We start from the raw sequence: 121,896 nt of genomic DNA, 5'->3' as shown, positions 1-121,896 counted from the left end.
AACGCTTAAAAATAATTGGAATATAGAGGAGTTAGGTATGTTTCGTTTTATAAACTCGTGACACTTTGTTCTTCGATCGCAGATCGTTTCGTTGCTAACGATGACCGGTAATTGGTTTGTCGGAAGAACGCTGATCTAGACACGAACCGTAAAACTTTTATCCGTGGAATCTTTTATCTTTCATTCATTTGTAGAAGGAACAAGAGAAGAAGATCAGGAAGAAAGAGGGTATCTCGGAATTGATACTCTCGTTAAGAGAAGCAACCGTTCGTTTACTCCTTCCATCGAGTCCTTACGATCGTTTCAAGAGAAGGAACGCTATGAACGAACGTTAAATTTAATAAAGCAACAACGATACGATTCGACGTAGGAGGAGAATACGAATGAAGCGTTTGAACAAATAGAAAAAGGTATATTTATTTTCGTTGATAAAGGCGCCGCGAAAACTCGGAAATTTTGTACTCTATTTTTATACTGTTTTGAGTATAAACGAATCGTTCCACTGGTTTTTTCTCGTCAAACAAACGGCGTCGCGACGCTTCTATTCTTTTGTAATTTAAAACCTTGGTAAGCATAATTCAAAAGGCGCGCTCTCTCTCTCTCTCTCTCTCTCTCTCTCTCTCTCTCTCTTTTTCGCGCGCGCGTATTTTAATCCTTTTTCTGCGATTTGAATCTCTGGAGTTATTTTGAAAAGACTTTGTCATTAGTTTTCCGATAGGTTATTTCCTTATTCATCGGTATGAAAAATTTGAAAGCATCCGTGGAAGCAGAAAAGCACTTTTATTATAACCTACCGAGTTTTCCTATCTTACAATCGGAGTTTGCTGGATAATACACATGTATACGCGTTTTCCATGCATGTGATCTTAGAATGCGTGCATATATTCCCGATGAAGCTCGTTGCGTACCTTCGACAATATAAAAATACCCAAGATTTCCTATTTCTCTTCGATCTATCTTTTCTTCCGTTTTCGCGTTACGCTCTTCGATCTTTACCAGGAATAACCGATTTTTCAATTATTTTTCCCTTTATATATCGCGAAAGAAATGAATATACATTTTAATTGGTTCGAGTTAAAGAGAGCTCTTTCTTCTCTTCCGATTCTTTTTCTTTTACCGAAGTAATAGACACACCGGGATAACAAAAGCATTCCACTAATATAGCTCTTCTTCAGTCGAGCAATAATAGGTGACGCGTTCAGAGACCAGCTTTTCTTTTTCTCAAAAGGAAAATTGGTTGAAAATTGCGTCATCCCTTTCTACGAAATCCACCTGGATCAGTTGTGTCCATCAAGGGAAACAAACGAGGGAGAGAGAGAGAGAGAATGGCGAAGCACCGTGAGAAAAAAGGCTATTTCGTACTTCCAATTACCGGAACGTCCTGAAAATAATTACGAGTACGCTCTGCCTTGAGCAACTTTGAAAACAGCATGGTGAAAATCAACGATTACGGGAAATGGAAAAGTAGCGAAAAGGAGATTAGAGAAAAAGATAGCATAGATAATTTGCGAGTAGATAATGAGAGCAATGTTTACCATACGAATTATATTTCATAGACGATCATCGAATTTCTTTCGAATAAACTTTTTTTTTTTCAAGATAAACGATTATATTCGACGGATTCAATTAATCGAATTAATTCTATTGAAAAGCTAAAGAGTTATCGCTATTAAGCAAGAAGATTTGCATTTTTTTGTTTCTACGTTGGTTTCGGTTCTCTAATATTGCGTAATGTATATATTTTACGTACTCTTTTATTTTATCGAGAAGCACACTTTGATATGGAAATAAGGAAATTGAGAATTCGAGAGGAAAATATTAAAAAGCTAACTTTTCAGGCTACGAGTTTTGAAATTTTTAAATATTATATAGTATCGTTGTCGAGGAGTAGAAACGTATTTCTGTTTATCTTTTATCGTAATAATTGGTTTCTATATATCAGACACGGAAGAAGAAAGAGAAAGAGAGAGAGAGAGAGAGAGGGAGAGAGAAAGAAAGACAAAGTTAAGTCCAAGGAATAGTGAAGAATAACGATATTGGTTATATCGGATACCGAGAGTCGGAGTACGGTATTGTCGTAGAGTACGGCGGAAAGTATTTCAATGAGGCTACTGCGAGAATCGTCCATATAACGGAGACGGTAAGCTAGAGTAAATAGAGATAGAATCTTTGCAGTTCGTTATTTATTATGTTCCTTTAATATAGTTCTACGATTAAAAATATTTGTAACGTCTTGGCCGTTCTCCCTTTTCCTTCCATTTGTTTCTTCCCCTTTAAATCTGTCACGACGCGACTATTATGGTCTATTACTCACGGTACGTCCTGCGAAATCTATGTTGAATCGACTGATTCAAGTTCGTTGAACTATATGCAGGATGTCTTGTCTCAGAAATCCCGACTATTTGCGTCGAAGATCGTAAAGCGATAAAGCGTGACACGAGGTACCACCGAAACCTTGATTAATCATCGTCTAGATCGTTATCTGAAAAGAGTTGGAAATATAAGCAGTAGATCTGTGTGTGTGCATGTGTGTGTGTGTGTCTATATATGTATATATATGTATATCTACGTAACTTATGTACCTATGTATGTATTTGAATGGCAAGTAGCTGACTCAAGATAGATACCAACGATCAATGTAAGAAGAAGGGAAGCGTTACTTTGAAAGGAGGGATGGGTCTCTCTCGATGGGCGAGTAGTCACCAAGGATTATCGATGCGATGGTCACGGTAAAAGTTCCTCCTAACTACTCCTAACGCCTCGTGATGGATAGCCTTGAGAGAAAGAGAGAGAAGCTTTTAAACGCGTCTATACAAAGAAGACCGTGTTGCGCGCGTGGCTATGGAAAAAAGATAATATCTACTTTCGTTGCCAAGCGAGAAATAATTTCAAGCAGGTATTTGCGACAAACCCAGGGGTTCGAATTAAAACGAAAAGAAGAGAATCGCGATTTGGCCATGCGTTGAAAACCGAAAACGATGAGTACTACGGCGTAGTAACGATGACGAAAGACGAAGAAGATATATTTTTATTGATATTCTTCTCGAGAGTACATTTAGCGTAAACGAAAAAGCAGGGTAAATAGTGAAATACCGATATAAATCGTGATCCTGCAAAAAGGAAATGCGTTAGACGCGTCGTTTGATATCCGTCGGATGATTCGACGAGCGAACGGACGAACGAACGTGATAGATTTATTTGGAATTCGTTAGAATAGTTTATAAAGAGAAAAGCAAAGTATAAATAGGTGCATTAGTAAACGTTTCGCGATCGTAGGACGTTGCTTCGCATCTCGCAGTTCGACGAACGAAAAGTAACGATCGTTACGGACGAGTCCGATGGCATCGACCCCGCGGCAAGGGAATATACAGAGGAGAACATTTCTAACGACACTTTCATACTCGAGTCAGCTTCTATTCCCACGATTCCCTCGATAGAAGTTATCTCATGAATATTTTATAAGACCGTACGACCGATACAAGGATCCCTCGATTAGCTATGCATCGTCCGTGCATCATCTCAACGATTTCTCCGTTCGCGAGATGTTTTCTCCTTTTCCGACTTTAACGTTCATTAAAAGGGTTTCAACGACGACAGCGGCTACGTTAACGCGTATACGTACGATCTTGGACAGGTTGATTTCGTCAAGAACGTTAGGGAGGAAACGCTGGACAATTTTTCGCGCCGATTTTTCGCGTCTGATATTTCTAGCACATGCGCGCGCGCTCATTAACCACGTTACGGAGTTTTAATTTCGTGTGTACCCAAGTACTTAACAATTCTCGTCAAAGAGAACGAACCGGAGCGTAAACGATTCGCCGGTAAAACGAAATATCGGACTTTGTGGAATAATTGGATAATAATTATCTCTTCTATTAGCACGGCCAAACGTTCCTAATTTCTTTTTCATTTCGTTTGTTCGCCCAGTCGCATTGATATCACGCGCCATTATTCTCGTTACGCTTGTAACAACGATGATGTTACAAAAGCGAACGTTGTTCTTCTGTCGTGGCGACGGCGTAAAAAAAAAAAAGAAAAGAAAAAAGAAAAGGAAAAAAAGAAAACAAACAAACAGAAAAGAAAAAGAAAATCACCGTGAAAATCTAACGTAGTTAAAGTCGTACTCAGTTTGTGAAGCTTTAAACAAAAATAATAGCCTGGCAAGGAGGATTTGGATAGCAGATCCTTTTTCTTTGTTTTCTTTTTATTTTTTTTTTTGCGATATCGCGATGTTTTCGCAAGGATCGGATACGTTTTCGAGTCGGTACCTCGACGCAGCTTTTTCTCTCTTCTCGTCGTTTTAACGGACGTGGTGGTTCGACGAGCGCGATCTAGCCTCGGGCTCGCTCCGCGCGCCACGCGCGCACCCTCTCGTCGTCAAGCGGCTGTTTCGTGCGGATTGCTCCTGCGCTCTGGGATGCTGCGAGATAAGCAGCCCCGCAACCCACCCGCAGCCCACCCGCAACCGCCCCCCACGTCGAAGGACGACGCGAGAACAGCAGTGAGAGCCAGGCCGCCGCCATAGCCGCTCCCCGGGCAACGAAGGAGGAGAAACCGTCGAATTTTCTCTCTTTTTTCTCTGTCTGTCTGTCTGTCTGTCTATCTGTCTATCTATCTATCCGTCTGTCTATCCGTCTATCCGTCTGTCCGTCTGTCTCTCCTTCTATCCGTCCGTCTGTCCATTTTCTTTCTCTCGTTTATTTTTTCTGTCTTTCTCTCTCCTTCCGATCTCTCACGTCAATCAGTTCGCCGCTCGCTCGTTCGTTCGTTCGCTCGCTCGTTCGTTCGTTCGTTCGGTTGCTTTCATTTCTCTTCCTTTTCCTCTCTCGTTCTCTTTCACTCTGTGTTCCTCTCATTTTCTTTTTCTGTCTCTCTCTTTCTCTCTCTTTCTTTCTCTCTCTCTTTCTCTCTCTCTCTCTCTCTCTCTCTCTCTCTCTCTCTCGTTCTATCTTTCTCTCTTTCTCTTTCTCTCTCTCTTACTCCTTCGGTCGTGCGTGCGTGCAGTGCGTGCACGTTCCTTGCCCGTTTTGCGCGTTTCGTTTAACGTGTCGCCAATCGTCGTACCCCGACGTACGCTTCATCTATGATACCCGTTTTTATCGTTGCAAAAGGATTTTCTGTAAGAGCGGTATAAAGAAGAAAGAAAAAGAGAGAGAGTGAGAGAAAAGAGAGACAGAGAGAGAGGGAGAAAAAGAGAGAGAGAGAGAGAGAGGAGTAGAAAGAGAGAAAGAAAGAAAGAGAGAAAGAGAAAGGGTTGGTTAGTGCGTCAAAGTGTATTCTGCGAAAATGTGATCCGGAACAAAGACGTGGTGCGAGCTTACGTGTCGACTAGGTGAAGTGTCGAAAGGAAGAGTAACGCCGCGCGCGAGATGGTGCGCGATAAACTCGTACGTCGTACATATCTCGTCGATGCGACGAAAACTCGCTAGATATATACGACAACCAATTCATGGATTTCTCTGCTCGAATAAATGATCGGTGGAAATAAGCGAGCGAGCGAGCGAGCGAGCGAACGAACGAACGAGCGAACGAACGAGCGAACGAACGAAAGAAAGAAGAGGACGTGAAGCTCGGACACGTGTCGAACACCACGAGTCAAGCAACCCCCTATCGAAAGATAAGGGAATCGAGATTAACGGCTGGCCTGAGGGTTGACAGGACGATCGGTGATGCTTGGTACATCTATCTACGTTTACGACACTTTCTTTATTTTTAGGTCAAAGCGCGAAAAGGGAGCGCGCTACGCGCAGAAACTTTTTTTTTCTCCTAACCAACTAGGCAGTCCAACTAGCGACTTTGTCGATTTTCTCCCTCTCTTTTTCTCTAACCTGTCGGTAAAGTACTACTCGCTAGGCTTTTCGCGAGAAGGAGTGGAAAGTTCGGCCCTCTTTAAGGAGGCGTTCCCGAGTTACTTACGAAGAAGACATCCGAGCTTGCGTGCCCCGAGCTACAAAATATTTACCACGTCCGATCGATGAACCGAGAGAGAGCGAGAAAGAGAGAGAGAGAGAGAGAGAGAGAGAGAGAGAGAGAGAGAGAAAATGTAAATTTGAATTATAGTTGCGCGCGTATCCCAAAGATCCGGTAGCTCCTTCTTGCTAGTAGTCAGCCTCTTCCAGTGGAAGAAACAAGGTACGAAGGGAAATACCAAACGATACGCGTCATCGCGATTGAGCTCGAATAGCTTATGAGAAACGATCGATGTCTTATTGTTTCTCGACGCGCGAACGCGTATCTACGATCGACGTATAGAGAAAAAAGAAGAACTATCGGTCGAGTTTTCTCTTTGAGGATAGGGACGCGTGGAACCACCGTCGATTGCAGTCTCTCGTTTCTTTCAGAATTTTTTTAAAACGACTATCTAACAAAGTGCGCGATGTCGTCTTTTGTTAAAGTAACCGAACGTATCGCGTTTCGAGAATCGGGCGCCGATTTTTCAGGCACCGGTGTCGTCGACTCGTTGACGCGTTTCGAAAGGAGCGTAGGTACGTATATAGCGCGCCAATAGCACCTTCACACATACCAACCTGTCTCTTAGTATATATGTAATACGTACATAAACGAGCACGTGTGTGCTACACTTCAAAGCGCTCGTTACGTCCTATCCATCCGTTAGATGCCACTCGAGTTATTCACTCCCTTCGACTTACACATTTTATATTCCTATCCTTTCGATAACGCTATGCATATTTACGAATGAATCCTTTAAATAAAATCCATGCTTCGACGATACCTATTAATTACGAATTCGTAAGAAAGGAAAAGTGATGCACCATGTAAATTAATGTACCACGGAAAAAAACGGCTAGATGGAAAAAGGGAGAAAGAGGGAGAGAGACAGAGAATGAGAGAGGGAGAAAAAGAGAGAGAGAGAGAGAGAGAGAGAGAGAAGCCGCTTGGGTCCGGAAATCCGATTAAATGCATTCGGGATGTCGAAAGTCGGTCGCATTAAAACGATCACACTCAACATCGTTGAAGACGTCCTTCCGTACTGAAGCATCTTTGGCGCGAGCTCTTTAAACGCTCTCGCGTTAATAAATTCACTAAAGAATATAAATAGATTTGAGTACAGTCATGATATATTTATAACGAATACGAATAAAAAAGGAGCTTTTGAAAAAAAAAAAACAAAACGAGTGTCGCGATAACATTTTTCGTGGACCTAACCGAGCACACCTTTTTGTATTTTATTTTTTAGGAGAGAAACTAATGTACCTATGTGTATGAATATCGGTATATGTATGCGCGTATTTCGATAATATACGATAAACGATTTAATCTACTAAGGTATCGAATATAAACTTATTTACGTTAATCCTATCTCAAATTCGATTTGGTTGGGTAAAAAGTCATTCGTGCGAAAGAAGGGAAACGAATCTAGAGGGGAGCGATAAGAATCGTTCTCTTTTACCGAATAGGATGTTCGAATATGTTACGCGTTATCAGATCGTACAAAGTATTAAATATCGTTTAACGTTTGCCAACCGATACCTCGCCGTTCGCCTCGATCTTTATTTTACATTTTTATCGAGTCTGAAAAATTATTTCTTTATCGACTTGCGAGTATTTTAGCTTCGTCTTAGTCGATCAAGCGTAAAGATCTTAATTTAGAGGGAATTAAAAGTGAAAAAGTTTTACGTGAAAAGAATTGCAGTCATTTAAGAAACGATGCCACAAGATTTGAAAAGAAAGTTGGTCGTCGGGAATTCCTATTTTCTTTCTTTTTTTTTCTTTTTGAGGGGGAGAGGGTGGGAAGGGGTGAAACGGGGGAGCCGGGCAGCGAGGAAAATTAAAAATCTCTTCCGTTAAGCAATTTAACCGATTAGCCGTGAAACGCGATAGCCTTTTCTATTTTCGAAGGTAGCTGAAAGGAATAATTAAGGAGTGCTAGACGGGGTTTGATTAAGTGGATGAGTGCTCTCTAGGGTTGCGTCTAATAGAAGCGAGCTTTGAGAAGAACGGGAAAGGAAGGATTTTCGTTCTTTGGTATATAAATCGAAAGGGGAAAAGACTATTCATCTTCGCGTCGTTTAGGTAACCCTAATGAAGCGAAACTAAAGATCACACTTGATCGGCAAACGTTAAGATCCTTCGTCGAAGCTCGACAAAAATTATCGTTGAATTTCGCGGGTGCGTTTGTGTGTGCGAGAGAGAAAGAGAGAGAGAGAGGCAATGGAGAAGAAAATAATTTGACTTTCTTCGGTAGCTCAAAGAAAAACTTGCAGTTATTATTAACTCGGCGATGAAAGGTTTAATTAAAAGTAGTACAATGATATTTCTTTTTCTTCTTCCTATATCGTCTTTTAGTCGCGTGCCAGTTCGGCGCCATGAAAAATCACAGTAGGTTTATAACGCTATAAATTAAATTTATAAAATTTTATAGGCCGAAATATGTACGGGCAGATTCTTGGCCCACCTTGTACTCCATTTCGTTGAACGTCTTCATACGAATAGATATCGACAGATTTTACCTGTGAAATTTCCTATTGACAATCTCCGTAAAAGAGACATTGCTGTGTAAGATGAAAGAGAAAGACACAGGGGTGAAAGTAAGAAAGGGGTAAGACGCCTTCTTCTCGCGACTCTCGTTCGGTGCCACACCGAACTTCCGACCCCGATTATTCGATCCAATTTGCAAACTAAATATTCCTCGGAATTGTCAAGTGTCGAAGCGGCCCACGATGATTCCTTTATCTCTTAACATCTTCTTTATTAAGGATTTCGACACGTCTCTCTCTCTTTCTCTCTTTTTCTCTTCCTCTATATTCATCTTTTAATTTCTGGAGCATTTATTAAGCCAGTCGATTTAATCGACGTTTTTCTTCCCTTCGTTCAGAAAAAAAAGAAAAAAAAAAACAAGAAAAATAACAAAGTTTTGCCTTTCTTCGAACTTTTTATCAAACGAATCTTTTTTTGTTTCTTTCCAAAGAGACGATCTTAATTTATTCCCGGCCTTTTAAAATCATTTTTATCGTCGATATCGTTCACTCGTAAAAAAGTTGTGTATATATATATATATATATATATATATATATATATATATTCGTTTGAAAAGGGTATACAGGGAAAGCGGAAAGTAGGGGGGTTGGGATGCGACCTTAGTGGCTTCACTGGGTCATTGGCACGAACGTTGGCTGACGTTGAACGCACTCGGGCGACTCGCGTGACTTCCGGTGCTTAAGCGTCTAGCAATTGACCCTTCGCACCCCGATGTCGCGTCCTCCGCGTACATAACATCGTTGCGCAACGATGCTTTTTCCTATCATTCTGTTTTTTCCCATGAAATTGCAATAACGTCGCAATTTCTACATCATTGCGTTTTATTTCATTATCCGATAGCATTTACGTATATATTATTACATACGTAATACCTAGATATAGGTATATCTATTATGATCGAACAAGTTCGTCTTCCAGAGTCAATCTTCATAATTGAAAATCGGAAAATCGATGTGCTGCGTTAAGTCGGCTCGAGCGTTCGCCCTTACCAATTTTAACGATCGTTTTCACCAAACGGTTTAGTTCCGACTTCGTGCTCATTACGGTCGTCCGAATTACGGCCGTTGCATACTCATTTTTCCACAAAATCCTCTCGGTAGCTACGAATTTTCCTTTTTTCCGCCGTTTTTCGTTTTACATTTTACATACGATGTCAAAAGTTTTTAAATCGTTGAAAGTTGAAAGCATGCGACAACCGCCTTTCCATATGTCATATTTCAGCTACGTACGTTTAACGTAATCCACGTTTCTTCCTCGGTATACATACCTACCATGCAAACACTAAACTTAGGAACAACGGAGCGTAGGAAAAACATTGAATTTCAAAGATACTCGACCTCGTACAGAACTTTCTTCTATGAATTCTTATTTCGATTTGCATGAATGTTTAGAAATTCCGTATTTTCGAAACGAACAGAAAAGGAAAGCATCGAGTGATCGAAAAAAAGAAAAAAAAAAGGAAAAAGATTCAGATTTTATTCGATAACATTTTTTCAACTTCACAGGCATCTACGTACTTAAGTAAATACGTACCTAGTTCCATTAACTTCGATCGTGTTTTTTCGTTAAATTCTTTTCCTAATCATCTTATCCCGTAGCCTTTTCCGTCGGAGTTAGGGCACATAATTCGTTTAGAAGTCGCAAGCGTCAAAATAGCAACGATCTCACGCACCTACGAGTTAAGCGCGAGCGGTGGAAAACTTTAATCGCTTTTGAGATTAAAGCAACCCTGCAACATTTTCCGTCTCTTTGCATTACGTCATATCCTTTAAATATTTCTCCCATCAGAATTTTTCAAATCCAACGTTTTGATTATCAAGGCCTACAAATACATTTTCTAATCGGCATTCGAAGCATTGACGAATAAGATAAAAAAAAAAGAAGAAAAAAAAAGAAGGAGAAAAATAATAAATATCGAATAATCCGTTTTATCTGTAGGACATTTTGTAGAGGGTAAAAAGTATAACGGTATTAGGCGATAAAGCGTTTCCTGAAAAATAAAATTACCTGAAAGGATAAAGCTCGGTGGTAAGATGGTTCTTGAAGAATTCCAAGGAGAAAAGACGATAAGAGCGTGCAAGCGCGGAATTCCGGGGAGATCAAGGTGTTTTCACGACGAGAGCTTTCTCCTTATTCAATTTCGGCATTAACCCACGTATCCATGTATGCGGCAGCGAGTAGAAATTCCGCAAGATGTCGAGACTTCATCCTGATTAAATTCTCTGATTTATTATCGACACTATGAATCTTGGAATCGCGAGAAAGTGCACTCATTTGCATAATGGAACCGTATCTCGTAAAAGAATGCTGATTCGGTCGAACGACGAATATAGATTCTTTTTCTTCTACGCCTCAATGAGAATATATTTTTCCTTATTTTTTTCTTTTCTATTCAAAACGCGACACGGTTATCCTTCGATAGACCCAGAGAAGAAATCGAAAGCGCGTTGGCAGCGCGAATTTGACCAATATTGTTTGGAATTTCGAGTTTAGGCGTTATCTCTCTCGACGTATCTTTCGAACGAGGCGCCGGTGAAAGCGTCGACTCTATGCGTAGAAAGGAGAGAGAGAGCGTATGTGTGTGTTTGTAAGTGTGATAGAGAGAGAGAAGGACGACGTCCTCGTTGCCATGGCGACTCCCGACGAGTTCCGGACAATCCTGGAAAGGTCCGCGAGCGCTGCTAAATGCCCTAAATAATACAACTTCGTCGTCGACTTGCTCCTTCTGGCGCCTCCGTTTTAACCTTTTCCCTCTATTTTTGGATTATCCTTGACGACCTTTATCCCTCCTCCTCGGGTCCTCCTTCCAGCGATTTGAACTACTCCATACAAATACCTTATATGAAACATTCTGCGTGATAATAAAGAACGAATGAGAGAAGAGAGAAACTCGAGTGGTCTCTGAGGAAACGTATTTGAAAGGCGGGAAGTATTAGATGCTTATTCCTTTTTATTTTTTTTCTTTCCAATATTTTCGAGCGGCAGGTAAGTACTTTGGTAATTCGTAAAGGAACGTCGAAGAGCTTTGGCGCGATTCATTGGATCCGAAATGCGATCGCATTACGATCGAATGGGAAGCTTTACTTGCGCGTTAATCCGTTCAAATTAAGTTGAAGCAGCGCAGTCACTTACAACGCTATCCGCATATTTTGTGATCCCCTCGAAGAGGCTTTGCGCGAACTGAAGTGGTCAGCGATCGTCCATTCTCTCTCTGTCTCTCTCTCTCTCTCTCTCTCTCGGTACGATTTATTTTGAATCAATTTCGATGTCGATTTATAAGCCATGAAAAAAAAATATGTAGCATCCAAAGCGAAATAGCCGTCGCGGTTCGTGTACGGCGAACGGAGCGTAATAAACGGAGAACGAATAAATGCGTAATAATCGAGGAAGAGATATTAACGAGGAGGGACATTTTTGGCGAATGATTCGCAGAACCTCGAGGACAAATTCAATTTGTTTGTAATTCCAAGTAGAAAGTTGGAAAGCGCCACGCGTGGCATGGAACGACATGGTGGGACGAGAGATGCCGAGCGTCGATAATCTCTTTAGTACGTGTAAACTCGTGTACGTCCCACACTCAAACGATCCATTAGCGTGTCGGTAGGTGTTCTAATAAATGTATGGCGCGAAACGGAATAAACAGGCTTCGCGTTTACTCGCGATAACCGCGATCGATCGATCGAGAGAGAAATATCAAAGTCTCCGGTATTAATCTTACTTCTCAGGAAATTCTCTCGGTCGCATTAGGAGAATCTTCTTTTTCTTACGTATTATAGTTGAGACGACTATATCCAAAACGAATCTATCGACTTCTCTACGGACCGTCGATTCGAAGTCCGATTCGATCTCGACGCTCGAAAGACGTTTGAGATTTCTTTGAAAACTTTGCGAAAGCGACCACGCACTAGAACCGGTACGCTAACAATAGAAGAAATTTAAAAGGCGTGCGCGCGTTGAGAAATGGAAGTAGAGTAAAAATGTGGATCGTAATAATAAAAGCGGGTCGTTTCGTTGCCTTCCGACCGAGCATGCACGTTCGTCTTCTGCGATTTGAGAAATATGCTTCTCTGAAAAATGGTTATCTTTTTCTTCCACTATGCCTCCACGTTTCTCGACGACAAGACGCAACGTACCCGCGATTATTATATCTCTTATTTGGTTTTCTCGCGTAGAACGCCAAGCTTGCACTTACGAGAGCGAGGAGAGTGGGAGGGGGTGACAGTCATAAATTCTGCACCGTTCTTTGTCGCGTCCTCTCGTAACTTGTACATCGTCCGTAGTTTAACAGAAAAGCGACTCTCCTGGTGATTCTTTTGAAATTTCTATGCATAAGTCGAATGACTTTAAGAGTCATCCGACATGTTTGACGGATAAATGGACGTAAAGTGGACGTAAAGTGGACACGAAGTGGACATAAAGCTGAAAGCAACAAATTCTTTTATAAAATCTTGATATTCTTCTAACGCTTATCGGACGTCGTGAAAAGAGAAATTTTGATCGATTATACGCGACTAAATACGTCGATGGCTAGCGATGCTCTCTCTCTCTCTCTCTCTCTCTCTGTCTGTCTGTCTCTCTGTTTCCTTCTTTTTTCCTTCCGATAGGATTTTTTTTACAAGATCGTTAAGACGTTAGCCAATACGATTCGAATGAAGTCAGTATCGACGTTCAATTCCAAGGGTGCCGAGACGATTGTTAACGATCATAGTCATACACAGTAGCTGTCGGTCGTATCAAAGGGCCGAAGGGAGCAGGAGAAAGCGAGAATGAAGAGACGCGGTAACAATCGAAGCTCTCGGTCGGTGCCACGAGGAAAAACTCGATACTCCGGTGTTTTACGCTTGACTTCTTTGCACGTTCGTCCTCGTATTTTCCATTGACCAATACACTTTTCCTGTGAAATGTTTCGTTTCTATGAAACGTATGCACGTACGAGAGAGAGAGAGAGAGAGAGAGAGAGAGAGAGAGAGGGAGAGAGAGAAAGAGATTTCGTTTTATTTTTGTATTCAGTTTACGTAAGCTCTTTCGTATATTAAGATTTAAGGCTGTAGTCTTCGCATCGAAACAAAAGTTCGATCTCCGTTCGGGTTTCTGCGTTAATCCGCTTTTCTTTTTCTCTTATAGACGTGAAGAGGATCGCGTAGGTCGTCCGAGCACGAAATCTAGCGCGCTTCGCCGAAGGAGCGGTAGACGCGCGAGACACTTGTTGCACGTTGCACGGCTGCTAAGAAGAGGGAGGGAGAGTGGCTTGGAGGGTATTGCGAAAAAAATCCAAAGTCGGTGAGAGAGAGAGAGAGAGGGAGATAGGGGAGATAAAAATAGAAAGAGATAGGAAGAGAGAGAGAGAGAGAGAGAGAGAGAGAGAGAGAGAGATAAAGAGAGAGAGAGAGAACGGAAGAGATGTCGATCAATCGCTCGAATCCGTCCTCCCGTCGAGCTTCCCTTCTCGAATCGTCGAAGGAGAAATCGTACGTTTTTGGTCATCCTTGAGGAAGAAAATCGTATTATCAAAATTCGATCTCGAAGGAGATATCTTCGGTGATCTCTTCGGCGATCGATCGTTCGGGTAAAGCGGTAGAAGACTATCGAAGGGTCTTGTACAAGGATGAACGGCAGAAACGCGACGAGGCGATACGGCCGGTGACAGCGGTGGTGACGAGGCATCGGCCGGCAGCCATTCTGGAGACGAAAGAAAGGATCTTTGGGGGGATCGCGTCCTCGTCGGAGCCGTCCTATTTGGCCGGTCGTTTCGTTGGGAGGAATAAGAGAAGAGAAGCGGAGGAAAGCTGGATCACCTGCGTGGAATGTCTTCGGGCGCCAAGCGACTGGTGCAGTCGCTTAGGGGCCGAACCGGTGGTGGTGGTAGAAGCACCGGCGGAGGAGGCAGCACTCGTTCGGATGGCATCGTCGGTGAGAGTAACGTCGTTGGGTCCGCCGGTTCTAGCACCAGCGCGACCAGATTGTGCCACTACGACAGCGGCCACGAACTCGACGAGATCTCCGTCGTCGGCGGTAGCGTCGCCGTCGCCGGCGGCGTTGTCATCGGACCTCTTCCCACTCCCACCACACCTTGCCATTGCACCGCTCACAAATATGGCAGCGGACAGACCCTTTACAGCATAGCCGGTCTCCCTCCCGCCCCCGCCGCACCCGCTCACAGAGCTCACTCCGGTAAGTTTACGCAAAATTTTACGAACGAATATTCTTCCATCGAAAATCTACTTCGATAGAAAGCGAACGAGCACGTCGATCGGATTTATTATATATGCATATATATGTGTGTGTGCGTGTATGTGTATACGTATATATGATCTCGAAGATACCTCGGTTCTTTACGCCCGAACCCCCTTTTCGTTCGCGAGATCGCCGATCGAGCAAAGGACACGTACGACAACGTTCCCCCTTTATACCCAAAGAGAGTATCTAACGAGGGCGTGGTCGAAACGCTTGTAAGCGCGTTAAATTACCTGTCGTAGGTGCTCTCGATGCGGAGGACCAAGGAACGGTATATATCCTTCCTTCGCTCTATCTCTCCAATCCTGTATAAATATTAATCCGATCTAAAGTCGATAGGAAAAGATCGAAAGCGTAGTAGGGATCGTTCGGATTTTTAAGAACTGCGAAAGAAAATAAGAAATAAAAAAAAGGAAAATAAATAAACGGCGAGAACAACGAAATAGACCGGTGTCAACTTCGAAAGGACTCCGGTTTAAAATGCAAAGCGCGCCATTCAAGAGCACGCGCTTATCCGACTAGAAAATATTTCGCTCTCGGAGCTTTCGCGAGTCGAGTTACCGCGAAATCGAAAAGTGATCGATTTCAAAATGATTGTACTGCGCTTTATGGTATAACTCCGATCAAATACGACTTGATTTCACGATCGTCGTTAGACAAGAACGGATGTTCGCTCTCTTCGTTGGTACCGGCATGCGTGACGATTCCGCGATCGGAATGCAGAATGACCGGATTAACAACGTTAACAAGGGGCATTAGATAGCCTATAATCGAAATGGGAGAGCTTACTAACGAACCCGTTATCGATTCGGTCCAGTCGTTGCGATTAACGGCGCGTCCGACGCGAGAAATCACCGGAGAGTTAACGCGATCGATGTCCGACCGATCGATAGATAGATCTATCGATGCATATACGTAATATACACACATATATATATAATACGTATGTATAAGATCTATCGATCGATCGATCGATCCTGTATACCCATCGTTTCGAAGCAAAGTTATTTCCGACGCATTCCGAAATGGAACAGATTGATCGGTCGAAGGTTTTCACGGTTGAAGATCGAACGCGGCCAGAAAATGTTGGGATCTATCCTTTCAAGATTTATCGCGCGTCTAAACCGCAATCGAGAATTCGGTCGAATTCATTTTCGGGTTTGGCTTTAACAAAGCGTACTATCTGAACGACCCATCGAATTGCTATCTTTTGGAGAATTTCAAACGTTTCGAAACGCTGGATCAAGCAATTGTTTCGATTCGATATCGTTTCGATCGTCCGATAACTTTCGCAATCGTTCTACGCGCGTACACCGAAATTCCGATCGATTTACGTGTATATATATCAAAGGTGTCGGACCGTTATGTCCATTAGACACGACTAATAAAGTATTTGTGAGGTTTATTACCGATGACAAAAGAAATCGAGACCGACTGATCTTTCTATATGTATTTTTAATATCGTTAGGAAAAAATTTCGTAAGACCGTTGAATATTTCGCGCTCGTCGGTATTTTCCTTTGACGTTATTTCAATGGCGAAAGACCTCGTTATCTGCGCATACCTATGTAAATTGTACCTATGTAAATTGACCGCGCCATAATATACTTCATGCGAGAGGAAATTTATCGGACGCTAATTAATGACATTCGCTTGAAAATTGCTCGGTATAATCTCTCAAGAAATTCGAACGCTGACTCCGTGTTCTTCTTTCTTCCTTTTCTTTTTCTTGCCTCCCTTTATGCTTCCTCCCCCCTCTTCCTCTCTCTTTTTCTCTTTCTATCCTGCTTTTCGTAAGTACTTTTCATATTCCTTTTGCCCGTTGGAGATTCAAGTAATCCGTATTAATTTATCGGATATTATCCTTCTAATTTATAAAACGAGCCGTGACTGCACATAAATTTTAAGGATCCAATTTTAATACGACGCCATATATTTACAGACTATGAAAAATCACAGTTAATTAATCATTATTTTTATTTTTATTTTGAAATCACAGATTCCGATAAAAAGAGATTAATCGGCACATACGTAATTGGACAAAATCGATTCTTGGGTTTGGACTGGCCTAAAAACAATTTAAGGAAATTTGAACGATCGCTAATTGGAATCGTGCAAAGGAGACGTGGAAAATGTCGTGGGTGGTAAAACAGATGCCTTTTATGATCGCCAACGATCCATCGAGTCATGTACTCAATTTTCTACAACGTAAACAGGAATCACCTTCTTTTTCGCTCTGTTCTTCACTTTTTTCCCTTTCTTAAAACTGCTTTCTCACCGCGACCTCGTTGATAGCGTGGTAGTGTTCGTTGCGAGAAGAGGGGGAAGGAGAAAAAAGAAAGAGAGAGAGAGAGAAAAAGAAAGAGAAATCAATACACGAGTGCTGCTATTACTTTAGGATATTGAATATAGTTACGAAGATCCCTTCGTTATAGACGCAACTACCTTTAACAGTGGACCCTGTTATCGTCGTCTCGTACGACTCTGCTTCTGAAAGCCGATTTATTTTCTCTGCGCGCGTACAAACTGCCTTTGAAATTAATATCGAGACATCGAAGATGTAAACGCGCCTTTATATTCCCTTTGCCTTTGTTCGGAAAATCTATTCCCGAAAGACGAGTTTATATATAACGCGATGTATAGACTACCTATCTCGAGCTTAACGTCGTTTGTTCAAAATATCGAATCGAGTTGGAATCGATATCTTAAGGATAGTCTAAAAATAGCTGCAACCTTGCAACCCGAAATATTCTCGTAATTTTTATTTCAAAATAATATTATATTCCACGCTGGAAGCTCTTGCTCGTAACGAATAACAAGGTTGCCCAATTAATTGGCCTTACGGAAAAAAAAAGTAAGGGCAGCTTTTGCGGTTATATTAAGCGAAAAAGAGTATAGATATAGAGAATGAGGAGAGCAGAGGCTGGACTATTCTCGTTCCTCTTGCTAGGTTTCGTTCGTATAAATTTACCTACGAATATAGAGAAATTGGCTCGATGCCACGTAGCATTCGACGTTACCGACGTATCTGTCCGTACACAGGCACGCACACGTATGTACATAAATGTTAGGAGACTTAGTTTGGGATCGAACCTTTTTTGACTTTTTGTCGTTGCGTTGTCTCTTCTTTTTTTCCACAGAAAATAACGACGTTGGCAAACTTGAGAAAAAATCATACGCGTTCCCTTATTAATCGGCGAGTCGATAATTTTTGTCAATGGTAAGGGCTCGAATTGTATCGCGGTTACTTACGGTCGTGGGCTTAGCCCGGATGAAAGGGAAAATTCGATCCGTACGACGGAGCAAAAAAATTTGCGACGAGGATAAAACAAAGGCGAAAAGGGGATTAAAAGGGAATGGAGTTGGTCGCGAGGCACACGCGAGGGTGGGTGGGTGGTTGCGGGGGGAGGAGAGGGGTGGTATTCATGGCAGCATACAGCGAGTGTAGGAACTGCTAAAGCTTTAAGCACTCGGTGACGCTAACGCAACCACAGAGTTTACAAAAGAGTTACAATGTAAAGAGAAGAGACAACATTCGAGGGGCGGCGAGTGTAGTGTAGTCGGGAACGGTAGTAGGATCGGAACTTTGGTGTACAACGTACAAACATCGGTATGTCGCTCGGTTAAAAGTGTAGTCGGTTGACAAGCGGAAGATTCGAAGGACGTGGGTTCGCTAACGCTTCTCTACGAGATATCGTAAGTTTCTGACGAAACGCGAGGTTATATTTCGAGGATGTCGAAATCTCTGGAAGCATTACGCGATATTAGACGATGTAAAAGGATTAGTTTCGTTGACGATCGAAAGAGAAGCGTGGAACGGATTTCGTGGAAGAGTCCGTTGGTCGGATTAGCCAACCTAATGATAGGCACGTATACCTACGCAAAGTTACGATGGCAGTCACGAAGGGATTAAAGTTGTCCCGGTTTTACACACGGATACGCGAAAGGTTCGCGCCCTACTAGGAAACTAAATTAGCGAACGCAAGGGTATTTAGGGAGAGATAGCTCGATATCGCGAGTAGCTACGGCTAAGAGGGGATCGAGGTTACGATAGTTTGACGGAGGTTAAATTGCGGCGAATGGCACAAACAGGAATTAACCTCAACAATTACTCGGCCCTTTGCGGCCTGTAAGGTCAATATCCCTCGAGGTCGACTCGTCTATCGGTTCGCATTATCGTTTAGTCGATCCGTTAAAATACGTACTATAATATCACCTTCGTCGCGGTTATACTTATTGATGTCTCCCTCTCTGTCTCTCTCGATCTCTCTCACTAGAAGCCTCGCATTCGGTTTTGCATGGTTACATCGATCGATATGCCGAGAATGTGAATTCGTCCGAATGAACGAGGATGACGAGGGTAGGACGAGAATAGTGAGCTATCTGAAAAACGACGAGACGCGTACAACGTCTAAGCCAAGTAGTCTTAGTTTCGAAAGGGTTTATCGCGATACGTGTATCGTTCAATTAAATGCATTAAATGTTCCACCTTTACGAGGGTAATCTCTGCATCGGATCGCAAAGAAAAGGAGGAAAATTTATGCTTCATATTATTTCTCAATAATGGTTCCCCCAGTTTCACGGGGTATCATATGATAGCGTCACCGCAAATCATTCTCGTAATATCGTTATACGATCGAAGCTTGCCTACGGCGATTTACAAAGTTCTTTGATAAAAATGATGAAACGAATGAACGGAAAAAGCAGCATCCACGGTGTATCGATGAAATTCCATATTTTTATTTCTCCGTTCCCTGGAGCGTTTAATGCTTCGTATTCCATTCTATTTATTAATAATTAGTCTATCGCATACGAGGACCTTCGTCGACTAGACAAAATAACGGCGTAGTCTGCTAATTGCGCTTCTTCCCCGTTATTAATTATCCTTTTTCACCCGTATTCTGGAAACTTACATACATAAATATGTAGATACTTAGTCGTCGCGTGTTTATTCTGTTATTTTCATGCATTACTTGGTAAACAAGGGAAATTTCGATGTAAATACGATCGTAAAGCGATATTAATAAAACGGGAGCATGGAAATAATAATGAAATTAAGTTATTAAGAATGCGAAGCTCGTTAAATTTACAGGGAAACATCCTGGAGAGGTAAAAAGCGTATCCAGTTATATAGGTGTATATGTATGTGTATATATATATGTGTGTATACATGTACAGGTATATATTCTTTCTCTCGAAAAAGCTTCTTGCCTTTGGTTAGGTCTACACAATATATAGATAAACGTATAAATAAGACGATTTTCATCCGAGTCAGCGTTGCTATATTCAAGAGGCAGAGATACGTGAAAAGGAAGAAACATCGCGATAAAACGAGATAAATAGGACGAGTCATAGACTTGGTAGGACAATTACGAGCCCTGCTGGGTTACCCACCGTGGATGACTCGTCGTTTTATAATCAGATAAGCTATTTCGTTTATGCCATTACGAGTTCTAGCGGTGCGAATCGGATCTTTGCCAACGATAACGGTGGTAATTTATGCATTGGCCGCGCCCCAACCAACCTCCAAACGTTTAATCCGAAAATATGTGTAATCCGGAGGTGACCGAGACGACAACGGCGACGAGACGCGTTCGTAACCGAGCATCCTTTAAACGTATTATTCCAGCGTTACTAAACATACGCTTCTAGCGGTATTCCAGCAGCCTAATCCCGAGTAAGAACAAACACCGGCAAACAGAGAGACCCGGAAAAAGGGTAAGACCTTTTGGGAGGTGTCTTTGCGTCGTTAAATCTCTTTGTACTCGACGCGAGAGGATCCTCGTAAAGTTTTCTAACGAGTTAATACAAATTTGATCTCCCGAAAAGCAAATTTCTAGAGTCAACGAACCTTCAGCATTTAAGTAAGTTAGAACAGTTTCTCTCGAATCCAATTACGAATGCGTTTTGATGTATCGAGAATAGGAGGACGTCGACACTGTCACGAATCGTTGTGGTTCGACACGAACAAATATTTATATTTGGGAACGTCGACGCCGTCGGAGTTTCGGTATTAGCGGGACCGTGTAACAAGGACGGGGGTTATCTCTCTGCGATTATATATATGTACGTATACGTCTCATGGGATCGAATCTATGTGTATATGGCTTTGTTCGAGTGCGTTACGTATGCAGTTTACCGAGAGTACGTTTGGTTCATCAACTTGATGCCTTCGAGTTCTCCCATCTCTCATGACACTTGCTCATTTATCTTTCTTTCTTCTTTTTTCTTTTTTTCTTTTTCACACTTTCGAGCCAATAGCGCGCAGCCAACGATAGAACACTCTCCCTTGCGAGATAATTTTATCTTCGTCGAGCATTATTCGACGAGATCTTCTTGTTTATGCTTATTGCGCCATCTTATATTACATCGCGAAACGAACGTCGAGAACAATTTAATTTGCGTTCTTTTAAAACAATTTGAAAAGTTCTTTCGTAGAACTACAAGCAAGCAAAATCTTTTTTCGAATCAAAAGGGAAATTTCGCTCGTAGTACTTGCAATTTACAAAGAAGGGTCGAAATGTTAGGAATAGGAAAAAGAAATTTAAGCGTCCCGCTGTACGCGCAAACTATTCGTTAATTATTAATTCACGGAAAGCCTAACTTTGGTTCGTTCAGACACGGTAATTTGAACATAATTCGTTAACGACAAAGTTGAAGCGTTAGCTTAGGTTAGCTTCGTTCTAGTAGAAATTGTTTAGAAGGGCTAACCGTAACGCCAAAACCAACGAGTCAACGGAGCAAACTAGCTTAGCACCTGACGGTGCATAATCGACTACATTCCGTGCGTAATTGCGAATCGTGTCTCCTATGAGAAAGAATTAAGAGGAAAGAAGCTTGGCGAGCTTGTTTCTTCAACGTCGAGGGCAAATTAGCAAGCAAGAGCGACGTCATTTTTAAGTTTTTTCTTTTCTGTCTCTTGTTTTCTCTCTCTCTCTCTCTCTCTCTCTTTCTCTTTTCTATCTTACACCAAGAACTAATTAATCGAAAACGATGAAAAGATCGTTGGTGACGATCGATCGATTTCTTATTATCGCAGTAACACGATGGAGTAGCTATGTGAAGTAGCGACGGAGTATCTCGATGGAGACGTCAAGAGTGCGCGACGTTAATAAAAGGAAACCTTGAGACTATCGCTTATGTTGGAAGAGAAGATTCTACGTAGGAAAGAGGCGAAGACGATCGAGTGGAAAACTCGCGTAATCCCAGCACAAACTGGAGAATCTCTTCGGCATGGTATACGGCACTTGGAAAAACGTATTTCCTTCTCTACGCGTCTCTTATTTATCGCGTTTTCTCCCTCGTTAAGTTTCGAAGGAAAAATGAAGTTGTGCGTTTCTTGCGAAATTCGTTGGCGCAGCCGGTTGCCGTTGCGACCCCTTGCCGCAACCCCATCACCGCAACCTCCCCGTGCCTTAAACTTTCGACGAGAAAGTTTATCCAGAAATTGTTTAGTCTGCTCGATCGCACAGACAACGATCGAGCTTCGTCGTCGTCGTCGTCGTCGTCGTAGTCGTCGTCGTAGTCGTCACGAGGAAAGGAAGCTCTTGTGCGAACTTTCGTGCGTTACCACGAGTTTACCGAGTAAACTACTTCGATCATGCGATTTATTCGTTTATACAACTTTCGAGAGATGGTACGAGTTGCTTTCTTTCAACTTCTTTAGATCTTAAGATCATGCATCCTTATTTTTCGAAAAATTTCACGAAGAAGAACTACTCGACGATTTCGAGATAATAAAATAATACTTTTGTATAGTCGTCGGTCGAGTAATAGACTCGCTTTTATTTCCTCCTATCTGTCTGAGGAATAAGGGGATAAAGTTTATTTGCAAGCTATATCTGTGTAATTTCTTTTTTTTTTCTTTTCTTCTTCTTCTTCTTCTTCTTTCCTTTTTTCATTTTTTATTGCATCGAGAACAAAAGGCCGAAAGCACGTTCAATAGTTGAAATCAAATGAGATGTTTGCGAGAATAGCAAGAGATTGGAAGGTATTTTTCAAGGGCTGCCTGCTGCCGTGCAAGGTGAAGCGAGGGATGCGAATAAGCCCGGTAATAGTGCAATTATTTTCAGAATAGTCGACATCCGTTATCCATAATAGTACCTTCTTGAACGGCATGAGATATCGATTTGATGAGTAAGTTTCCTCGATAAAAGCTTTACTCCCTTTGCTTTTAACTGCGAAGATAGATGCGAGGAACTACACTATGTAACGTTTTTTCTCTCTCTCTCCCTCTTCCTCTCTCTCTCTTTTTTGCTCTTCAAGTAAATTTACCTACCTTTGCAATTTAGCGTCACAACTTTTTTTTTATTGACAACCACAAAGAATGAGTACGGATAAACGGTCGTATGTATACGAAGAGACGAATGGAATGGTAGAAAGGTCTGTGAGAAGCGATCGGTCCGTAAACCAACATATTGTTCGCTATTCGTGGAAACAATGAACGAATAAAAGAACGCTCGTGTTTTTCTAGGATGAGAGACTCGCTTGTCCTTCCTCTCTTACTACCTCAGACAAAAAAATTTGCCGTGATTTTTCTTTCGCTCTTTCAGGGAAAAATGAAAGAACGGTTAGGTAATCCTCAAAAAAAAGATATTCTTTCTTTGGACCGTTCTCGAATCATCGTTTTCTCTCTGTCTCTCTCTCTCTCCATTTTTCTTCGCTACGATCGGTAAATCGTTCGAATCTACTTATCGTAAAAAAAGGATAAAAGATGGAGATGGAAGAAGAGAAAGACAGATCGATTTTACCAAACGTAATTATTCAACGTATAAGTATCGTATTTCACGCGTTTTACATCGATCCGATCGTGCAATCTTTCGAAGCATACCTCGCATCGAAATACTCGCCGTAAGAGCAACAAGAAAATCTAATTTATAAGCCGATATGTATAAAAATAGCGGACTCTCATCCCGAATGAAATTGAAAAATAATATTCCTATCCTGTCTAATCTACTTTCTTTCGTGGCTTCTCAAATATCGCGAGATGAAAGTTTTCTACCTTCCGGTCTCATCCGTCTACTTACGTTTGCTCTACAAGATATAATCGATATTTTTCCTCTTTGAAAGAGAGAGTACCTATATACGTTGCAATTAAAGTTCTTCCATCGTCGTTACTCACATATCAGGCAAGAATAAACGGTTCCAAAGTATTGACGTATATGCATAAACTGTGATAAAATGAAAAACTTGTAAGGATTTTACGTTACGGAAATGTCTGACGCATGGATAGGGGTTTCCCCCTAAATGCTAACAATACAAATTCGGAAATAGATTAGATGAGCCAAAATCGAATTGTATTCGTTTAAAATTTAAATAAAGAACTTCCGTTAAAGTTTTGTTTTGTCATATATATATATATACATATATGTATACACATATATATTTATGTAGCAAGTATGCCGATGTTACTATCAATGATTTGCATGACTCGCCACGTTTACAGTTTCATTATACTCCCTGCGAATAAATCCGAGTTATACGGCTTTTAAACGTTTTACGACCTCACCTGTCCACAAATTTTCATTGTTCCACAGTGTATTCGTTTACACTCGTATTACATTCCTTGACTCAGCGTACCGTTAGCGATACAGCTTTTACGTTATATTCCAATAACGTAACATGAATTTTTATTTTTTTTCTTTTTAATTTCTCGACGCATTCAATAAACCCCAAGCTATGTACGTACGTTTATTAATTAATAATTTTAATATCGAGTTTCATTCATTTTGACATGCAAATATCACTGTATCATTTTAACATCAGTCGTCGTTCAACAACAAGTCGTATATATAGTTTAATGATATACATACATACATACATACATATATATATGTTTATTTTAAACGAACAAATAATTAAAAAGTGCTTGTCGACGTATAAAGCGCACGACACGTTTCCGATCCGATCGATGAAGTAGGACTAAAAAAAAATAAAAAAATTAAAAAAAAGAAAAAGATAGAAAGAAAATAGAGCTCGCAACTCGAAAGAGGACGCGAGTCACTTTATTGATGAAAAAATCTCATGGACTTAATACCGCCGTCTTAATACTCTTAAGAAAAAGGTACTGCTTTTAGGAGATAGACTGGATTTCGTTCGAAATAGAAAAGCTTTTTATTCCGTCGAGCGTCTCGCCATTTCGTAAATAGGACGCGAGGATCCTAGTCGACATCGTTCTTTTTTTTTCTTTTTTTTTGTTTGGAAGCTTCCGAGTAATTGACTTTTTGTTTCTTTGTATATATATTTTTTCTCTTTCTTTCTTGTAAATACTTATCAATAAGCAATCCGTCGTATTAAAATATTGTCTCGTTCTTTTGATTTCGCTTAAAGAGATCGAAATAACTTGAGCGAGTTAGAGTATAAATAATGTACGCGCATCGATCTTGAAGCGTTCAACAACGTAACGCGATTGCCACGTTAAATGTGCGTCGACGAACCTTTAATCGTTACAAAACGTTTGGCTCGTGCGTCACTCGAGCTTGCGCATCTTGCTAGCTAGCGAGCTTTGCGGGTTACAGTTCGTGGTGATATACGAGCTGCAATTTATGCAATGACGTCAGCGTCAATCCCAACCTGTAGCTTTCGATCGGGATTACGTTGCCGATGTTCGATACCAGACAAATTGTGTTTGCGCGCGTCGTTAGATTCGATTTCATTGGATATTTAATTATCGTTAAACGACGAGCATCGTCATAAGGGAAAATTTTGCAAAAAGAAAAAGGTATGAACAAAAAAGCAAAAAGAAAAGAAAGAAAACGCGTCGTCGATTAAGCGGATCTACGATGGACAAAGTGACTCGAGCGTTGCCTTTGAGAAGTTCGCAAAAAAATTTGTGGCGAGGAACGGCCGAAGCGTAGGACTCTAAGCGAACCGTGTTTGTCGGGTTAGGTCCTTTCCCACGCTATGAAATTCAAAGCGTTCCTAAGCACCTTTCGCATACTTTCAGATCTCTCCTCTCTTCCGTTTTTCTCTCTCGACAATTCGCTCGATCTCCGGCTTGGCAGATACATACGTGTATATGTGTGTGTGTGTGTGTATTGTACGATATACGTACCATGGTAGATCTGCTAAGGACGATGCATACGGCGTACGTTACATTCGGATATACTTGCGTCCCATGTGAATTCTGGCCAAGTTAAACCGACTTATCTACCGAGAGAGAAACGAATCGCGACACGTTCATCGTCGCATTTAACTTTTCTAGAAAATCCAATTTCCAACGTGACCGATCCTTCATACCTGTTTGCGAGGAAACGTTTGCTTCGATTCACGGTTCTACCTCCTACCTGTCTACTTAGCTACTACGTCCCTAAGTACCCACCTATACGTACTTGTCACAGTCAATTTCATCGACGCGAAAACTCAGGAGATAGATGAAATTTCAGACGCATCCCGGAGATTTTCCTTTCTCTTCGACGGCGTATACAACTTGGCAAAGTTCCATCGATTCGAAGATATTTCTATTTACTATAAAAAGAAAGAAAAAAGGAAAAAGAAAAAAGATTCAACGGATCGCGCCACGATATATATATCGAGTTTCGAACAGTTGGTTCGCAATGGAGTTCCGGTGTAAACGCTTTGCATACGTAAGAGCACGTAAGATACGTAAGATACGTAGTCGCGAAATGCAACATTCAAAAGCTAGAAGTTTAACGCGTCAAAGATATTTCGTATTCCTTTTTCAGCCGAGAGTGTTAAAAGTACATAGGTAAGTACGCCGACTCGAGAACGATAGAAATTTGCGAGTAGACGTAAGCGTCCGAGCGTAAAATAGCGAGTTCGAGGAGTTTGATCAGTGTGACTTTTCAGGCGGTATCGCATCGACGGCCGGCGGAGCGATCGACCGTCTAAGTTGCGGTTCCGTGTCCGCGTTAGGGTACGACGTCGTCGATAAACACAGAGACGGTGGTATCGTTGAGACACCTGGAGGAAGAAGAGGAGGAAGATCGGTGCTCGCGAGAGAGAGGGAGGATGACACGAAGAGCGCGAAGAGCGCGGAGAGCGTCTCCAGGGGCGTTCTACACTCGAGACAAAGCCTCCTGGATCTTGTTAGCAGCAAATTCATGGGCCGACACACACCGACTCACCACTACTATCAACAACAGGTTCAGCAGGTTCGTTTGTTTCTCGGTGTTAAATTTTCGGCAACTCTCGTATACTTTGCGAGCTTTCGCGCGCTTATCGCTTGACTCTTGCGCAGTTTTACTTTTTTCCTTGTCTGTTTCGTTGCTCTTTTTGTTTCCTCGTATAGAAGGATTAATCGAAAAATTAGATCGGCGCGCGCCGACAAAGTTCGACGAGTTTAAAAGATAATCGATCGAAACGCGAGCGTTGGCTTGTTCTCGCGAGTAGCAGTTTAGTGCTTCGTGCAGGTATACTCTGTGTCGCAGCGATACTTTGGCTCGTCGCGCGACTCGCTTCAGGGAGCTTACGTGAACCGCGGAGCGAGCGAATTGGATCTCAGTCGCAAACCGAGGAGGAGGGACCAGCAGAGGAGTAGGATAAAGTTGCCGTACGCGGTCGGCGCGACCCCGTCGCGCGATCACTCGCATCTTCATACGCCGGCCTCCATCAACCATCTCAGTAACGCCAGCTGCAACGGCACCGAAACGTGAGTCTTGTTCCTCCTACGCTCTCGTCCTTTCGATCCTAAACGATTATCATTATCCGATCGTTGAATCGTTGCCCTTAACCCTCGTCCGTTTCGTCCAGGAGGTATACGGCCCAGCAGCAGCAACAACAACGCGGTAGCAGAGGTTTTCCCGGTCAAGCTGGAACGAAAGGTTTCCGTACGGGAGCGCCGAACTGGTCCTTCATCTTTGATCCCGCGGGACGACTTTGTTATTATTGGTCGATGGTGGTCTCTCTCGCCTTTCTTTACAACTTTTGGGTCATCATCTATAGGTTTGCCTTCCAGGAGATCAACGGTCAGTGAATCCTACTCTATCTTTAGACTATCTATATTTTGACTAGAGAAAAGCGATCGTTATTCGAGCTCGCGCTCAACTTATCGATCCGAACTCGCCGGAAGGAGTTTGAATCTTTCGCTTCCTTTCCTCGCGTAGGCGAAACGTATTGGGTTTGGTTCTGCCTGGACTATTTCTCGGATTTTTTATACGTCCTGGATATAATCTTTCATATTCGAACGGGATATTTGGAGGACGGCGTTTTACAAACCGACGCCACGAAACTTCGGAATCATTACACGAACAGCACTACATTTTACATAGACATTCTGTGCCTGCTGCCCCTCGACTTTTTATACTTATCTATAGGATTCAACAGTATGCTGCGAAGTTTTAGACTCGTTAAAATTTACCGGTGAGTCTATCTTTTCTTACTCGTCTCGTTATCCCACGAATTTTCTTTCTCCTCTACTTCTTCTTCTTTCTTTTTTTTTTTTTTTCTTTACGAAAAATCCACCAACGATCGATTTCCGCTCGGATTAGGTGTAGCTAAAATCGTTCGATTTTGTGATTCGGTCTCTCGTTCGATCGGTTGCACAGGTTCTGGGCGTTCATGGACAGGACCGAGCGACATACGAACTATCCCAATTTATTTCGTTCCACCTCCTTGATACATTATTTGCTGGTGATCTTTCACTGGAACGGGTGCCTCTATCACATTATTTATAAGAACAACGGTTTCGGCAGTAAGAATTGGGTCTTCAACGACTCCGAAACCGCGGACGTTGTGAAGCAGTATCTACAAAGTTACTATTGGTGCACCTTGGCACTGACCACCATCGGCGATTTACCCAGGTAACGAACGATAATATGCTACGTTCTTCGACCGAGCAAGCTAGAGAGAGAGGGAGAGAGAGAGAGAGAGAAGACCAATCCGACGCTCTTCTTTCTTCTTTTTCGTGCGTCGACCCGCCGTCGACCGACCGTCGCAACAAGAGACCAGTGTATGTGCGTGACTTTTTCTAGGCCAAGAAGCAAGGGCGAGTATCTCTTCGTAATAGCTCAGCTCCTTTTTGGTCTGCTCCTATTCGCCACGGTACTGGGACACGTGGCGAACATCGTAACTTCGGTCAGCGCGGCACGAAAAGAATTTCAAGGTGAGTCGATGAATATCAAAGTTTATAAGCAACCTCTCGTAACTTTAACATTTTATCCTCGAGCACGTTTCATTTTCGATACTCTCTTCTACCCTTTTACCTTTTCTACCTTTCTTCTTTTTTTTTCTTTTTCGGTAAAAAGCAGGACTCCCTTTTTGAACTAAAAAAAAAAGAAGAAAAGAGAAGTTTCGTGTCGTTTATTTCGAATAATTACTTACGCTTACGTTGTTTTTTTTTTTTTTTGGGCGCATACCATTGATTAGATTTTAAGAGATCGTACGGTAAGAAATTTCGTTCATTTGCTTTCGAAAAGAGTATCTTCGTGAAACACGTACGATTATATACTGTTCTTGATTAATCCAAGCTCGTTTCAGGTAATTTTTCGTCTCTCTCTCTCTCTCTCTCTCTCTCTTTCCTTCAACAACTGAATGCGGATTCGTTTCTCTTTTGTTCGGAAAGCATTCTTTCGGCTATTACTGCGGTACGAACGGCAACGTCAGCTTAAATGCCGTAACGTGACCAAATAGAGAGTAACGGAGAACTTCTAAAGGTTTTCGCAAGTTGGCTATCGCGTGGGAAAAAGATGATAAATAATTTCATTTTCAATTAAGTCTGAACAACGAATAGACGCTTAGTTTTAGCACTCAACGGTAGCTTGTTTTAATTTCCTCTACCGCATTCGCGTTCTCCACAATGTCCCTCGCCTGTTCCTCGTTTCGTATTTTTCCTTTTTCTTTTTTTGTTCTTTTTTTTTTCTTGGTGGTTACATGCAAACGAAGAAAATGTTTAAAACCAAAAACGTAAAGGCGAATTTTATGGAAATCTATTTGGAAAATGTACCAATTCAGAGTCGTTAACGCGTATGCGAGAAAGATTACCATTAATTCGTTTATTCATTTACCTTCGGCGTTATAAAAGTTTAAACAAACAACGATACTCTTTGCGAGTGCGCGAATTAAACAAGAAAAACAAGATTACGGTATGTAGACTTACGTACGCCTACCTATAAAGAATCAAACGAGTGTTATATCGATTTACGCATATTTATAGACCGACGTATGGATTATCTATTTCTGTAACTACCTCTACTTAATCCATAAGTTAGAAAAGAAGAGCGAGATTTTTATTTATAACCAACAATGTCTTTATAGTTTGATAATGTATATCGATGTGACGAGTCGCTTAAGAATTTATCATAGTAATCGCGTTAACGAGACGGGATCAACTTTCATCATAGACGAAGAAACGAAAGTAAGGAAGGCTTGATTATCGGCAAGTACGAATAAGAACAACACGAGTCCATCCATTTTCTTGGGTAATGGAACCGACAGAAAAATACGATTTTCGGTAATTACGATAGAACGGCTCGTTTTCAGGCTACTTCGGAAAGGTCGTTTATGAGATAAGAGTCATTTATAAGGTAACTTCCGACTTGCTCGATAGCGAAAAACGGGCCGACGATTTTCTTCCATCGATGCCAAACGACTCCTTGAATTTGTTCGTTACGGACCGGAGAAACCTTATCTTGCAATACTTACTTCTCTCCTTGTTTCTTTTTTTCGTTGCTTTTATTTCCACAAAAGATTCGATATAATCGTTCGTATTTGGGACGTGCTTCGATTCGCACGTGCTCTTCTATTACTACTACTACATACCGTCGATAAATTAAATGTTACTTCAATGCGTTATCAACGATAGAATCGTATTCTGTTTAGTGCTCAAGTTGGAAACAAGAGAGATTGAATCGAAAGAAGGAAGGAAGGAAGGAAGGAAGGAATGAGAATCGATCGAACGAATTCGAGAAACGAAAGAACGAGCCTTAGCGTATCGCTTCGATTTCCTCGTTTTAAATCGTCGGACGGTTTGGGAATAGGTGGGAAAGGATTGTAGCAGCATCGCATCGTAAAATTAAATCGACGCGGAAACCGCTCCGGTGGTGCGGTAATCGAAACGTAAAACGAAACGGCTCTCGTTGTTCCGCAATTTTTTTTTCTTGTTCTCTCTCTTTTTTTCTGTTCCTTCTTTTTTTTCTTTCTGTTTTTTTTTTTTTTTTTTTTTTTTTCAACGAAATTAAGCGAGCCTTGACGTAACCGTCGAAACAAAGCATACGATTTTCTGTTTTCCCATCGGTACAGGTAGGAAACTCGAACTAATGGAAACAATGAAATGTTATATTTTTCTGAAAAGGCATTCGACGCGGGATACGCGAAATAAAAACAATTCTGACGTACATATATTCTGTATTTCGACATGCGTTGATAGGATTTAATCGTAAAAAAAGAAAGAGAGAGAGAGAATAGAAAAAATCAAGAAGCATCCTTGAAATCGAATCATGATACTAATGGGAACAAACGAAAAAGCGAAACGATCGAAAGTGGTTAAAATTGTAGGAACTCGGTCGAACACGGTGGAATAAGAAAAGAATTAAATCAAAATGAGATTAATATTGCAGATGTGATATCTACGAAAAAAAAAAAAAAAAAATTCGTAGGAGATATCGCGAAACGCCGGAGGTTGTCTGGATGTAGAGGTAATCGCGACGCTCTCGTCGTTACTTTTACAATTTTCCCGAGGAAATGAAGCTCCGTTAGGGAAAAAGGTTCATGGCGGGGGGGTTGCGTTAGAAGGATCGTCGGACATGGCGGATATCTAGCGTTCTCGGTGCATTTAACTTCGTATCTACGCTGAGCCAGCGGAGCAACGATAAGCCTTTTAGATTATCATCCATCGCATTACGATTACGAGGTACGCCTACTCGAGCATCTAGGCGCCAGCACGGCGCGCCTCTAGTCGATTCGAAAATTCACCTCTCGTCTATGAAAACCGAGTTTGCCGCACCCCCACCATCGTCGCTCGCTTTTACCAACAAACTAATTACGAGAGAAACGAAATAACGATCCACTCTTTCCCTCTTTTGTAAGCGGACAACGCCTTATAATAACTCGTCCGTAAAAGAGCCGTTTGACTCGACTTTGCTCATTCGTTCGTTCAAGAAACAACGCGCGAGAACGAGATCGCAAAGGTATTACTGGAAAATTACTTGTCGTCCGTCCATTCTCTCTCTCTCTCTCTCTCTCTCTCTCTCTCTCTCTCATCCCTCTCGCAAGATTACTTGGAGTAATTGGACGGACGACGCGACGCGCCTATCGCCGGACAAAGATGCGAAGAGGTCTATCTCTCGAATAGGACTCGGTGGACGTGGACTCGTCCCGTTGATTTTACGAAATTATCTCGAACAAAGTAAACGACGAAAACCCTAAAGCCGAGCTATATATACAGGAAACTTTGATAGTTCGCCTACGAGACTCTCTTCCGTGTTTCAGTCGGTCAGCTAACCGCAATGTGTCTGTTCCACGCACCTGCCCGTGGGTTGCGTCTGTCCGATATTAATTACGTTAATTATCTTCTCAACCGTATTAGGACACTAATTATGATGCAACAATTCCTACAGATTTTCAAACAGTTTTCCAAACGTATCTTATCTATCGTTTCTTGGTTTACCATCGCGAACTTTATTAATAATTTCTAGGTTATTTCCCTCGGGAAGGAAAATTCGACCGCTTTCGAGGAGGAGGATCCTCTTTAGCGAACTTAATATACCGAACGTGTTAAAAGTCACCTAAGTATACCAAGCTTCTCCCAACAGGTCAGGATCTTAATTTTACTTGGACGCTAACATACTCTTGCATTCTCTCCTATTCCACTTCTCTGCCTCTCTCTCTCTTTCTCTCGCGCGCGCATTTAATAACAGACAGAATCGCCGATGCGTTTCGCGATGCACGAAATATTTGCGCGTATCAGGGATACGCTCGTTTCTCTCTGTGCCGATCGATTACAGTTTGAACGAGCGAGAGCTCGTAGCATAGCCGAGCTTTGCCCGGGCTTCCTTCCATCCTCCATTCTCGACATTACTCCTGAATAGTCTTTTAATGTTCGATGCGCATGCATAATTAGAAGGCCCATCCATCTTTGTCGGTAAGATTAGAAGCATTTAAGATAATAAGCTCTCCGAAAGCTTCTCACTCTCTCTTTCTCGCGCGCGCACACATACCCACGCACATTTCACATACACATTTTCTCGACTTCTCTTCTCGGTTGAAGACTTCCGCAACGAATCCATTTATATTTATCTAACTTTTCCTATTTCATTTTCTTATCATTGATAAAAATCCTACTTGTAATTACTACTGCAAATATTATATCTACGAATAAATCATTCATAAATGAGATAGTGACAAACACACAGAGAGAGAGAGAGAGAGAGAGAGAGAGAAAGCTTGTTGCGTTCATCACAATGGCCGCGCGCAACGAGGATCTTACGTCGCTTATCAAGCTTCGTGCGAGGCTCTGAATAATATATCCAAGCTGCTGCAGCAGCGACGTCGTTCTGCGACACTCTGTGCGCTCTATCTCAGTGCCATTTTATCGTATTAACAAAACGAAACTGGTATTTCGAAATCGTTAAGGATATCGTTTCTCTCTTATTTCGTTCGGAGAACAAAACTCGGCTCGATTTTTCGTCCTCGAGACCATCGCGTTTTTTTTATGTATTATATTCAAACGCAAACAAAAGCAAAGCGTTGCCATTCGTGACGTTTATATCAATCGAGACTGGCATAAACAAATTAACTTTCGATCTAACGCTATCTAAATTCCCTTTGGCTTTATTATGTCAAAATTTATTATAACGTGCTCCATCGAAGATGCAACGAATTTTCATCGATAATCAGAAAATCACTCTCCCCGTCGACGTCGTTAAAGAGAATACAAAGTTCGAGTAAGTACGTTGAGATTAATTGCGAATCTCATCGATATAGGATTTTAATTTGATCGTCTTCAAACGTTTACGAACAAGGCGTTATCGAAGCTATTTTCGTTTAGATACTCGATCTCGATTTATAACGCACTTTTTCTTCTAGCCACGTTTCAAAAACACGCGATAAACCATGTAAAATTGTGACGTACACACGCACGCGTTTATGTGTATATATATATATATATATATTTCATTTTGCCGAAACGATAGATTAACATCGTAAAATCGCGTAGCTACACATTCGGAGGCCATCGTAAAATAAGGTAATTTAAGCTCTGCACGAAATAGGAAACAAAATCGAAAATCAATAAAGCGAAAAATGCGCTGAACAGGCATAACGATTTTTATCTCAAAACCTAGAATATAATCTCTGAGCTGTCGTTTCGCGAAGTTGACGCGGTAACCGAAGAAGATAATTCATTGCTTGCGACAATCCATGACTGATGGTTTTTCGTAACGCTTCGTGATAAACGAGTTCGTTTAGATTCGATTTCGTTCGATAAACAGAGAGGCATTCGTATAGTACGATAGACGTACGTTGTTGAGTATCAATTTCGATTAAAGTATGAATAACTTATTAAAGTAGTATATTACGACTCGTTTTTTCATTTTTTGCTCGTTCGCCAACGTTCGTAATATATCTGTATTCTTTATCCGATATTATATTTTTTCAATCGATCGATCAATCGATTATAAAAATAGTTTGTTGGAGCAAATGGTATATTCTTTTTTTTTTCCTTTTTTTTCGAACGTTTCATCGCGATACAAAAGAATCTCGAAAGAAAAAAAGCAATCTTTTTACTTGCCCGTCCAAACGAAATTGTACATTGAAAGAGTAATGCACGTTCTCGTAGAGTGCCGCAAAGAAATCAGGCACAAAATTATAAGCTAATATTGAGCCACATTAAGATTTGTTTTTTGAGATTATATCGAAAGCTTTTTCCGTTTTACGGAAACTTTACTTTAATATTTGTACGAATGGATAAACGAGACTTCTTCTGTACGAATCTGATTCCAAAGTAATGTTGATTTTAGAAACTACTCGAAAACATCTTTAGCGTCAAGCTTCTTTTTATTCGACTTTTAAACGGTAGTCAATACGTCATACTTTTCGAAACGAGCACGTTTAGTTTTCTTACGAAAACTACGAATAGAAATCGTTCGATTCGGATATTATCGATCTCGTTGAAATCTAAATGAGAGATAGATAGACGTTTAAAGAAAGCCCACGTTATTTTACAGCTTTCCAAGTGTCATTGCTTGAACGAGAAAGGTAGACGATAAAAATAAGTGGACTTAGGGTAAACCAAAACATGCCTATCTTTGGTTGTACGAAAGAGGACAATTGTAGAAGGAACGCCTTTCTAAGGGCGAGAGAACGTGCGAATCGTGAAAAAGGTTTACCTTATTTATATGGACCTTTCGAAAAGTTGTAAAATAAAAGGTATATTGTTTCTTTTGAAAATACTTTTAGAAAAGAAGAAATTGGAAAATTTGAACAACCCGAATCAAACGTCCGAACTTTCGAAAGTCGAAAACATTGATAAAGAAGATATCGTGGAACAAAACGATAAGTTAAATCCGAAAGAACAGAAAGAAACGTCAGAATCGGAAAGAGGGATCGACGATTTGGAAGAATTATCTTCTTCCGTTAGAAATCAAGCCTTTATAGAGCAAATGCAGGAGGAATCTTAAAAAAAAAGAAGAAAAAAGAAAAAAAAAAGAGAAAAGGAGACATCATAGCGCTCTAAGAATAAGTAAAATTTTCCTATCCGAATTAGAATATATATTCAACTAAAGAAAGTTTGTCTTCTTAGAATATATATGTGTATATATATATATATATATATATATATATATATACACACACATCTCTGATTACATATCTTTACTTCCTGCAGGGACGACCCAATTTTCGAACAGAAAGTTGCAATCGGAAAAATGTAAGAAAAAGTTTGAAAAGAAAAGTGAGTCCGCGTTAAAGTGGAACAAAAGTTTAAATCATATTTTCGACTTTTTCATTCGATTCGCGCTAATCCATTTCTAATTTATTTCATAAGTTAAGCGGTTTTCATCGTAACGTTTACTTCTCTCTATGCTAGAGCTTGCGGCATATGCCAAAACGAGAGAGAAGATATAAAGGATCGTTTGCATTTCGTTGAAAATTATCTAGAGATAAAAGGGAAAGGGGGAAGATAGTCAAAGGGTAAAAACTCTCTTTGGCAAATTCGCCTCGTTTTCGGATAATTATGTATGCATGAGGTGGAGAAGATCGAGATTAAATTAACGAAGGGAGAGATCCGAACTGCGGATACGATCATTTTCTCTCTTATAATTTCTTCGGATACAGTTTGCGAAGTCTGTTCTTTCTCGAGAGATATTACGTCGAGCGTATACAGAAGATAAATAACAATGGAGGAAGAGTACAAAACGCATCGGGGAGGAGGTAAAACTTCATATATTTTATCGCGTTTCTATCTCTCTCTCTCTCTCTCTCTGTCTGTATGAAAGATTCTTTTTCGATCTTCTTTGTTCCGTACACGCGCGCGAAAGGACGTTCCTACTAAATTATGAAATTCCGTGGTAAAGGCATATCGCGAGTAAAGATTTATAAAGAATGTACGAATAGCTCCGATAATTACATCGTCTTATAAGAGAAATTATTTATGCACTCGTCGTTTTATTATATACAAATATATATATATATAAACAATGCATATATTAGCAACGAGCTCTTTTGTTCGCGACTCTCACGGAAGTGATTATTTTCGTTGTTTCTTTACGTGCAAAGTAGATAAGCAGAAAATAGTAAAAAAATATTCATAACAATAAATAATGGAATAACGAACATACTGTAATATATATTGAAATAATAAAATATATATATATATTCGAATGATAAAAAATGCCGAAACAATTGCAGAAGAGGATAACAATGAAAACGGTAGAAAGAGAAATATTCCTACGAGCTCGGAAATGGAAGCAACGCATTTGCGAACGGATTCTCCTGCACGATCCGAAACTCACGAGAACGAGGATAACGAGGGTGAGACGATAGAATCCTGACGACGAGTTAGGAAAATTATTTAACGAATCGTATTCGAGGAGGCTTAACGAAGCATTTTCTCCAAACTCGATTACCTTAATGCAAAAATATGATAATACGTAAATTCTTTTTCGATGCTTTATAATATTCCTTTGTATTTTTCAGAATACGAAACCGCTATTTTCACTCTGGCCACCTTCGCGGCAGTTTTTGTTCTCTATATATATATCGTCTATAGCCTTAGTAGTCCGCCATTAATATTACGCCAATGTTCTTATTCTTTCGATCGCCTAGAATAAATCATTTTCAACGATCCAAGACTTTTAATAAATAAACAAATATATATATATATATATATATATCGAACGTATTTCGGACATTCGGTTAATCCTTTATTATCCAAACAAATAGAGATGAAAGGTAATATGCAACGATCGTATTTTCAAAGGACGGTCAGCTTTAAGCTCGTGCAATGTCCCGCCAGAAATACGACGGCTATGAGATTTAAAGCTACGCGCGTTCGTGGACCTTTCTCTACGATGAAACTTCTCTAATCCGACGTCGGCAAACGCAATAATGCGGTTGGTAAACTTGCACCAACTGCCACATCCTCCTTGTGTCCTTTCCTATAGAGTGTTCCGTTATTCTTTCATCTCATTTAATGGAAAGTTGTTCTACGTGCTCGCGGGAAAAGACGGTTTAATTCGCAACTTCTATCCTTAAAAAGATTTGTCATGTACGTGCAGAAAAGGACACTGTTAAGTGGAAAGTACATTTTTTCAAAGCACAGATCGCACGTTTTTCTTTTCCTTCGTATTTCCGTCTTTGTTTCTTCGAAGTGGTGCATCGTATCTCGAGTCAATGCGAATTTTTCCCGCTCTTTCTCTCTCTCTCTCTCTCTCTTTCCCTGTGTTTCTTCATCTTCTTAAAGCAAGATAAGCGAGTAAGCTTTGCTGTAGTTTTTCACAGGTCGAGAGAGAAAAAGAGAGAGGGTCGTATAATTCATACGTAGTTAACATTTGAGACTTGTTACGCTCAGCGTGGAAGTGGACAAATAAAGTTGAAAAGAAAAGCTTCTTTATAAATATCTATGCGTAATACCTTCTTCGAAACCATCGTACTTTTTTTATTAATATATCGTGACGTTTTATCTCGCGATACGTGTATAGCAGCATATATTTAGAAAAAAGAAGTAAATCCTGTTTACGAACGAAGGAACGAAATATACGGATTTGAAACTCTCGAATATTTTTTGGACCGACTCGATTTCAGTGATATTGAGAACGATAAAATTCTCGGGTGATCTTTTTTCCTTTGCTCAGCATATACACAGGTATACCCTTCTGCGGAAAAATTGCTACGTGACAAAAATCCTGCCAGTCACGAAGTTCTCATAAATGCGTTTCTCAATTTGATCTCTCTCTCTCTCTCTCTCTCTCTCTCTCTCTCTCTCGCTCTCTCTCTCTCCCTCTCCCGAAAAAGAGAATTAATTAAGCTCTCAATGAAATCGGTTCGGATCACTTTTTACATTCGTACTACTTTTATCTTCCTTAGCTTTTTTCCTCGCATTCATGCTCTTCGTTCAGCTTCCATGTCATTCAAGACAAAGATACCCGCACAAAGGATCTTTGTCGAATCGTTCAGCGATTTTTCTCAACGTTAACGGCCAACTTTCGTCAAAGAAACATAGAATAGGGGTTTTTAATAGAGCAAAGGCTATTGTCCTTCACTGTGACGAATATTTCCTTCTCCTTTCGCGACCTCCGAAAGATGAAAGGAAGAATGATGAAAAGGCTGATGCGCTGATTAGAAACTTTCATCATGGTAAGATCAAAGTTTTGAAAAGTTTAAAAAAAGGGACTGCAACGTTCGAAATATTTCCAAGACAAATGCGTTAGGATAATTGTATTAAAATGGTCAATTTATTCTGTAATCGTGTTCGATAAAACGGGAGTACACGAATAATGATCACGCGTTTGCGTGTTCACCCTCGGCTCATCCTCTCGTACGTCACGACCCTTCCAAGCGGGGGCGACGAACGATGTTGCACGAATCGAAATTACCACCACCGTGCACATCTCGGCGATTAGGTTAAATTTCAATTTCTGTTAGGGTGCTGCTCGGTATCCGAGACTATTGGATTTTCCAAGCTCTTTAGGAAATCTCTTCAATCTGACAGGACACGAAACGGTGATTAGAAATGTATAGAATCGAATTCATCGATGTTCGTCCTTCCTTGAATATCCGCTTCGATGTGAAATCCGCGAAGATGATATGTCAAAAAAGTAGTACCCTCCCCCTCTCTCTCTCATCAAATTTCAATCGCATACGGTGCAAACGACAGCTCCATTTTCGTCAGTCGGCGAGCTTTCGTTCTGTCTGTCGCTAATAAATAAACTTAATCAACTATATTCATAACATATAGGAAAATTTAAGCACGAAACCATTATATTCGATTTGCGCCACTAAAAGTACCTAACTCGTACAAACGAATTTTCGAAATAGTTTATAGGGAGAAACGTTACCGCTTGAATCGCATGCGTCTGAAAGAGTAATGCTTGCTAACTTTATTCCGAAATATACTAATAGACGGCAATTAGCGATGCAAGTAGAGTTACCACAAGCCGATCATCAGACGTTGGTATACGTTGGGTACCTTGGTGATTAAAAGATAGAATCACTCCCCTCTCTTCTCGTCCTTTCCCTAGCCTAATCTCTTTTCACGTAAACCGCTTTTCTCTGTCGTATGTTCATATTTAGAGAGATTTCTCTTCTTTTTTCTTTTTCTTTTTTTTTTTAAGGATACTTAACCACGAACGTCCCTTAATCGCTCTACTTAGTGGGTTTTCTCAAAGAATCCCTAACCTCGAAAAATTTTCTATGGACCAGTAATTTCTCCGTAAGCTCGCGACATCGTAAATTCTCCTTTGATTTATTACTTCTTCAAAGACCTCCCTATCTTTTCTCGAATTTCTTCGAGCACCATCATTCACACGAATCGTATAGAAAGCTCGTATCGTGCCATGCTTTTCAATACTTTATCCGATCGAGCTTTGATATCAACGATCGAACTTTATATAAATCAAAAGTATCGTCGATATATTATTACATTGTTATCTTTTTTCCAAATAATAAGGATCAAAGATATGTATAAATTAAAAGGGACGTTGTCAAAGCAAAAGTGAAACGTAAAATTTTTAATTACGACTACCCGTTTCGTACTTATGTACTTCGGTCTACGTTATAAGTATTTCTTCACGATCGATTATCGAATTATCGAACTTTCCCGTTTTTGAACCGAAATAAAAAAAAAAAAGAAAAAAGAAAAGAAAACTATTTTCACGGGTAAAGTTCGTACCTTTATTATCGCATTTATTCATTTTAATAGAGAAATACCAAGTATTATTTTAAAACCGAGAGGGTACAGGCGTTTAACGTTTCGTTACGATCGTACTAACAAAATTTCATTCCATTAATAATATCAACACAATAATCACGGGTACTCTGAAACGTGGATTTAATTAACGTTTATCCAATCGATTTTCGCATTAGTCATTTTATTTATTGTACATGAAGAATCTTGCATCACGATTCGATGTTATTATTTACTATATACTTTAAATAACAGCAGAATTACTATCGTATGTTTAAAAGAAAAGAAGAGCAAATTTATATTCAATTCGTATATAATCAAACATCGTCGCATATTTTGCAAAATGCAATATTTTTCGTATCCGTGTTTATCTAACGATCAATTTTATGAAACATTAACAACATTCGCAGGGTATACTATCATATATGTATGTATGTATGTATGTATGTATATATATATACATATATATATATTTTTTAACGAGGACACACTCATAACGTCCGCATCATATAATAAAATCATAAAGCGGAAATGTTCGAAGCGAGAGGAGTGAAATACTCGACGAAGAGGAGGAAAGAGGAGTAAAGGGAGGAGAGGGTTGAAGAAGAGATAGTAAAAGAGAGATGACGTCTGAAAGAGATCCTTTTTTCTGAAGGAGGCTGATGCGTTCGAGATATCATTGTCGTAGGATCTCTTCGAGTGACATTTCTCGGAAGCTCTCCATTTATTTCTCAATCATTGAAATTTGCATTCAACGTTTGTCACGACTCTAGTCACATTTAACTGCCGATCACGTTTTCTTTTCTTTTTCTTTCCATTTTTCTTTTTTTCTTTTCTTTTTTTTTTTTTCATCATCTTCAAACGCGATACGTTCGCTTAAACGTTCGATTAACGCTCGACGCTAAATCAAATTTTCATTTTAAACGCGCAACGCCATTGTTTCAATAAGTTTTCCACGGACAATGTCGAATCAGAAAAATCCACAAAAATTAACCGGAACCGCGATACCGTGCGAGAGCACGATTACAAAAAGCTTGCGTTGATTAGCAAACAAAGAAGGTGATTGCAATTAGTCGTTGGTAGCGACGTCATCGTAAGAGGATCGATTCGTTTGAACAAATTTCGTAACGTTATCCACCGAGAAACGAAGCGTAGGGATCCTTGAAAAATATTCCATTTCAATGCGTTCGCATTTTCAAAACGATCGTTCTTTAAATAATTATCGACGTCGAATTCGTTCGCATCTAACTTTTCTCTCCATCGACAAGTTTCAGGAATACCGTATTATACGGTAAAAGTAGTTACGGTCGGCTACCATGATTCTCGAAAGTAACGAGTTTCCTACGAATTTTGATGCGGAATTAAATATAAACTCGTTGTAATTTCTCCGCCGGTCGTATTTGTTATCCTTGTTACATTACACGAATTGTCGGAACGAGTCTGCCCGCAAAAATAAATTCAAAGAAATATTAAAAGATACGACGGGAGATATATCTACCGGTTCGAAATTTTCCTCATAAACGTAAATGCATTATGACTAATTCGTTATTACGAAGCGTGGTTGGAATCGTCAGGACGCAAGTATTCTCCTAAAGAAAAATAGAAAAGAAAAGTAAAAGAAAGAAAGAAGAAGAAAATAGAAGAAAGAGAAAGAAGAAAAAGAAAAGGAAAAAGACGACGCGTCTATAAAACATCGAAAAAGTGGTAACACCGGTGGATCTTTAAAACATACACGCGGCATTACACGCGGAATGGTAAATTACGCTTGCCACTTCGGTGGGTTCGTCGATGAATGGCAATGAAAGGGCGACGATATGCATTTAAAAACGATGAAAAATAAGGTTAGAAACTAATTGTAAGCCAACCTCGAGCGATCTTTGCGAGGAAGCCCGGAGCAAACTAGACTTTTAAAGAGAAGAAAAAAAGAGGAGCCGTCGCGTCGCTCGCTTGATACATCGTCGTAGCACGATTCGCGATTACAAACTCAGACATCACAGTTTTCTCTCGAAACGGCCATCGTTGCGAGACGAAAGAAACGATGACAACGACCGAGCAAAGAATTCTCGGTAGGCAAAGAAGAGGTAAAGGGAACAGGAGACGCCAGCAAAGTTGTACTTTTATTTCCATCGAGACGTCGAGCGTGTTTGTCTTTGATTTTATATGATCTCTGCGGAGCGAGTTTCGAAACGGTCGAACTTCACTCGTGCCAGCGTTATTTTCTCTTTCTCTTTTCTTTCGAATTAAACTTTGATCCTGATTCGATCCACGTATAATTTATCTCTTTCGTTCTCCTCACAATGCCTTTAGTTTCTCGGATGTTTCTTTTCAAATAAATTTAAACGCCTCTACATTATCGAACAGAAAAGAAAAGTAGATTTATAGATACTTGTAGGTTTATTAATCTAGTTGTCCAAAGGGAACGATGCAACATAGATCGGTACAAGAGTCTGTCATAGAGATCCATATATGTAACTGGAGTACTCTGTATATGTAACTAAGTGTTGGCTACGATGTACACATAATCTTATATACCTGCATACATATGTATGACGTATAATGCATAGCCATGTGTATATACACGGAGGATGGTCTCGAAGCGGTTTGGGACCGAAAGCGAAACGTATCGAAGCGTTAGGTTTCTCCTTCTCCCTCCTCTTGTCCGTATTATACCGTATCAGTGCGTCGTCGTCGTCGTCGTCGTCGTCGTCGTCGTCGTCGTCCTCCTCCTCGTCCTTGTCCTCGTCCTCCTCTTCATCGTCCTCGTCCTCGTCATCGTCCTCGACGTTATGTCGGCACTTGGTACTATCCCGCAAATGGCCGCCTATGCCCGGAGATTCGTGGTATCTGTCGTCGAGAGGCATCGGTGGTCACCCTTCGGCATCGTTCAATTTTCCGTAATGGGTTCTCACGTCAAATGTGCTCCCCGATAGTGTAGTATCAAATCGAACTAACCGGCCGTCCTCTTCCTCCTCATCCGTTTCAAATGTTCTCTCTCTCTCTCTCTCTCTCTCCCTCTTTCTCTCTCTCTATCTCTGTCCCTCTGTCTCTCTTTCTATTGGTCTCATTCTCGGTCTTATTCTCACTCCCATTTCACTCACTCTCTAACCTAACCAACACGGCTCGACCGGAAACGTCCAAGCTTGTCGAACGGCTATTCCCGATCATCGTATCCAAAGAAACGATTACACTCGCAGTACCCCTCTTACCGGAAACATTTCAACGTTTCCAACTTGACGAGTTTCCGAAATGTTTCGCAAACCTAACCGATAGAATTTGACACGTTCACCCTGATGACAGTCGATAAGACTCAAAGTCAGAGAAATCCTCTGACCCCGTACGTCGACGAAAAGTTTTTCCTCCCTTTTAATTGGATCTTTCGAGAACCATCTACGAGTTTCTCATTCTTAACGTCGGCGTTCTAAACGGATTAATCTCTACATCTACCGAAATAGCTAGGTATAAATTTGTAATATACCAATCATCGTCGAAATCAAGATCTCGTTAGAGATATTTCCCTGAAACTAACTTCACGAATTATCGTTAATGGTTTACGCTGTAGGCCCATAACAATAACCGTTTCCCTAGATAATCAAGAAAATTTAATTTCACTATTGACGTACGTACGTTTTGTAGAGAATTTTCCTTCCCGGCAGGCCGACAGTTTGATAATCCAACGAAAACACTTCGTTGATTGCGATTGACAGTCCCATCGGAATTTCCAGACTACTTCCTCCGATTCAGATCGAAATTGATACTCCGATAGACGAACCTTCAGGAAATGAAAAGGACATTGATATCCGCTCGTACGATCGACGCGAATCAGCGAAAACTAGTACGAAGTCGTGGCAGGAGTTGTCACGTCCTTTTACATGTTCCAACAAAAAATTGGAATCTCGATTGATGCGTAGAAAGAACTTGAACGACGAAGATATCTCTCTGATACGTCGGATAATGACGTATCGAGAGAGAGAGAGAGAGAGAGAGAGAGAGAGAAAGAGAGAACGCGAAGAAGTTCTATCAACTCTCTTCGTTAGTTTCTCATTCGAGTACGATCGCATCGAGCAATTTCTCTAAAGGATACGTCTACGTTAATAACGTAGAAAACTCGAGATGATCGCACGATCGATCCACTTGCTCGCTTCAGCATGGATGCGGAAGGATAATTAATAAATTTAGCGACGACAGCGAGGACAGCGAGGAAGGAGAAACGACACTAACGAGAAGGTACATAAGTAGCATTCTGGATGGTAGAGGAGGAACGATATATCAAAAATCTGTCTTTCTCTGTAAGTGGTGGTAGTAGCGGCGGCAGCGGTGGTGGTGGAGGAGGAGGAGGAGGAGGAGGAGGAGGTGAAGGAGGAATCGGCAGTGCGGTCGAACGGCACCGCGGTGCGATGGAAGCGCGCAGACGTAGAGATTCTCTTCCACCTAGTCGTGATGCGATGCCGTGCGGTGTAGTGCGGTGCGGCGTGATGTGATGCGGTGCGGTGCGGCGCGGCGTGGTGCGGTGCGTTGCGCGGCTGCTCCATTCTTTGGGTCAGGAGGATGAATGAGAGGGAGAGAACGCTTGCGAAGGACGCTCGGGGGATGTCAGCGGGTTTCACCCCAGCCAATGCTGCGGACTACTACCGCCCCCCTCGTGGCTAAAAATAGCGTTGCCGCTGACGTCATCGATCCCTTCCTCTTTCTCTCGCTCAGGTTCTATCGGCGTCGCGCCGGATAAAAGCATCGCGACTACGAGTCGCGTAAAATCCGAGCTCGAGTCGAGGACCGGCTAAATTTTCCCTTCGAAGTTTCTCTTTCTCTCTCTCTCTCTCTCTCTCTCTCCCCCTCTCCCTCTCTCTCTCTCTCTCTCTAGTCGTGCAGGATACCACGATTCCGGCGATTGCCTATTGTCCTTCCTTCGGCGAATCGTTATTCCTCCTTTCTCCTCGTTTCTCATCTGGTACGACGCTAACGAGCCACTAGTTACGAATAACCCGTTATTATTCTTCTAGAAACCAAGACGCCATGCCAACTATATTTCGATCGCAACAGAAAACGTTACCTGGAGTTAGTTCCGTTTCTCTTCGATCGACTCACCGAGAGTACGCTCGGAGAACAAAGAGGAAACGCTTTCGCGTTTATTTAGCTATGCCGTTTGTACGCTAAATCGCTAATCGGTGGATAAAACATTGCCGCTCGTAAAGTACCTCTTTGCATTATTAACTAGCTACGGAACGCGTTTTCGTCGACTCTTATCAATCTTCTTTATCAATTCCTTTTTCTCGACCTATCACGTAAAAAATATTCCCTCGGACTCTATTTTCAATTCTTGCTGGAGGCAAATTAAAACTTTCTCATTTTCGAAAGATCCTTCTCGGAATAATAATGACTCGATTCTCCTCAAAGTAAATCCATAGGTCGTACGATACGGAACGTATCGATCGATTTTCCACATTGCATCCAGTTCTCGACCGTAATTATTGACTATCTCTCTAAGTACTTGGACTTTACGACTACACGCTTTCGAGTTTAGAGTCCTGTTCTGATATATCCGCACGTTGTACAGGTTTACGGATACCATGACCCAAGTAATCACCAGTACGAAAGTCGAACGTTTCGTTTCGTACGTTCAAGTTTAAATATCGTTCGAAAAGATTTAGTAGTAGGGCTTAATGTCGTTTCGAGACTCGAAGTATCCTTCTGATGGCCGGTTAACGTTCGTAATCTTGTCCGAGCGTTGCTTGTCGCAAATTTAACTGCTTTTACTACATTCGGCTTGTTTTTTAATGTACTCAGCGTTTCAATCCCGCGTTGTATATATTTTTTTTTTCGAGCTTTATCGAGCACGTACGCCTTATCGAAAATTTTACTCTTGTTTCGGGCAAAGGAGAAAGGAATTTTTTTTTGCACGAAAATTATTGACCACGTCGACCGAGCCCATATAAATTCTATTATAGTAAAATATAAAGTTAATACTAAAATACCATATAAAATACATGGGAGGTAACGCGACCGAATACTCGGCAGTTGCGAAAGCATTAAGCTGCAAAATGTTTCGATGGAATGTTTAATACAGTGAGTGCGTTGACTGCATCGTGTTCGCGAGAGGAATCGATTTTAACCGAGTGAATTTGTTGCGCTTCGATGAGCATTTAGAAAAATTGAAATAATTTTCAAATATTCTCAACTATGAAATTCTTCGAATAGCTTAACACGAACCGACGCATGTAGGTGTACGTAATATTATATAGACGAGATAAAGAAAAATAAATAAATGCGATAAATATTAATCGTTATTATTAAAAGTAATATACTTTTTCTTCGTAACGACGATTTTTCTCTGGCCGCCTTGGCACTCTCTCTCTCTCTCTCTCTCTCTCTCCTCCCTCTCTCCTTCTGTTTAACGTCGAATAAATAAATATAAGCAGTTGAAAAAGTATCCGCTTCGGTAAAGGCGAAAGGAAGTTTATGAGAAAAATAAAGAAAAAAACGAAACGAAAGGAAAAAACGAAAAAAAGGGATAAGAGTAGGCGCGAGGCAGCGGTCGGTACGCTACTTCCTGAAAGATAACGAGTCGCGTACCACCGTGGAGGGCAACGTCGTTAAAACTTTGCCACTCGTCGGCGAAAAACGAGCAAACTGAATATATGTAGCTACCTATTTACGTGTATGTATATTTAAATAAGCTTTCCAGACGCCGCGGAAACTCCTCGTGTTTCTTTCGCGAGGCCGATTTTCTAAGAAAATGGTTATTTCTTGAAAAATATTTCCGTGTTCTGCAGCAGCCATCAAAGTCAAACGATCGGAGTCGTTCTCGAGTCCAATATTCGAACGCGTTAGCTCCTACGATTTATTTTTTATCTTATATCTTTGAACGTATTCCAATCGTCGTTCTGCATAAAAAGAATTTTAGCAAGCTACTTTGCGTGTAACTCTACATAGAGAAAAATCGATTCGGTATGCAAAGTAGTGGGTCGCGAGTAACTGATAAGAAATATAACGGTACAGAGAACGGTACAGAGAACGTAGAGAGATTAAGGGCTCAAAGGATAGGAACAATAGGGAAACGTTTTGATAACCGTTTGTCCACGGTAAGCTAATCCTTGGAGAACAGTATGCATCTCGACGTGGGAGCACGCATACGTAATTTGGTATTAGAGCGTATCGCTGCAACATCGGACGAGTAACAATCCCGCATAATATAATCGATATCTTTTTATTTTTCTATCTCTCGAATAGAATAGCGATATTCGCTGGAGAGAATGCGGCATCTCGTTGTTCGACATCTTTTGTACGATTCTTTATATCGAACTGGAGCATATTCGAGGGAATTAACGTCATAGGATAGATTCGATTCGATTCGATCGTTTGGGGATCGTTCAAAGAAGGAAAGTCGGCGTTATCGGCGCTCGAAATGAAAACGCGAATGGTCGTTCATGAGAGACGCGAAATCGTTTCGAAAATGGCGAGAAGAAAGTTTCACGGATCGGGGATAAAAGTGGCAGAGGATTTCAATCGGAAATGGGCTTGCAACGGACCGAATAAAAAGAGAGAGAGAGAGAGAAGAGTCGTGCGCTAGCCGACGGCACAATTTAAACTTTCCAGTTTTCTTCCTTTGGTTTATGCTTCTTTCGAATAAAGAGGAAATATTCTTACGAAAATTTTGGACGACGAAATTCGACGAAAGACGATGTTAAAGGTTCGACATTGACAACACGCGAAATACCGATCGCGTACGTTAAGAGCATTTGGCTACGTTCCAACGCAAAAGTATCGATACTTTTGCCGATATACAAAAGACGTTTCGACAAATTTTTCATTTCACTTTAACATTCTATACCCATTCTTATCGTTCGACTGATCGACGATATCTATTAGAAAGATAAAAAGAGATAAATGCTCAAATAATACCGAGCGTCGCATCGTGCGTTGCATCGCTTCGTTGTATCGATTCGTTCACGAGCGAATTGATAATAAGCAATCTATATAGCGCTAAGCAAAGACGATACGATGAAGACTAGGGTACGCGTGAATCGAAGAGGAGCGATCAAAGTTGGATCAAAGGAGTTTGGTTCGCTCGCTGGCTTCGTTCGCTGGCTTCGCTAGCTGGCTCCGCTCGCTGGCTCCGCGTACGTATGTACTTACCTATACGTACGTATATCTGGCATAGAGCCAATGCAGATTTTCCGTCCTAGCGTAATTCCCATTGCAGTAGCCCACCGGTAGCACGGCGTTGGTGCGACGTTAACTCGGCCATTTCCTTCTAAAAGGTGAAAAGAGTGAGCCCGTAAAGAGAAGAGAGCCTCGTTCTTCCAAATGCTTTTTCTCGCCAGAAGAAAATGTAGTTCGAATCGATAAATCTACAGATACATTTTTAACACTTACGTACTAGCTAACGTTATTATTAATAATACCTTTACTCGAATCGAACATTGCTTTCATTGTTAGTCCGTTCAGCTCTACAAACGCGGTTCCCTTTAATCGATCGAATGGAACGAGCGAGCGAGCGAGCTCTTTTCGCTTTTTCTTGATTTAACTCGAGAACCAACGCGGAAACGTATCAACTTTTTTCTCTTTTTACACGCAAAACGCAACCCAGACACGAGAAATCGTTGATTATTCTCTCGGGCATATCGGTCCATCCTGCTATATCTATTTACTCACTTATACCTCATTAGAAAAATCTAAATACTCCCTTATGGAAAATTACACATGGCTATATTTGTTCGGAGCCATTAAGAAAATTGAACGAGCAGTCCTACGATCCTTTTCGTCGTAAACGCTCGTCGCCGACGAAGGAAATTAATCGCAAATTAATCGTATCTGGCACGGTATCGGCTTTCCTACATTTTCTATTTTCCTCCAACCTTTCAAACGAGTTAGACGAATCGCGATCATTGAAAAGCGGCACCTCTGGGTGATGGAAATTAATCTAATCTTTTCGTTCCATCTTCTTCTTCTTCCTCCTCCTCCTCCTCCTCTTTTTCTTTTTCTTAGTTCCTCGTTCTTCGTTCTTCTTCGTCCTTCCATCGAACGGTTCAAGATATACAATCGCATCGAGGATCACCTTCGAGTTCTAATTTATTTTTAGCCTCCGCTAGCAAGCCTTCTGGCTTTTCTTCGACTTTCAACCGACATCCGATTCTCCTACCAATTTCCTTCCACTTGACTGTGAGTGGATTAAGCCAAGGTTACATCGCCGTCGCGATTATTTCGATCTTCTCTACTAGAGTAGAACGAATCGCAAATAAATTTTTCTTCCGACTCGTCGACTCGGACAACGTCCAAAATAACCAACGAAATCTTTAAGTACGATTATCGATTCTTATATTCTATAAACCACCGTCGTCGTTGTCGCTGACCAACCTCCCCCTCCTCCCCCCGTTAAATTTATTATCACATTTATTCGTCCTTGACACTTTCTTATCGTAAATCGATACAGTTTCATATACCCACTTCTAAGGATTCGTTTGCGTTAGAAAAAATTTTGTCCGAATAACCGAGCCATCCATTCTCGCTGTCTTAAAAACGTTCCTTCGGCAAAGGTTCAAAAGAAATTGTATTAGTCCGGTCGCTGATCGATCACAACCGAACAAACCACTTCTAACAACGACAATAGATCCGTCTATATACATCGAACTTTTCGAAAGATCGGCTGTCCTAAACCGGGACCAATGTATAAAGCATGTATTTCGTCGAATCTGGAATTGAAATTTTATTCCGCTACTCCATCGAATTTCACCGTATTTCTTTGCTATTCGGATATCCCCGGACGTAATGAAGTCTCGATCGATTTAGCCTTATCTAAATGGATGCCTATCCGAAAAATGACTTGAATTATTCTCCTTTTTCAAATCTTTTTCCCGACACTCTGATTATCAATTCTACACTTTTCTCTGACGTCTCTTGAAAATAATCTCTTCGACAAAAGGATATCCTTTTTTCATAGTTTCCCTTTTTCCTTCTCTTTCTCCCTACTCTTCCCTCCCCCTCCCCCTTTCTCTCTCTCTCTCTCACACAGCAATAAACGAAACCGATAAATTCGTATAGAAGGGTAACCGTATCTTGCTTTTCCGTTTCATTGCATTGTGATCGAGCCGTGACCCGTACAACGATCGCACGCTCGATATACCACAATATCGCGGTATTGTCATTACATGTCGATATTTTTTTCTCTCTTGCAAAAAGAGAAAAAACAGGGAAAAAGAAAAAATTTTATCGTAATCTAGTGCAACGTTTCGCAGAAAAAAAATGGTTTGTCCTTCGTTCGAGAGTAAATGCAAAAGCCGGTTGCTGCATTGATAACGATGGTAATTATTTTAATAAGTTATATTTCCTTTTGGATTAATTAAAAATTCTGTTGGAAAATTTTATATCATTCTGCTCAATAATATCGGGTAATCACGTTTAATTAAATTAAAACGTCCAACGGAAATTAATCTTAGAAGGTAATATATCAATGTGGAAACGAAGATACTCGAAAATGGATAATGAAATATGCTTGCAAGAGACATCCAAAATTGAAACGTTGGCATTATAATAATCCGATGCATCAAGATACAATGTCGCGTGGAATACGATATATCTAAATATATACTTCGCTATACGACCATGCATTATTCTCTCCATATATTTTCATTACCGATACACGAATCTCGTTGGTGACCTTTTCGATTCGACTATTTTTTTCTCATTTCAGCTAAATTGGACGGTGTGAAAACTTATATGCGAATGAGACGAGTACCGAATCATCTCCAGGTTAAAGTGATCAAATGGTTCGATTATCTCTGGTTGACGCAAAAATGTTCGGACGAGGAGAAGGCCGTCAGCTGTCTTCCCGGTGAGTCATGTTTCCTTTATATTTCCACTAACTGAATCGTTAGTTATACATTTCGTTCATTAAATCACTCTATTAACAAACGTCTCCTACGAAAATACATATTATCCTTTCGCACGAGTAACTCGTAGGTATATCCACAGCTCGTACATACGGTTCGCACGAAAGAGTTAATTTCGAATGGCAGTCAGCTTGAATTTATTCTAGCAGAAGAGAAATATGAAAGCGTATGGGACGAGACCTTGAAACGAAATAAAACGGAACTGCTTTTATTGTTAGGTAGTAAGAAAATAATGATTTGAAATGGTAGACGTTGAAAAACGTTGCTGAGAAGCAACGATTGTGCCGAGAACGTTGCATCTCAAAAGAAACGATTCTTGTCGATATTTAATACGATCTCTTCCTCTCTCTCTCTCTCTCTCCCCCCTTTCTCCAAACCCAACTCTCATCAATATGCATGATATAAACAGAATTCGAGGAATGCGTCGCAATTAAAATAACGTGAAATCTCAGAAAGATCGTATTTTTAATTCGACTCGATTCTAACGTAACGTTGATATTTTTCGACAAAAATCAGAATTGGACACCGGTGAGAAATAAATTCCTAGGATAACTTGTAAGTGAAACCAAAGGTTTACACCCGATGTCTTTTACGGATTATCGGTAAGCTTTTCCCAGAGGTCGGAGTCCATTTTATCACTCACGTAAGAAACTTCGCAACTTGGAAACAACTTTGAGTCTGCGTTCGTAACTCTAACGCAGTTTTTATTTAATAAAATGCAAAACATCAGAAAATTAACATTAACAGCGATTTCATACTTTTCATTTCGTGTCAACATTAAAATACGAAATTATTATATGAACGTCTCTAGGTAATGTGAAAACGTAAATGAAATTCATGGTAGTAAGTTATTATTTTATTGTCAAAGTTAAACGTCTTTCTCAATAATCCTCCGGTAAAAGGAAATAGCATTGAGAGGTATAGGAGACTTAACGAAGGAATAGGAGAGTGGTATTAAAGGGAATCGTTTCGTTTCACGAATGAGATGCATTTCTCGATGCAATAACGTTTCCATGAAATGCAGATTCTAAAGTTTCGAGCGATAATACCGATATAAAGAGAAAACATGAATGAAATATTATTACGAAATGAAAAATATTATTCTTTCAGAGCAGCAAACAGAAAAGTCGGCTTTGATACGTTTTACTTTTTTTTTCTTTCGTTTGCTTTCTCTTTTTTCTTCTATTCTTTCTTTTTTTTTTCTTTTTTTGTTATCAAAAGTTTATCCTATTACGAGGAATCGCATACGTTCTGTTGCAGATAAGTTAAAGGCCGAAATCGCGATAAATGTACATTTGGAAACGCTGAGAAGAGTGGAAATATTTCAGAACACAGAAGCTGGTTTTCTATGCGAATTGGTGCTTAGACTGCGGCCCGTTCTTTTCTCACCTGGTGACTACATTTGTCGAAAAGGTATATGGATCTGTTTACTTCAATTTTTTGTCCGCCTTTCATTTTTTCGTTTTAATTTCTATTTTCTTCCCATACAATGCTTCCTCGTTAAGCCGAAAATCTGGAAAAGCGCCAGTCGATGCGCCGGGAAAAGAGAGCCAAAAATGAACTCTCTCTCTCTCTCTCTCTCTCTCTCCCTCCCTCCCTCCCTCTCTGTCTTTTTTTCTTTTCTATTTCCTCCACCCAACTTCTTGGCAACAGCCGTAGATATACCGCGGAAAAATGAATTCGAGTATCTCGATGTACTGCCTGCAATGTCTCTCGACCAAAGAAATACGGTTACTAAGAATAAAATGATAAGATGGAACGGACAGGAACAAAGGATGGTTTCGTATTCGAGCGTGAAGCCGTTAAAGCAAGATCCTTTCAGAGACCAAAGATTGTAGATCCGACAGACAAGACTTTCTCGTTTTCTTTCATAGATGACAACGCTGAGAGAGCAAATAATTTTGTTTCGGCAAGAGGAAGATAGAAAAAGAAAAAAAAAGAAAAGAAAAAAAGAAAAAGACGTAATCGTCTTACAGTTTGTCCGCTTCTCTCTCTCCTTCCCTCTCTCTCTCTCTCTCTCTCTCTCTCTCTCTCTCTCTCTCTCTCTCTCTCTCTCTCTCTCTCTCTCTCTCATTCCCTCTTCTCGGTTCAACGACTTGACCGAGTCATAATTATACTATAATAGAAATAACGTTCCAGCTCGTATAATATATTATATTTTCCGTGATAATCTAAAATTTTGTCTACGTTATTGTTAGCTACGTTATAGCAGAGGTAATTATAGTTATTAGCAAGCAGTTTCGAATCGGTGAGAAAATTAGGGAAATGCAGAATTGAGGACGTTCACGTTTGTGTTCACAGGTGAGGTAGGAAAGGAGATGTACATAGTGAACAGAGGTCGGCTCCAGGTTGTGGCCGACGACGGGAAGACGGTCCTCGCCACCCTTAAGGCGGGTTCCTACTTCGGGGAGATCAGCATTCTCAATATGGGGACTGCAGGTAAAGAGTGCGGTAAATATTCCAACCGAAGCAGGGGCCCGTGAGCTGTCCCCTTCGTTTTTCACGATCACGTTATCACGTTTCACGTTCTTACCACGTTCTATGAGAGGGCAAGCCTTCGAGCCGGTATGAGCCGATCTAAACTCGTCTACGTTCATCTACACATATTATATACTTACATTCTCTATCTATCCATATTTTATATACATCTGTGGTATGTAGGTATATATATATATATATATATATAGACATACCCATATGTGTGTATATATACGTATATATGTATATGTATATGTATATATATATATATATATATATATATATATATATATATATATAGTGCTCTTTATTATATTATTCTCTTTCTCACATCGACGCCCTATTTGTCGACTTTTACCTCTTCGAAACGGGATCGACATTCACGCAATGACCCCGGCACCATTTGACGTCATCGCTATCGCTATCGTACAAGCGCGCACACACACCCTGCATCTTTGCTTCCGCACAAGATTCTCAACCTCGATTGCTCTTTCTCCTCTCTTCTACCAAAAGCTAATTCTCTCCAAACTCTTGTTTACGACGTCCGAGAGAAATAGAGAAAATCCTTCTTAAACAATGAACGATCGTTTGGCGAACTCACGGAAAAAGAAGTTCTCTTTGCAAGCTTCTGATCGAATTAATAAACGTCACGAATATCGTTAAGTTCTATATATATATTTTTTTTCTTATTTTCATCTTTTTTCCGATCCAACGAAACGAACTATGACGTAATAGCTGTATTTGCTCCAAAGGAAAATTACCGTATTTGCGTGAACGTCGACAAGTTTCGATTAAGATCCGTGACACGTACTTATGTATCATCATCCTTTTTAGTCTCTGTCCTTATACTCTTCTTCTCGATACTCACCTGTTTTCACCTTTTCTCAACTTCGAGCGATACGACACGCGGCTTTTTCCGTTTGAAATGCGTTCGTTCGAACCTTTAAAGTGCACTTGGAGTTTTCGAACGCATCGGAGCGAATCGAAGATTACGTTGAAATAATTAATAGTGGAATTAATTATGTTTTTCTTTCTTTTTTTTTTTTGTTTTAACGAATCTCTTATCGCAAAATTTGAAATTTTGTAAATTGCTCGAAGAAAATTTGACTTTGGAGAGGCAACAAAAAATATTTGTCTTCGCTTCGCGTTCGAGCATCTACACTTTAACTCATTTAAATGCGCATTACATATGCGAACGAAGGAAAGATTTTCCGTTTCAAAATTTCACGTACATCGGTGTATTCAAGTTTTACTCGGTTATTTTACTGCAGAATTATTACGTCGTATCGATCGATCGACATCCGTCGCTATCTCTTGGCCATTCGTATAATACACCCTCGTGCTATAACGCTTTTGTAGTATCTAGTAGACGAAATAGCTTATACGTATACCGTCTCCTAAATTTTATACACTCTCCCTAAATTATTATTCGATTTTCTTGTCGATCTTCTTGTATTTACTTACTTACTTACTTACTTACTTCTGTATGACCGGTGCTGCAACGACACGCTGCAATTTTATAGACTTTTACTATCGTACGAATATCTCTGACAATACGAGAACTATTGGAAAGACTTTGCAAATGAAATTTAAATTTGTCTCGTTCGTTAAAGAATGTATATATACATATACATATATATATATATATATATATATATATATATCGCAAAGCACTAGTTGTTAAAATGTACAAATTTACCAAAGGTTAACAGATAACAAACGATCGATTATTTGCAAATACTTTCCGCATTTTCTCATCGGATATTTTTCATTGTTTCATATTGCACATATACTGCATACTTTACTTCTTTACTCACAATCTTTTACCATTGTGTCCCAATGATTTACCATTGCTCTACAGATTATTATTGCAATTTATGGCTATGTATTGCGTATCCACTCCCTAACGAATGTATAAAATATGCAAGTGAAATTTCCCTCCCGATTACCGTATACGATTTTATTACCGTAGATATTAGCTTTTATCATTTTAGCAAATTATCTAAATATTGATTCTTATAGCGATATACAAATTTATTGCATTTTATCACGCGCGCACGGGAAGGTAATCGCTTTTCAAATGAAAATCAAATTAACGTCGTAATGATATATAACACTGGCATTAAATTAATTATTAATTATTAATAACATTATGTAGTTTTCATCGAAGCGAATATTTTTCCATGTGACTCAAGTCTTTTCGATTTTTATCTCGCATCCTCGAAACTATCTAAGAAAAAATTACAAAAATGTCTCGTAAAATTAGAACGAATCTGAATCGTTTAAACTTATCGACTTTGGACTGGATACTTTATAGAGACAAATATTATTGGCCAATGTAATAAATTTTGTAATTTGGAAAAAGATCGATCAAAGAGACAAAATCGAGTCATTTGCTTGTCGAAAAATTTGCAGCGATATGTGCGATCGAAGTTGTCCGAACCGTTCGTTGATCGAAATTAATAGTGTACTTAAATTCGCTCAATTCTCACGTTTATTATACGGAGCGTATTACGGAGAAACATCGCGCGATTTCCAAATTACCAAGATGAAAGTAATGTTGTACAAAGTACGTTTACATGTCGACCGACCGATAGCATGCTGTACAGCAGCGAGCCACAAAAGCTTTGTAAGCGAGTAAACGATAGTCAACATATGAGTTTATTTACTCGTTCGTGACATATCTTATCGTTATTCATGGCGGTTTAAAAAGATCACATTTTCGTATCGATAACGAGAATTAAAAAACAAAAAAAAAGAAAAGAAAAAAGAAAGAAAAAAAGAACAAGAGTCGAAAAAAAAGGAGAGAGATTGAAAAAGATCTATCGTGCGCTCGCGCGCATATTAATTATTTCTATTACATTATCCAATATCGATGATCTCGCGATTCCGATAACAGAGAAAGAAAAAAATAAATAAAAGGGACTCGATTAACTAATCAAATGATCAAGCACGAATCGGCAACACGAAGAGAGAGAGACGATCGAGAAATCGATCGTAGCGAGATAAAAAAGAAAGCTTGATGCATCCTGGTAACCAATAAATGGCTACATCGACGCAGGTAATCGACGAACAGCGAGCGTGCGGTCGGTCGGCTACTCGGACCTCTTCGTTCTCAGTAAAAAGGACATGTGGGACGTCCTCAAGGAATATCCAGCTGCCAGAGTACGACTGGAGTCCATTGCGGTCAAAAGACTGGAAAAATACAAGAGAGCGCCGCTCAAGAAGGGTGAGTCCTTTATACGTCTATTATCCGGACAAAAGCGATCCATCGATTATTTCTTAGCGATCCATTGATTAATTTCGTTTTTAAGTTTGCGAATAATACGCATATGGTAGGAAATCCGTTCGAAGGTCTAACCAGACTTAAGTAGACTCGTGCGGGTCTATCGTCGCGCTTGGGTATTTCAACGATGTTCGCTAAAGAATGACAAAGGCGAGGTTGTTCGATGAAAAGAGCTCAAAGAGACGAAATGAGGCGAAGCGAGAAAGGGACGAAACCTATCTCGCTCGGGGCTTAGAATGTTTTAACGTAGGAAGGATGGATTCCTCTCAATGTGCTACGTATTCGCTTTCAGAAAGCGTATCAAAAACAAGGATATTAATTAGCAATAGGTATCTATCGTAAAGTGGACGTGTATATATATATATATAGAGGCGTACAGCTACGGACGATCGATCGAATAGACGCAATCCATTCCCGAGTAACTTTTTAATGACAGAGAGCAAAGATATCGTGCGCTTTAATGAAGCTTCGAAAAAAGGCGTAATCTTGTTTCGCGTCAAAGCGAAATCATAGAGATAGTTGATCCGACGTGTTGTTCGATTCGTCGTTGGATAAACGTCAAACGGTTCGTTAGCGTAAACATCGAGCAGGTTTCTGATTGTTTCGATACATCGTAGGCAAAGTCATATCGAAATTTTCAGTGGCTATGAGCAGATGCCAGAGTACGCCAGGGTTGGTGGAATCCCACGCACGAGTACCGCTGGAGGACATGCTGGTGTCACCGTTAGACGAGAAATTAAGAGGTTACGCCGTGGGCGCTGGAACTCGTTCGCTGTTTACGCCGAGCTCGAGCCCCGTACTGACGCGTACCACCGTTGGTGTTGCCGGCGTCGCTACGAGCATCGCGACCGGTCCTATTCTACCCGGTAACAACGTAAACGTCAACGTCAACGTCAACAACGTCGCCAGCCGAAGTATGGACAGTCCGATGAGCGCCACCAGCAGCGGACAGAGCAGCGAGGATCCGACTGCCAGGATGCCTCGATCGGTCGCGACTCAACCCTCCACCGGAAGGCAATCCACTCATTCCGGTGAGTCGATTATTAACGATTATCCCTTTGGGACAAAGCGACGCGACCAATCGGAAAAGAAATGTTTCTAACTCGCACGAGAGTAAAGTTTTAAAAGGTTCCCTTCGGTCGAGCTTCTACCTGTCGGTAGAAGCGATAAAATGACCGAAGATGGAAAGGGCGCGACCACCCTTTTAACCTTTCGACACTTTGACGTAGGTGATAATTGAAACTACTTATCTTGCGTCGGTATTACGTCGATTAGGAAGGCTCGTCTCGTTCTGTTCCCAGGTATGACGTGCAACAGCATGACCCAATTAATGAGCGAGGGCGCGACACCGCTCCTCGACACGCACGAGGCTCTTTTGGCGGAGATCAAGCGGCTTAAGGAGCGTCAGATATGCTTGGAAACGGAAAACGCGACGCTCAGCGCCAAGTTGAATCAACAACAGTGGGAGGTCGAGCAGCGTTTGGCAGAGATCGAGCTGCAAATTTGCGGAGCGAGTTCTACGTCGAGCGTCGAGGACAACAACGAACGTAATCGCGAGAGCATCATTTAACGAGAAACAAGGCCGCGAGAGCGCGGCAAAGCGAAGATGGAGCGAATACGTCGTTATCTCGAGCGAGCTGGGGTCGACGTCGGCATACGTCCTTCGGCCAACGTCGAACTCGACGGCGTGGCACGGTTCAGCGACACCAAATCGATCGGCAGCCTAAGTCAGCATTTGTTCGAGAGCGACGAGGACGAGAGGTACCCCCATCCGTTTCTCGGACGACTTCTTCTCATTTTTTTCTTCGATCTCTGTCTATCTGTTCGACAGGTACTACGGGACGTGCAACGGTTACGCGTCGCAACCAGGAAGCAAATCGAACCTGTTGCTCTGCAGCGAGTGCGACCAAAAGACGCGAACCTGCACGTACAGGCCGCAGACACCAGGGTCTTACGTCGGTCGTTACGTCGAGGAACGTCTCGATCCCGGCGAAGAGTTTGCCTTCCTTCGCGCGGACTACAAGACCCCGGTCCGTACCAGCCCTTCGCCCAGATCCTCGCGCGATCCTCAAGATACCTCTTCCTCGCCGAGACCGCGCGATCTCGAACGACACTTTCAGGATTCGTCGTCGCCTCGATCTTTGCGCCAAGAGCAGGAGCTCTTGTCGTGCGAATATCTTGGTCGCGAGGGGACCCTCGAGGAAACGGAAAAGCACCGGAAACAGGAAACGGAGGAGGACGAGGAGGAGGAGGAGGAGGAGGAGGAGGAGGAGGAAGAGGACAGCCCTGTTTGCGAGCTCTGTCATGGAAACGGCCTCGTCCTCGTTCACTGCGAACACTGCGACTTTTCCACCGAAGGAGATCTCATATGTTTCCGGTGTCAAAGCGACGAAGGCTCCTCGAACGGCAACAACGGGTGTCCCCGTTGCGAGAGAAGCGCCAGGATGGCAGCTGCCGGCGTCGCTTCCTCCGACGAGGAGAATCATCATCCTCCCGGCAAGTACCCCGTAGACGCGGTCGTCAAGATCAAACTCAACGATCGTACGATCGACGTCGACTCGGACGATACCAACGACAGCGATCCTTCGATCGATCGTCACAGAGGTCAAGTAGATCGTCTCGACACCATCGTCGAGACCAAAGGCGACACTGCCAGCGAAAACGACGACGATAACGGCGGTGCCAAGCTGAACGGAACTACGAGCCCGAGATATCTCAATTACATGATCGTCCTCTTCTTGTAAATAAACCCGAACCGCTGCGAGATCCATCTATTTCTATCCGTGACGTAGGAAGAAGATAAGAATGGTCGGCGGCGATTCGATAAACTTTGACCGACCTGTACTGTACATAAACTGCCAGGGGACACGATAGTCGAAATCGGTACTCTCTAGTGGCGCCATAGAATTAAAATAGTTAGCTCGTAACGGTGATTAAGGTGGCAAAATAAAAAAAAGAATGAGAGAAGACGATAAGCGAGAAACGCCGTGCGAATTGAGAGAGAAGAAAACGAGAAAGAGAGAAAGAAGCAAAGAAAGAAATAAAGAAGATAGATAGATAGATAGTCTCAGGAACGACGGCCGACCCGCCGTGACGACTTTCGTCGTCGAGAGCCGAAAATATCGAGGCGTTTCCGCGCGCAACCATTAGAATGGGTTTGTACAGAGATCGCGATTATACTGTCTCTCACTTATAAACACCTTCCGTTATTTTCTATCCAATGATAAGCGACGAAAGAACGAGGGCTCCTCGTTTCGCCGATTGCGAACTGCTTTACGAAGGAAGATACAAAAATATCGATACGAAGAACTATACGAAACCGCGAAGTACATGCTGCCAATAATAAATCAAAAATCGAATAGCGCGCGAGGACTTACGATGTAAGATTTTTCATACCTTCGATCGACTTCTTTCTTAGCTTACGTAAAAGCAATAGACGCGAACCCGTACATACACACGTATACACGCATATCCATGCATACACACACACACACACACAAGCACACACGCGCACGCACACACTCGCGTCTCTTATTTATTACGTACATACGCTTTTATCGAGTAGATCCTACGGTATAAACTTCTCGCGTCTTTCTCGCGGATTACTCGCGTATCGTCGGAACGACTAGAATAATTTAACGATACGTCTTACGCGACCGCAGAGCGTGAGATACGATAAATATGTCAATTCCTAAAACGCAAATCGATACGATCGAGGCAACGCGTAAACTGCCATCATTTTCACACGGTTTTAGCTAAGATTTTTGCACAAACCCATGCTAACTCATGTTCGGGACCAACTTAAATCTATCATTCAAGCGACAAAGCCACTTCCGAGTCTCCACCTTTCGTTCATAGTCGTTAGTCGCTAAATTACGCCGGTTTCTCGACATTTGCGACGTCTAAACGATTCAATGTTAACCAACTTTACGAAGATAGAGGCAGTACTCATTTCGTTTGATTCTACTATTAAATAATAGAGAGAAGAAGAAGAAAACCGAGAAGAAGAACAAGAAGAAGATATATTCGCAGGACCAGGCTACCTCTATTTTCGTACACGCGGGAAACTACGAAAGGACGCGATCATAATCCAAAATAAAAACGACGAACGTACGATCAGATTCGATCTCGTAGGACCGTTCGCTTCGAAGACTCGCGGTGTCGCACCTCGCCTACGATAGACACCGTGAGAAAATTTCAACGATTCGATGAACTCGAGTTCATCGTCCCGACGCGAACCACGTTTCAAAAGAAAGCAAAAAAAAGCGCAGGATCCGTGCGCGCACTTCTTCGCCTATTTCATGGGAGCTTTCGCCACGTGGTAAAGATGGCGCCCAATGGGTTCAAAGAACAAATGAAAAAAGAAACGAAAGGAAAGCTGTACAAAGGAGAAGAAAAAATGTCGGAGAAGGAGGAGGAAGAAGTGTTTTCCAAAGGAACCAAAAGTCGAGAGAGTACTCGAATCGATTCTCGAAAAAGAAAAAAAAAAAAACAAATAAAAAGATGAAAGAAAAAGGGAGGGCGCAACGACGACGGAACGACGGTACGAGTGAACGATTTTTTAAATATTTTTCAATCATCGAATTATAGAATTTACTAGAAAATGAGACTTTTTTTAACGTCCGTTTCTAAGCCTCTTTGTAATCGTGTCTCCGAGAGCGATCGCTACTCGCCGAAGGAAGAAAAGTGAAAAGGGAAAAGAGAATAGATGGAAATGACTCGATCTACATACGTACGCGACAAGATTCCAAGTTCTTCCGCTGGTATAGAAGAAATTGCCCTTGCTTCCACCTCCTCCCTTCCTCCGGAATAATATAATAATAATAATAATAATAATAAAATAATAATAATAATAATAATAATAATAATAAATAACAACAACAACAACAATAATAATAATAATAATAGGAGGAACAATGGCGAAAAATTGTCGTCGTCGTCGTCGTCGTCGTTTAAGAGATCGAACATATCGGCATATCCGGCGTGTCTGAACGATTTCGTCTTGGAGTGGAAGCCGACTTGGAGGGGATCGAAAAGGGGAGAAACGTAAATGCCTCCTGAGGATGTATGCAGGGTGGCTTGCGTCGAGGGGGAGAAGGACAAAGAACTCGCTTCGCCCGCGAACAGTAGCGATCAAGTGCTCTTACTACAAGATTCTCGCGGAGGGAAAAAAAATTGTAGATCTTAAGAGAAGCAACTGGAAAACGGGTTGGATGGTAGACGAGTCGTCTATAATCGTAACATAATCGTTCTCGATTTCCATCGTATCGAACGAACGAACGAACGCACGCAGGCACGCACGCACGCACGCACGCGTCTACTGCCTTCGTTCTTTATCTCGTGTTACACAAGTACCTTACTTATCTACTTATTAATAAATATATACTTGTGTAAATACGAGAGAAAAGATATACCACGCATGATACGCGTCGTCCATCCGCCCTTGCGCCAAGCTACCACCGAGAACATTAAGTTATACTGCCACCTTATACTTTAGGAAGAAATACAAATAAACTTCCGCGTAAAATCGTTTAGAAAATTCGTTAGATTAGAAACCGTACATCGCGACTTTTGATCCTCTCTATAAAACTTAATACGCATACCAATATACACACGTCGCGTATCGCGGTGCAAAAAATGAGAAAAAGGAAAAAAAAGAGAGAAAACGGAAACGAACTTGAAAAAAAAAATCCAAGAAAAAGATAAAAGCGACGATACGACGATAGAGAGCAGCAAACGACTGACATCCCTTTAACATTTCCCGACGAAAGATTCGTATTATTAATTGTTTCCTACGTTATTCGATGCATCGATGTAATATATCATATACCTTACATAGTTACGTACGTATAAATGATATACGACCATGTAAGTAACCATATTCCCTTTAAATAGTAATGTTATAAAAACCCGAGAGATAAACGTCTGCGAACTTTATTTACTGCAAGTAAATGAAAGAAAGAAGAGATTCGAATCAGCCTTAACGTAGACAATTATTAACTCTCTATTGAATTTATATACGCGTGCAACGGGAGCGATTTACGTCAACGTATCGTACTTTTTAATCGTAACACTTTGAATGAAAGACCGCTGTGAACAACGACTAGCTCAGAGAAACGCGTGAAAAATTAATTCGCTCTTTATCATTGCCGGTATCAACATCTTCTCTTCGTAACATTATCGCAATACCTTTATTACGCCCATCAACCAGAATTTATCGTGTGATAAAAAAAAAAAAAAAGAAAAAAGGCAACGACACGCAAGAGGCAAAAGGAAAATCTTCAATTTTTACACCGTTCGGCCGACACTGTGATATTTCTACATTTAATTATATCGTTAGAAACGATACTTTTTTTTATGAAAAAGAAAAAGAAAATAGTGAGAGGAAAAAAAGGGAGGATACGTTTCGTAGTATCGTCGGTAAATTTCGACGTTCAAATTTCGGAGCGTGTATTCGATATAATTAATTTACGACCGATCGATAATTTTTCGTTCATTCCGATAATTAAACACCCGTTCCTAGTGGTTTTAATTTATTGAAACGACACGTAAAATAATTTCTTTTATAAACGCGAACGCGTAGAAAAAAGACCGATCGCGTACCTGTTCGTCTCGTGTTTTTCATTACCTTCCAATGAGAGGCGGAAAAAGGAAAAAGGACAAAATTAGAAAACAAAAGGAAGAAAAATAAAATAAAATAATAAACGTAAAAGTGAAAAAAAAAAACTCGTAAGAATATACGTTATTTCCACGGTACCCGGCGGCCATTAATTAACGTCGAACGATAAAAAGGATAGAAAAAATTGTCAATGGGATTTGCAAACCCTAGAAAAAGAACATACTTCGATCGGCCAATTCTACGCAATTATTACGATCGCATAGAGAAAATTTAATTGGAATGTCATATTCTATCCGTCGTGTTCCATCATTTTCATGCTTTTAAATACGAGTTTAACGAATAAAAATAAAATTTCATCTTATCTCTCGATATTATTTAAAAATCGATAGAATAACTATATATCGTGCCTTGGAGGAAGTCTACGGATCGATAAAAATTGACACGTGGTTCCTTCGTCGCGATTAATCATGCCGCTACTACCATCGACCAAAGTCATTTCTCGATGATATATGAGATATCCAAACATACATTGCCCAAGAGACCGTTCTCTATCGACCGAATAAAATATGAATAGATCTATTTCCATCGAACACTAACATCACCTCCGCTATCGTCCCCTCTGCTACCTTTTTCGTTGCTCTCGAGACAAAGTATTTCGTTAAATTTATATATTTCGCTTGAAACGATACGACGTTTCATCCAACGTCAAACTTTGTTGTAACTTCCTTCAGAAACTCCGATCGAATTGCATTCCTTTTATTGAATACCATATATTTGTTTTTAGAAATTTCAATCACGGTGTATCAGAGCTTTGGAAAATATCGAATCTTCGACGAATGCGAGCCCTTTCCTATCATTTCGTCGACATCGAAGAAATACAGAATTGTATGTATGTATGTATGTACTTGTGTGCCAAGGATCGTTAACGTCTTCCTCTTACATTTTTCCATTGAAAATCTTTATCATTCTTTCACCGTATGCATCGAAAAAGAAAGAGAGATAGAGAGAGAGAGAGAGAGAGAGAGAGAGAGAGAGAGAGAGAGAGAGAGAAATTTGGTTTTCAAACACAATCCTCCAAATGATTTTGCCAATATTAAAACTGAGAACAGTCGTCGTGCATATCAATATTTTTTGTATATCGAATATTTTGCCGAAGAAAAAGAAAAACGAGAAATTAATAATAATTCCTCTTATGATGCTTACAATATGTACAAAATGTTTATTCGCGTAAATGCTTACGTTTGTACTTACTTACTTACCTCTCTACGTACTCACTTACTTACATAAATATTATTCAAGTGCCAACGTTGTCTGTTGCGCGTACGCATTATATATGATATTATCTCTATGACAGATTCTACGTTATTATGTTAATATTTTCTCTAGAAAGTAACTTTCACGAAATAAGAAGAGGGGCTAATGTTTCGAGATGTCGCGCAGTACTTTATCCTCGCTCCCGCGACACCGTCTCATTAAATTTTCATTAAATGACAATTTAACGAAAGCATACCACCATATCAAGAAGCGATTAGCGTCTTGTGCGTTAATCTAAAAACGTCACTGGCACTCACACGTAACATAGTTTTAATAAAGAATTAAAAGATAACAAAATGAAAAAAGACAAAAAAACAAAAAAACAAAAAAAACAAAACGAAACAAAAAAATTACAAAATATATGCTCACGAGCTTGATATTGATTAAGCTCTTGGATTATTCATTGTCGATAATGAATTTTATGCCGGACAAGCGGTCGCATGCCAAGAAGGCATGACAATTCGTGACAATTAATACGATAAGATGCACGTCATAATATCGTCATCGAAGATCACGTAGAAACGTGAGCGAGTTATTATCATTTTGACAAAGGACAAAAATAAATAAATAAAATGAAAAAAGAAAGTAATCGCCGGGGATGATCGTCCTTGTGCGATATTACATCAAATCGAAAATTTTTAAGTACATATATATCGGGACGAACAAAAAATTTATTATACATATTATGTATTTATTACGTGTGTATATATATATATATATATATAGTATATATACATATATATTTATACGTGTATATATATATATATATATGTGTATATATACATGTATATATATATATATAGTTTCAAATACATTCTCGAGAATTTTACCCTCTTCGTTCACTCGCAACGATTCCAACGATCTGATATTAAATTCGCGAATTTTCATGAATTCTCTTTGTTACGATGCTATTGCCGCTGTTACCGCTACCGCTTTTATTCGTAATTTTTGACTTCTCACTATGTACATAACCTTATGAAAGGAAAGGAAATTCATCTTCGTCATTTTGCTACGCCGGTTCCTTATCTTAACATTCAGCGTCATACAAAAGAAATGAAAAGAAAAGAAAAAAAAAAGAAATAAACAAATGAATGAATAAATAAATAAATAAATAAATAATTACAAAACTAAGAAAGGAACAGGAGGCGAGTCTCTTAATCAGGCTCTTCTATGAATGGTCACTCAGGAATAAAGTTATAATATAATAACGGTTGCGATATTAAATATTAACATTTAACGAACGACTTTTTGTAAATATTAATATAATATAAATATTAATATAAGTATAGATATACATGCAAATATATATATATACATATATATACATGTATGTGTATGTATATATACATATATATATGATATATAAATCATGTACAGGGTAATTTGAAAAAAGCCGTACGGTCGGACTTTATATGAATAAAATGTAGCGTAGATATATATCGATCCTCGAACGAAACTGAAGATAATTAACGTACACTTTGTGTGACTGGTAAAAGTCAAAAAAAAAAAAAAAACAAAGCAAAATAGAGAGAAAGGAGAAAATAAAAAAAAAAGAACTCGTAACAATTTTATATGAGAAAAAAGTTTCGATGACACATCATCCTTTTTCCGAGAGACAAAAACGTTAAATTCTTTCTATGAAATGTCTCGTTGAAAATATTTAACGATTTTCCCATTATCTGCGATTAAATTCGTTACAATCGAAAGTTACTGTCGAGTAAAACCTTTAATCCACCAAGTCCGGTCGTACAGCTGATCAGAATGACCCCGTACAATTTTACGATCGCCCCAATAAGAGATAACAAGCCTGATAGGAAACGTATGAATGTTAAATAATCATGTATGGAAGAGGGAGAGTGGAAGAACGTGTTTGTATATGCGTGCGAGAGAGAAAATGAGAGAGAGAAATGTGAGCAAAAAGAAAAAATGATAGAGCGATAGTATGTTATAGAATTTTCTTCCATTATAAACGATTGACCAAATATCGGTAACAAAAGACTACGGTGCATGTCGATGATTGTTACTATCGGAAGGGAATCAACACCAACTGATATAATGAAAATAAAAAAGAAGTAAAAAGAACAAAAAAAGGGAAAAAAATGCAGAAGAAAAAGAAGAAAAAGAAGAAAGAAAGAGATCATTCCGAAAGTTTATCACGATGAAAGGGGATATCTACCCCTTTTGCAATCCGGGATTTAACGATTTTACTCGTAAAAATCATTAATATGTTTACGTGTACACCGTCGCCATAATTCTTCGAGTATACATTTAAAATACGGCTCCGTGTGTGCTGGTGTGCGTACGTGCATATAAGGTACATGCATTCTTGTCCATTTCTACACGTATATCTGTTTCTTCCTCGACGATAGAAGTTATTTTTAAATTTTCAAGATTTAGAGCCACACCGCTCCCACATGCGAGTGTCTGTACGATCGGATGTCAGTAGGAATCTTGAAATATAAATAGACGATTACAGTGGGCATAGAGTTTTCTTCCTGCGTACCTGACACCCCCTTTCCACCCTACAACTTTATTACCATTATATATTTCGTTTGTTAATATTTCATTTATATTATTCTTCGATATATATTTTTAATTGTTATTAAAAACTAAATTATTTCTCTAATAACAATATATATATATATATATATATATATATATATATATATATGTATGTATGTATGTATGTACATTGTCATTAGAGAAATAATATATATATATATATTGAAGAAATGAAATCCAATATTTCTTGAGATACGAATAATGGAGATGAAAAATCCGTCTCTTTCCTTGGTTCATTACTAGAAAGTCGATCAATAGAAACTTTCAAAGAAGAATCGAGAAATACCAATTCATTATACTCGAACAATACTCAACTTCGATAGGAGATTAATTATTTTAATGAAAAAAATGTATTGGTTCGTTAAACAATAGCGGACTATTTTCAAGGTAATTATCGAACAACGAGTTTTAGTAATCGTTAAAGACTTGTTTTTATTTAAATTCCTTGATTAATTCAAAGACATAGTATTAATAATTTTCGCAATTCGAAGATTTCACGAACGCCTGTAGTATCGTTTCACTGTTCTCAGCTGCACGACGTGTTGCCTACATCTAGGAGTAAGATCGTCGTTAGAATGCAACACGAAACGCAACCTAATTTCAATTTCTAATTTCAATGCTATATTAAAAAGAAGAAACAAAAGAAATATTTGATTTATTCAATTTGTAAAATAATATAATAACGGAATTCATATCATACGTTGTTTGAAAAGTCAATAAAAGATGAGCTTACAATTACCATATATTCTAATGTCTTCGTTCGTTCTATTTATTGTTCAACATATACTTTTGCAGAAAAATCAATTACGGCATCGTTGATGAGAATCAAATTTGTCCATCTCTTCTTACTTAATACCTTTTATCGCGCTTCTCGGTTACCGTATTATCGATCGTCCTATTGTGTTCGTTATAAGAACGTAAATAAGTACAAAAGAGAGACTAAATTTTAAAGCAATTCCATTGAGACTATCAATTCTAAATCTTATTTTCAATGTAGTTTTGCAAATATATAAATATTAACAGGCACGTGCGTATATTAATTATGAAATATATTTTTTAGAACATTAGTCATGCAATGATAATTATATATCAAAGAAAAACGTATTGAGGTTAAGAACGAGGCGGCCGTATTTTATAATTTTACGTTGCATAATTTTCGTCGTATCGTTCGAGTAATAAATTCGACAAATTCAATATCGTATCAGTGAACCCGGCAATATATATAGATACATACATCCCTGAACGCAAGCGAACTCTGTATATATCTCTATTCGAATCATCGGCACGTTATTTTCTTTCTCTCTCTCTCTCCCTTTCTAACGTTCGCTCTATCACTCTCGCACCCGCTCTCCGTCTCTCTCGGTCGCTCGCTCGTTGCTCATTGGTCATCTTCTGCCTCCGACACGAACACATTCGCAAAGGTATCCTAGGATCGGCCATCACACGAAGTACGACACGCCTGTCGGTGTTGCCGCGTAACCATAGCCTCGTAACCAAAACTCTTCTCATCGCGAAAGGCACCATGCTCTTCGTAATTTTCTACAAAAATTATCATATAAATAATGTTTGACAAGTTGAAAAATAATATAAGTGAATAGAAGAAAATTTATTATCAATGGTTAAAGAAAATCGATAAATCATCTTCGTTAATATACAGTTTTCCTTATACGAATGATCGATAAGATGAAGACGCTGGATTCGAGGCTATGGCTGGGTAGCCAGTGTGCGCATGTCACTTCGCACGGACGATCTCTTTCTGTCGTGGCATCTGGAGGTGAGTGGTTGTCGTGGTTTATACACGGAAAGATAATCCAACGTTTTGCGAGTGTTGAAAATTGCATCGGTCCTCAGGTATGGGATAAAACAACGCGAGAATAAATGGATAATTGTGTTGTGTTTTGATTTTTACGAGCAGATACCGGTGGTAAGAAAATTTCTCGCGGATATCGCAAGGAAGGAAAAAGCGCGTGGCCCCCGGTTTCTCGTTGTACGTCTTCTTCTCTATCTCCGTCTCTCTCTTCATCTCTCTCTCTCTCTCTCTCTCCTTTCTCTTTCTCGCTATATCTCTACCGGCTTTATTCTTTTCGTTAAACCTCATGATTGCAAATGAATTTATGAATTACTTTTCTCTTTTTTCTTCAAAAAAAAAAAAAAAAAAAATTCATCGAGAGATAATCGTTAGTGCTCGTTGAGAAAGAGTTTGCAAAGACGAAAAAAGATTTAACGAGAGAGAGAAAAAAGAGAAAGAGAGAAAGAGAGAAACAGGAGAGGTACGCTGGAAAGAGCGCGAGCAACGAAACCGGATGCGCCATGACTGCTCCTCTTGTGTCAGAGTCTCGAGTGTCGATCGTGTAATAAATCGCATGCGTGCAATATTTTTTTATTTTGTTTGTCAGAAACGTGGAATCATTTTTTCGAAGGGTTAGAGGAAAATTTCGTGACGTTGTGAATAAAGTACGGAAAGTTTTTAAGATCGAACGTCGTGTATTGCAATCTTGTGCAAAAATTACAGAATGATTTGAAATTTGTGCTTGCACGTTCTAATCGTACATTTTTAAATAATTGACTCAATGAAGTGTTACTCTGTGAGGAGATAAAAGTAAAAGAGGAATAGAAGGGCGACCTAATAATAATATAGTGCAAATACGGATATTAAAAGTATATACATATATATATATATATGTGTTGTATATATATATTATCATACATACATATATATGTGTGTGGTTTTACATTCCATATTGTCATCTTGAAATTATTTTGTCTTCTTTGCCTCAATCGCTGCCCTTTGTTAGTAATAAGAACATGCAAGATCGCAAGTTTCATCCTCATTTGCTACTGTCCGCTTTATATCGGAAAAATGTATATTCGTATACACATGTGCCAATATGGCACAACATTGATCCATATTAATCTTCGTCATTTCGCGTAGGAGTATTAAAAAAAAATCGGTGTAAATTAACGAACCGATGCTCCATTTTCTTTTTCTTTTTTTTACATAATCGTTTCGACGTTCGGTAATTTTGATAGGAAGCGAATAAATTTTTGTAGAACTGAATCGTTTCAAATAATCAAAATTAATCGAATCTTATAGAAATTTCCATCTAGGTGGATAGGTTATTGTCTCGTCAAATTATTTCGAAACGTGGAGGGTGTAGTACTTTCGTGTACGATCGATGAATCGAATAAAATTGAATATCTAATTTAATATAGATAATGCAATAACGACGTTCGTAAGATTCTAATCGTTCTAATTTCTATGAAAAGTATGAATGAATCATAACGTGCAGCTCGTGAATCGACGCGAGAATTGCACCGGCAGCAGCGCTTTGCCTTCTACAAAATGGCTGCCGGTCTCTTTCTCGAATATTCACACTCGCCACGTGGATTAAAAATAAGGAGGATCTATTAGCAAAATTATTTTCATAGCAAATAGCTGTGCGGATTTTATCGATCGTTGATAAATCGAGTAAAATTGAAACGAATCGTTAACGTGGTGAATTAACGAGACGGTATACTTAACCTTCAATCGTCATGATTTTTGCGAACTACTTGCAATATTTGCTCACAATCGAAAGATCCCTCGAACGGTGTCCAGTTTTTATTTGACGTCGATACGAAGATGCAAATACGTATCGATAACAAATCAATATTTTATCAATGTCCTATATCTTTTTGCTCAGGTATAATCCAAAGAGTATCGCAGAAGAAATTTCATCATGGGCAAAGAAAAGGTTCATATTAACATTGTAGTCATTGGACACGTAGATTCTGGCAAATCTACCACCACTGGACACTTGATCTACAAATGCGGTGGTATCGACAAACGTACCATTGAAAAGTTCGAGAAGGAAGCCCAGGAGGTGAGTTCTTAATTTAGATCTTTAGTTGTAATTTTTTTTATATAGTCGCATTAATGTCACTGCTACTGTTCATTATTATGGCACAGTGATGATAAAATCTTGGATTCATTCGCGGTTTCCACCGGAAGACTTTGATGTTTGCTGACGGCCAATATGCGTCTGAGTGTCAAAACGTTTAATAGTAACAGTAGAGATAGCAATTGTTCTTCATATATGTTACCTTCGGGATTGATTTTATCGTACTTTCTTTTTATGTTGTAGATGGGTAAGGGTTCCTTCAAGTATGCTTGGGTATTAGACAAATTGAAGGCCGAACGTGAACGTGGTATTACCATCGACATTGCTCTTTGGAAATTCGAAACTTCTAAATACTACGTCACAATTATTGACGCACCTGGACACAGAGATTTCATTAAGAACATGATCACTGGAACCTCGCAAGCTGATTGCGCAGTGCTGATCGTAGCTGCTGGTACAGGAGAATTCGAAGCTGGTATTTCTAAGAATGGACAAACGCGTGAGCATGCTTTGCTCGCCTTCACTCTTGGTGTAAAGCAACTCATCGTTGGTGTTAACAAAATGGACTCTACCGAGCCCCCCTATTCTGAGACTCGATTCGAAGAAATTAAGAAGGAGGTCTCTTCGTACATTAAGAAAATTGGTTACAATCCCGCGACTGTCGCATTTGTACCAATCTCTGGCTGGCACGGAGACAACATGTTGGAGGTATCTAGCAAGATGCCGTGGTTCAAGGGATGGGTAGTAGAACGTAAAGAAGGCAAGGCAGAAGGAAAGTGTCTTATCGAAGCTCTTGACGCCATCCTTCCACCTACCAGACCTACGGACAAGGCACTCCGTCTTCCACTTCAGGTAATTTATTAACCGGATAAAGCAATTGAAAACTTAGAGAGAGAACAAATGAAAGCGACCATTTCATATGATGATAACGTATTAAACTCATTCGCGGTTTCCACCAGAGGACTTTTGTCCGTTGATGGCCAGAGACGTCTGATCTTTTCAAGAAATATCTTTATAGAACCAAATGTGGTAGGACGAAGATCGTTAAAATAACTTTAATCTCGTATTTGCAGGATGTGTACAAGATCGGTGGTATCGGAACGGTACCGGTCGGTCGTGTTGAAACCGGTGTATTGAAGCCGGGTATGGTTGTTACGTTTGCTCCGGCGGGTCTTACCACCGAAGTTAAATCCGTCGAAATGCATCACGAGGCTTTGCAAGAGGCTGTTCCTGGTGACAACGTTGGTTTTAACGTAAAGAACGTATCTGTCAAGGAATTGCGCCGTGGTTTCGTCGCTGGAGATTCCAAAAATAATCCACCAAAAGGAGCTGCTGATTTTACCGCTCAGGTATTTTGAATTAATTTTATTGCATTCCCTCATCCGAAGAGATTCGCGAGAGTCGTTAAAATCCTAAGTTCGAACGTGCACGAGGAGAAGGATTGAAACAATACACGTTGTATATTCGACAGGTCATCGTACTGAATCATCCAGGACAAATCAGCAACGGTTATACGCCGGTATTGGATTGCCATACCGCTCACATTGCGTGCAAGTTCGCCGAGATAAAGGAGAAGTGCGACCGTCGTACCGGCAAAACCACCGAAGAAAATCCAAAATCTATAAAATCAGGAGACGCTGCTATTGTGACTCTTGTGCCGAGCAAGCCAATGTGCGTAGAGGCATTCCAAGAATTTCCTCCGCTTGGACGTTTCGCTGTCCGTGACATGCGTCAAACGGTAGCAGTCGGTGTAATCAAGGGTGTCACTTTCAAGGACACGACGGGTGGAAAAGTCACCAAGGCCGCCGAGAAGGCCCAGAAAAAGAAATAACTAGTTTCCGTATGCATGTATCGCCGGATGGGCTCCGGCCTCTTGTAGCTGAGGTAGTTTGTCCTCTTTCTTCATGCCTTTCGTATAAGAGGAAGTCGTTATGCTCGCCGTCGTCGAAGGCATTTCCTATGAAATTGCATTCCGTTAGGAATAACGAGAGCAGGATCAATAAAGGGTCGCGACGTTACGGCTTCGACTCGAACGTCCAGATTATTACATCTTTCTCGCGTTTCTTTGGTATTCGTCTCTTTCGTTTATCGAAGCGTTCGCTTCGTCACTTCTTCCATCGTAAGGAATTTCGTAGGAAAGGCTACGAGTAGACGAGAGAACATTTCCGACTGTAAACACACGCAACTCCTTTAACTTGTACGATTTACATGAGGTAAGAGGAGTAAACTACGTGAGCTATCTCGCGATAACGATTTCTTTCACGTGAACATCAAGAGAATATCATAATTTAGCTCGGCTTAATTATATTTTCTAATTATTATACGGAATTAATAAATCCTATATCTGCGATATTCGACAAACATATTTCATTATTATTCTTTGTCGTCGTTATTGCTGCTAACGAGGTATCATCGTCATCCTTTTATCCGATATGCTTCCAATTCTTTTACTCCGGGAAGTCGATCGAAACGTTGTGTCCCCTTTATTATTAATATATCGTTTCTCTCTTTTCCAACCGGTCTTTTTTCTTTTCTCTTTCTTTCTCTTTTTCTTTTTTTCTTTTTTTTTTTTTTCTTAAATAACCGCGTAATAAGCACAAAGGTAAGCACGGATTCATATGAGAAACTCGAAATTACGCGGAGTATATAATGCAGTAGTAGATTTGAATAGATTTCGTTAGGTGTACGGGACCTGTTCTTTAATATTAATATTTTTCGATTACATCAGATTAAGTAAAAAGTCTGATTGCTCAAGACATACGTACATACACAAATAACTTTTCTACAAAGGTATACACATATTGCTTTTATCGATGACAATTGTCTTTTTACTCGATCCACGCGAATTGTGGTATTGTGCAGGAGGGCGATATCTTTGCAGTAACTCGGCACTTTAACCTGTGACTTTGCATAACAGAATTGGTTGAAAACAGTTTTCTGTACATATGAATAACGATAATAATGAGTAGTAAAGGCGAATAAAGAAGCTACGGAATCCAAGTCTTCTTTAGAATTTATTCTTCGTCTCCTTTCCTATTTATTTAAGCTCTTGGAATTTATATTTTTTTTCTTTTATGTACGTTTAAATGTACAATTAATGATAATTGTTTTCAAATCTTATTCATTTTTGCGTACATGTATGTACATGTGTATGGATATACATATATAACCAATCAATAATTTATTTCGTGTAAGATTACTACTCGCTAAAGCGGAGGCAGGTATGTATTGTCGGCCAGAGTTGGATGGAACTTTATGCGGCTAGATGGCGCTGAGTAACTAATCGATATAAAACTCGACAACGAAGATCGACATCTCGTGCGATCCACGATTTGAATTTATTTTTGGACAAGAAAAGTAATCTATCGCTCGAAGCTTTTGCGAGTTGAGCGACAAGGAGTCCAGAAATGGAGAAAATATAAATTATAAACGCAATAGGAGAACGATATATTTATTGATACGTCTATCGTACAAGCTTATCTAAGTTATATCTCTCTCATAAACTATATATAAATAATCTAACACAATCGAGTTAGCATATGATGTAGAAATTTTTGTATTTAGTAAGAATAGTATATTGAACGTATACAAATTCATTCTATATTTCTAAAACTAGATCGATTAAATTTATACGTATTATCAAAATTTATTTAAACAGCCATTAGCTCTATATTACTTGTAATTCATTGAGACGAAAATTTTCTATACGTTTCTCTAATTATTTTAGAAATTTACTATATCCGATTTATTTATCTGTTGAAATATGATTAGCAATGTGAAATATAAATACTTTTTAGTTATAAATTGAAAAGATTTTTGACAAGTTTTGAAATATACAGCCATTCGCTCGGTAGTACTTGCCATATAATATCGCAAGTATATCGCAAGTATTACCGACCCAGGTCTCACCACGTGGAGGTAGCTGCATTTGGAGACCCACGGACTAACGGGGACTCTACTCTACAATTCGCGTGACCGACGTGATCAAATAATCGACGTTCAATAAAACGAAGTCCCCGGTAGGACTTTTAATCGCGCCCGAACACTCCCGTGAGTGTTATAATAACGATGATTCTACTCTAAATTCGCGTTCGCGGCGTTCATGCACTAACCAAGAATTTAGGCGGCTAACTGGAGGAGGGTCAGTCCACGCTTACGGATAGCAAACCATACTACTCGGCAGCACATAAACCGACACACGACCGGTCATTTATTCGTTTTAACAATCAAACGGAGTCCTTTACCGTAGGACTTTTACTCGCGCCCGAGAACACCACGTCTATGCCCGCCAACACAGGCGTGAGTGTTCTTCCTATTCTACCCGTATTCGCGTCTAACAATCGATTATGAACCGAACCTTTCGACGATATATCGAAATCCAAGAAGCAGGAGGAAAAGCAATAGAGAAAGAGAAGAAAAGAAAGCCGGAACCTGCGCGCACGTGAAAACGATAGAATTCGGAAGCAAAGAAAGGATAACCGGAAGGTGTGAGAACGATGAAATTGAAAAGAGAAGATAGACATAGAATGTGGATACGCTTGACCAAAACTAGAGTACGAAAATCGAGCTCGATTTTTCGATACTGAAAGGAAACCCGCACAGAAGCCCACGCCCATGAGCCCAACTCATGAGACCCACCCGAGAGAAACTATAATAATTAATTATTATAAAACTACATTTTTCAATAAGTAGAAATGACTGTACATTTATTGCCGAATATATGGAAAATGTATGAAAGAATGTAAATTAGACGTATGTCGATGTTCAATAGAAATTTGTGAGAAAAGATTTTGGAAAAATCTTAAAGAACACAGCCATTTGCTCGGTAATACTTGCAGTCTACAAGATTACGGCACATCACAAGTACTTCCGACCCAGGTCCCACCGCGAGGAGGTTGCTGCATCTGGAGACCCGCGGACTAACGGTGACTCTACATTTTACTACTACTACTACTATCAAGAAAGCAAAGCAACGGGGCAATCTCCACTCCACGACGAATTCAAGCCTCCAAACGCTAAAATTGCAGCCCCATGCGTCTCCGCATTTGGGAACCGACTTACGCATAGCTCAACTATCCAACATCGGAAGCTTCGATCGCCACTTGAGCACAACCGGTCGTGCTTTCGCGACAAACGCCGGAACCCAAAATTGAATCCTACCGCACTCACAGATACTTACGCGAGCATTCCGGAAACACTCACGCGAGTACGTTGAATACGTTAGAGGCAATTTTGGACTTGATCGCGCCCGAGAACACCGACGCCTATGCCAGCCGACATAAGCGAGTGTCCTTCTATCTTGCCCGAACGGGAGAAAAGAAATCCTTCTACGCCTGAGGTAGAAAGATTCTTTAAACACCCATATAAATATCTAAGTCCCTCGATGGTCCTTGGGCGATGAAACGCTTGCGGCACGCGGACTAACGGGGATTCTACTCTAAAATCCACGATCCGAGATGCCTTTCCACTTCGGGAGCTTCAGGCTTCTCAGCAAACTGGAGATGTATAAAACCCCGCTTACAGATTGCTCCACTGTCCACACCGTCGGCTTCAGACATCTCGAGACACGACCGGTCGTGTCTATTTCGATTTCAAAAATCAAAGCGTAGTCCTCGGTAGGACTAAATCTCGCGCTCGCGAACACCCACGCGTGTGCCGGCCGTCACACGCGTGAGTGTTTTCCCTATCATTCGCGTACGGAAGCAAGGAGACATACCCTCCCTGCATATAACAAACGTTATATGCAGAGAGGTTCCTTTAACTTCCGTGTAAAAATCCCAGGATGATCCGTCCCTCGATCACCTAACCTGAAACAGAGAAAGAATGAAAGAAGAGAAGATAAACATGTAAAAATTATATGCAAAATTATATGCAAATATAGATAATAAAAGTCAAATAATAATTAAGAAAAATACAATAATTAAAATCAAATATATGATTAAACAATAATATAAATTAAAAAATAAATTAATAATTAAATAAACTGAAAAAAAACAAATGTACAATTAATACTTCCCTGTAAAAATTTAATTTAACGATGATCGATCCCTCGATGATCGGCCCCTCGATGATCTAACCTGAAACAGATAAAAAGTAATAGAGTAGGAGAAAAAGAAAAAGAAAAAGAAAAAGGAAAAAGAAAAGAAGAAAAGATAAGAAACGCGGAACGTGCTCGTGAGAAATATAGAACTCAGAATAATGGATAAACATTTAAATGATCATTTGACAAGATAAAAATCAGAATACCATAAATCAGTTTAATTTTTCCCTAGTGAAGGAATGAAACCCGCCTAAGGCCCACACCCGAGGGCCCCTCCCAAGGGTCCCACCCGAGACTAATAATTAATAAAAATTTAATAAAAGTAAATAAGAACAAATAGATATGACAGCGAACATAGGTACTACAGAAAAGTTTTCTGTGTGTTTCTAAAAAATTAGTTTAGATTCTCAACAAATTATTTAAAAATTCTCCTATGTTCAATGAATTGAAATTAGACAGAAAAGAGATTTTGGAAAAATATTGAAATACGCAGCCATTCGCCCGGTAGTATTTGTGCTATATAATTTTATATATAATTTAGTTATAAATATTACATAATATATAAAATTTAAACATAGGTTTTAGTATATAGCAAATACTACCGACCCAGGTCCTACCACTAGGAGGTTGCTGCATCTGAGGACCCACGGGCTAACGGGGACTCTACTCTAAGTTCCACGATCCGAGATGCCTTTCCGCTTCGGGAGCTTCGGGCTTCTCAGCAAACTGGAGATGTATAAAACCCCGCTTACAGATTGCTCCACTGTCCACACCGTCGGCTTCAGACATCTCGAGACACGACCGGTCGTGTCTATCATTCGTTATTTCAAAGATCAAAACGAAGTCCTCGGTAGGACTAAATCTCGCGATCGCGAACACCCACGCGCGTGCCGGCCGTCACGCGCGTGAGTGTTTTCCCTATCATTCGCGTACGGGAGCAAGGAGACATACCCTCCCTGCATATAATAAAGATTATAAGCAGAGAGGTTCCTTCAACCTCCGTGTAAAAATCCCACCCTTATCGATCTCTCGATCACCTAACCTGAAACAGAAAAGAAGAAGAGATAATGCGAGCTATATGCAATACTTCCATCAAATTTCCCGTAAAAATTTCATGATGATCTGCTTCTTCATCACCTAATCTGAAACAGAGAGAATAAAAGAAGAAAAGATAAATATGTAAAAATTATATGCAAATTATATGCAAGAAGCTAATTATGTACAAATATATTATTAAAATCAAATATATAATAAAAGAATGGTATTAATAATTGAAAAATAAATTATTAATTAAATAAAATAACAAAAAAAGCAAATAGACAATTAAAACTTCCCTGTAAAAATTTAATTTCACGATGATCGATCCCTCGATGATCGGTGTCTAGATGATCTAATCTGAAACAGAAAAAGAATGAAAGAAGAAGAGAAAAGGAAAAGAAGCAAAAGGAAAAGAGCAGAAGAAAAGAAAAGGAGAAACGAAGAAAAGAAATACGGAACGTGCCCGGGAGAAAGATAGAACTTAGAAAAATAGAAAAGTATCTCGAAGATCATTTCATCAGATAAAAATTACAGTACCATAATTGAGTTTAATTTCTTCCTAGCGAGAGAAGGAAACCCGCCTAAGGCCCACACCCGAGGGCCCCTCCCAAGGGTCCCACCCAAAAGAAGTTAAAATAATCTCGAATAATTGTTTGAATTATTATATAGATATTGAATATGTAGAGGTGTATATAATAAATAAAAATATGGAGTATTTCAACAAATAGATTTCACGAAAAATAATCACTTGATGATTTGTCCCTTGATGATTGATCTCTCCATCATCTAACTTGAAACGGAAAAAGAATAAAAGAAGGAGAATTTAAGAAAATTATTCTGAATAATAATTAATAAAAGTGAATAAGAATAAATAGGAACGACCGCGATAGAAAAGTTTTCCGTAAGTTTCTCTACAAAATTATTTTAGAATATTGTTACATTTAATTTATGTATCTCTTGAAATATGAATAACACTGGAAAATATAATTAATTTAACGTCTAGTTGGAATTAGAAGGAAGAGATTTTCGAAAAACATTGAAATATGCAGCCATTCGCCCGGTAGTACTTGCGTTCTAATTAAATTATATTTATAATTTAGTTTTAGATTTCAAGATAATATATATAATTTAGTTATAGATTTTTCATATAATGTAGAAATAGATTTTAATATACCGCAAGTACTACCGACCCAGGTCCCACCGCTTGGAGGTTGCTGCATCTGGGGACCCACGGGCTAACGGGGACTCTACTCTAAAATTCGCGAGACCGGCGTGCTCAAATAATCGACGATTAATAAAACGAAGTCCCCGGTAGGACTTTTAATCGCGCCCGAACACTCCCGAGAGTGTTAGTATAACGGTGACTCTAATTCGCGTTCGCGTTCGCGGCGTTCACGCACCAACCGAGATTCAGGCGGCTAACAGGAGGAGGGTCAGTCCACGCTTACGGATAGCAAAACCATACCACTCGGCAGCACACGAACCGACACACGACCGGTCATTATTCGGTTTAGCAATCAAACGGAGTCCTTTACCGTAGGACTCTTACTCGCGCCCGAGAACACCACGTCTGTGCCCGCCAACACAGGCGTGAGTGTTCTTCCTATTCTACCCGTATTCGCGTCTAACAATCGATTATGAACCGAACCTTTCGACGATATATCGGACACTTGCCGATATATCGAAATCCAAGAAGCAGGAGGAAAAGCAGAAGAGAAAGAGAAGAAAAGAAATCCGGAACCTGCGCGCACGTGAAAACGATAGAATTCGGAAGAAAAGAAAGGATAACCGGAAGGTGTGAGAACGATGAAATTGAAAAGAGAAGATAGACATAGAATGTGGATACGCTTGACCAAAACTAGAGTATGAAAATCGAGCTCGATTTTTCGATACTGAAAGGAGACCCGCACAGAAGCCCACGCCCATGAGCCCAACTCATGAGACCCACCCGAGAGAATCTTTAATAATTAATCTGGTATATTCAGTTCCGAATATACAAAAGATATAAGAATCAATGTAAAATGTATGAACTTCGACGTTTACTTTGGAATTACATAGAAAAGATTTTGGATGAGTCTTCAAATATGCAGCCATTTGCTCGGAAATACTTGCAGGCTATAAGATACGGATACATCACAAGTACTGCCGACCCAGGTCACACCGCGAGGAGGTTGCTGCATCTGGAGACCCGCGGACTAACGGTGACTCTACATTTTACTACTACTACTACTATCAAGAAAGCAAAGCAACGGGGCAATCTCCACTCCACGACGAATTCAAGCCTCCAAACGCTAAAATTGCAGCCCCATGCGTCTCCGCATTTGGGAACCGACTTACGCATAGCTCAACTATCCAACATCGGAAGCTTCGATCGCCACTTGAGCACAACCGGTCGTGCTTTCGCGACAAACGCCGGAACCCAAAATTGAATCCTACCGCACTCACAGATACTTACGCGAGTATTCCGGAAACACTCAGGCGAGTATGTTGAGTACGTTAGAGCCAAGTTTGGACTTAATCGCGACCGAGAACACCAACGCCCATGCCAGCCGACGTAAGCGAGTGTCCTTCTATCTTACCCGAACGGGAGAAAGGAAATCCTTCTACGCCTGAGGTAGAAAGATTCTTTAAACACCCGTATAAATATCTAAGTCCCTCGATGGTCCTTGGGCGATGAAACGCTTGCGGCACGCGGACTAACGGGGATTCTACTCTAAAATCCACGATCCGAGATGCCTTTCCACTTCGGGAGCTTCAGGCTTCTCAGCAAACTGGAGATGTATAAAACCCCGCTTACAGATTGCTCCACTGTCCACACCGTCGGTTTCAGACATCTCGAGACACGACCGGTCGTGTCTATCATTCGTTATTTCAAAGATCAAAACGAAGTCCTCGGTAGGACTAAATCTCGCGATCGCGAACACCCACGCGCGTGCCGGCCGTCACGCGCGTGAGTGTTTTCCCTATCATTCGCGTACGGAAGCAAGGAGACATACCCTCCCTGCATATAACAAACGTTATATGCAGAGAGGTTCCTTTAACTTCCGTGTAAAAATCCCAGGATGATCCGTCCCTCGATCACCTAACCTGAAACAGAGAAAGAATGAAAGAAGAAAAGATAAACATGTAAAAATTATATGCAAAATTATATGCAAATATAGATAATAAAAGTCAAATAATAATTAAGAAAAATACAATAATTAAAATCAAATATATGATTAAACAATAATATAAATTAAAAAATAAATTAATAATTAAATAAACTGAAAAAAAACAAATGTACAATTAATACTTCCCTGTAAAAATTTAATTTAACGATGATCGATCCCTCGATGATCGGCCCCTCGATGATCTAACCTGAAACAGATAAAAAGTAATAGAGTAGGAGAAAAAGAAAAAGAAAAAGAAAAAGGAAAAAGAAAAGAAGAAAAGATAAGAAACGCGGAACGTGCTCGTGAGAAATATAGAACTCAGAATAATGGATAAACATTTAAATGATCATTTGACAAGATAAAAATCAGAATACCATAAATCAGTTTAATTTTTCCCTAGTGAAGGAATGAAACCCGCCTAAGGCCCACACCCGAGGGCCCCTCCCAAGGGTCCCACCCGAGACTAATAATTAATAAAAATTTAATAAAAGTAAATAAGAACAAATAGATATGACAGCGAACATAGGTACTACAGAAAAGTTTTCTGTGTGTTTCTAAAAAATTAGTTTAGATTCTCAACAAATTATTTAAAAATTCTCCTATGTTCAATGAATTGAAATTAGACAGAAAAGAGATTTTGGAAAAATATTGAAATACGCAGCCATTCGCCCGGTAGTATTTGTGCTATATAATTTTATATATAATTTAGTTATAAATATTACATAATATATAAAATTTAAACATAGGTTTTAGTATATAGCAAATACTACCGACCCAGGTCCTACCACTAGGAGGTTGCTGCATCTGAGGACCCACGGGCTAACGGGGACTCTACTCTAAGTTCCACGATCCGAGATGCCTTTCCGCTTCGGGAGCTTCGTGCTTCTCAGCAAACTGGAGATGTATAAAACCCCGCTTACAGATCGCTCCACCGTCCACACCGTCGGCTTCAGACATCTCGAGACACGACCGGTCGTGTCTATTTCGATTTCAAAAATCAAAGCGTAGTCCTCGGTAGGACTAAATCTCGCGCTCGCGAACACCCACGCGTGTGCCGGCCGTCACACGCGTGAGTGTTTTCCCTATCATTCGCGTACGGAAGCAAGGAGACATACCCTCCCTGCATATAACAAACGTTATATGCAGAGAGGTTCCTTTAACTTCCGTGTAAAAATCCCAGGATGATTCGTCCCTCGGTCACCTAATCTGAAACAGAAAAAAAAAAATAGTAGTGCTAAATATAAGATCAAAAATTAAAAAGATAATAAAAATTAAATGTAAGAACAAAAATTAAAAAGTTAATAAAACTTAAATATAAAAGCAAAAATTAAAAAGTTAATAAAAGTTAAATATAAAAGCAAAAATTAAAAGTATAATAGAAATTAAATATAAGCACAAAAATTATATGTAAAATTATATGCAAAAGTTTCCTGTAAAAATTTAACTTCACGATGATCGGTCCCTCGATGATCGGTCCCTCGATGAATCTAACCTGAAACAGAAAAAGTATGAAACAGAATGAGAAATAGATATAAAGAAAATAGGAAAAGAGAAGAAAAACAGAAAAATGAAAAAAAAGGCAAAATTTGCGTATGTACGCGTGAGAAAAATAGAATTCTGAACGATGTGTGTGTATCTCGAAGATCGGTTCAGTCGATGAAAATCAGAATATCATAATTGAATTCGATTTTTCTTTAGTGAAAGAACGAAACCCGCCTAAGGCCCACACCCGAGGGCCCCTCCCAAGGGTCCCACCCGAGAGAAGATAGAGAAGTTAATGAACAACTTAATCAACTATTTAAAATAATTGTTCAATCTTCAATATACAGCCATACACTGGGTAATCTGAAATCCTGGTAGCTCTCCTTTCTGTAAAAGTGAGCAGAGAATATGTTATGTATTTAAATGCTCTTGTTTCATTCCCATGTACACTTTTATTCAGTGCACTTTCAGTAGTCCTCACAAGTGCCATATTCTATACGTTTCGAAATCATTTTTTTAATATAAAACTTGACTTTATAAAAATAAAATTATATATATTTAATTAAACTTTAGAAAAGAAATATGAGAAAAATTTATTAATAATAAAAATGTGTAAAATACGTAAAAATTCTATTCTCAATCACGTGGCACTGTGAGATGGGACCCGGAATGAATAGATCTTAGTTTCTGAAAATTATATTATTATTATATAAGAGCATTTTGAGTGACAACATGGTATAATTAAAATATGACTAAGAGTTATTCTCGAAGTGTTCTGCCGAAACTTCGAAAATAACTCAATAGTCTAATAGTTGCCCTCTTGAGCCACAATTTGTGGGGGCCTCTTCGGCACATAGCCTCTTCTTTGCTTCGTGCCCTAACAACTGCTATAGAACATTTGAACTATCGTCAACTATCGCCAAGAAACTAGAACTATCTCTTATTCTAAAACGTCGAAGAAAACTAACAAATCTAACGCAACTCTAAACCAATCCTGAAACGAAAAATCGAGAAAGCATCGGAAGAGAAACGAGAATTAATATATTAGTTTCTGAAAATCCTAAGCTAAAAATCGATTAACTTATTTTATCTTCTACGCGTTGTGATTCTACAAGTCTCTTTATCTTTTATCAACGACTCTATTCTATTTTATTCTTTCAAAAGCAATGATTCTATTGAGACTTTCTTTTATTAATAAAATTGATGAATCTTTATTTAAAAATGTAATGAAAAATCATTGGATGCTCCTTCTTACTAGCGATTTCTCTAATTATTAGAAAATAAATTATACAATTTCGCTTGTAATCCAGAGACTACCAGTCGCGAATGTCTTTTTGCTTATTTATTATTAAAATTCGCAAATATTGAGATACTTTACTATTTTCGCGAGAGAAAATTATTTAAAAATGCATTCAAATATTCCAAATTTCAAATAATTATAATTAACGCGTTTAAGCAAGAAGACTCTATCCTGATCTAACAAATAAATTAAAAAATAACGAACCATTCACGAGTAAATCTCCGAAGAAATTTACTAGTGGTCACTCATTGCTCTTCTACTAATTAATTACAACCAATCACTCGTGCCGATTCGGACCTTTCGTCCTCGACATGATTGAGTGATCGGAGGGACTTAAAAATTAACTTACTACTTAAGAAGTTCTGCGATGGCTCCAAAACACTGGACCGCGATTTAGGTCGAAATTGAGGGTGGATGATTTGTAGTTGGTTGAAAATGAGGTAGGTCGACATCGAAGTTGGTCGAGATCCTCTTCAGTGATGCACTGACTCTAATTCGCGGTAGTTATTTATTAACGAACGATCACTGAATTTAATTCGCGGAACTCTATTATATTTTATAAATTCAGCCTGTGCGACTGTTAAAAGAGCAAATAACTTTACGAACAAGCACTGATTCTAACGACTGCATTGCACGCAGTCTTTGGAAAAACACTTATGATTTAAATCGCGAAACGCGAACGAACAAACACTGCTTCTACTTCGCGATAAATTTATTTTAGTGATGCTAACACTCGATTACATCATTGCAACGCGTGCGATTGCAACGAGGTTCTGAAACAAAAATACAAAAGAAATAATTAATATCACTGTTATAATGAAAAGTGTATAAATCAGTCAACAAATATGTGATAGAGAAATATACTTACTTTAAGTCTTCGTTAATACTCGCTCGAATGGCATCCTGTGAAAATTTCTAAGTTCACTCGTGGAGATAGATTTTCAAAGACCCTCGAAGGTGTGAAAATTTCTAAGTCCACTCGTGGAGATAAATTTTCAGTCTTTCGAAACTGCGAAAATTTCTAAGTCCATTCGCGGAGATAAATTCAAAGTCCCACGAAAGTGCAATATCGAAGTCTAAAACAAAAGAAATAGTCTAGAATTATCAAAATATGAATGATAGAAAATATACTTGCGTCGACTCTTGGTTAATACTTACCCGAATAGCATCCTGAAGAAATTTCTAAGTTCTCTCGGCGAAGTCCAAAATACAAATGAACTAGGAACTGTAAAGGTCGGTCAAAGGCCCGACGTTGTTGTTGTCCCTGGTGGGAGAGTATCCCCACTTCGCACCTAAGTCTAAAATCAAATGAACTGTTGTATATTTGAATTAATTGTTCGTTAATACTCGTTCGAATGGCATCTGCGAAAATTTTTATATTCTCTCGACGAAGTCCAAATCACAACTGAACTAGGAACTGTAAAGGTCGGTCAAAGGCCCGACATTGTTGTTGTCCCTGGTGGGAGAGTATCCCCACTTCGCATCTAAGTCTAAAATCAAACGAACTGTTGTATATTGGAATTAACTGTTCGTTAATTCTCGCTCGAGTGGCATCTGTGAAAATTTTTATGTTCTCTCGACGAAGTCCAAATCACAACTGAACTAGGAACTGTAAAGGTCGGTCAAAGGCCCGACATTATTGTTGTCCCTGGTGGGAGAGTATCCCCACTTCGCATCTAAGTCTAAAATCAAATGAACTGTTGTATATTTGAATTAATTGTTCGTTAATACTCGTTCGAATGGCATCTACGAAAATTTCTATGCTCTCTCGTCGAAGTCCAAATCACAACTGAACTAGGAACTGTAAAGGTCGGTCAAAGGCCCGACATTGTTGTTGTCCCTGGTGGGAGAGTATCCCCACTTCGCACCTAAGTCTAAAATCAAATGAACTATTGTATATTTGAATTAATTGTTTGTTAATACTCGCTCGAATGACATCTACGAAAATTTATAAGTTCTCTCGTCGAAGTCCAAAATACAACTGAACTAGGAACTGTAAAGGTCGGTCAAAGGCCCGACATTATTGTTGTCCCTGGTGGGAGAGTATCCCCACTTCGCATCTAAGTCTAAAATCAAATGAACTGTTGTATATTTGAATTAATTGTTCGTTAATACTCGTTCGAATGGCATCTACGAAAATTTCTATGCTCTCTCGTCGAAGTCCAAATCACAACTGAACTAGTACATGTAAAAATCGGTCAAAGGCCCGACATTGTTGTTGTCCCTGGTGGGAGAGTATCCCCACTTCGCACCTAAGTCTAAAATCAAATGAACTATTGTATATTTGAATTAATTGTTTGTTAATACTCGCTCGAATGACATCTACGAAAATTTATAAGTTCTCTCGTCGAAGTCCAAAATACAACTGAACTAGGAACTGTAAAGGTCGGTCAAAGGCCCGACGTTGTTGTTGTCACTGGTGGGAGAGTATCCCCACTTCGCACCTAAGTCTAAAATCAAATGAACTGTTGTATATTTGAATTAACTGTTCGTTAATACTTGCACGAATGGCATCTGCGAAAATTTCTATGTTCTCACGGCGAAGTCCAAAATACAACTGAACTAGGAACTGTAAAGGTCGGTCAAAGGCTCGACGTTGTTGTTGTCCCTGGTGGGAGAGTATCCCCACTTCGCATCTAAGTCTAAAATCAAACGAACTGTGGTATATTGGAATTAACTGTTCGTTAATTCTCACTCGAGTGGCATCTGTGAAAATTTTTATGTTTTCTCGACGAAGTCCAAATCACAACTGAACTAGGAACTGTAAAGGTCGGTCAAAGGCCCGACATTGTTGTTGTTCCTGGTGGGAGAGTATCCCCACTTCGCATCTAAGTCTAAAATCAAATGAACTGTTGTATATTTGAATTAATTGTTCGTTAATACTCGTTCGAATGGCATCTGCGAAAATTTCTATGTTCTCTCGTCGAAGTCCAAATCACAACTGAACTAGGAACTGTAAAGGTCGGTCAAAGGCCCGACGTTGTTGTTGTCCCTGGTGGGAGAGTATCCCCACTTCGCATCTAAGTCTAAAATCAAACGAACTGTTGTATATTGGAATTAACTGTTCGTTAATTCTCACTCGAGTGGCATCTGTGAAAATTTTTATGTTCTCTCGACGAAGTCCAAATCACAACTGAACTAGTACATGTAAAAATCGGTCAAAGGCCTGACTTTGTTGTCGTCTCTGGAAGCCGAGTATCCCCACTTCGCAATTTAAGTCTAAAATCAAATAAACTGTATAGAATATTGTAAAAATGAGAGTAATAGAAATATATTTGAATTAACTTATCGTTTATACTTACACGATGGAAGGCTGCGAAAATTTCTAAGTTCCTTCGTCGAAATACAAAGCGAAACTGAATTAGTAGCTGTCAAAGTCGGTCAAATACCTGACTTTGTTGTCGACTCACGAAGAAGATTATCCCCACTTCACAATTTAACTCTGAAATAAAATAATTTACTGTTATTGAAGAAACGTTGGAATATTGCAGTCATTCGCCCGGTATTATGAATGACTTTGACAACAGTTAAAGAAGAAGAGGAGAAGAAAAAGAAAAGAGAAAAAAGTAAAGAAAGAAGAAGAGAAAAATAGCAATACAAAGATATTGAAACAGTAATCCGTCCAAAGGCCCACACGCAAGGATTCCATCCGAGATAAATCATTAATAAAAGTTAATAGAAGTAATTAGTTTAATGAATAAAAGGGTATAATTAATATAATTAATAAAAATATAAAAGTAATAAAAGTAAATAAGAATAATTAGAAACGACGGCGAACATAAGCGCGACAGAAAAGTTTTCTGTGCGTTCTTTTAGAAAATTAATTCAGAATTTTGATATGTTCAATTTCTTTATCTGTCGAAATATAACTAACAATATAAAATATAATTAATTTAACGTTTAATTAAATTTGGAAAGAAAAGAGATTTTGGAGAAATATAGAAATATGCAGCCATTCGCTCGCTAGTACTTGCGCTATATAGTTATATACACAATTTAGTTATTGATTTTAGATATAATTTAGATACAGATTTCCATATATCGCAAGTATCGCGAACACGAACGAACTGCTCCTACTTCTCGATAAATTTATTTTAGCGATACTAACACTCGATTTCTTCGTTACTACGCGCGCGATTGCAATAAAGTTCTGAAACAGAAAAATAGGAATAAATTGATTTGTATCACAGTTATAATAAGAAATTGTATAAATTATTCAAGAAATATGTAATAGAGAAATATATTTACTTTAAGTTTGCGCTGATACTTGCAGGAAAGACATCCTGTCAAAACTTCGATGTTCCCTTGTCGGAGTACGAAAGAAAACTAATTCGACAAAAGTCAAAGTTAATAAGAGTCGTATATGTTTACATTACGCAAGGCCGATAATCTCGAGACGAAAATTTCAAAATATTGAACTTTTAAATTCAAATTATTTTATAATAAATACGTATTACGATTTATGTAATATTTAAATAAATGAATTATTGTTTAAATATTAATTTATTATATTTTATGTAGATTATATATAGTTTAAATAATTGTAAAATTAAATAATTATATAAATTGTTCGGTCTTGATGATAGCCATTGTTTAAACAAATATTAAATAATCGATAGTATAAATTATTTAAGCTCAGCTCGTACGAAAGGAACGAATTTCGATGTTTTCTCATTGAAATGTAAAATTATAATGACTTGATAATTTTTAGAGCGATCGTTTTTCTTTTCAAACTTCATATTTGGAATTTACACATATCGAAATATTAAATTAAAATTATTTTACACACAGAATTTGTAATCTTTAAAGAAATGTACCATCGTTATAAATATTAAGTTATTATAGTACATTTACATCATGTATCGTTTATATAATTATAAAATAATCGAAAGTATTAATTATTTAAACGAACGAATATAAATGTAGAGAGCTGACATGTTTGCTTGTTGAAGGACAGCTAACTCTGTTTAAGTCAGAGAACTGTCCAAGTCATTTACATACTCGTTTTATTTATGATTAGTTGTGAACGTGTATGCAAATAAAATAAAATCATTTAATATTAAAAGAGTGCTTTTTAACTTTATATCGTTTAAACAACTGTATCATTGTTAATTTAAATATTAATTATACTTTGTTATTACATATACGCTTTACATTATTATTTATGAATGTTATATATATTATTTATATAATTGAAAATAAATTATATATGATAATTTATAAATATCTAATATATAAATCATAAATAATAATCACGGCAATAAATCATAAATTAATAAAAAATTCATATTCTTCAAATTTAATACTTAGTAATGTATTCTTCTCTAAATGTCCCTTTCTAAAATATAATTTATTAGATTTTTATTATAATTTCAAGACGTCTTTCGTATTTTTAAAAATAAAACTGCATATATAGGTATATACATAAGTGTGTGAGAGTATATATATATTATAATATAAATTATAAAATAATATAATATAAATAAAATATAAAATACGTGTAAATGAAAAGTATGTGTCAAACATCGATCTGGATATTAAAATACGTGTACGTAAGAGATTATGATGGTAAATTCGTAGAAATTTTCGAAATGTAAACGAAGCGAAGCAGAACAATTAATTAGACCACTCCTACTAATTATATAAGTTCTTTGCCAAGAAATCAATTTTATCAATAATGGTGAAAGGAATATATAGAAAAATTCATTAGTTGCTTACAACTAAATTGCTTACAACGATGTACTTTTTCATATGATTCATAATATTCTATCCGAGTTGTTTATAAGCTAGTTAGAAACTTCTGAATATTTTATTATCGTATACCTACACGCTCTTTGTATTTAGACACTAGTCATGCAAGAATTGTGTACAACGATTACTTCCAATGCGCAGGATAAGATTAAAAAGAATATGTCAATATTTTGAGCTTGTACTACTCCAATTTTTAATATTGATAATAATAATGATGATGATGATGATGATGATGATGATGATGATATTAATAATAATATTAATGATAATAATAATAACAAATAAATATTTTTTGAACGTAAAGAAAAATGAAAGAAATTACAAAAATTATCAATTTAATTTTATTAAATGAAATATTGATCAACAATGTAAAAAAATTTTAAATAAATGATTGAAAGAGAAAAGCTATGATAAACAAAGAGAAATTATTCATTTGATTTTATTATTAAATAATATTGATGAATTGTGTTATTCATTCCGTATCTAACAGATAACAGGTAGTATATTATTGTAAAAGTAAATACAGTTTTTTTACTCGCGAGAAGTAGTAGAGATAGCTATTTGTTCGGACGTACGCATATAGCGCAGGCTCGAGGGCTCGTTTACTCCTAATTCTAGTTGGCTTTCATTCGTTATTCCGCGTTGTTACAGCAACATTCGTAGTCGTGTTCTTCGCTCTTGTTTCACCACTTTGGATCCCTGACCTGTTGCGTCTATGTCGTAGATTTAGCGTGTTACGATTTTATTCAAAATTACAAATTGCTGTGGCCTGCCAAGACGAAATTTATGGAATGACGAAAGCACTAATTTTGTAAGTAGACGAACGATCGTTAAAAATAAAAGACATTTTCTTTTTCTTCATTCATTTCTTTCCTTTTATCATTTAATTCTTAAATCATGTTATAAATGAATAGAAAAAGAAAAAATATGCACTTAAGCAAAGCGACTGATAAAAAACAAAATTCGCGATTAATATCACAAAGGTAAAAGAGATCGTAACGAAAAGATATAGACGTAGAGCCTGTTGCTTTTAATTATTGTTTGTGACTGATATATGTAGATAAAACGAAAGTTAAGATAATATCGAATAAGTCTACGATTATTACGAACGATTAATATTAATAATAAATTAATTTATTAATAAAGAAAAACGATATACTCACGATACTTATTAAATATCTCGATGTCATCAGCGAATTCATAAATATTGAAATCGATCGATTGTACATACTTATTATAATCGTTGTGAAATTCTTGAAAAAAGCATCAGATTTTTATCGCATCTTATATGCGTATATATAATATTTTGTTCCAAATGATTCGCAGTTAAACGATAATTTTGTACATAATTTTGCACTTTTGCACGCGTCCTTGTTCCTGTAAATGTATATAAGTCAACCCATTCAATTATAGTAGAGTGTCAACAAGCTAGTTCTACGGCTATGCTAAAGTACTGCATTGCGAAATCGATAGTTGAAAAATGAATAATATATCTAAACGATGATCGCGACGCCATGTGCCCTTACATATCATTTTCACGAAATGTTATTGTTTGCATAACAGATGTTTTCTAGTTCGTTTTAATCATCGAAGGAATATATGGCCATATATGTATATAAATCATTGATTACAAAACCGTATAATATGTGCTTAGAAAAGGTGGATCTCAATTTCGCATGTACGTGCTATGACAATTATAGGGTTTACATATCGATTTATATACATAGATTAACATCTATATATATTTTCCGGGTTTTACGTCGAACTTGATCGGATGATAAAGTTTAGCATCAATCAAACATCTTATCTTGCAATATTTAGAAATGATATAAAAAACATTAATGCCAACTTAAAATAATAAATAATTAATAACTTTGTAAGATTGTCTGATAATCGTTCGATATTGATTAAACGAGTATAAAACATTATATCTTTTTGTCGGCTAACTATCATTCAAGTATTTTCATAAAAAAAAACATTGCATATAAAATACATACGTAATAAAATTGGAAGACACGAGGATTTGTATTAATCGTAGGTAGAATCCTTCGTTATATCGCACTGTAATTAACGCAAATCGGTATTAAAATTACACGTTAAAACGACGAAGTTAAATATCATTTGTTCGTTTCATCATTGGACAATATTTATAACGTTACATTTTAACGATAACATCTTCATCTCTTTTTATTGATTGTATCGGTGAACGAAACGAACGGACAATGAATTAGTGCTTGAGAAACACGAGAAGAAAGCTCGTGAAAAACGATCGTACGAAAGACGAAGAAGCGATCGTTACATTTAGTATACTCTATAAATTATATCCTACGTATATCCTGTGTGTTCTCGTTACTTTCGATAAGAAATATTATCATGGGTAAAGAAATATTATCATGGTTATGACGAGACATTGTGAGAGATAAACGCTCGTATATATTTTGACTGGTTAAGCGCATGCCGATGTTATAAGGTGATGTTAAAAGACATAACATTTCTTTTAGTATATAGAACTGCCCATAAAAACGGATCCTCATCCATACGTATAGGATTCTTAACGATAAAAACACAACTGTACGCTCGCATTCTTATATCTATACGTATGTATATACCTACGAATGTATGGATACTCGCATACCTGTAGATAGGCAGGTAAGCATATATAACGCTTAGATGGATATAACGTAAAATAAATTATAATCTCTAATAATATACGTCTCCGTTGTTTCTAACAGGTAATGGTTGGTTTTTTACGTTTCTACATGGAGGCTGATGGCACCATGTCGAAAACGGGGAATATCCTTCCTGGAGATTCCGCTAGAACGAATTACAAAATTTGGTCCGTGTTAGGAAATCGAAAAAAGGGAAAAACAAATGGTAGAATAAGATCCAATCAAGAAGGTGCACTGCCGTTAAGGCCTCGACAATTTCTTCGTAACGACAACGTTAACACGTTACATTCTATAAATAATAACGATGTAAGACTCGCTTAAAGATCATTGCTTTTTTCTGATTGTTCATTTTCGATACTACTTTCTTTCAGGATTCAGAGGACAGCTTTCATCGAGCTATCAGTCCGATCTTATGGTGGGCACAAATATTCGGCTTGCTTCCGTTATCCGGAATATCTGCGAATTTACCGTCGAGCTTGAAATTCAAGAAAATCTCTTTTCGAACCGTCTACGCCGTCATAGTAGCTTCTTCGATATCTGTAATGGCGGTACTGTCGATCATTCACATGATAAGGACTCTCAACGCTGATTCCTTCGGTGTGCGTGGTAAGGACAATTGATCGAATAATCTTCTATCTCTTTTCACGAGTAATACGAAACGTATTTAGATTACTATCGAAACGACGTAGATATAACGTAACATTTTCAATAATTATGATTCATCGATGTTCCTAGGTGGTGTAGCTGAGGCAACAGCCGGAGCAATATTCTATGGAAATGGTTTATGCGGAACGATCATGTACCTTTGGTTATCGCCACGTTGGGTGATCCTTCAAAACGATTGGAAAGCAATGGAACGATTCATAGACAGGTTAATCATAATATTATTTAACACGTTCACGCCGGCGCTGCTATTTGTATTTCTCCTCGTGGAGCGGGATTATTATTTGATATTATACGAGTGTCTCTTTGGCCGAAGAACTTTTACAGAAAAAAAACATTTATTTGTAGTACTGTAAAAATAAACAAAAGATTTCTACCGTCACAGACAAAACAAAAACAAAAACGGGATGACATCATGAGTTTTGAAAATCGTTTTAGCGGAATTAAATTTTTGAAACGGACTGACAAAAGATCAGTTTGTATGTTAACTACTTCCAAAAATCACATGTGTACAATTATTCAAGGAAAAGGATGTAGGGAATGTTATAAATCCTTATATAAAAAAGAAGGTAGAGATCATGCCACGAAGAAAACTGAAAGAGTAATGACGTATTGCAATAGTTGCGAAGGCCAGCTAGCACTCTGTTTGACATGCTTTCGAAAATGTCTTTACTATCGAATTTTGGTTTTATAAGTTATGTTTATAATATTGAGATGAAATAAAATAAAATTTTCATTATTTAAATTTTCAAGTATATGGCAATTTTTCTTAGTTACCAAACGAACTACATTTTTGTAGTTTGATGGTACGCATCGTCTTCAAGTGTGAGCTAACGGTGGTGTGAACGTGTTAACAGATAATTAATTTCTATTCAACGAATTGCCTCGCTTTGTTTTTCTATCATTTGCAGCAACAAGTACCAACGACCACGACTTCGTTGGAAATTTATAATAATTAGTAGCGTCATACTTCTTTTCGCTCTCTTCGAACATGCTCTAAGCGTAGCTAACAATAGTACAAAGTTTGAATGGGGAACACCGAACTCGACCTTCGCCAATTTCTTACAAGTTTACACCACCAAGTCTCACAACTTTATCTTGGAAAGCGGTACGTTTGTTTACACTTTCTTACTCGGATCAATGAGGACAACTTTCAATACCATTAAATTAATCCTGTTGAATGATCGCTTTACAGTCGACTACAGCTTCGCCATTGGTATTTATATCTTTATAGTGAGCAAAATAGCGACGTTCGTGTGGAACTTTACGGATTTATTCGTCATGTTGGTATGCTACCGTGAAAAATAGAAACGAATTGCAAACAATTTTAACGAACGAAATTTCAGATTTCCACCGGTTTGGCTGAAAGATACAAGACGTTGAACAAGAGATTGTTCGTTACGGCGAAAAAGAACGCTAACACCATCGATTGGTGTGAATTTAGAAACGATTACGCCATTCTAAGTTCACTGGTGAAAAAAGTGGACAACGATATATCTCCGATAATACTCCTTTCCTTCGCAAATAATCTCTACTTTATTTGTTTACAATTGTTAAATGGCTTATCGTAAGTCTACTACGATAACATAACATACAAGACGCGTTATACGAAACTACGAATTAGATTTGGACGTTCGGACGTTTAAACTGTCATTTGCTTTTTCATTCGAAGCGGACCTGAAGCTGGAGATATTTTGAGTAACCTCTACTTCTTCAGTTCCTTTGCCTTTCTCATTCTTCGAACGTGTGCCGTAACCTTATTGACCGCCAGAATAAATGATCAAAGTAAAACGGTACTCCCATTGCTGTATAATTGTTCTTCGTCCACCTACAACATCGAGGTATATAAAATATATTATCTATCTATATCTAAATTAAAATGTCACATGTAACGAATAATTAACACCAATCTTCTAATATCTTCGGATAATTTTATTATATATATATTACCTTTTTTATTATTATTATTTTTTTTTAATAGACACAAAGATTGCAATATCAGCTTACCACCGACGATATCTCATTGACAGGCTTACGTTTCTTTTCCATCACAAGGAACTTTATGCTAGCGGTAAGTTTTTTTTGTTTTTTAATATAATCAACCCTAAATCGAATCATACGTATAATTACGTGTCTTTATTATTTTTATGAAAAATATTTACGAAAAATTTAACGTTTTAGCTAGCCGGAGCGATCGTAACGTACGAGGTCGTGCTTCTTCAATTCAACGTTGCTATAAATAAATAAAATCAACGATGATGCCTTCAAACAATGTCTCTCTTTCTCTCTCTCTCTCTTTAGATTATTTGATAAAGACATAATGCTTTGCAAAAAGGAAAATAAAAGAATATAAAAAAGGCTGATCGAAAGCAACGCATCCCGATTGAAAATTGTTATGCATAAATTGTTTCATTAACACAATTTATATCTAATAATAAAAAAATTATTTAAGCACAATTTATATCTAATAATAAAAAAGATGTTAGAAATATTAAAGGATTAGCATTGTCACCTCGCAAATGTTCGTTATGTTAGACTGGATCGTTTGTTGTATATTGTTTATTTGTACCAATACCAACTCGTATGTGACGATAGTACCCGCAATCTAAACAAATGTAATAATTTTCAAATTTTTATGGGATTATAAACTTATTAAATATATTTGTGTATGTATAAAAGTTTAATCGTTAGATCACACTTACGGTCAAGACGAGGCCTCTCGTAACAGAAAAAAATTTCATTCCGGTCAAGCTTATACTGTCGGTCGTGACTTGTGTCAAAAATCTCATTACCTGAAAGAAATTTTCAAAAGAAGAAAAAGGAAAAAAATTGTCGAAGGAACGCAGAATACAAAGAAATAGATAGGTTTGAAAAAATGCATGTATTAGCTTACCTCTGTAGAATAGTTGGCACTCGAAACGCTGTAAAGTATCGGTGCCGGCAAACGCGACTCATCGTTAATAGAAGCTGCATACAAGGATACAGCCGTGGTCCTTGTGACAAGAAATCCAAAGGAAAAACAAAAGTAGATCTTCTGTATGTGACTGCGTTGCAAACTTACCGAACAAATGGAAAAAAAAAAATAAATGACAAAGTAATACGTATTTTTATATGGGAGGGAGAAAAAAAAATTACAAAAGATGTGAGATTTACTTGAAAGAGAATAACAGTTGGATGCAAATGAAGTATAGATCGGTCGCAAACGATAGAAAAACGATCGTTGAAATATGAGAATCGACTCGCCTAGTCAAACTAGCCAGATGATTGTAATCGTTTCTAGCCTCGGCCCACCACCAGTCCGGCATCGCCTTTAAAATATTATAATTTTAATAACTATGGGAAAGAAATTCGTTTCTTTTTAATTACTTACCTTTCCTCTAACGGAATTAAGACGACTGTTCAATTGTTGAAATTGATCTGCCAGAGCCATGCTTACGAGGATCAAGAAAAGATCGACGAAGTTCCATGAGAAGGTGCTTAACATGTTAATTATGTCCACTAATATAGCTTTCCATAAACTGTAGGACATTTGCGAGAATACCTATTTCATCGTGGTAAACATAATTATTGCATTTTAAAGGAGCTTCGATTGAAGTGTACCAATAAGAGATATAAAAAAGATCATATCTCGTGGAACATGCGAAAGAATGTTCAGAATGTATACTTTACCTGGGGGAATTGCGATTCAAAATATTCTGCGATAACGTCGGAATCACTTCGATATTTTACACATGTCATTGCATAAGAGAAGCCCTTAAGTATAGATAAAGTATGTTCGACTGTAATCATTTTGAAAAGGACGATAAAATTAATCAAACGCTAACTTCAATTCAAAACTGCAGTCTAGTTGTATAAATATGAATAATCCAAATGTTTCGATAAAGGAAATGTACTTACTCATTGCGAGGGTCATCACGATGGCGGTAATTAATTTAAATCTACCAGCTAGACTTATTCGAGAAACTCTCCGATGTCTAAACATGAACTCTCGTTCGATTTTTTCCCACGTTAACGCCAAGCAAGGCCATAATTTGGCGAGTTTCAGGAAGAGGAGAGACGCGATTAGAGAGGTGCCATAGAAAACTAAACTAGCTGTTATGACAACACTATGTAAGTATAACGATCGTGAGATTCAACGGGATTTTTATTTCTTTTGAAAGTGTATTACTTACTCGTCTTCATGGAATTTATGCCCGTCTTAGTGAATTGTAGAATGTTGAATATAGTCATAACGATTGCACCTAAAAAGGATGCGATGGTGTACAATAATTTTGGGCTACACCAGGTAAATCTGAAAGTATATACGTAAAGCTCGTGAAAAAAAATCTACATTTGTTTCATTATGAAATTTAATCGACGAATTTAAACTTGCTTTAGATAAGATGCATCCGGAGTGTTGACACCGGAAACTGGAAGCATCGAAAAGCAATTCGCCAACAAAATGATTGGTTTGACCGACGCGTGAAAACTATCGGTAGCCGGATTAAAATTGTTCACCAAAGATACGTTCAAATCGGATACTGAAAATGAAAATCACCCGATATCTCTTTGTTTTGAAATTTCCATCGACAGAAAAATCTATCGACTTACCTTCTGGATTTTCTACGTCTGTCTTCAATGTATCGAATCTACTTAATTGTAGATTGCTTTTAGGAGATCTGGAAACATTATTACGCGTCACGAATATTTTCCTAATACGTTGGCAAATTGTCCATTTTGATTTCGAGTCGCGATCCATATTTCCAACCGATTTATGTCACGGCCCTTTCATTTCTTAAATGCTATCGTAAAATAAACACTTACAAAAACTTAAGACAATGATTTCACCACCGCGATATGAACGGTGTGCGCGGAACAGAATCGCATGGCGAACAGAAGACGGAATTCTCTCTTCGGAGCTTTATTGGGCCAGGAGAAAACAGGTGGTGGGTGTTTTATAAACAATGGAAACTCGATAAACCTCTGTGGCTTCGATTGAGACCTTGTGAAACGATTCGTCGCGAGGGAGAAAAAGATCAGGGTGGAAACCACCCTTCGAGGAGGATAAATCCTTTCGAAATTTTCAATTTATCTATATCGAAGCAATCTATCCGTATAAAAAATCATTTCAAGATATAACACCGACACATTTATTTGAATAATTTTCTATCGACTTCTAATTAGCACGAACGTTTAATCCATTCCGTCAATAAATTCGCGTTAAAGCCAAAGAGAGCGAGTTCGTTCATTTTCCGTCTTCATTAGTTAATTGTCATATGCAATCGTATTAAATTCGATCGATAAATTGCTTTTCGTCGATGTTAATTTTTTCGATTAACTATACACACGGGTACGTGTAAATACGCTATCAGATCTAATAGGTATATCAAGTTTAACGCTAAATAATAAGAAGAAATTATATCAAAGAAAAATATATTCGGACTTACTTGACATGAATCGTGACGGGTCGATGTAATTTTGTATCGGTCCAAAAAGTTGCTCGCATCTTGTTCGCTGATTCAATCTCTTTTTTCAAATTGCACTTCATATCGTTGTAATCATTGTAATTTCATTGAAATTTACGTGATCTTAGATATTCGATAGAAATTCGTAAAGAGGTATCGAAAAGCGAAAAATTATTTGAAAGGGAAGACCCACGATGTATACGCTTCTGCTTACGCCACTCGAAAGGGTCGAAATAATCGCTTCTGTCAGGGAACACGATAAAATATAGACTAGGAGATTTGTTTGATAGCGCAGAACGTCTATAGGACGTATTGTTTCTATCCTATATACAATCTCGCGATGAGTCGCTTACTATGCATAGAGAAATGACAGATGTTCTCCTCGAATGTGTATAAGCGTCACACGATATACAGCTTCGTACACTAGCGATATCCAAACTTAATTACTATGATAAAAAGTACGTCTTTATCTTTGACAGGAAGTCTTGTCGTGGAAGAAACCGTGAAAGAAAAATGGAGGGGAAAGTAAGATAATGTAACAAACGTACAAGAGTAGAATATGTATTTGTGGTATATTTTTTAATAATTATTCGCGATAGTGAGTGTATGTGAGTGTGTGTATTTTATCGACATTATTGATCTCTCTCTCTCTCTCTCTCTCTCTCTCTCTCTCTCTCTCTCTCTCTCTCTCTCTCTCTCTCTTTCACTTATCATTAAATGTCCGAAAAAGAAACATAATACAGTCACAATTAATAGTGGCTCTTCATTTTCAAATAACGATAACGAGCGAACGTCTTACAACTCGTCAAACGGCCTATACTGACATAATATAGCAAGTATATTTATTTTCAGAAATGCTTAATGATCGCGTAAGATACGTCGTGTGCATATCAAAGTTGGATACATCCATCATCTTCTTGGCGATAGAGCGAACGAACGCTGCTGTGGCTTTCGTTCTCGTACTAGGGGTGTCGACGATCCGATAAGAGTCTACCCTAGCAGCATAACCAATACTGTGCGCGCGCTTACACACATTTATATATCTAGAATATCTATATATATACCGGTTGATGAAAAGAGTAACGCGTAAACGCAAACACCTTACTGACAAGCTGCGCAAACAAAATTTTTCCATCGTCATAGGGTCGCAGCTGCATCGGCTTCCAAGTAAAAGCACGACTCGCTTACACATATATCCCATACATACTTGCAATACATACGTATTTATGTACTACTGTAACACATGCATATTAATATATATGTAAAGACACAAACATAGATAGAAACGTACGTAAATCTCTCGTGCGAGCTTACACCTCGTTCGTTCGCTTAACAATCTATAAATCCCCTTCAATGATTACAATCTATCTATATAGTTTTACAAACCTTCGTTAGCCTTCTTCCCGTATCCCATAGAAACCGATATAAAGTATGTCATATCACGAATTTAATGGACCTTTGAAGAAAAACAATATTGGAGTTTATTTCTTTTTTCTTTCTTTTTTTTCTTCTTTTAATACCCTTACGATACGAATGAATCAGATCTTGTATATTGCATCTTCATACATGTATCTTACTTACATAGATAAACGTGCTTTCATCGAACGTGCTTCCTCTTTGCGAGATGAGATTCTTTTAACGAGATTTCCTTTTCTTAAATAATAATAAATACGCACTCGCGTAATGGGTATTTCGTACGATCTCCGATGACTCATCTATATATTTCTACGATGTGTATATCGATCGTCTTACTAGTAACTGTTTCATCCTATCCCGATCTTTTTTCGTACTAAAAGTAAGTAACTTCGTCGTCATTTGTATATGTACATATTTATGTTACAGAAAAAAACTTTGTTAAATTGAAAATTGATGTTAAATCATGATTAATGTAGGCTCATAAATATACACATGTAATATACGCGTTCCTTATAGGTCAACCTGACTTGTTTACATTCGTTATATATATATTATACCTACATACGCATGTGTATGTACGTAGATACGTACACGCCAATATAAACACGTCCATTTAATTTCAATATCGAGGAAAATATAAATACTCATTACCCATCAACGTGCGGAGAGAGTCACACGTATTCGTAGATAACAATTCCTTATCGTGAAAGATTTGAAAATCTTTTTAAATTCATTCGCACGAAATTATTACATTAATTATAAATCGTTACACATTATCAATCTATACATACTGTTTTATTTTTCAAACGTTAAATGCGCGTTAGTTTATTAAATGACGATTACTTTATGTTACTATCGAGTTTCGAGTGTTACAATAATCTTATTGTTAATACTATAATCATTTTATTCCAATCGTTATCTAATCGTTATAATACCAATTCGATCTTTCAAATAAAAACAAAACAAAAACGACAGAGTATGTCTAACAAGTACTTCTGTGTTTTTCAAATAATGATTATTTATGAAATTTATAATTATTGTTCTCTTTTTCAGAAATACAAAAACGCGATATCGATTGCGATCGAAAGAACGGATCACGTGGAAATTATTGCATATGAAGACTTATCTATAAATTACAATGACACCTAACAGTAAGTTTTACAATCCAAAAATATTTTTTCCTCGCGTAAAAACTATAGAGATGTATGTGTGTATGTATTATCGGATGAAATGTAAATGGAACAGTAGATCATAGAAATATTCGATCACTTTGTAAAACTAAATAACCGTTTACTTCCGTATCTACTCAAAAGTTAATACTAAGTAAGATTTGAAAGAAATGATCGAATATTTCTCTGACCTATCGTATGTACAATTATGTAAAATTAAAGGACATATGTGCTATTCATGAAATATCTTATCATCCTTTTAATCGTTTTCGCAATAATTCACAAACGAAGGGTGTCCATGCGAGCAGACAGGATTCTTCTTATACAGAAAAGAGATGACGTATTTACACGAAGAATGTGGGTGTGTGTATATATATATATATATATATACATATATATATATACATACATACACCGTTAAAGTTTCGTCGTAGAAACTTGAAATATCACTTACTATAAAATCTCCCTTTTCCCTCTATTTATATATTAGTCAAAATACTGTAAGAATTGCTTGTTGCGAACTATAAATAATGTATACAACGATAATAAGATAACGTGTTATACCAATAAGTGCGCGATTACAATCGTTTGTCGTCATAAATAATTTACGTCACCGACATCTAACGAAAAACGATATTGCCGATGGCGATCTAATCGAGTTCTACTTAGAGTTTTATTAAAATAAATCGAAAGAAAATATTCGAGTCCTTTCGTAAAAGAATTTAAGAAAAACGTAACAACACAGATAAAAGTGTAATGTATTAATTAATTACAAAAATTAACGTTTAATAAACGTTCGCATATCTATCAATGTTCACGGAGTTTATCGCAATACTATACTATCTCGTTATTATTAACTTCGTATTAACTTGTTGATGTTTAATCGTTATTTCACGAAAGAAGAATCGTTTATAGAAATATTATTATCGTAGAGTATCGTTGCGCTCTGTAAATTCGATTAAACGATGACGAAAGAAAACAGATGAACGAAACTACATATATATATATAGATACATATATACGTATATTAAATAACGATAGCAATAGTTGGACGAGCCATTGCTATTCGAAAGAAAGAGAGATCAAAGAAAAGATTTCGATCTTTTCAACTTTAAAAAGCACGCAGCGCCTGTTATTAATATTTGTATATACGTATGTCTATGCGTACTATCGTACTGTGTTACTAGAACGAGCATGATTATATATCGTTCCTTTGATATAAATTTATATTAGGCAGGCTTGCCACCTGAATAAAATAAGACTTGATCGAATAAATATAAGAAACGTGTCAACCAACGTGTTGTTTCGACATACTCGGTTGATTTGGTTCCCGTCCAGCAACGTTCATGCTACGATCTGAAAGTACGTAAAGAAATATCGATCATCGATCAAATAAGTCTAATCGAATAATATCGAATAAATTCAATGACAAAGGAAAAAATCCGAACCTGCTTCGGTAGATAACTCTCCGAAACGATCCGGTAGATCAGAGATACTGGTCGCAGCATGTCTTCCATGAATATCCGGTAACGCGTTCCTTCTTCCTGTTCGTCCTGTCGATAGGAACGCCTTTGCACCGTTTTCGTCGTCTTTGCTACCCCCGGCTGTACCCTCCGAGTCCGATCGTCTCGGCGACAACATCTTCAAAACTGAAAACGATCCTTCTTTCGTTATCTCATCTTCTCTCTCTCTCTCTCTCTCTCTCTCTCTCTCTCTCTCTCTCTCTCTCTCTCTCTCTCTCTGTATCTCTCTTTCACTCTACATCCGGATTAATTCATTTCTAGATTATCTGTGTATACGTACGATATAAATGTTCGTTAAAAGACAATGTCATTTTTTTTTTATACTCGCAATAAAAGAGCAAAGAAAATTAAAAGGATATATGTATGTAAAATAAAAAGACTATCACGGTTTTAACAAATAAAGATCGTCGATCGTTTTATTATTTTCTATGAAGAGACATTTTCTAGATACGCTGAATATTTAAATAGATTATTTTTGTACACGGTAAAAAATGTATTAGTAAGTATATTTTTTGACTTTCCATTATTCCGTAATACTATTCCATTATAACATAATATCTTTTTATTATTTCTCAGTTCTTTTCATACATAAAAAAATGTATCATCGTGTACGTAAAATGTTAACATATATTGGAAGTACAATTAATTGTAAGAGACAACAACTACATTGTTAATCTATAAAAGAAAGTGCGTAAGTCATGTCATAATTCGTGTAAATATCAGACTTATAAATTTACAAAAATGAAAATTTAACGTAATCTTGAATTTTCAATATATATCAATACGGTATCATTTGTACAATGATATTTACACTTGTACGATAAAAGTGGAAGAATAATAACAGATAACTATAAGTGGAAATGGAAATTCGAAAAAGACTATCGAAAGCTTAGAGGTGGAGTGATACTCCTCCCTTCCAAGCGTTTACACTATTGTTTCTGACTGTACTTTCGATCGAAGAATCGATAAATGTATACATATGTACTTACGCCATATATTACAATGTTTGGGAAGATAACGTTCCGCGATGGTTTCAACAACGCACGGTCACGTAAAAGTCGTAATTATTATCAAATCGACTTAATTAATCTTTTAAAAGAATTATCATTTTTTCTGTTATAATTTATACTCACTTTCATAATTTCATAGAAACGATCGCACTGAAATCTACGACTGGTATTATTATCAATAAAACGATGCATATGACTATAGATTCAGAGGGCTACTAAACTAAATTTTTAATCTATCGCGTGATATTCGATCGCGCGTCTGGCAACGTTTATCTTTTCGGGATACTTTTATCTTAACTTAGATTTATATTGAGAGACTAACGTGTGTGTATATATATGTATATATATGTGTGTATATATATATATATATATATATATATATATATATATATCTTTGAAGAGGTATACAAGTACACAGATCCATAATAAAACAGCAATATATGATAGGAATAAAATAAGGTCGATATGAATGTGTAGCTATCTTAGGTTAGTTGGTATTTCTTAGACGCGTGCGTTTGTCATAATAATTTCTATAAGAAGAAAGAAAAAGGATTTCTTTACATACGTATCAAATCGATATATAAGAGAAAAATTCAAAATAATTCTATTAACTACGAAGGAAGAATAAACACAAAAAAAAAATAATGAAATTTTTCGATTCGATTTAATTCTCTTCTTAACTTTTCTGCGAAATATAATGAAATTGATATTTTTAAAAAATAAAAATTAAAAAAAGAAAAGAAGAAAGAAAGATAATAGACAAATATAACGTTAAAATAATGAAATGTCGATTAACAAATTTTAAGATATCAGAAAGTGAAAAAGATTGTAAAAATACCTTTGACTCGAATGAGGCGTTTTCTTCGATATCCTTTAAATCTCGAGCAACCGGATATGGCAAGGCGATCACCCCCCGTCGTTGAGGAAGTCTCACCATCTTGCGAAGTTCGTCGCAGCTTCACCTGTCGAAGATATTTTTCGTCTTACTAAGTGAAGTATTTGTTATATGAAATAATAATTCCTGTTTGATGAGCAGCACAATATCATGTTATATTCAACGATTACGAAAATATAGTCGATAATGAAACTTCCATCGAATCCTCATCGAAAGGATAAAATTCCGAATTTACGTTTAATAGAAAAGAAAGAAAAATAAAATACCGTTAGCTCGCACAATTCGAAATAAATTCTTAAAGATACATATGTTTCCAACGTTAAAACTTTTACAACTGCAATGAAGGAAAATATGATTACGAATAATGTGAGAATTGAATGTCTGCATAGCCAGAGCTCTTCGGACTTTCAAGTTGGATGATAATGAAAAGAAACGTGTAAATATAATAGTTATATTTCTATCCTATCGCAAACGAAAGTTTCCACTTTGAAAGTATTATATATTATGTTTATACACGCTTTGATCAAACAGATCGATATATAAAGAAAACATATATAGCAGTCTAGTATATATATATATTTATATATATATTTTTTTCTTTTTATATTTTATTTCCGCCGACATTGTAACGGTACCAAGCGTAAAATAATAAAAAGAATCAAACTCTTCGCTCACAGATGGAAGGAAAGCGATAGTATATAGATATCTCCGCTGTCGGCGACTACTCTCTTAGTAATGCCACTAACACGTGCATATATTTTTTATTTCGAAGAAAGAAAATAATAGTAATTCGCTTTAAGAGGAAAAAAGATCGAAATATCCTGACTTTATCGTTTAATAGACATACGCGTACACGAGAGAAAACATTTCTATCTTCATTCTTTGTCATTAAATAATCTTAATAATCTCTATTTTTGACTGCCATTTTTATTGCGACGAAAGAAAATAGAGAGAGAGCAAAAAAAAAAAGGAAAAAGAAAAACTTAAACATCGTGCATTTTATCATTCAATACACATACACACATCCGAGTAAGTACATAAGAAGAAACATTTCTATCTTCGTTCTTTGCCATTAAATAATCGCAATAATCTCTCGCTATTTTCAGCTGCAATAATTGCAATTATCTAGTTATCTTATCGACTATAATTACGGTATAATCGCTAATACGCACACGATTTGGAAATCGTCTCGTTGCTCGAATGTTAAAGAATCTCGATAAATCGTTCCATTTTACGATTGCAACATACGCACAAATGAAACAGGGAAAATAACGTGTGACACGATATCGAATAAAAATACATCAGAGTTCTTCTTCTTTTTTTTTCTTTTTGTTTTTCACGGAAAGGAACAAGTGAAGTCTCTCTCATAACCTAGTTACTTAGCACTGCAGAGAAAACAAATGGAAGGTAAGTACATAATACCATTTGTAAAGAATACTACGCGAATACAAATGTGTGTCTATAAATTACTACTACATACGTATTGTGAATGTGTAATACGTGTAATATACATATATACGTATACGTAACTCTCATTCGCTGATATATATATATATATATATATATATATATATGTTATACGGAATTACCATATATGTGAAAAATATTTAAATATAAATGTCGGGCGATATAAATAGTTTGACTCGTGTGTGCATATATATATATATACACACACACAGATGTATGTAAATGCATATGTTAAAGAAAGATAAGAATGGCTTGATCCGTGCAAAAATAGTTATATAATACGAAATAACGATAAAAAGAACCAACGTGAAATGTTAATGCATAACTTGTTAAATGATGAATATCAAGTAGATCGTTCTTTCCTAATTTCGTAATTATGTTTTTTTTCTTTTTAAGACGAAGAAAGAGAAAGAAATAGAAGACAAAGAGAGAGAGAGAGAGAGAGAGAGAGAGAGAAGCGGAATCAAATAAAATGTTACTCGCATGGAATGTATTCCTTACGCTTTACGCACGTGCACTCTTTGACAGAAGCCAAGGACTTTGTTTGTTTAGATCGTACCGAACTTTGCGTCGTTCCTCTCTCAACGCCGACGACAACGACGACGACGACGATAATGACGATGATGATGATAATAATGATGACGACGACGACGACGACGCCGCCGCCGTCGACGATGACAACAACAACAACAACAATAACAACGACGACGACGACGACGACGACGACGACAACGACAACGACGATCCCTGTTTAATTTCCCTCCTAATACTTTTTCTATTTTCTTTCCTTTCTCGACGATCTTATAACATTGTCAATACAAGAAACGAAATGTGACAATAAAAAGAGCGAGAGAAAGAGAAAGAGAGAGAGAGAGAGAGAGAGAGAGAGAGATAAACGAAATAAGAAAAAAAATTGAAAGCGATAATGATATCGTACGAAAAATTACGAGTATGAAATATAGGTTAGGAAAGCGAGCGAAATCGAAAAGAAAAGAATACAGATATCTTATAAAAATGAAATAAGATTGAGAGAAAATGGGACAAAAGGAATATCGGAGGATATGCGATATTTGACGACGTATAAAGAGAAGTGAAAGAAAGAGAAAAAAAATGCAAAGCAAAAAAAATAATAAGGATAGGTGTTCGATAATTTATGTAAGAGGCAAGAAAACAATAGAGAGACAGAGAGAGAGAGAGAGAGAGAGAGAGAGAAGAGCAAGCGAGTAAGAATGCGATCGATTAAACGACATCACGTGTGCAACTGTAAAGCACAACTGGTTTTACGCGGTTGATCTATTCGAAATATAGAATTCATTTAGATTTCCTAACTTTTTATAAATATATGAGAGATAGAAAGATGAATAGCGGCAACGATAGGCGTGAGAAAGAAATACGCGTTGATTAAATCGTGTGACGCGGCTCGTGACGCGGCTTATGACGCGTTCTATCGTAAATATGTAAGTAAGTACGTCTACGTCGTCGTCTTCGGCTTCGTCTTCGCTTCGTTTTCGTTTTCGTCTTCGTCGTCGTGTCGTCGTCGATTCACACGAAAGCATTGACGAGACAGGAGCTAGCTCGCGCGTGCGCTTCTACACGCATACACGCGCGGAGATAAAATGACGGATAGGATGAATATATGTATATATGTAGAAACGAGAGACAAGAGACTGATAAAGTGAGATGCACGCGCACGTATATATGTACGTAACACTCACCATCGGATCAGCTCAGTGTTTCTTTCTCTTTCTTTCTTTCTTTCTTTCCTTCTTTCTCTCTCTCTCTCTCTTTTTCTGATACACTGCGTGCGATCAACGTCTCGTCGCGTGTCACGCGCCACGTACGTGTGCGTGTCAAAAAAGAGAAAGAGAAAGAAGAGAGAGAGAGAGAGAGAGAGGGAGAGAGAGAGAGGGAGAGAGAGAAAGAGAGAGAGAAATACAGAGCAGAACAGCTTTCAGAGCGAAACGCGTCCAGAGTGCTTGAGATCAAGCGAATCACTACCGTAGAGCATCGAGAGTTTCCACTTCGTGTTCCGTTTATATTCGAGGTCGAATCGATATCCAGAAGCAATGCGCTTACTACGAATAATGTCACCGGTCCGAGACGACGCGATCATGCGTCGACTTCCAAATCGTCCGACTTTGTCTACCTGCTTTCTCTCCCTCGAGAAAGTAAAAAAAATTTAGAAAATGAAAGAGAGAGAGAAAGAGGGAAAGAAAAAAGCGGTTAAAAGCGTAATCCACAGAACATTTCTTTTTTGATCTTAAAGCTAACGCGCAACATGCATTAAAGCGTTCGTAAAATAGAATGGAACGTGTATTGTGCGCGTTGACCAATCACCAATCACGATTCGGGGTTGGAAATGATCAACGAATGACGAGAACCAATCCAACGAGCTAAATCCAATCGCGTTACGTTCTTTTCGACTATCATTGGTGGATTCGCTTCGGCATATCCGAATCTTTCCGACAGTCTCCGAACTATGTAACCTTTATAGAGCCCTCGTCTACGCGTTCGTGCATTGCATAGGTTATAGGCTATGGATAAGAGTCTTAGCATAATCTCCGTCGACGAATTTGCAACGAAAGATAAATCGAATGGGTCTCTCGAGTGACTTTAGTTAAACCCTTCATAATAACATCGTACAACGATCGTGTTTAATTAGGTACCAACGATATTTCGTTAGGACGACGAAGCTTCTACCGAAAACAAATATTTAACGATAGAAGTGGAATATCCACGGAAATGAGTCATTAGTAACCGAAATCACATATTGTTAAGACAATATTGACATTTCTTCGAGCTACTTTAGATTTACCTATTAAGAACGTTGTCGACAAAAATGAAAAATTGTTAGGAATTGTGTCATTTTCCTCGAAAAAGAAAAAAGGAAAAGAAAAGGAAAATTATAATATAATCACTGGATTACGTTTGCCAATGAATATCGATGTACAATTGATTCTTGAATGTTTCTCGATAATCTTTCGTATTCAGACGAATAATATTATGCGTAATTTCGTTAGTTAGATTTATGTTAATTTTCATTACTACACCTACATGTATCTATTAAATAACTGCATAACTACGACGAGAAAATTCAACACGTACGCGTCCCATTTACTCGCGATCCGATACATTCTGTATTTAATTAAAACAAGCAACATACCTTGTATGACGTTACGAGACAAGAAGGCCGTCAGTCTTCTTCATCTTGCATGCATTGTTGCATCGTCCGATTCGGCAATGGATTATTTTCACTTCGTTCTTCGAACGTTCCGATAATATATGATTGAAAGTATATCATTATCTATGTCAGCGAATATTTCAACGAACAATCGCCTTGGAAAATGATGCTTTCTTTTCGAAATGTCGTTAAAACAAGATATTGTTTTAAGACGCCATTTTTATTTTTTAAAGAATTATTATACATAGATATATTTATACAGGTATACTCTTACGTCGAACATGTAGCCTTAACAAAATTATTCTTTTTCACAATACGTGTGTGTGTGTGTGTGTATATATATTTATTTCAGCTCAAGATCGATAAAAAGGAAATTCAAAAATATCACTAAACGTGCAAATATAAGTAGATCTAAAGTACAAATATCTATACGTTTCACGAGTTGTTTTGAAAAATAAGCATCTGTATTCAATTACGTACATACATCGTAATGTTCAAGTATTTTCGAATTACGTCAACATATTTACTAGGTATAAATATTCTTTGTAGTTAAACGAACGAAAAATCTACGCCTTGATTTATGAGTTTTTCCGTTTTTTCTTTCTTTTTTTCCTTTTTTTTTTCTTTTCTTAACGAACCATGAATATTCTTCGAATAGAACAGTAAATATCTAATATAAATTTTTCATTCGCTTTAGATCAACATAACGAAGAATCTCCTTGAAATAAACGTTGTCATTTAGAGTATGGCGTATTGAATAAATATTGTTAATCAACGATTAATTAGTCAATAGTCAATAGCAATGTGGAAGATCAAGGATTGCGGAAGATCATAAATTATAGGATTCTGTTTAGAAAAAGGAATCAAAGTTAAAGAAGAAAATGTTTTGGTAAAACAATTATTTTTTATTTCTAATGAACGAATAGATGCCAAACGAATGAAGTATTCGAAAGACCAAAGAATATTTCGCAAGCGAGAGGTATCGTGACACATTCGAGTGTTTGGCAAAGAATGCAATGTGTCGGGAAGCTAAACGTATCGCAATTTGTTCGTTTTCTTATAACGAAAGTGGCCAACTTAAAATGCCGCTCCCAGTTGTTTTTTAAAAAGCATCTTTTACTTTCGTCGCTGCACCGATTATATTAACGACGATCAATCGATCGTTATTATTTTTCGTATTCTATTTGATTACTATTATATATTTATACGGTTTCTTTAATCGTCAATTTAAAATTTATATGATACAGTTTATGTTAATAATTTTTTGTTTAATCTTTCCGACGACTGTGTCATTAATATTAATTTGCACGATTGAAACTTTTTATTTTATTAGCATTACTTTCATGCGGGTGTTATTATGCAACATTTTTAATTGAAATCGCATACTTCCATTTCCGCATTTTTATTGTATGTATATATTTATGAGAGTACTTTGAATACTTGGAGCGTACTTGAAATTTTTTTGATAATCCATATGAAAGGAAAAAACAAGTACCTCTCTTTTTTCAAGAAGTTGATCCAGAAACGAAAATGAAGTTAATCGTAATGACGTGTAATTAATATTACAATAAATTATAGTCTTCTTCTAGGGTACGAACAGAACAAAATATATTTCAAGGCTAGTACTAGCAAATCCATATCAGAGCGTTACATCACATGTATCTTACTTCATTAAAACGTAATATGAATAATAATAGTTAGAAATATATTGATTGTGACGAAATAGAAATATTTTTTAAGATAATTCAAATGGAGAAAGTTCGAAATGGAGGATAATGTTTATCAATTAATATAACACATTTGGATTTAATTTGTGATGTGTCACGAAAAACAACGAATTCGACATCGATTTATTAAATCTTTCTAAGTCCCTTCTCTTTCTCTCTCCTCTCTCTCTCTCTCTCTCTCTTTCTTTTTGTATACGTAAACTCTAGATATGAACGTATTACGAAAGTATCCATAATTATTACTTTCGTAACACACTTCTTTTTCTTCTCGAGTATTCCATATTAAGTTTGAAAACGTCACATATTCGAAATTTGGTGGTAACCAAGGACGTAGTTAGCGAGTACACGAAACGTGATTATAGATGGATATTAAAATAGACATATCACGACTACGTGTATTGAAATAAAAAAGATTCGACAATCGAGTTAGTTATAACTCATGCAATCGAGAGCGGTGAAAAAGAATTTGAGAAGAAAAAGAAGTGGAATTGTTTGATTTTTAAGATATCTTCACGCACAATGGCTACGTATTTCGCATACGGATATTTGTTGCTGTCCAGCGTAAAATCAGTGGCACGCGCACCGAATATTTTCCCTTGTATGTCGCGGGTGCGTATCGCGTTTCCGTTGCAAAAAGAGTGGGGCAAAAGAGGCATCTACCCCTCTTCTTCTCGATGTTCTAAGTCGATGTCGACGAGAACAGAGTCTCAGGATCGAAACGACCATCCATTCGTCGAGTAGGTCACAGTCGTTCGCATCTGCTCGTTTCGTTCGGATATCTTTTTACCAACGATCGATTTATCTATCATTTTTTATCTCGATCGATCAACCCTTACCAGTTCTCGATTTTTCACGATCTCTCGATGAAAGGTTCTCTCGTCGAATTTATCGCGAGCGACGAATGCATTTACATACAAGAGAGAGAATTCAATATATTCTCGATAACGATAAATAGGATATAGAGAGGAAGATTCTTATAATCGACGAAAGAGATCTCTTTTCAACGAACGAGAATGAGTACCATGGTCCATCGTCGTTTACCACGTTTCTTCTTTCTACTTTCCTTAATCCGATTTTCAAACGCTGGAAAACCCGTCGATGTTCTCTCTACCAGTGGCTTCAGCGTCTTCAAGGAAGACGAGATTCTTCGCATTTTTTCACCCAACAAGACGGATCCCTCAGATAATTTCACCATCGTCGATTTCATCAGTTCCTTGGAAAATCACACTGCGGATAGAACGGACAAGGTTGTCTGGAAGATAATCAATTCCGAAACAATTGCCACCAATCCGTATTACGGTGAGTAAACGCACTTTAATGATAACAAAAACAAATATAATCTGCGTCGAACGTGCAGTTGTTAATAATACGTACTCCGCTCTTTTACTTTCTTTTTTCTTTTAATTAAAAAAATTTCTTTTTTCCTCTTTTAATAATAAACGAGCCAATATTTCAACGTTCGTTAGTATCTTTTTACGTTTATTGGTTTACCGCAAAATATTGTGCCACGACGTGGTCATAAATAAATAAGAAATGACCCATAACGAGATACATAAAAATTCTCCTCTTTGTAACGATCTATTTCCATATCGATCGAACGCGCAAAGTGACAATAAAAAGAAAAAGAAAAAAAAAAAAAAAAATAAAATGACGATAAAAAAAGTTGACAGCAATTTTACAATACATATAATGACGAAAAGTGTCCTACTTGTACATTTTATAAAAAAAACGAAGGTCCTTCGTAATTCCATTCATTCTCAATGCACTTTAAGTGCCTTTCACGCCAATCGATAGGTGTGTATCTAGAGAAGACATTACAAGGATCAGGAAAAAATGATCGACCTTAAAAATGGAGAGAGAGGGAGAGAGAGAGAGATTAATTTGCATAATGAAAGGATTATCGATTATAAGATAATACAGTATAAACGGATGTTCGATCGGAAATAAATTTGCATGGAGGAGGATAAAAAATATTGAAAAAAATATCGGAAAAATAATAACTGAAAAATATCATTATATGGACGGTAATAAATGGAAAAAAAAGAGGAACTACATAATGCGTAATTAATGAGACATCAAATGATTAAAAATATGGCAGAGATACGATCTTTTCCTATCCACTATATTAAACTTTGATTCGTAAACATTTCGGATTTATGTCAACGGGTTCATTGCCTTTCTCTCAGCTACTTGAAATTATTATAACTCGCGAAGAAAGAGGAAGGTTGAAAATAGAAATAAAAATGAATGGATAAAAAATGAATTGATAGTTATTAATTAAACGATAAGTATCTACATAGAATAATATAAATATGCATACGGTTATTAAAATTATGCGATCGACGATCTCGAAATTGTCATTGTATAGAAAATAAAAATCTATTCGTATTCTCGATTAACCAATGAATAAACAAACACAATCGCGATCGATGAATAGAATACCACGATTATTGCGTTACATCCTGCGATCTAGTTCGAAATTGACGAAACTTATATTCGATTTTCACGGCGACTTCATTGATCGGTGTAATGCAACGGACTACTGAAGAAATGATTTCAACTCTCGACGGTCTGTCGATCGAATGGTGAAATCCTAATGGCAAACAGTTTCCAATTTATTAACACGTACGATTAGTACCTTGCGACTAGAATCTCAACGATTCGAGGACATAAATGGAAAAACGAATAAATACATTCTTGGGTAATAACGTCATCGTGTAAACTTTAATTTTTCAAAAAACAAGAAATACGCAAACAATAATTTCTTAAAGATTTTCAATTATCTAACTGGTTTCTTTCGGATATATAAATTTTATCTTCATAAAGAATTACATTAATATTTAAATACAACAAAAATTTATGGATCTTGATAAGAATTTTTGCATTAGATTGATATATCAAATGATCCGTCTGACAGAATGTACGAGATTGAATAGGATAAATTTTATTTCATACAAGGAAAAACATTGAATTTATTCTCTTGAATCTTTAGATTACAAAAATAAATCCAGTTGATAGGCGTACGAGCCAATCGCGTTTCAAATGTTAGACGCAATTAATCGACTCGAAAAAAATCTTTAAAAATTTTTTTTTCTCTATAGTTGTCATTGCTTTGCATAAGATGATACGTTATGCACTCACATAAAGGTAGACAGTTATGGTATATCGAGCTTTAATCAATTATTAGATCGATAGATTGTTGTAAGATCATATCAAAGATCGCGTCATGAAAATGATAAAAATGGAAACTAGGACGATCGACTGTTTTATCGATAAATCAATTCATACGAGTTTTTCGAACAGAAAATTACCGGTTTTGTAACTTAGGATCAAGTTCGATATCTAATATATATATATATATTATATTAGCATATATATATATATATATATATATATATATATTATTGTGTGTGTGTGTGTGATATAACCGTGAACTAGTTACATCACAAAGAATTCGAAGGGAGAATGGAACGAGAAAGGGAAAAGAAATCGATGATTCATGTTACGTAAACCTTTTTATTAGCAAACAAGATAAGAACCAAAACCATGATGTTAATTCGTAATATATTTAAATCTATATGAAGGAACGTCTCTTAGAAGAATGTTGAGTATTCGTGAGATAATTCGAAAATTATTTTTAGATTACTTTTAAGGAAAAATCAAGATATTCTTGTTTAATTTACAATTTTAATTAATACCTACTTTACGATTTAATCAACCGGTCTTGTCCTTCGAATATTTCCTTATTCGTATTTCATCAAAGATATCCAAAAAGAATAAAAAGAAAGAAAGAAAGAAAAAAAAAGAAAATAAATATTTATTTTTTCAGATACCTTCACCGAAGAAATCGATCTAGAAGCTAGTAGACTGTTAAAAATTGTACCTGCATATGATCCTGGTGCAGGTACTGTCAGTACAGAATGCAAAAGGGATGCTGAGAAATTTCATCGTGAGCTCAATAAATTTACTTTGTGGGCTTTAAAAAGTAAGGGTTGTTATTTGTTATGCATACATTAAATAACACATTACAACACATTATCATTCTTAACACATTAGAGAAATGTAGAATGTAATTGTTTGGTGTAAATGTCGAATTAAAAATATTCGAAATTCAACAACATTTCGTTCCTGTTAATCTTTCACAATCAAGAACGGCCGGTAGATTATATAAAGGTCTTTGTCAACGAACATCAATATACTTTCCTTTTTTGTATGCGGCGCTGTACTTGTACGCAACAATACGAAAACCAACGTTGCCTTCGTTATTTTTTCTCCGCAGATTTCTCTTGTTGTCACCTATCGATCGTAAACCTTTCGTTTTTTACCACGATCTCAAAAGTTTTACCAATTCGAAATACTTTCTCTATAAGAACATATAAGTAAAATATACGCAGACTATCATATGATTTATGTCATCAAAAATGATTAATTATTCATTTGCCAGTGTATGATGCAACGGCCAAGATACCATCTGGTCTTTTAAATGGTAATGTAAATCAACTCGGTGATTTCGATGAATGCGTCGAAACCGTAGGAAACGATGGTATTCAAGGACAATATTGTTTGGCTTATTTGCAATTGGATATTGATGAATCTCGACCTGATTTGAAACATCTTCATCGTCTTCTTCATTCTCATTACATACTCAGAAGCAACGTAACAGACGTAAGTACGTATGCTATGAACGCATATATGTATATTTAAAGAAAGGAACCTCTTTCATACTGTACTTGTCAAAATACGATCGTTGAGATTTTATATGTAATTAATCCGATATTTTGTCTCTACACAGCCAGGGCACAGAGTACCACGTTTTAGTACAGTGAATTGGGCCGTCTGTACACCAGCATCTTGTTCCTTCCGTGACGTTGAGATCTCTCTTCGCGATACTCTATCCAAATATACATCTCAAAGTGGATTAAAGATTTCAGTTCGTGTCGATCGAGATATGTGTCAGATGAAAAATAATCAGCCACTTCCAAGAGAAACCATTTTCGTGAGGTAGAACATATATGACAGATATTATCATCATTCGGTTGAATTCAATTTCATTGTCTATATGACTAATCAATTTGCTTATTGATGTTTTCTCCATTACAGTATTTTCTTCGTTTCCGCGGCAGTATTAACTCTGATTGCTGCATATTACGATCATTGTAAATCGTCGACGAGCGAAATTCTTTTGTCCTTTTCGCTGAAACGCAACTTTCACAAACTTATCTCATTGGAAAGAGCTGAAGGGGACATAGCAACGTTACATGGAGTACGAGCATTCAATGCCTTAATGTTATTATTAGCACATAAAAGTATGGCACTATTCTACAATCCTTACACCAACAGGACAGACATGAGCGAGGTAAACGTTAGAAGAAAAATGTATGTGCCTATATAGATAGGTGTATGTACGTAACATACATACATATAAATAGGTGTATAGATATATGCGATTATGTCAATGTTCGCGATTGAATAATTAAATTTTTTCATAATATTTATTAAGTATAATGTAAGTTATCGGTCCAGTATTTAGGCGAACCATGGACGGTCGTAGGCAGAGCTGCCAGTCTTTACACCGATCCATTTATCATGCTCTCTGGCCTTCTTACCGCGTATTCTTTTCTTGGAAGAATAAAAAAGACTGGCCACTTGGATATTAAAAACGAATATCTCTCGCGATTTTTGAGGTAACGAAAATCAACGAGATTCGTTTATAATCACAAGCATAAAGATGGAATGTTTACTCGCTGATCTTTTTTCAGGCTGGTACCGACTTTAGGGGCATTGATATTATTTTGTACTTATATCATGCCGTATCTGGGTTCTGGACCTCAATGGAATTTAGTTGTGACACAACATGCTAATATATGTAAACAAACGTGGTGGAGAAATTTCTTATTTATTCATAATTATTTTGGATTTGAGAATATGGTAAGAGTTCAAAATAAACTACGTAAACCTATGTTCTTTAACAGAGACGATTGTTAATATCATTAATTTCTTAGTGTTTGACGCATACGCATCACATAGGTATAGATACTCAACTCTTTGCACTGTCTCCTCTACTGGTATTGCTCTTGTATAAAAAACCAAAGATCGGCAGTATCATACTTCTTGCTTTAGCTGCATTCTCGACAATATTGAGATATTATGTTACATATTTTAAACGTCTTAATAATTATGTTTACTTTGGTATTTCGTGAGTATCTACCTTGTATGTATACTTTATTTTGATATTAATCGATACAATGTACTACACGCATTTATATTCTCTTGCAGAATAAAACAACTTTTTGATACGGCTAATATGTCGTATATTTTACCGAGTCACAGATTGACCGTATATATTATTGGTATATTTGTTGGATACTTGCTCCGATCTTTACCTAAAGAATATAAAATGAAAAAAGTAAGAATTCTTAATGTTATGTGTAAAATGATGAACGTTATCATAGACTTAATTTATTTCTTTTAATCGATCTAGACTACCTCTTACACAGGCTGGATTTTGTGTACGGTAATGTTCTTTGGTTCCGTTTTTGGTCCAGCAAAAATGGGATCTATCGATTATACTTATAATCCAATGCACGCAGCCACGTATAATGCTTTCGCTCCTATCGGATGGTGCGCACTTTTCGCTTGGATAATAGTGGTACATCAAACAGGAAATACAAATGGCAAGTAATACAAACTTCATTTATCTTTGTCAAAGAAAAACGATGTTAATGTCGCATTAATCGCTACGTTACAGGATGGTTAAGCAGAATTTTAGCTTGGAGAGGATTTGTAATTACCACGAGGCTCAGTTATGCCATTTATTTAACGCAATTCCCCGTATTTTTCTACAATGTTGGACAGACTCGTAGTGCCGAGTATTATGACTTTTTAAAATTAGTGGTACGTATAGCAGACACATGTGTGTATGACAAATGATTTTATATTTTATTGATCGTACGGTTAAGTATCATAAAATCATAATGGTTACTCATTTGTCTTATAAATAATTTATTTTTTTTTTTTACTAGTTCAATATCATAGAAATGGTATGGATCCTTATCGCATCCGTTATTCTTACTCTGCTCTTCGATACGCCCTTTCAAAACATTAAGCATTATTTGCTAAAAAAGCAAATTCTACGAGAACAAATATCAAAGCCATTGAAATTGGAATAATGTAGCAAAAGTATACCAAATATATTTTATTCTCCTACCAAAATTATAGTTAAGTATTGTAAATAGTCTCGACGAACTATACGCATATACACACATACGCACGCACAGATACACACATACACATTTCCTGGTTATAGAAATTAAGTATAAATCTCGTTACTTGCCATCATATACAATGTATATGACAGTCAAGAAAAAGTATTTGTATCATACATACATGTTATGAATATTCAAATATTTACATTGTAAATAATATTATTATATTATTCTTTTCCACTATATTTTTATTATCTTCTTATTTTTTTTTTGATTATAATAAATGTTTACATATGGGATACTATATAATTGCTATAATATACATATATATATATAATCCTAAACTTTCCAACACACTCGACTTTAGCTATTGATATTATCATTGGCATTTAATTCCAAATAAATGCAATCTTCACAAGTTCGCTCGTGATATATATATATATATATATATATATATATATATATATATATATATATACACACATAACGTGTTTTTATTTTCGAGTACTTACAAAATATTATAATACTTTATAAAAGTATATTCTGCAAAATATCAATCTACACTACTTACATAGAAAATTATTTTCGTAAGGATAAAAATTTAATATTATACATATCATGATATTCCAAGCAATTTAAAAATGCGTATGCACGATGGTACTTGCGTGTAATTCTCATTAGGTAATATAAATATAATTCACGATAGATTTCTAACTGAAAATAAAAAAAGAAAAAACAGAAAGAATGAAAAAAATTGATAAAACAAAAATGTTAACATTAGTGAAATAATAAAAGAAAAGGTATGATTATGGAAATATAAGCAAAAATATTTTCACATCATTTCTCACTATAATATTGCAAAACAATAGTTTTAATGATTATAACAACTATTAAAGCTCATTTATGATTACATGTATTATATTTATATCAATAATCATATTTCATCATAATAACTGTCTATTATATTATGATCTATCAGTAAATGCTTAGATGGTACATAATATTGTTATTTAATTATAGATAAGCATAAATGGTGTGACATCAGAAAAAGAATCATGCATATAATATTTGAATTCTTCAGCTATATTAAACATTTAAGAATGAATAATCTTTTACTCGATTTTATACTTTGATGTGATATATTATATATTTCAGTGACATCATGTGTATATATTAAATTATTTTTGGCATATTATTTAAGGACATGTTAATTAGTTTAACGAACAATATATCAATATATTAATATTTTATTGTGATAGATTATCTGATGGCAATAATATTAATCTTTGCATTTTAGAATCACGAGCAAAGATCAAACGAACAAACTATATTCTAAAATTTATATGTATCGTTGATGCATAATCTTTCAAGCTTAAAATGAATACAAAGATACCTGTTCAATTAGATGTTATCATTTCTCGAAAGTCTTCAATTTATGAAAATTCTCTGTTTGGGAAGAGTATCGGTGCTACCAGAGACCAAACATAAAGGGTTATACATAACCATGAAGAAATAATTTTTACCCACATTGATGCAACATTAGCATTCATGGTTTCCAAGTTTGAATTTGGTCTGTAAAACATTTTTTATTATTTAATTTTAATAAAAAAATATAATAAATTTCATTAGGTATAAAATATACTTTTGATACTTACTCGTACCAATTGGTAAGAGTCATCATCACATATAAAGTAGCAAGGGCAAACATTAAGTGGAAGAAGCTCCAATTATATGCTACAGTTTCTTCTTCATTGTCCCATACTTTAGCTTCACCATTTTCTGTATCACCATTGCGACCTTCTACTGCAGTATAGTCTAATTATATTCCAGAAGTTAAACAATAACATGTGTGCAAGACAGATTATACAATTGTTAAAAATATCTTTAAATACTTTTTAATATTTCCACAATATAATAATAAATCAATATAAATAATTTGTATAACTAACTATCACATATATAAATTTATTATTAGTTATATTGTAAAAAAAATTATTGAAATTGAAAGTAAATACAAATTAGACAATTTAAGCAGGCACACTCTGATTGTAAAGCAAGATTAATTTTTTTTCTCTAACATCATAATCACTACTATTGTTCTAGCCTCAATTACAATTTAATGCAGTGTTTTACTCAAGCAAATAAAATCTATTATGTACTTTGAAAATATTTTGTGGAAATGTTAAAGTTCTGAAATACAGAGACTTTTCAATTATAAATCAATGATAAACGTAAAAGACTAGAATAGATACTTTAATTAAAAACTGTGTCAACATAACTAACATGTGATAGAGCTATGTGTGCCTACCTTCATTGTCGATAAGATACTGGTCTCCACCATTCCTGACTGTATAAAAGAGTTAATTATTAAGGCTGTTTTATTTATGGTAATAGATATATGTATCAAATAAAAATTATCTTAATTACTGAAAATCCGTCAAATAAAAAATTTTGCAGAGAAAAATAAAATTATTAGGAATTTACTTTTGACATGCAATATTTGCAATATTCGTCATATACAATTTGCCAAATATATGGATTAGCCCTACTAATATAAAAGTATTTACTTATTAATTTATACATACCAGCTCCATTATCTTTAACTAAAACGTTTTCAGACATGGTAATCTTGGATGATTTTGATGCTGTACGTAGAGAACTGTATAAAACACAACTGAACCATATTATGAGACCAATTATACTTTCCTTGTCAAAAGCAACACGATTTTGAGTATTATTAGAAATTATTGCCAAAAATCCAGGATTACAAATGCGATCTGTAAGTGTAATTAAGAAAAATGAACAAAGAAAGCTTTATAGATATTTCTAATTAATTTCACATAGCTTGTGTATTTTATACCTGGGCTATTAGAAACTCCACTCCATGTTAAATAAATAACATATAATGAAACTATAGATGGTTGAAGTAAACCAGAATGTGGCTGATGTTTTTGTACACTTGGAAGAATAGAAATAATGCTGATAATGATGCATAAAATAAGATTAAAAGAAATAAAGAATTTGTTCAGTGCACACTCATAGGGCTGAAAATATAAATAAGAAATAAACATATATAAGAAATACATAATAATTTAGATTTACTTCCACAAAGAAAATATTACGGTTGAAAGTTAAACTTACATGAGTAAAATATACATAAAGTAATACTACACCAGTGACAGCAATAGCATAATTCAATAGAGTAGCTCCCATAAGTGCTGCATACCTATATAATCAATTTGATAAGTATTATTATTATAAATTCTGTATACACATTATAAGATATCAAATAAGTTTAAAAATTACGTACCAACTTTTTGATTCAGTATCCTCATAATTACCTACCCAGGCATCTGCCCAAGAATGTGCAAAGTCAACAATAAGAATTAATTGTATGATAATAAAAAAGAAACCTCCGATCATTCCAAAATACATCCAGGTTGAACCAAACGATGTTTCAGGAATAAAGAAAGCCCCTATTATTCCACCAATTATTAGAAGATATTTAATTGCCCAAAATCTATAATATTTATTATATAATATAAGTGCACTTTCCAAAATGATAATAATTCATTCTTTCTGTTTCTTCTATCTTTTCTTTTTTTTTCTTTTTTTTTTTTTTTCTACTTCAATATAAACTCACCCATTTTGTATAGGAGCCCTTGGATCTTTGGAACTTCTAACTCTTATCATAATCATAGACATCATAAAA

At 37.6% G+C, this 121,896-nt stretch overlaps 8 protein-coding genes and 2 long non-coding RNA genes across 30 annotated transcripts in view; 6 read left to right on the top strand and 4 right to left on the bottom strand.

Annotated features, from left to right (window-relative positions):
• Window positions 1-1,953: 1,953 nt before the first annotated feature.
• Window positions 1,954-4,443, bottom strand: LOC127066397 (uncharacterized). The gene is made up of 3 exons (XR_007782381.1): window positions 4,269-4,443; window positions 2,583-2,774; window positions 1,954-2,482 (listed from the first exon to the last, which is right to left on the bottom strand). It is a non-coding gene; the product is annotated as an uncharacterized LOC127066397 (long non-coding RNA).
• Window positions 4,444-4,565: 122 nt separating this feature from the next.
• On the top strand, window positions 4,566-58,246 carry LOC127066390 (cyclic nucleotide-gated cation channel alpha-3). Of its 10 annotated transcripts, XM_051000056.1 has the most exons (16): window positions 4,902-5,676; window positions 6,061-6,132; window positions 6,342-6,485; window positions 13,624-14,670; window positions 26,541-26,845; window positions 27,104-27,342; window positions 27,444-27,658; window positions 27,797-28,052; window positions 28,238-28,492; window positions 28,664-28,794; window positions 50,714-50,854; window positions 52,173-52,325; window positions 53,214-53,363; window positions 56,452-56,619; window positions 57,318-57,707; window positions 57,978-58,246. In XM_051000056.1, exons 4-16 carry the CDS (start codon window positions 14,304-14,306, stop codon window positions 58,244-58,246), a joined length of 3,039 nt encoding a protein of 1,012 aa, XP_050856013.1. In that variant the 5' UTR covers window positions 4,902-5,676; window positions 6,061-6,132; window positions 6,342-6,485; window positions 13,624-14,303. The 10 variants fall into 10 exon arrangements, with proteins under 10 accessions (XP_050856014.1, XP_050856013.1, XP_050856011.1 ...); XM_051000057.1 differs by adding an exon at window positions 4,566-4,581 and having other exon boundaries at window positions 5,263-6,485; XM_051000054.1 differs by lacking the exon at window positions 6,061-6,132.
• LOC127066396 (uncharacterized) lies at window positions 31,279-36,969 on the top strand. The gene is made up of 7 exons (XR_007782380.1): window positions 31,279-33,571; window positions 34,853-35,008; window positions 35,085-35,367; window positions 35,512-35,577; window positions 35,713-36,056; window positions 36,534-36,656; window positions 36,822-36,969. It is a non-coding gene; the product is annotated as an uncharacterized LOC127066396 (long non-coding RNA).
• A 36-nt stretch (window positions 58,247-58,282) lies between the features above and the next one.
• Window positions 58,283-67,089, top strand: LOC127066393 (uncharacterized). Its single transcript, XM_051000079.1, has 2 exons — window positions 58,283-58,437; window positions 58,508-67,089. The coding sequence occupies exons 1-2, from the start codon at window positions 58,283-58,285 to the stop codon at window positions 59,418-59,420; spliced, it is 1,068 nt and encodes a 355-aa protein (XP_050856036.1). The 3' UTR covers window positions 59,421-67,089.
• A 1,715-nt stretch (window positions 67,090-68,804) lies between these two features.
• On the top strand, window positions 68,805-74,052 carry LOC127066392 (elongation factor 1-alpha). 4 transcript variants are annotated; one of them, XM_051000077.1, is made up of 5 exons: window positions 68,805-68,945; window positions 70,855-71,034; window positions 71,296-71,904; window positions 72,126-72,401; window positions 72,524-74,052. In XM_051000077.1, exons 2-5 carry the CDS (start codon window positions 70,891-70,893, stop codon window positions 72,881-72,883), a joined length of 1,389 nt encoding a protein of 462 aa, XP_050856034.1. In that variant the 5' UTR covers window positions 68,805-68,945; window positions 70,855-70,890; the 3' UTR covers window positions 72,884-74,052. The 4 variants fall into 4 exon arrangements, with proteins under 4 accessions (XP_050856034.1, XP_050856031.1, XP_050856032.1 ...); XM_051000074.1 differs by having other exon boundaries at window positions 68,884-69,022; XM_051000075.1 differs by lacking the exon at window positions 68,805-68,945 and adding an exon at window positions 69,485-69,625.
• A 16,325-nt stretch (window positions 74,053-90,377) lies between these two features.
• LOC127066511 (gustatory receptor for sugar taste 64a-like) lies at window positions 90,378-95,599 on the top strand. 3 transcript variants are annotated; one of them, XM_051000349.1, is made up of 11 exons: window positions 90,378-90,626; window positions 92,317-92,464; window positions 92,548-92,790; window positions 92,856-93,090; window positions 93,220-93,355; window positions 94,059-94,255; window positions 94,343-94,380; window positions 94,494-94,714; window positions 94,820-94,988; window positions 95,129-95,218; window positions 95,329-95,599. In XM_051000349.1, the coding sequence occupies exons 2-11, from the start codon at window positions 92,435-92,437 to the stop codon at window positions 95,392-95,394; spliced, it is 1,425 nt and encodes a 474-aa protein (XP_050856306.1). In that variant the 5' UTR covers window positions 90,378-90,626; window positions 92,317-92,434; the 3' UTR covers window positions 95,395-95,599. The 3 variants fall into 3 exon arrangements, with proteins under 3 accessions (XP_050856306.1, XP_050856305.1, XP_050856304.1); XM_051000348.1 differs by having other exon boundaries at window positions 94,343-94,434; XM_051000347.1 differs by having other exon boundaries at window positions 94,059-94,434.
• LOC127066512 (gustatory receptor 5a for trehalose-like) lies at window positions 94,840-98,937 on the bottom strand. The gene is made up of 12 exons (XM_051000350.1): window positions 98,574-98,937; window positions 97,738-97,805; window positions 97,520-97,667; window positions 97,320-97,438; window positions 97,045-97,239; window positions 96,817-96,926; window positions 96,518-96,688; window positions 96,301-96,455; window positions 96,041-96,203; window positions 95,850-95,939; window positions 95,660-95,752; window positions 94,840-94,975 (listed from the first exon to the last, which is right to left on the bottom strand). The coding sequence occupies exons 1-12, from the start codon at window positions 98,672-98,674 to the stop codon at window positions 94,928-94,930; spliced, it is 1,461 nt and encodes a 486-aa protein (XP_050856307.1). The 5' UTR covers window positions 98,675-98,937; the 3' UTR covers window positions 94,840-94,927.
• Window positions 98,938-99,136: 199 nt separating this feature from the next.
• On the bottom strand, window positions 99,137-108,062 carry LOC127066516 (uncharacterized). 2 transcript variants are annotated; one of them, XM_051000361.1, is made up of 4 exons: window positions 107,787-108,062; window positions 104,548-104,671; window positions 102,625-102,825; window positions 99,137-102,532 (listed from the first exon to the last, which is right to left on the bottom strand). In XM_051000361.1, the coding sequence occupies exons 1-4, from the start codon at window positions 107,787-107,789 to the stop codon at window positions 102,465-102,467; spliced, it is 396 nt and encodes a 131-aa protein (XP_050856318.1). In that variant the 5' UTR covers window positions 107,790-108,062; the 3' UTR covers window positions 99,137-102,464. The 2 variants fall into 2 exon arrangements, with proteins under 2 accessions (XP_050856318.1, XP_050856317.1); XM_051000360.1 differs by lacking the exon at window positions 107,787-108,062 and adding an exon at window positions 107,541-107,739.
• A 3,601-nt stretch (window positions 108,063-111,663) lies between these two features.
• Window positions 111,664-118,658, top strand: LOC127066510 (O-acyltransferase like protein-like). The gene is made up of 12 exons (XM_051000346.1): window positions 111,664-112,278; window positions 114,809-114,964; window positions 115,424-115,644; window positions 115,772-115,980; window positions 116,080-116,335; window positions 116,503-116,663; window positions 116,739-116,907; window positions 116,982-117,175; window positions 117,256-117,385; window positions 117,461-117,653; window positions 117,728-117,873; window positions 118,002-118,658. The coding sequence occupies exons 1-12, from the start codon at window positions 111,993-111,995 to the stop codon at window positions 118,146-118,148; spliced, it is 2,268 nt and encodes a 755-aa protein (XP_050856303.1). The 5' UTR covers window positions 111,664-111,992; the 3' UTR covers window positions 118,149-118,658.
• The window catches only part of LOC127066513 (serine incorporator 3), a 5,071-nt gene continuing 952 nt past the window's right edge, over window positions 117,778-121,896 (bottom strand). Inside the window, exons 3-11 of one of the 6 annotated variants that reach the window (XM_051000351.1) lie at window positions 121,828-121,896; window positions 121,495-121,704; window positions 121,326-121,410; window positions 121,045-121,228; window positions 120,770-120,961; window positions 120,493-120,531; window positions 119,840-119,999; window positions 119,578-119,756; window positions 117,778-118,898 (exon numbers count right to left, since the gene is read on the bottom strand). The exon at window positions 121,828-121,896 is cut by the window's right edge and continues 116 nt beyond it. In XM_051000351.1, the coding sequence (XP_050856308.1) occupies window positions 119,618-119,756; window positions 119,840-119,999; window positions 120,493-120,531; window positions 120,770-120,961; window positions 121,045-121,228; window positions 121,326-121,410; window positions 121,495-121,704; window positions 121,828-121,896 (1,078 nt within the window). In that variant the 3' untranslated portion in view covers window positions 117,778-118,898; window positions 119,578-119,617. The remainder of the gene's footprint in view (window positions 118,899-119,577; window positions 119,757-119,839; window positions 120,000-120,492; window positions 120,532-120,769; window positions 120,962-121,044; window positions 121,229-121,325; window positions 121,411-121,494; window positions 121,705-121,827) is intronic. The other 5 variants (XM_051000352.1, XM_051000353.1, XM_051000354.1 and 2 more) reach the window with 5 other exon arrangements.

Source organism: Vespula vulgaris, chromosome 9 (assembly GCF_905475345.1).
Source record: "Vespula vulgaris chromosome 9, iyVesVulg1.1, whole genome shotgun sequence".
NCBI classification, from domain to species: domain Eukaryota; kingdom Metazoa; phylum Arthropoda; class Insecta; order Hymenoptera; family Vespidae; genus Vespula; species Vespula vulgaris.
Note: the sequence above shows the minus strand (reverse complement) of the source record. Positions and strands in the feature narration are given on the sequence as shown.

Excerpts from the sequence above, each read along its gene's own strand:
- LOC127066516 (XM_051000360.1), bottom strand. The coding sequence starts at position 107,627 with ATGCTTTCGTGTGAATCGACGACGACACGACGACGAAGACGAAAACGA. Across the intron at positions 104,672-107,540 it reads CCGAAGACGACGACGTAGAC|GTGAAGCTGCGACGAACTTC; the intron begins GTACTTACTTAC and ends TATCTTCGACAG. Across the intron at positions 102,826-104,547 it reads ACGCCTCATTCGAGTCAAAG|TTTTGAAGATGTTGTCGCCG; the intron begins GTATTTTTACAA and ends GATCGTTTTCAG.
- LOC127066510 (XM_051000346.1), top strand. The coding sequence starts at position 111,993 with ATGAGTACCATGGTCCATCGTCGTTTACCACGTTTCTTCTTTCTACTT. Across the intron at positions 117,386-117,460 it reads AAGAATATAAAATGAAAAAA|ACTACCTCTTACACAGGCTG; the intron begins GTAAGAATTCTT and ends TAATCGATCTAG. Across the intron at positions 117,654-117,727 it reads TCAAACAGGAAATACAAATG|GATGGTTAAGCAGAATTTTA; the intron begins GCAAGTAATACA and ends GCTACGTTACAG.
- LOC127066512 (XM_051000350.1), bottom strand. The coding sequence starts at position 98,674 with ATGAAGTGCAATTTGAAAAAAGAGATTGAATCAGCGAACAAGATGCGA. Across the intron at positions 97,439-97,519 it reads CCGGATGCATCTTATCTAAA|ATTTACCTGGTGTAGCCCAA; the intron begins GCAAGTTTAAAT and ends ATATACTTTCAG. Across the intron at positions 96,927-97,044 it reads CGTGATGACCCTCGCAATGA|TCGAACATACTTTATCTATA; the intron begins GTAAGTACATTT and ends AAATGATTACAG.
- LOC127066390 (XM_051000057.1), top strand. The coding sequence starts at position 14,304 with ATGTCTTCGGGCGCCAAGCGACTGGTGCAGTCGCTTAGGGGCCGAACC. Across the intron at positions 27,659-27,796 it reads TGCCTTCCAGGAGATCAACG|GCGAAACGTATTGGGTTTGG; the intron begins GTCAGTGAATCC and ends TTCCTCGCGTAG. Across the intron at positions 28,053-28,237 it reads AGACTCGTTAAAATTTACCG|GTTCTGGGCGTTCATGGACA; the intron begins GTGAGTCTATCT and ends TCGGTTGCACAG.
- LOC127066392 (XM_051000077.1), top strand. The coding sequence starts at position 70,891 with ATGGGCAAAGAAAAGGTTCATATTAACATTGTAGTCATTGGACACGTA. Across the intron at positions 71,035-71,295 it reads TCGAGAAGGAAGCCCAGGAG|ATGGGTAAGGGTTCCTTCAA; the intron begins GTGAGTTCTTAA and ends TTTATGTTGTAG. Across the intron at positions 72,402-72,523 it reads CTGCTGATTTTACCGCTCAG|GTCATCGTACTGAATCATCC; the intron begins GTATTTTGAATT and ends TATATTCGACAG.
- LOC127066393 (XM_051000079.1), top strand. The coding sequence starts at position 58,283 with ATGGAGCGAATACGTCGTTATCTCGAGCGAGCTGGGGTCGACGTCGGC. Across the intron at positions 58,438-58,507 it reads GAGAGCGACGAGGACGAGAG|GTACTACGGGACGTGCAACG; the intron begins GTACCCCCATCC and ends TCTGTTCGACAG.
- LOC127066511 (XM_051000347.1), top strand. The coding sequence starts at position 92,435 with ATGGATACTCGCATACCTGTAGATAGGCAG. Across the intron at positions 92,791-92,855 it reads ATTCTATAAATAATAACGAT|GATTCAGAGGACAGCTTTCA; the intron begins GTAAGACTCGCT and ends ACTTTCTTTCAG. Across the intron at positions 94,989-95,128 it reads CGTCCACCTACAACATCGAG|ACACAAAGATTGCAATATCA; the intron begins GTATATAAAATA and ends TTTTTTTAATAG.